Consider the following 144,179-nt stretch of genomic DNA (forward strand, 5'->3'; position numbering starts at 1 on the left):
CACATGTTAGTGTTACTCATTTAAAACTGAATGTCAAGTTAACGAGTTTAAACTTGGTGTAGAGGCAGAATTTTCTAAATTTTCATTGTTCGAATCTATATTTTGTGTAGAAAGAATGGAAAGAAAAATTAACTTTTATCAGATATACAGTTTACAAATATTTTTTCCTGTTCCATAGCTGCCTTTTCACTTTGTTGATTGTTTCCTTTGTTGTGCAGAAGCTTTTTAGTTTTATATACCTACACCATTGATTTTTGCCTTTTTGCCTGCACTTTTGCTGTCATATCCAAAAAAGTATTGCCGAGACCAGTGTCAAAGAGCTGTTTCACTAAGTTTTCACTAAAACTTCCAGGAGTTTTATGGTTTCAGGTCTAAGATAGGGGTCCAGTTTCATTTGTTTGCATGTTGATATCTAGTTGTCCCAACACCATTAATTGAAGAGACTATCTTTTCCCCATTGTGTGTTCTTGGCACCCTTGTCAAAGACTAGTTAACTGTATATGCATGGGGTTATTCCTGAGCTTTTCCGTAGGTCTATGTGTCTGTTTTATGTCATATTATTTTGATTACTATAACTTTGTAATATAGTTTGGAAAGGGAAGTGTGATGCATCCAGTTTTATTCTTCTTTCTCAAGACAGCTTTGGCCATTCAGGTCTTTTTGTGGTCCTATATGAATTTTAGGAGTGTTTTTTCTATTTGCATGAAATAATATTGCTTTCTGAAATAATATTGTTTATTGAAATGGTATTGTTTTTTATATTTCCATGAAATAATATTGTTTATTGAAATAATATTATTTTTTCTATTTCCATGAAAAATGCCATTGGCATTTTGATAGGGATTGCTTGCATTGAAATTGTAGATTGCTTTGGGTAGAATGGACATTTTAACAATATTTATTTTTGAAATCCATAAACATGAGATATCTTTCATTTATCTTTGTGTTCTTCAATTACTTTCATCAGTATTTTATAGTTTTCAGTGTACAGATCTTTCATCTCCTTGGTTAAATTTATTCCAAATTATTTTATTATTTTTGATGCTATTGTAAATGGGATTGCTTCCTTAATTCCGCTTTCAGATAGTCTGCTCTTAGTGTATAGTAACACAGTAATTTTTGTATGTTGATTTTGTATCCTGCAACTTTACTGAATTTGTTTTAATTCTAACAGGTTTTTGGTGGAGTCTTTAGGGTTTCATTTATATAATATGCCATCAGCAAACAGAGATTATTTCATTTCTTCCTTTCCAATTTGGGTGCTTTTTTCATGCTTAATTGCTCTAGCTAGGGCTTCAGCACCATACTGAACAGAAGTGGTAAGAGTGAGCACCCTTGTCTTTTCCCTAGTCTTAGATGAAATGTTTTCAGGTTCTCACCATTCAGTATGATGTTAGCTGTGGGTCTGTCAGCCTTTACTATAATAGGGAACATTCCTTCTATACCTAATTCAATGACAGTTTTTATCATGAAAGAATGTTGAATTTTGTCAAATGCTTCTGCTTCTGTTGAGATGACAATATGATTTTTACCCTTCATTCTGTTAATGCGGTATATCATGGTTATTGATTTGCATCCTATGATTAAAACCCACTTGATTGTGGTATATGATCCTTTAACATGCTGTTTAATTCAGTTTGCTAAAAGTTTTTGAGATATTTTTTTCTCTTTTTTTGGTGAGGAAGGTTGTCCCTGATCTAACATCTGTGCCAAAGATTGTCCCTGATCTAACATCTGTGCCAATCTTCTTCTATTTTGTATGTGGGGTGCCACCAAAGCATGGCTTGATGAGCAGAGTGTAGGTCTGTGCCCAGGATCTGAACCCATGAACCCCAGGATGCCAAAACGGAGCACACAAACTTAACCATTATGCCACTGGTCAGGCTCCAAGAATTTTTATTTGTATGTTCACTAGGGTATTAGCCTGCAGTTTTCTTTTCTTGCAGTGTCCCTGTCTGGCTTTGTTATCAGAGTAATACTGGCTTTGGAAAATGAGTTTGGGAGTGCACTCTTTTCAATTTTTAGGAACAGTTTGAGAAAGCTTGGTACTAATTATTTGCTAAAAGCATGGTAGAATTCACCAGTGAAGCCTCGTCCTGGGCTTTCCTTTGTTGGGAGATTTCTGATTATTGATTCAATATCCTTTCTAATTATAGATCTACTTAGATTTTGTATTTCTTTACTATTTGGTTTTAGTTCATTGTATGTTTCTAGGAATTTATCCGTTTCTTCTAAGTTATCTAGTTTGTTAGCATATAGTTGTTCACAGTAGCCTCTCATTGTTTTCCTGAACTATCAATTGTCACGTCTCATCTTCCAGTTCTGATTTTATTTATTTGAGTCTTCTTTTATTCTTAGTTTAGGTAATGACTTGTCAATTTTGTTTATCTATTTAAAAAACAACTTTTAGTTCCAATGATCTTTTCTACTGTCTAGTTAGTCTCTATTTTATTTATTTCCATGCTGATCTTTGTTATTTCTATCTTTGAGTTTAGTTTATTCTTCTTTTGCTAGTTCCTAGAGGTGTCAAATTAGGTTGTTTATTTAAAGATCTTTCTTTTTACTTAATATAGGCATTTATCACCGTAAATCACTCCCTCAGAACTACTTTTGATGCATCCCATAAGTTTTGCTATGTTGTGTTCCCATTTTCATTTGTCTTAAGATATTTTTTGATTTTCCTTTTGATTTTTTCTCTGACATTTGTTGTTCAGGAGTGTGTTGCTTGATTTGCACATATTTGTGGATTTTTCAGCTTTCCTCCTGTTATTGATTTCTTATTTTATACCGTTGTGGTTGGAAAAGATACTTGATATGATTTCAGTCTTCTTAAATTTGTTAAAACTTGTTTTGTGACCTAACGTATGATGTGTTCTGGACAATGCTCCAAGTGAGCTTGAGAAGAATATGTATTCTGCTGCTATTGGATGGGATGTTCTGTATCTGTTAAGTCCATTTGGTCTAAAGTGTTGTTCAAGTTCAATATTTCCTTGTTGATTTTCTCTCAAGGAGATCTATCCATTGTTGAAAGTGGGGTATTGAAGTTCCCTAATACTGTTACATTGTTGTCTGTTGCAGTATTCAGATCTGTTAATATTTGATTAAGATATTTAGATGCTCCAATGTTGGATGCATATTTTTTTAATTGTTATAATCTCTTGGTGAATTGGCTCCTTTATCATTATATAATGACCATTTATGTCTCTTTTTACAGTTTTTGACTTAAAGTCAATTTTGTCTGATGGAAGTATCGCTACTCGTACTTTCTTTTGGTTTTCATTTGTATCGAAACTCTTTTTCCATCACTTTGCTTTTAGTCTATGTATGTCCATAAAGCTGAAGTCGGTCTCTTGTAGGCAGGCATATAATTGGATTATATTTTTTATGCAATCAGCCACTCTATGTCTTTTGATTGGGATTTGATCCATTTACATTTAAAGTGATTATTGATAGGTAAAGACTTGCTGTCATCATCTTTTTAATTGTTTTCTAGCTGACATGTAGTTATTTTTTTCCTTTCTTCCTCTCTTATTGTCCTCCTTTGTGATTTGATGATTTCCTGTAATGATATGCTTGAATCTCTTCTTTTGTCTTTTGTGTATCTACTATAGATTTTTTGCTTTGCCATAGTTATTTACACTCCACCATGATAGTATATGTGTATTCAAAATTTGACTATATACTTGTCTTTTCCAGTGAGTTTTATAATTTCACATGTTTCATGTTACTAACTGTCATCCTTTCATTTCAGTTTCAAGAACGTCCTTTAGCATTTCCTGTACTGCAAATCTAGCAGTGATGAACTCCCTCAACTTTTTGTTTGTCTGGGGCATTCCTTATCTCTCCTTTATTTCTGAAGGACAGCTTTTCCCAGTATTCTTGGTTGACAGTAATTTTTTTTTTCTTTGAGCATTTTGAATATATCATTCCATTTTCTCTTGTCCTGCAAGGTTTCTGCTATGAAATCCACTTCTGGTCTTAGAGGGAGGTTCCCTTGTATGAGATGAGTTTCTGTTCTCTTGCTGCTTTCAGAATTCCTTCTTTGTCTTTGATTTTTGACAATTTGATTAAAATGTGTCTTGGTGAAGTCCTCTTTGGGTTGAATCTGTATTGATACCTATAAGCTTCATGGACCTGTATGTATATATCTCCCCAGATTTGGAGGATTTTTCAGCCATTATTTCTTTAAATAATCTTTCTTTTCCTTTCTCTTTCTTTTCTCCTGGTACTCCTAAAATACAATCTTGTTTCTTTTGATAGTGTCCTGTGATTTATATAGGCTCTCTTCACTCTTTTTCATTTTTTTTCTCTGTGACAGGATAATTTCAAATGACCTGTCTTTGAGTTCACAGATTCTTTATTTTGCTTGGTCAAGTCTGTTGTTGATGCTTCCTATTGCATTTTTTCATTTCCTTCATTGTGTTTCTAAGCTCCAAATTTTCTATGCTTTTTAAATAATTTATCTCTCTCTGTTGAACTCTAGTTTTAGTCATGTATTTTCTGATTTCATTGAGTTGTCTACATTCCCCGGTAGCCCACTGAGCTTCCTTAAAACAATTATTTTGAATTATTTGACTGAAAATTCATAGATCTCTGTTTCTTTATGGTTGGGTGCTGGAAATTTATTGTGTTCCTTTGATGTGTCATGTTCCCTTGATTTTTCATCTTCTCTGAAGTCTTGCATTAATGCGTTTGCACTAAAAGAAGCAATCACCTCCTCCAGGCTTTACTGATTAGCTTTGAGAGATATCTTTACCAGTCAGTACAGCTAAGGATTTTGAGGTTTTCTCAGAAATTTTCTATAGATATACTCACTCCACACTTCTTATTCCATCTTGAGGGGGGAATTCTTGAGATTATATGCCTTCTCTCAGTCCCCAAAAGCCATGCTAGTTACTGAGGGCATCCCATTTGTTTTTCCTAGAACAGTGTCTTGAAATACTCAAATTTGTGAGTTTTTTCCCAATTCCACAGAGTCAGGTTGGCTTTCTATGCTTTCTTGCAAACCATCTGCAATAGGTTTCTACGTGCCATCCATAGGAGTATATGCTGGGATCTGGCAAAGTGGAGGGAGGAGGTGTGGGTGAGCTGTGTGGGGTGTTGGGGGTTTCTGTGAGCCAGTTGGGGCAGGTCTGTAGGTGATGCATCCCCAGCATCATGGATGGGCTTCCTGATGGAGTCCACAAATTGTAAGATCTATGAATCAGTTAGTAGCATCCCTTTAATGAGTTCCAAACCCTGGTTGTTGTGCTCCTAGCCTCTCCCAACCCTTCTGCCTTGTAGGTCACCTCAGTAATCTGGGTGAGTCAAGAAAAAGTGGTTCTCTTGAGAAGCATCCTGCATGACTAGTGAAGCTGGTCACTCAATAATGTGCTCTCACTTTCCTCTGTGGGAAAAATCACTGGCTGAGGAGGCATTTCTTGGCACTGGTCTGTGCCACCTTGGGGCAGCGGTGATGCAGGCAAAGTGAAACTGTTCCTCTTATTTTCCTTGATGCATCTATTCTTGGATTTTTTCACTCCAACAGTGTGTTGGAACTTCTCCACTTGTCACTCAAACTCCTGAAAAGGTGTTCTTTTCCACGGGGACTATCAAAATTGACATTCTGTGGAGGGATGATGGCAGAGAACTACTATTTTGCTGTCTTACTGATGTCACTCTCTTCCTCCTTTTTTTCTTTTTTTGTGATTTTGACTTATTGGAAGAACTGAGCTTATGGAATCCTCCATATTCTGTATTTGTGTGCCTGATCCTCTATTTTCCATATTTTATATAACTTGGAAACTAGATGCAAAAACTTCTTTAGATTTAGACTAACAATTATTGGCAAGAATATGGCTTCTGTGTATTTCATATCACATTAGGAGGCACATAATGTTAGGAAGTCTCTCTAAGCGGTGCTAATTTGATCACATAGTTAAGTGTAACAGCCTGCTTGCTCCATCACAATGGTATGCTTTTCCCTTTCCAATCAGCAAGCACTCTACAGGGTGATATTATGGAACTGTAGGAATATATTGTTTCTTACCACATTTCCTCTAATGCTTTTCAGCATCCTTTGATGATTGTTGTTTGAATCACGTATTTTACTGAAGTTTACAAAATGGTGATTTTTCTAATTTGTTAATTCTTTCTACATTGATTTTTTTCTCTTGTTTTTTTATGCCCATAATGACTACAGAAATGAGTCTATTAAAATATTAACTATAAATATCTTTCAATCCTACGATTTCCCCTAGGGTTGATTTGCTGCACCCTAAACATGAGCTTATGAGATAATCTATCCCCATGAGCATGGCTCTGTTCACAGAGGCTATGCTCCTAAGTCCTTGTTTCAGAGACAACTTCTGAGTCCTCCCCAAACTTTTGTGGTAGAATTGGAGCCAGAATATGATGCATATATACATTTTCTAAATTTTTTTGTTTGATATAATGGTAGATTTACATGCAGGTCTAAGAATTAATTGAGATCCGTTATACCCTTCACCCTATTACCCCCACTGGTAACCGTCTTACTTAACTATATTTACAATATTACAAGCAGGACATTGACATCGAGACCCATCCAAGTTTTTCAGTATAGCAATAGTTTGTTCCTCTTTGTTGCTGAGAGTATTCCCTGGTATAGATATACCATAATTTAACTATTCATCTACTGAGGGATATTTGAGTTGTTTCCAATGATTATTAATAAAGGCACTATGTGACTAGCCCTGGTGGCTTAGTGATTAAGTGTGGCATGCTCCGCTTCAGTGGCCTGGGTTCAGTTCCTGGGTATGGACCTCCACCACTCCTCAGTGGCCATGCTATGGCAGCAGCTCACATACAAAAAAAGGAAGATTGGCAATTGATGTTAGCTCAGGACAAATCTTTATCAGGAAAATAAAAAAATAAAGTTACTATGAACATTCATGTCCAGGTTCTTCTGTGAACATAAGTTTTTACTCTTCTGGGATAAATGCCCAAGAGTGTAATTGCTGGGTTGTATAATAAGTGTATTGTAAGTATTTTGTAAGAAACTTCCATATTCTTTTCCAGAGTGACTGTGCCATTGTACCGTTTTACATTTCCAACAGTGTATCAGTGATCCAGTTACTCTGCATTCCTGCCAGAATTTGATGTCATCGCTGTTTTTTTGTTTGTTAGTTTTTGGTTTTGTTTCACCTATTATGATAGGTGTGTAGTGATATTTCATTGTGATTTTCATTTACTTTTCCCTAATAGTTAATAATGTTAACATTTTTTCAGATGCTTATTTGTCATGTGGATATCTTCTTCAGTGAAATGTCTTTTACCCATTTTCTCATTAGATTGTTTTTTTGCTGTTGAGTTTTGAAGGTTCTTTACACATCTAGATACAGGTCATTTGTTGGACATGTGGTTTGCAAATATTTTCTCCTACATTTTCATCCTCTTCATATGGCTTTCACAGAGCAATAGTGTTGATGAGTTCCAATTAGTCAATTTTTCTTTTTGTAGCATTCTCTCGGTGCCAAATCTAAGAAGACTTTTCCTAGCTATATATCCTGATATTCTCCTATATCTTTTTTTTAAAAGAGTTTTATAACTTTATACTTTGCATTTATGTCCATGATCCACTTTGAGGTAGTTTTTGTATAAGCTGTGAGATTTAAGTCAATGTTCTTTTTTTTTTTTTTTTTTTTGCTTATAGGTGCCCAATTGCTCTATCACTGTTTGTTGAAGAAGACTATCCCTCCTCCATTGAATTGCTTTAGCACCTTTGTCAAAATCAAGTTGGGCTTATTAGTTCAGTTGATTTGGGGACCTCTATTCTGTTCCATTGATCTATGTGTCTAGCCCTCTTCCAATACCATACTATCTTGATTACTGTACCTATAAAATTCTATATAGTATAATGTGGTATAACCAAAAATATATGTAGTTTATATTTGTCCCCAGTTCCTGGCACAGAGCTCCTAAAATTCTTGGAATTTCCTGAATGATAAGAGTGTACTTTGCTATTCATGATGAGCCTCTTCCAACCATCCATGAGACCTGAGTTTACACTAATGAAGTGACTCTTGGTGGGAGTGGGAATGGGGTGTGAGGTAGTGGTAGCTTCAAGATGGAGACTGATTGACAGAGGAACCAACAACTTAATTAGAAGGGTAGAATTATAAGCCCCATCCTTTGACCTACAGGGAGAAGAGAGGGACTGAGATTGAGTTCAATTCCAATGGGCAATTATTTATTCGGCGAAGCTTAAAACAATGAAGCTTCAATAAAAATTCTTGATCAATTAGATTTTGGGAGCTTCTGAGTTGGTGAACGCATTGATGATCTGGGAGATAACATACCCAGAGAGGGCATGGAAGCTCTAGGCCAAATTTGCCCCCATATCTTGCCCTATGCATCTCTTGCATTTGGCTTTTCCTGAGTTGTATCCTTTATGATAACAATAATTATATATGTATTTTCAAATGCAAATAGATTTATAGAAAGTTTGAACAACATGATAATTTCAGGGAATATTGGTGTTTCTGAAGTACTTTTTGAAAAAAATACTATTTCATCAAGAAATGGCAAATCTGTTGTTCCACTTTCTTTAGTTGTTCTTCATTAAAACCACCTGAAAGATTTTGGCATGAGAAATAAAAGGTACACTTGGCAATACTACTCAGCTAAGATACTTGCCTAAGAAGATAATCATTTTGTAAAACAAGCAATAATTACATTGTTTTATACCATCCGTAAACACAGCCAACATCATCTTTTCCCAGGAAACTTCCAACAACAAAGTTTATGGTCAACTCAATTTTACTTACTAAACAGAGTCAAGGAATAAACAGAATTAGAAACCACATAAATTCCCCAAGTCACCTGCCAAGACATCATTTTTTTTCTCCCATAACTTGTTGTTGTGGATTGCAGGTCCAGGTCAGGTGAAAGGATGCTACCAGAGGGAAGCCTGAGTGCTGCCCCCCATGGGTACTCTTTCCAGATTCTCTGAGTTGTGCCACAGCATGTCAGGGACTGCCACCTCCTTTGTCACACCAAAGCTTGATTTTCTCCATGCTCTAACAGAGGCTCAGTCTCATCATTAAAGCGAATCCACAATAACAAACAGACAGTAAACCAACACACAAAGCAAAATAATTATTGATTTTATAATACAAAAAGCAGTAATTATCACAGAACTGCACATTCATATTGACTTAAGGGAATTCAAATGATAATCTGAAAGTTTTATGGTAAATACCAAATCACAGCAAAGAGAACTAGTTAGACATTTAGGTGTATAAGTTCACTAAATCACTGTATACGTCCTTGGTGCACAGTGCTGGAAGGAATCCCATTAATACGTTTCCTTTAATGACTTTCAAATTGTGCCTCTGATTATTATGTTTTCCTATTATGCACATTGGTCTCTTTCCTTCTAAGTGACACATTATTCCTTCAGTTGAATCAATAGTATCAATTGGAATGCAATTGTGTCTTGTTCATGCCAGGAGCCAGCCTCTTCCCCTAGCATAACTTTGTATACTCACTTTATAAACAGGAAATTAATTAGACTTGCAAAACTCTGGGGTGTCTTGCTTTATGCCTACTTATGCTTGCTTCAGGTGTGATGAAAAGTTCACAAAACAGACCTTTTTCCATCTATGTTCTTTACTTCTTTATATTCTGGAAGAAGAAATAATGACAAGAAAATGAAAAGCAGGCAACAGGAAGAGTTGAAGAAGCACTAAGACCTGACCATGCTCAACAAGAGTAATCAGTCCTTCACCAAGAGATAACACAATTTCAAAAAACCCAATCCATTCTCACAATGTTTTCTGTTACTTCTTTATTGGCATGATGAGAAATATATTTAAATTGGATTTCCATAGACAACATTTTGCAATGGGCCTGTAATGCTAACTCTCTGTTGAAAACACTAAAATTTATATTCAATCTTCTTTTTTTCATGCTTTAAAACTTGAGTTTGAATTTGGGCCCCCTGAGACCAGTGGCAGTAATTTATTTGTCATAATGTCTAAATTCTTTGAGGGACGTGGAGGTAAGTTTATTGATTATAGACTTAAATTACCTAAAATAATCAGGATCTACTCATGTCATGGGTATCATATGTTCCAGGCCCTGTCAGGATAACTTTCTGATGAGTTTCTTAAGTTCTCACCTTTTCTCACTTAGATTCATAGCTTGAGATTCGCTCCAGCTCCAGCATGAGTCTTGAAGAACTTCCTGTGGCTTTAAGCCTCTGATTCTTGCCTGTATGTTGGGAGACCTGGTCCTGTCCACTGTCTTTCCCTGTCTTTCAGTTCTACTGGAATGTCCAGAACCTGCCCAAACTTTGCCTTGGTGATCTGGGTAAGTCCCTTGGCCAGTTGGGTTAGAGTTATATTTAAGTTGATTGTCATGGGCTATAATCACAGCTCATCTACCATGCCTGTTTTCTTTGGCTACTGGATAGTCTTTTTAATCCCATCTGGCTTCCTCACCTGTTCTGCTCCCACAGAATATTAGTTTGCTAGGCTATCAAAACAAAGCACCATAGACTGTGTGGCTTAAAGAGCAGAAATTTATCTTCTCAAAGTTCTGGAGGCTAGAAGTCCAAGATCAGGTGTAAGCAGTTTGATTTCTTCTGAAAATTCTCTCCTTGGCTTATAGCTACCCATCTGCTCCCTGTATCTTCACTTCGTCTTCTCTCTATGTGTGTATGTGACTTAATCTCTTCTTCTTATATAGTCATCAGTCATATTGAAGTAGGGTACACCTTAATGACCTAATTTAGCCTCAATTACCTCTTTAAAAACCCTATATCCAAATACAGTGACATTCTGAGGTACTAGGGGTTAGGACTTCAACATGAACTTGGATGGGACATAATTCATCCCATAAGATCCAGCATGGATCTTATGTCCTTCCTCAGTCCTTGGAGGTCCATGTTCCTTGTGTTGTCCATGCAGTGGGCCTAGGGGCAGTGCTCATTGCCAGTCTGGTGCTCCACATCTGACATTTCTGATTGTCCAGCAAGGGTACTCTGTCCAATTTGCACCAATAGCTATACTTTGGCTTCCAGGCCAATGTTGGACTCTTCTCCTGGATCTAGATCCCACTTGGTAGTTTGTCCAAGTTTCTAGGTAAATCTATGTGCCAACACCTGATTCTGCTTGGACCTGTCTTCATGCTTGACTTTTCGGAATATGAACTTTGAGTCTCTTAGGCTTCTTTTTCTGACTTATGACAAATAATAGCAATAAAATTCACAGAATATTAGCTTTATTGGATATAAATAGGTTTTATGTAGGAAACCAAGAACATTTGAGAAATGATGAATTAAACAAAACAAAATTTCTTTTATGCAGAACCTCTTATAGCCTTATGTCTCTAAAGGTGAAGAAAGATTAGAGATTTTTCCAAATGTTTTTGTTTGTAAAACTCTTTGGTGGGGGTGTGAAATGTGAACTCCCACACAGCACAAAGGACTTGCTCCAACACTGTGTTAAGAGATTTGAACAAACCTTAGTCTGGCTTCTATCCACACTGGGCCGTGTCACTAATGGTGACCACAGCCTCCTTGCTGAGCTTTTGTTCAAGAGAACGCAATCCTATCTAACTGCAACATGTATATTTTCCCAATCCACATTACTGAACCATTTTCAGTAATTATCTACTTAATCCTCTTCTGTAATTTCCAGTTTCCCAGAGCCCCCCAGTCCCTTTTTTTGTACCCCCTTTTTGCTTCCTCATAGCTCTTTCTTTATCCCTCTCTGTTCTCTCTTTAAAAACTTCAGTCACCTTTAGGTCTTGATTGGTATCGAGCTCAGTTTATACTGGAGTATCTCGCCCCTACTGCAGTAATCTGAATAAAACCTGTCTTTCTGCCTTTAACAAGGGTCTGATGCTGTTTCTCTTTGACAAGGGGGAGCAAGTATCTTGCCCATCTTGAGATATCTGTTTGGAAATGCTTCTCTTGAGTCATGCTCCAGGTGAACCAATCCAAAAGTTTGTGCAGAAACTGTGATCCCTTCACACCTGGGAGCACAGAATAAAAACTCTTGTGCACTCTACACAAGCTTTCCACTTCGCATTTTAATTGAAATGAAAATTTTACATAATCGTAAAAGTACAGTGGATTGTGTGCCACATTATATCTATATATGTAAAGTGAGGGCCACATGTCATCACAGTGTATCACATGAATCAGAGTGTTATGGTAACACGAATGGTGGGAGAACTAAGCCTTTCAGGGAACATTTCCATCCTAAGTTCCCTAGCCTACAGCCTTGATGCCATATCCATTCAGCAGGCAACTCTCAGATGGCTGTTGTACTTAGCACGTACTGACACTGGCAGTCAGTATAATTGTCACTGAGTAGACTGCAGCGGGGAATGTTAGGGCTCCATGTGTGGCTGTGACTCTTACAAATAAAGCCAACCTCATGTTTGCAGTGGACTTGTGTCTATCATCCAGGTGTGGAGGAATAAACCTATGGGTAAAGGGAATAGACACTATGTTAAATAAACCTAACTACCTATAAGAGAAGGGCCACAATAAATCATAGAAAAGCTGATCAGGAGGAAGACGTTAAAAATTTATGAAATATACTTAAAAAAATCCAAAACTGCGTCCTCAGAGAGAATGAGGACAATATTGCACCCATAAAATAAAGGTGTATGGCAATGAAAAGGAGAAATCAGACAAGAAAGTGTTCTTAGGTATTAGAAATATAATTGTTAGAATAAAAAAGTTATTATGTCCAAAAAACAATTAAGGAAAACACTCAGCATTGTAGATCAAAAAGAAAAAGTGAAGAGACATATGAGAAAAAAAGCTTAATAACAGAATTTGAGTCCAGGAAGTCCAAGGATTTCCAGAAAGAGAAAACAAAATAAAAGGTGAAAAGGAAGGTGTCAAAGAATATCTTATTAGGAGAACCTTTCCCAGAGCGTGGGTGAGGTAGATGAGTGCTTCTAGACTTAAGAAGACACGGGCAGTTCCACAGCGGACATAAAGAAGCATCCATCCCTAGATGTTTTAGAAAAGAGAGGAAAGGAAGCAGAGCTTCTGTAAATAAATAATCAAACTGGAATCGGGTTTAGTAGCATCAGATGCTAGAATACAATAAAACAGCAACTTCAAAATCCAGGGGGAAAATTATTTTCATCTTTAATGGTATAACTGGTCAAAAATTCCTATTGAGTATGATACCAAAGTAAACACACTTTTAGGCATCCTAGATCTCAGAATGTTTACCTATCATGTATCTTCTGTGAAAAAATTAATCTTTGATGGTATACTGCAGTAAAACCAACATAAATTGAGGATAAAAGAAAGCACAGAACTTGAGGGAGAGTAGCCTTATCCTGGAGGCAATAAAGGACAGACTCAGATGACTGCTGGGCAGCAGGCTTAGAAAGCAACCAGTCTACCAAGTGCAAGGTTGGGAGTGCTGGGGAGAAACATTTTAAGAAGAAAGCAGATCCATGAAATAAAAAGCATGATGATAACGGAAAATTTTGGATGGATAAGTTGCAGTCAACTGCCAAATGTCAAAAAAAAAAAAAAAGATCATTAGGAACTCCAGGAAAATCATGAATATGTACAAGAGGGTTATTCTCTAATGCAAAGCTACAAGCATGTGGCATCGGTCAGTGTCATCAATCATTACCGCTTGGGACCTTGTTAGAAATCCATATCCTCAGATATACCCTAGACCTGCTGAATCAGAAAATCTGCGGGTGATGCTCAGCTGTCTGGCTTTAGCAAACCCTCCAGGAGATTCTGGTACTCATTAAAGTTTGAGTACCACTCCTTTAGACCACGGGAAGGCTGTGACCTGTTTTTCTTTACAGTTTTGTTGGATGCAGCCATGCCCATTTTATTCTGTAGTTTTTATGGTTCCTTCCACACTTTGCAACGGCAGAGGGTAGTTGCTCTGACAGAGACCTATGGGCTCATCAGCCCAAATGTTTATTATTTGGTCCTTTACAGAAAATCTTTGCTAATCTCTGATTTAGAGCAGTGGATAGGTTACAAAATCTTTTGACTTCACTTGACCCTGAATTTTGGAATATACTTCCCAGATTTATCAATTCAGGAACCTAGTTCCTTCTCTCTCCCTCCAACTGCACTACTCATGTTTGCAATGACAGTCATTAAGATCATCCTATTATTGTGAAAACTGCTACTTAATTTTCATTCAACACTAGAGCAAATACAGACTCAGGATTAATGAACAGGAGTGTAAGTGGTAAAGAGTCATAAACGTGAAAGTCACATACAGCAGCAGAAGCTAGAGGTGGGAGGGAAGTGCAAGGATGACTATTTCCTCCTCTTGGGTAAAAGGGAGGCAAGAGACAGCATCAGATCGGTGCAACAGGAAAAATAGTCTCATATAACTTATAAAAATTTATAAAGATAATGGACAGGAGAAACAAAACCATAATGTAACTATGAAAAATTGAGAGTAAATGAGGGAGAGAATAGGTGAGGACTAATAGAAAGTGTCTAAATCAGAAGCAGGAAATAGTAGCTGTCTGAGCAGGTGTCCCAGAAGTTGGGTATAAGTGGGGCAGACTTTTGTTTTCACTACATTCCTTTATGTTGTATTTGAGTTTTGTGTGTAAATGTACATTTTACTTCAGTTATATATATATATATATGTATATACATATATATATATGTGTGTGTGTATATATATATGTATATATATATATATATATATATATATATATATATATTTCAAAAAGTTGAGGATAAGACACGGGGAGACCCTGGCCTGTAGAATTTGGGAAACCTCAATCCTCACTCTTCAGCCTACCTTCCAACCTACCTCACTGGCCTCTTTGGGAAACCTTTTTCCTGTGGACCTTTCCCCTTCTTATCTGCCCAGTGCTGTGTACTCCTGACCCCAGGGCTCAGCTACACCACGCTTCCCTCCTCTCACCCACCGCAGGCCCAGGCAATCTGCACCCGGTCTTTGCAGCTGTGCTTCTCACTCAGCCCATATGTACACCCTCTTCCCTTTCCCCAAAGCTTCCCTCTTACCTTTCCAATCATCTGCTGTTCTCAACGTCACCAGGACTGGAAAAAAACAAAACCATTAGTGCCTACACCAAAGCCTCACCTGTGGCCTGCATAGCTACCCGCCCACTCCTCCTGGCCTCTGTTCCTGCCAATTCAGTCTCCATTTCCCAGCACATTACAGGTTGCCCCACTCCAGGGCCAAGTGGGAAGGGCCTATGATCTCTAGCTGGCTCAGGTCTACTATCTCTCGGTGTCATCTAAAATGTCATTTCCTTGAGACAGCCTTTCTGGACATCCTCCTCCAGCTCAGTCCAGGAAAGGACCTGGTTGCATATTTTATGACAACACATACTTCTCTTTTCTGGTGCTTATCACAAGTGTAATTATTAACGATTTATGGAATTTTTTGTTGAATGTTCTGTTCATGCAGGTAGACTGAAGACAGAGAGAATGAGCCTGGCTGTAGGCCCCTGTACCTGCAATGCCTCTTCCAATGCCTGCCATCAAGTAAGTGCTCAATCAACACTTGGTACAAGAAGGAATGAAACTTGATGGCAGGCATTCGCAAAAGGCCTGCTCTTCTCCTCAGCTGCAGGCTCAGCACCTGCACAGATGCAGAAAGACAGGTCATCAGAATGTCCTTCATATGAGCAGCAGAAACTGCAGTTTACAGGGACATGTCAGAGAAGCTGTTTTATAATTTAGTGAAAATTACCTTTGAGATCCAACTCTGAGCTGGGAAATAATTTGAAAATTATCAACAGGGACCCAATGTGCCAGCACTTCCATGACAAGTCAGGTGGATCCCTGGGGCCTAAACAGAAGAAGCAGCTGGGATGAGTCACTGGCCCTCTGCTGAGCTTGGTAGATGCTGGGTTGTCATAGTAAACACCACCATAGCCTCATTTTCGTTATCTACCGGAGTAAAATTATGAAGCGGTTGTCCTGGGAGGCTGCATAGACTTTCACTATGGAAATATAAGCAGACTTCCCATTTGTATGCAGAACTGAATATTGTTCTCATGCAGAACCTTCTGCAAGCAGAAAGTTCAAATAAGGTCACTGAATTGGCTTAGGAGATACCAGTATGAAGCATAAAAATTGATTTGAGGGTCATCTGCAGAGAGAGGTGAGGTTTATGTCACGAGAGAGGAAAAGCTCTCAGAGAGAAAGGAGAGAGAAAACCTTGAAAGTTCTACGTGTGACCTTAGAGAATAGCATCGCAGCACACTTTCCAGACTGCTGAACACCAGATGGAACTTGAGCAAGGAAATAACTATTTTTCAAGAATTGCAGTAAATGTGAGGCTGAGTGTCCACATTTTCTTAGATGAGCGTGCTCCACCCTTCCCTTTCTAAAATGCAATGATTGATGATCCCAGGTAGGAACTTGGCTCACCCTTCGGGCCTCGCAATTTGGCTGAAATGGGTTGTAGAGTCAGCAGCAATTTTCTTCATCCTTTACAAACCTCTGGACTCTTTCACTCAATCCAGAAAAGATAGGAAGGGAAGAGCAAGACTTTGTGAGCTTCTAAATCTGCTCAATCAACTCTTAGTAAATTAACCAAATTCAAAAGGGAAAAAAAAGAAAGAGCTCTCACACTAGTCATAGACACAGACTTTAAATTTGACTTAAAAAAATCCGTTTAGAATGTCAGAAGCTCTTTCTCATTTTTCTCTCAGTCACAGGCCTTTTAACACCAACTAACCAAACACCACTTGATTTTTATGATTCTGTTCTCACATTTTTGGCAAATCTTGTGCCTTTGATGGATTGTTGACTGTCACTATAGAGACAAGAAAACTAAGACTATTATAGGATTTTAAAGGAATGCCACTTGGAGGATTTTCTAAGTACCAAATACACTGTAATAGGAGAATGTACTGACTGAAAAAAAGCAAGCAAGATCCCATGGTGACTAGAGTTAAGCTCCTTATTGACCGAAGGAAAGAGGTTGGAGGTGGAGGCGCCTCTGTCCAAGTTAACCCTTAAGCTAAAAATCCTTTTAGGGGCCAGCTGGTGGTGTAGCAGTTAAGTTCATGCGCTCTGCTTCTGTGGCCTGGGTTCACCAGTTGGGATCCCAGGCATGGACCTACGCACCGCTTATTAAGCCATGCTGTGGCAGGTGTCCCACAGATAAAGTAGAGAAAGATGGACATGGATGTTATCTCAGGGCCAATCTTCCTCAGCAAAAATAGGAGGATTGGTGGCGAATGTTAGCTCATGGCCAAACTTCCTCAAAAAAAAAATCCTCTTAAAAAAATTAAAGTAAATGTAATTAAATATTTGAGGTTATTTTCTTCAACAGATGCTATTGTTTAGTTAAAATAAACTGACAAACCAACAGGGTGAAACCACAGTAACCTCACCCTCATGGTGAAATTCGTTCCCTTTTTGACATTTTGTCGCTTTAGCAGTTCTGAGGACCTCCTCCAGCTAGAGGGAAGACAGCTGCCCTCTTAGGTTAGAGAGAGTAGACAGAGGTTTTAGGAACAAAGAGCTTGGTTGGGTGAAGCTTTGCCTATTGTTCACCCCAACTGTTATCCTCTGCCTCAGATTTCAGAAAGTTAAACTATGACCTCTATTGTTTTTGACAAACTCCCCTGATGAAAATGCTTTTCACACTTGGTGAGCTCCAGGTCAAGTCAAAAAAAAAACCAAAACACAACAGTCTCCTTGTGGTTGTGATCTTGCAGGGAATCACCAGACAAGTCACATAATGACACATTCTCTGGGTATGGGGATTTGAATGAGCTCCAATTACTTTTGATCCCCTCTGGTGCGGCCATGCTGTCATTTGTCATTGTGATTGGGGGTGATTCATTTTCAAGGCTATCACAAAGCTAGATGCGGGCAGAATGGAAATAGTATAAGTTAAAACATTGCAGAGCTCACTCTTCTTACTGATATTCATATGTTTTTCTTGAATAAACACTCCTTAGATTGGTGTCAGCCTTCGGTAAACTTCAAGAGTTGTGAAAAAGTTGTCTCTGACAGGTTTCACCAGTTTTCTCTTTGTTTTCATGGAGGAGAGAGTTTTCAGTAGTCCTTATTCCACCATTTTTGTTGATGTCACTCCAATTTCTGTCATTTGGTTGGCTAATTAGAAAATTTACATTTAAGGTAATTATTGATATGTTAGTTCTTAAGTTTTCCATTTTATTCTTTGTTTCTCTTTTTTTTTTCTCTGTTTCCTATTCCTCTGTTTCTCTCTTCTTGCCTCCCTTGAGTTATTTCAGCTCTTGTCAGTATTTCATCATGATTTATTTATAGTGTGCTTGAATGTATCTCTTTGTATACACTTGATAAATTCCTTAATGTTTACTCTGAGTATTACGATGTGGGTATGAGACTTATTACAGCCTATGGTATCAACATTTTACCATGGAAGTCTTCCTGGGGAGATTAGAAACTTCTCTTCCATTTAAGTCCTTTTGCATTCCCACTTTTAAATATCATTTCTTGAGTATCAGATGATATTATAGTTTATTTTTCAGTCATCAAATACAATTTATAAAACTCATGAGGAAATGCATAGTCGCTTGTATATACCCATATTTCTGTCCTTTTTGTTGTTTTTTTCTCCCTTTGCGATATTCTTAAAATTTCTTCTTTTATCATTTCCTTTCTATTTGAAGAAGATTCTGAGGCAAGCTTTAAGGGGGTTTCTGTTAGTAACAAACTCTTTCCTTTTCCTTTACTGAGGATGCATTTACTTCTCCTTTAATTCAGAACAATAGTTTTGCCAAATATGGACAACAGGGTTGATAGTACTTTTTTATCATGGCTTGAAAACTATTGTGCTACTTCCTTCATTTCATACAAGAAATCTGCTGCTATTTAAATTTGGGGCTTGCTCAGTGGTGCAGTGGTTAAGTTTGCACACTTAGCTTTGGCATCTCAGGGCGTGGACACATGCACTGCTTATCAAGCCATGTTGTAGCAAGTGTCCCACATATAAAGTAGAGGAAGATGGATGTAGACGCTAGCTCAGGGCCAGTCTTCCTCATCAAAAATCAGGAAGATCTGTGGTGGATGTTAGCTTAGGGCTAATCTTCCTCAATCAATCAATCAATCAATCAATCAATAAAATTTGTGTTTTACCAAAGATAATGCATCATTTCTCTCTGACTGCTTTCAAAATTTTTTATTTTTTCTTATTTTTCAAAATTTTAATTATGATATGTCATCATGTGGATTTCTTTGAATTTATCTTATTTGGATTTCATTAAGCTTCTTGGATTTATAGGCTTGTGCCTTTTGCAAAATTTGGGAATTTTTCAGCCATTATTTTCTCTCTTTTTTTTTTTTTTTTTGCCCCACTTTATCTCTCTCCTCTCCCTTTGGGAATCTGATTACATAGATATTGGATCTTTTGTATTTACCATGAGTTCATGAGGCTCTGTTAAACATTTTTCAGTCTTTTCAGAGAGAATTTTACTCTCTGTTGTTCATATTGAGTGAATTTTATTGCTCCATCACCGATTCTATTCTCTGTCATCTCCATTCTACTATTTAGCCCATCCAGCAAGTTTTCTGTTTCTTTTTGTTTTTCAGTTTTATAATTTCCACTTTTTCTAACTTCTATTTCTCTGCTAAGATTTTGTAATTTTAATTTGTTACAAGGGAATCTGTAATTTATTTTTAAAGCATACTTATGAGATGCATTTAAAATCCTTACTGGTGTCAGTTAGCATATTTTCTTTTCTCATTCAACTTGTGTATTTCTTGGTTTTGGTTGGTGAGTGATGTTTTATCATGTTCTTTACATTTTGTCTGTTACATTAGGGGCTTCTAGGTCCTACTTATATTTTTTATTTTAGCGGGCAGTCACCGTATTTAGGTTCAGAATTCAAGTCTTAGTCTATTTATGTGTGATGTGGTTCCAGCGGAAGTTTAACTTTTTTAAAAAAAGATGTATACATCAAATATTTATTGAACACTTATATCATGAGAGATAATAAACTTCCTGTCACAAAAGGATTTGACTGAAACTAAAGAAGCTCTTGTGAGGGATAGTATTAAAAGTCTTCATAGAACAGCTATGTGTTAGCTCTGGAAGAATTTTAAGATCCTTAGCCATCCTGAGATTCTACTTTGAAACATATTTTTCTCATATAAACAATACTACCAAAGGTTGGAACAATGAGATAGCTATCAGCTTTTGAAGAATCTCAGAATACTCCACCAGTTGTCTTATAGCAAAGCCCTAAAACGTAGTGAGAATCTACCTGTCTGGACTGAGAGCTCTTTGTTTCTTGTACTGGCTGCCTTGTGCAGGAAGAAAAAGTGGGGATTAGCCAGTGTAAAGGACATCATCTCTAAGACAAAAGCACAACAATAACTGGGATGCAAGGATGATCCCTAACAGACTATTTAACCTGTACCTTTTCTAATGGCCATATCTTCAAAAGAACCTTATGGAAAGGGCAGGCAAGGAGTTGAAGTGCATTTCCTGTTCATTACCATCCAGTGGGATCCAACCAGAAACCCAGCTTGTTTTTGATTGAAGGTCAGAGGTAAACAGGAAGGCATGGAGCAGGGAGAAGGAGGAAGATTGTTTTTTTCACATATAAAGATTTTATTTATAACATATCTATGTTTCTGGGAGTCCCTATGCTGTTCTGATAAAATATAATTTACAGAAATACAAAAATTAAATTTCTGGCTATTTGGAATGACTTGTAATACAAAATTAATTGGATATAATTATGCTGTCTTCACAGCATCAATTACCTGCATAGGATCTGGCAATGTATAAAGCACTTCCATGCATATTATGTGTCTTCCATGCATATTCATTGTGTCTTCACCACAACCCTGTGGAGTAAGCAGATTAGATATTATTACCCCCATTTTACTGTTCAGGAAAGTGAAACATCAAGCTGTTAGCTGACTTCATCATCTAGAATGTGGAGAAACACTGAGTACAGTTTCAAAAAAAAATGTATGTATATTTTGCATACTATTCCAGAATTAGCCATATGTGTTTTAACATAAAAACATCTTAAATTAATTACTATAAAGTAAGATGAACACTACTCATATGTGATCCTTGCTTCTCCATTTTCTCCATATAACTCCCAGGACAGATTGTACCAGAGGAGGTACCCTGACCTCAATATCCTCAATATAAATTTTGGCAGAATATCCATCTGTTTTTCTTGGGACTCCTTTGTACTAAACCCACTTCTTTTTGACTTGCCTTTTCTCTCATTTTGGACTTTTTTCTCTAGTACAAATTTAATCCTTTCATACAGCCTTTGGAGAATAACCTAATCTCTTCTCTCCCTATATTCTCAAAGATTGCCTTTTAAATTATAGTGATTTGGTTTTAATGCTGATTTTTCAGAGGTCCTTAGAAATAGAAATTGAATTTTATTCATTGTTGCAACCTCCATGGCCTGGTACATGTGGCACTGTTTGCACCCTACTGTTCCATGTAGTGGCACTCAAATTAGGTCAAGGAGTTTTGATAAGATTTGTTTGAACTGTTTTGTCATACCCAAAAATTCTACTTACTGGAAAATTGTTATTCTAAGCATCATCAATGCAAAAATGGCTCACTTCTCACAATATGAAAAACCACACCCCATGCAGCAAACTAAATTGATGACAATGATGCTAAGCTAACAGAATAGCAGAAATTAACATTAGAAGATACAGCATGTGAACACTGTGATCAGATCAAGATAGCCTTGACTTTCCGAGAACAAAGTGCCTTTTCCCTCATTGTAGGAGTTATCATGTGCACAGACCATGCACAGTATAAGATCTTGTTCCCAAACATTGCAAGACAACCAAAAAGCTGCACAGACTCCTGAAACAGAGTTCTCTGTTCATTCTGCTCATGCACAGGGTTAGTTTGTAGGTCTATAATGTTAGAAACCCTGAGTTTCACACTTAGAGGGTTAGCTGAAAGGAACCCCAAATCAGCCATAATAATGCAAATCTAAGACATAACAATCATTCACTCTTAGAACTCAAAGAAATTTCATTTAAATGTGGGCAGGCAGGCCATCAGAGGCTGTCTCTGCCACCAGCATGAGAAGACTGTCCTCTGGGAAGTTGCTGAGGTGGGCACACTCGGTCTGAGAGCAATGTCCATACCTATATCCCTGGTGCCCCGAGGCTGCAGTTTCGCCTGGTGGAAGTGTCTTTCTTACATAGTTTCCTCTCCCAGCACAGCTCTTTCTGCTGAGCAGGCTCAGCTCATTGTCCACAGAACTCTGTTAACTAGTCATTAATGTGACCACAATTGGCAGTACTCTGAACTGTGACACTTTTTGCATTATTGACTTGAATTGCTGTTTACCTCCTTTATTGTAGTATGATTTTTTATATACTTGCATCTTATTTCAGCAAGTAGACCGGGAGATTTTTGAGGAAAATGTAGGCCTCCTTGTAAAAGTCTCTACTGAAAGGTCTCAGCAGAGTCATTTTCCAGGTATCTCAATAAATGAGTATGATGAGTCCAGAGGGCCCCAGAAACGCAAATTACCAGTGGAAATTAGAGGATGCCTATTGCTCTGCCCTGATTGATGATAAAGGGGGTTTTATAGAAACAGAAGTAAGCCAAACTCCAGAAGGGCTGATGTCTTAAGGAAGACCAAGTTTCAATCATAGCCTCCCTCATAAATTAAGAGAAAATGCAGCAGGAGCTCTAGTCAGACCAGGGCCTATGTGCCCATCACGCATTACTGTTCCTCTACTCCGCAGTGGAAGGCCCTTGGTAGGGAGAGCAGCAGAGCTGGGGTCCTTGGGCTCAGAAGGGCTGCATGACACACATCCTGTCTGGAGCCCTTGGGTGTTAATCACCGAATCCTCCAAGATGGTGTCAGGGCCTCCTCAGTCCTCTTTGGCATCTCACTGACCTCGTGCACAGGTGCTGCTCATGATGTTGGATGATCATGACAGTGAACACAGTGGTCTTCAAGTATTTATTTACAATAATTTGAGCACTTGTAATTATCAGGTCACATTTCCGGGAATAATGACTAAATCAGGGTTACATATTTTTGTATCCTTGTCTCCTACCTCTTGCACCATTTTTTGTTGTTTTTGTTGTTCTGTTAAGTGGCTTTTAGAAGCATGCAAAATGATCACTATTCAAGTTATTTTTGACTAATATACCTTCCCCAGACAGCACTCTGTTGTTCAAAATATATGAGAGTGCTTCCCAAGTGAGAAGGCTTTGGAATGACCTGAATATAAGGTGATGGGATAATTTTGTAAAAAATACCCTTGACTTATGTCTGGGAGCATATACATTTTATCTGCCTTATCAACATTGTGCAGCAGTTATGTGCAAGGCACTATGCTGATGCTGTGGCCTGAGGCCAGAGCCCCCTAAGAAGGTGTTGTAGGCCATGCACCAATGTCAAATCTCCTTCAAAATGTTTCTATGTGCCCACATACTTTGGAATGACATTCTCTTGCTTTTTGTGCCTTTGTAAATCTTGTTATTTCTCCCTGAAATGTCTTCCTCCTCTGTTTAAAAAGCAGTATCTTTTGAGGCCCAGCTCACAGACCACATCAGCTATGCAGCTGCATGGAATCTTTGATTTGATCACCAACATGGAACTAAGCTTCATGTATCTCCTCTTGCAGATTCCTAGATCCTTGAATGCTCTCCTCATCCTGACCTCTCTAGTCGCTGCTATCTGTAATCGATGGCCCAATTCTGGAGCCTGTGTAAGTGCACAGGACAGGACTTGAATTCTGGCCTCTGAAGGTTACTGTTACAGTAGTTACTTACCAATATTCTATGACTCAACCTTCTTCGTCTCAAAGACAGTCTACTGGGAGAGAACACAAGGATCCATTTTTATCTTTCTCTTAGGGACAGGTGACTGACTGGCAGAGCATCTCCAAAGATGAGGAGTACAAAATGAGATTTGTGTCTCAGCCACTGACAAACACAAAGCCACATTTATGTCAACAGGGAGAAAAAGCTGAAAAGGATCAAGTTTTAAAGATTTTCAGACCTGAACAAGTTATATTCTTGGGAAGAAACATGTAAAAAAGCATGGAGAAAATGGAAGAACTCTCTAGTAATTGGAAAGAAGAAGATAATGTGAACTTGGACACAATCTCCCATGAGAATCAAGACAGGGCCAGTCTCTGGTTGGCTCGAATCCTTACACTCCCATGGAAGAAATGCCCATGAAAGTGACATTAAAGCTCACATCCTAGCCCTGTGGCACACTATCTGTGTGTCTCCAACTCTAGAGTAAGATACCTGATCAGCGTCCAGGGCATCAACCACAAAGTTCTTGGCTCACGTTAAACAGACAGTCCACAGAGCTGTTCCTCTATGCAAGCTACTGGAGAACAGTCTGGCGTTCGCTCTCTGTGAAACAATAAAGGCCATCTTAGAGTCTCCTGGTTCCGTTGAGTCTTCTTTGTCCTTTCTGCTGGGAGAGTTGCATCTTCCTGAGTCCCAAAGAAAAACTACAATCATTTGTTCTTGTTGTTCATATGTGTGTGTGATGAAAGGAAAGATTCTCTTCAGAAAGGTGTGCAGAGTCGCCTTCTTCTCCAGCAGGCTCCTCTGGCAGCCCAGGACACCCACTATGTTTGAGTGGAGCAGGGGGCAGCTGCTATGTGATCATGAGCAAGCCACATAGTCTTTATGGTCCTGTGTCCTCACCTGTAAGGGGATTTGGATCAGCTGAACAGTTTTGTGTTGAGTGAATGCTATGAGGGAGCCACTGGCTTATGTGCAGGTGGGAAGGAGGATAGGAGCCCAGTGATGAAGAAAGATGTGCCCCATTCTTAGGGAGTGCAAAGTTAGAAAAGGGGATGACTTTTCTTTACTTCTGAATCAAAGTACCCATTTCAGGCCAGTAAACAGTCCACTTGTAGGGTTAATGCTACAGTGAGATGTGCACTCCACCCTCTTGCAACTCACTGGTCCTAAACTACCACAGAGTGAGCCAAGTGCAAAATAAGACTAAACGGTTTTATCTTAATCCTTACAATAAAGTTGTAAGCAAAGTTAATCCAAGAAAGGAAGGCAATCAATACTGGTTTTGCACATTACACTTAAAAAAGACATTTTGATTATACAACTCATGTCAAGTGCAGAATAATTTTGAGATACAGGTAAACAGTAAGAAGAAAATAAAAATCATCAAATTATAGGGCTGGCCCAGTGGCAAGGTGTTTGATTTTGCGCACTCACTTTGACATCCTGAAATTTGCAGGTTCAGATCCTGGGCGCTGGCTTAGCACCACTCGTGAAGCCATGCTGTAGCGGCATCCCATATAAAGCAGAGGAAGATTGGCACAGATGTTAGCTCAGCAACAGTCTTCCTCAAGCAAAAAAGAGGAAAATTGGCAACAGATGTTAGCTCAGAGCCAATCTTCCTCACACACACACACACACACACTCACAAAATCATCAAATTACGCATATCCAGGAATATGTACTTTGGAATATGGCTCTCTCTCTCCACCTGCATTGTCTCAAAAGTGGAATACTGACACCCATGCTACTCTACAACCTGCTTGAGACTTAAATGGATTTTCCACATTAATAAGAATGAATAAATCCCTCCAGTGTCATTTTAATAAATGCAGTGATTCAGTTTGGGGACACCATGATTTGATTTTCCTAAAGAAACTATAAAAATCATATTTATATCTAACTATCTGTATACATTCTTATTTATTTAGAAGAGATTCTTACAAATTGATTTGCTGAATCAAGGCACATTTTACACATATTGCCAAATTGATTAGTTTTCTGGGCAATCTACTTGGTTGATTATAAATACCAGTGTAGCTTCCTGAACTTTATTTTTTCACACCATGTCACTGATCGGCTCTGCAAGTTATCATTCCCAGTTCAAATGACCAGCTCACACAAACATGCCTGACATTGACCCACATATATAATCACACAACAAAAGCTGCAAAGTATATCGTGTTTTCACACTAATTAGCATGGAAAGGTGGTGATGTCTTTTTCTCATTTTTACCACATCAAGTTTTCAACACCTTTCTTGCAATGTAACATGTATATGCCAACCTATGTGAACCATGGCAACTAGAGAGAGGAAACTAAATGGAGGAGAGAGGGGAAGAAGGAAAAGAAGAATATTCATTAAGATGTCTACCACCACATCCTCTACATTCCTAAAATCTTTAACGAAAAGCATTAACGGTTTTTTTTAAACCTTGAACGTGAATTACGATCTATTTCCTCCAGGTTGGTCCTCTGAAAGGGCAAGTTGCCCTTTGGTGGTGAGGACTCAGAGCCCAGGAGGAAAGGAAGGCCCCGTGTCTTGTTCCACACCTTAAAGCTTTGTGAACAAATTTGATCAGATCAATTAAGTTTCCCATATGGAACCTGATGAAAAAGCTTGTGAGGCCCACCTCACATTATATTATAGTTCACTATGAAGATTACTATTAAATTGAGGAGTTATGGTCAAGATCAACTGGTATATCTGCTTGGGTTTGGTATTCTCCAGAAATGATTAAAATTTTACATTTTTAAGTAGTTTTTCTTTCAGTTATTTCAAAAGCTACTTTCACTAGAATGTTGGAACACAGTTACACTTAATGTTCGGCTATGAGCAGAGAAGTCTAAGTCATGACCTGTCCACGTTCCTATGACCAGAGCATCATCGATCAGATCTACCCAGAACAAAGCCAAGACGGTGGAAAAATGACCATTAGCATAGCTACGTCTGAAAATACAGGCTAAAATGCAGTTTCACTACATACAGACAAACACACTGAATGCATTTGGTTATTTTAAAATCACAAATGTTCTAATTTTCCATTTGTTTCATAGCTACCTCTGTGGACTAGGGCCAATGGCGCTAACTAGATCCACGGAATAATTTGGCAACAGTTTCCCACTGGGCACAATTGTTCTTCAAGTTGCCAATAGCAAAATCGACAATTTAGTAATCTCTCCTCTGTCTCCTCATGCAGCAGCCAATGACTAGGAGAAAGAGATATCTGCATAACTGGTGAGGGGCATAAGATGTGAAGGCAGGAGGAGCTGGGGTTGGTGCTGCAAAAGTAGAAATCACAGGCTGGAGGAAAGAAAGGGCAGCGGGAGTTGTTAGGTGCTGACCCCCTCCAGGCACTGCACTCAATGCTTTAGACCCAACCTTGTCAGTCTTCATCCTCCCCCATTTTACAGATTATAAAATAAATGCTCAGAGATGAGTCACTTCTAGATGTTTACACAGTCAGTCAATAGGTGTTTGAAGGAGAGTCTTTGTGTTTTTCTTATGCCAAATATTAAACCCTTTCTTCCACCACAATCTTGAGATCTTAAAACAGTAAAGTTCAATACCAGCCTAGATATAGCTAGGCCGAGCTGGAGCTGTTTTAAATACAAATATCAATATCAATGATGACAGCAATAGTAATAATAATAATAATAATAGACATACACGGAGCACTGATTATATCCCAGGCACTGGGGCAGACACTGAATATGCTGCTTCAGTTAAGACAGAGTAGGCTATGCTGCAATAAGAAGATGTCATCACAATTTTCAGTGGCTTAAAATGACAAAGGCTTATTTTTCACTCACACTGTGCGTCCATTTTGGGTTGGCCAGGGACTGGGCCCCACATCATTTTTTCTGCCTGGCAGAGGGAGCAGAAGAACTTGTCAAACTACATACTATTTCTTAAAGCGTTCACTTGTAAGTGACACAAGACCAGGTGTCATGGGCCAAAGCACAATCAAAAGGCCATGCCTAATTTCAAGGGGAGTGTACTATGCCTGGAGGCAGGATCACATATATTAGGTGGCAGCATCAATGACCACTTTTTACACATTGTAACCATTAACTCCTGACCAACTATTCTACAGAGAGAAAGTGAGGCACCCAGAGCTGTAGGGACTAATAGATCTCACACAGCTATCATCGGGAGAGCTTGGCCCTGGCTCCAGTCTGCCCTCTTTACCATCACACATTTCAGTCTCTCTAGCTATGGCTGAGGTACTAGACACTGCACTCGACATTTTCATGATTTATATGCATTTCCAATCATATCCATTATATTCTCCCAATCCTGCAGGTTTTATTCATTGTGTTTCATCAATGAGGATCATGACCCTCACCATGAGGACAATGGAGATGGTTAACTTAGTCCACCCTCATAAACATGGTCAAAATTAGAACCTTAATTTGCCTGACCCTAAAGCCTATGTTCTTTGGCTTTATCCCTGGGAGACTTAGAGCTGCCCTGAATTTAGTAAATATTAATTAAGTGCATACACTGCAGAAGATACATGAACTTCAAATCTCTCTCATGTTGGCTCCTGGCTGGGCAGTGACATCTGAAAGCAGTAGGCTCTCTGGAAAAACAAGTAAAGGAGAGACTGAAATGGGTGAAAACTTTTGGAAGTTGTGATATATACTGTCAAAGTTCTTTCAAGAAAGAGAACTTGTTTTACTTTGATGGAGTTTCAAAGCATGGCAGGCTCTCTGGCTTTTTCTTATTGAAAAACGTCTTTTTTTTCTCTCTTTTTAGAGGAATTTTAAAAATACTATTCTCATCTTATTCTGAAGAAACAAAGTAGAGTAATATCAACCAATAGTAATTATCTAGAAAAACTAAAAACAGCCATAAACAGCACATTTTTATCTTAAGTATACATAAATAATTCATTTAGAAAGGTTGACTATATAAATAACATTTGAAAATTATTTTTTTCGTGTTCCGTGCATGTGCCACATATGTGTGTCCACCGATAGCAACTTCAATTTTTCCAGACTCTAAGACATAAGACCATGGCATTGTGAAAAATGAAATAGCAATGTAAAATTAAATTTGAGAAACTTAGTTAGAACAACTTGATTATTAAAAAGTGGATTTTTCTGGCAATGCATACGTCATTTTAAAAAAGAATAAATTATTTTAAAGGAATACGAAAAAAGAAAAGCAAAAAGAAGTGACTCGACACAAGGCAATCACCAGCCCATAAGACACCTCCATGATAATTAGAAATAGTCACTCCCTCCTCAATACAAGTTACTTCTATCTTTTGAAATATGTTCATAACGCATTGATCTTGTCAGAATAAAACCCTCTACTGCCCTCTGCTGGGGAATCTTTGTAAAATACATGCATGTCTAGGGTAACTATTTTGTGTTTGGTACTCCTAAGGATGTGCGCTAAACTGTAGTGTTGTCTCTTGATGGTTTCAATTTGCATTTCCCTGGTGACTAATGATGTTGGTCAATTTTTATATAAACATTGATCATTTGAATAATGCCCTTTTGTGAAGTGCTGGTTCAAATGTTTTCCCAAATCTTTCAATTGAGAGTTTCTTATTTATGTGTAGAGCACATTATATAATCTAGATTGGGAGCCTTTATCTGTTGTGTCATTGAAATATTCTTTCCCACTCTGTGACTTATAATTTCATTATTTTAATGTTATAGATCAAGCCAGATATGTTCACAAATTTAATGTAGTCTGATTTATCGATCTGTTTTAATGTTTGAAGCTTTTTGTATAGTATTTAATAAATCTTTTCCTAATGCAATAACGTTAATGTGCTCAATAAGAATATATTCTAAAATGTTTACTGTTTACCTTTCACATTTGGATTTAAAATCAATGTGCACATTGTTTTGTGTGTGTGTATATAAGGAGTCTAATAAGGGTCAAGTTTTATTTTTTCCACATGATACTTTAATTGACTTATCACTATTATTAAAACAACTGCTCTTTCTGCATTTCTATACACTAATAACAAAGTATCAGAAAGAGCGATTAAGAAAACAATCCCATTTATAATTGGCTCAAAATAATAAAATACCTAGGAATAAATTTAACTAAGGAGGTGAAAGATCTGTACACTGAAAACTATAAGACATTGATGAAAGAAATTACAGAGGACACAAATAAATGAAAAGACATTCAGTGCTCATGGGTTGGAAGAATGAATATTGTTAAAATGTCCATGCTACACAAAACAATCTACAGATTCAATGCAACCCCTGTCAAAATTCCAATAGCACTTTTCACAGAAATAGAACAAACAATCCTAAAACTTGTATGGAACGACAGAAGGCCCCAAATAGCCAAAGCAATTTTGAGAAAGGAGAACAAAGCTCAACACATCAAGCTCTCTGATTTCAAACTATGTTACAAAGTTCATAGTAATTAAAACAGTATAGTACTGGCATAAAAATAGACACATAAATCAATGGAACAGAATAGAATGCCCAGAAATAAATCCATGCATAAATGGTGGATTAATTTATGACAAAGTAGCCATGAATATACAACAGAGAAAAGACAGTCTCTTCAATAAGCAGTGTTGGGAAAACTGGACAACCACATGAAAAAGAATGAAACTGGGTAACCCTCTTACACCATATACAAAAATTAAGTCAAAATGGATGAAAGACTTGAATGTAAGAACTGAAAAGATAAAACTTCTAGTAAGAAAACACAGGCAGTAAGCTCCTTGACATCATCTTGGTGATTCACTGTTTGGCTCTGACTCCAAAAGCAAAGGCAACAAAAGCAGAAAAAACAAAACAAAACAAGTGGGACTACATCAAACTAAAAACCTTCTTCACAGAAAAGAAAATCATCAACAAAATAAAATGTGAACCCACAGAATGGGAGAAAATATTTGCAAATTACACATATTATAAGAAGTTAATATCCAAAATATATAAAGAACTCAAGCAACTCAATAGCAAAAACACAATTTGATTAAAAAATGGGCATATCTGAATAGATATGTTCTAAAGAAGATATCCAGATGGTCAACAGACACAGGCAAAGATGCTCAACATCACTAATCATCAGGGAAATGCAAATCAAAACCACAATGAGATATCACCTCACAGAATGGCTGTTATCAAAAGGACAAGAAATAACAAGTGTTGGTGAGGATGTGGAGAAAAGGGAACCTCTGTGCACTGTTAGTGGGAAATGTAAATTGGAGCAGCCACTATGGAAAACAGTATGTATGTTCCTCAAAAAATTAAAAACAACTACCGTATGATCCAGCAACTCCACTTATGGATATTTATCCAAAGAAAATGAGAACATTAACTCAAAAAGATATATGCACCTGCATGTTCCTTGCAGCATTATTTACAACAGTCAAAAACAGAAACAACCTAAGTGCCCATTGATGGACAAATGGATAAAGAAAATGCAGTATACATACAACGGAATATTATTCAGCCATAAAGAAGAATGGAATCTTGCCATTTGCATCAACATGGATGGACCTTGAGGGCATTATGCTGAGTGAAATAAGTCAGACAGAGAAAGATAGATACCGTATGATCTCACTTGAATGTGGAATATAAAAAAAAAAAAAACAACCTCACAGATATAGAGAACTGATTGGTGGTTGCCAGAAGCCGGTGCAGGGTTGGGCAAAACGGGTTAAGAGAGTCAAAAGGTACAAACTTCCAATTATAAAGTAAGTAAGTTATGGGGATATAATGTACAACAGGGTGACTATAGTTAATAATGTTGCATTTCATATTTGAAAGTTGCTAAGAGAGTAAATCATAGTTCTCATCACAAGAAAAATAAATCTGTAGCTATGTATGGTTATGGATGTTAGGTTTATTGTGGTAATGATTTCTCAATATACAAAAAATATCAATCATTACATTATACACCTGAAACTAATACAATGTTGTATGTCAATTATACCTCAACAAAAACAAAAAGTGACAGTTCTTTCTTCATTGCTCTGCAGTGCCACCTTTGTCCCAATCAAATGTGTGTGTGACTATTTTTATACTTCTTTTAGGTTCAGTTGGTCTCTTTGTCTATACTTTTGTCCATACCACACAATCCTGTTTAACATATTCAGTATTGACTTGTTTAGTCACGACCCTTTGAATTTCCATATAAATTTTAAAATCAGCTTACACGTTTTTACAAAATTAGCAAGCAAACATACAGGCAGTTTATTGTGATTGAATTAAATCAACATATCAATTAGGGAAGAACTGATTTCTTTACAAAATTGAGTCATTGTCTCCTGCTCCACATACACACACACTTTATGTTTTACAATTTTAAGTGAGGAGGTTTTGCACATTTGTTCTTATTGATTTCTTGATAACTGATTTTTTCTATATTGTTTTTTAAATGTAATCTTTTTAAAAATTGATTTTATAATTATTGCTAATGAAAAGAAATATAATTGAATTTTCTATATTGACTTTGCTTTTGGCAATCTTGTTAAATTTGTTATCTGTAGAGTCTTTTGGGTTTTTTATATGTGCAATCACATTTTCTGGCAATAATAAGAGCTTCATCAATACTTCTTTCCAACCCTTATATATAATAAACATTTTAATTTTGGAATAATTTTAGATTTAGAGAAAAGCTGCAAACATAATGCAGAGATTTCCTATCCAGTTTTCCCTTAAGTTACCATCTTTCATAACCCTGGTGCATTTGTCAAAACTAAGAAACTGGGGCCACCTGGTTGCGTAGTAGTAAAGTTGGTGTGCTCTGTTTCAGTGGCCTGAGATTCATGGGTTTGGAACCCAGGCGTGTACCTACACAACACTCACCAAGCCATGCTATGGCAGTGTCTCACATATAGAATAGTGGAAAGTTTGTGCATATGTTAGCTCAGGTACAATCTTCCTCAAGCAAAAAGAGGAAGATTGGCAACAGATATTAGCTCAGGATCAATCTTCTTCACCAAAAAAAAACAAAAACAAAAACAAAAGACAAAAAACTAAGAAACCAATAGTTCACTGCTATTGACTAACATGCAGAATTTATTCAGATTCCACCAGTTTTTGCATCAGTTCTTTTTCTGTTCCTAGAAATAATCTAGGGTATCACATTACGCTTGATCATAATGTTTCTTCAGTTGGGGTTATGAGTTTTTGGAAAGAATTCCACAGAGGTTAAGTTCCCCCCACATCACATCATGTCAAGAGTACATGATATTAACATGAACTACCACTGGTGATGTTGACCTTGGTGTTTGGTTAAGGTAGTGTTTTCTAGGTTTCTTCTCTGTAAAGTTATCTTTCTCCCTCTTGAATACTAATTCTTTGGACACGAATCTCTAAGTTCAGTCCACACTCAAGGTAGAGGATGGTGATGGGCATTAAGGTCTACTTCCTGGAGGAGACAGTAGCTATTTTCATTATCTGAAACGGTTCTGAAAAGATTTATCCCTTCTCCTTCATTCATTTGCTTATTTATTTTATCATGTATTTATAGTGATGTAGATTCATGTATATTTATTGTATACTTTGGGCTGTAATTCAACTGTGCTCTTTCTTTTATTTCAGATGGGCATTTATCTCTCTTTGACAAGCCCCCATCTTTTTACATTTGGAACATTTCCTTGCATTCTAGCACTACCAGATGCTCCATGCAACCCTTGTGTCTTTCATGGTTCTCATTCATCTCAGTGCACAGGCTAGCACCTCCAGCATGATGCTGAATATCAGTGGTAATAGTGAGCTTTTATTCTTAATGTCAGAGTAGGCTCTTAAAATATTTTTTATTAAATATGAAATAGCTTTCATCTGATTAAGAAAGTTTCCTCTATTTCTGAATTGTTGATAGTTTCTTTTTAAATCATGACTAGATGGTTCAAATTTTAAAAATGATATTAACAATTTTCTCTTAACATATAGAATTACGTTAATTAGTTTTCACTTGTTAAATCAACCTTGAATTCTTAAAGAAACCCAACCTAGGCATATATTTTACTTCGTGTATATGTCACTAGATTCTATTTACTAGTTTCTCCATTTTGATTTATTTTTGAACCATGTTCATGAGAGGGATTTTTTTCTTTCAAGAGTTCAGAGTAACTTTTAAATTTGATATAACTTATCAGGGATATAATTTTGACCAGGTTTCTTTATGACAAAATATTTACAGATTCAATTTCATGAGTGATTCTAGGACCGTGAAGATTTTATGTTTCTTTTTGGATTGGTTTTAATAAATCATATTTTCTAAGAATTTATCTATTTTTCAAGATTTTGACAAATTTTTCATAACATTTACTAGTTTACAATATTTCCTTTTAACATGAACGCACATGCAAAATTATTTTTAAATAAATTGCAGAGATCTTTTGGCCACTCAGTTAATTCAACTGAGAATATTGTTTTCTATTTGGTTATTTCCTTTCCATGCTGACTTATAGCCTGTTAGATACTTTTTTTATATTGGCCTTCCCTGAAAAGCCTATTTCAAATAATGTCTCCCATCTCTTGCCAAGCTCTATATTTCCTTACTCGCTTTATTTATCTTTATGGGACTTACTAAATTCGGAAGTTTATTAATATATTTACTCATTTATTTATTATTGTCTGTCTCTCCAATGAAAGAAGGCTAGCATCTGTTTTGTTTCCTACAGTTTTCCTAGTAACTAGTACAGTACCTGGCACATAATTGGCATTCAATAAGGATTTGTTGGGTGAATGAATTTATTTGTAGCAGATAGGTATATATTCTGGATATACTAATCTGAATATACTAAGCCCTTGTCAGTTATATCACACGTATCTAATCTCTGTAGGTTTATTGTGCCTTTTGCTGTACAGATGTGTTTGCTTGTAATAGTGTCAAATTAATAAATGATTTCTTTTATGATTCCTACTTTAATAAATTTGTCCCTATCCTGAAAACATAAAAATATTGTTGTCTATTTCTGGTGAGTTGTATACTTATCTCTCATATAATAAACTTATTTATTCCTAACAATGCTTTTTACCTTATGCTTTATTTTGCTTGATGTTAATATTACCACAGGGGTTTTCCTTTGGTTAGAAATATCTGCTATATATTTTCCATCTTTTTCCTTTAATATTTTTGTTTCTTTATATTATATGCATGTTTACTCTGGAAAACATTTTTTCAGCCATTAATATTCCAATCCGAGTATGTCTGTCTTTTTTTTATCATCTGTTTTATGCTCTTTCTTTACCCTCATCAGTGAGGGAGTGATTCCTGCATTAGATTATGGAAAAGGGCAGACACATGAGACCTATACTCATTAACAGAGTGAACAAGCAGTGGCTTTGGGAGGCAGACTATGTAGTAACAAGAGGCTGAGATGGCACCTGCTTCCTGTGTCTGGTACCAGAATAAGGAGGGTTATTTGTCTCGAGAATCTTCCACAGGGGCAGAGTGGATAGACAGACTTGCAACTAGGCTATTTGAGATCCTTCACATTTTCGATGTTAAGATGGTACGTATTATTAATTTTAGGTCTTACATCAAACATCTTTTGTTTGTTTACATTTATTATATTTACCAAATATTTAGATTTGTCTCAATCATTTTATTGTATGCTACATATTTCCCTAGGTTTTCTGTTTTTGTTTTTTAATGTCTTTTGCCAGATAAGTATAGATTTTGTCTATTTAAAAAATGTCCTTTTATATTTTAATAGATATATTTTACCATTTAGTCTTAAGTCAATTGGTTAACCAGAGCAATTCAAGGACCTTAGAACCCATGACCTCTGATCACTCCTCTCCAGCTTCCATTTTGTTCAAATAAGGTGTTTCAACTCCATTTTGTTTATATATCCCCAGTTATTGATGTTTGTATGATAACTGCCATTACTGTATACCTTCATTCTGCTAGGATGGATCTTTTGCAGTCCTGGATGGTGGAGCTTTCCCATCACAGCTGGTTTGTGTGTGCTTCTGCTAGATATGTCTTGAGGATACAGTGATGTCCATCCCGACACAACTTCAGGAATTTCAGGCTTATTGTCCCTGAGGCTGACAGTGCCACCAGCAGACAGCCCTCAGTTCTCAGCTCATGACACTTTCCTAGAGCATCCAGAGACTGGTCATCTTAGTATTTTAAAGTCCTCACTACTTGCCCTACTCAGAATAATTTCTAAGGGCCATCCAATCTTTTTAACTCACTGTAGAATTGACTGAGGTTTGAACTTTTGTTTTGCTTCATCCTGCCTTCTTCCCCTCGCTTCCATGTGAAGGTTCCAAGAGCACTCTCTAATAAACCTCCTGCATGTTAATTTTTTTCTCAGAGTCTGTTTCCCACAGTGCCCCAGTGGTTTGCCAGCAAGGGAGCAATTTCTTAGCTTGTGTACTCCAGACCATAAGGAGAGCATAAATTCAGGCACAAATACACTGGAAGTTCCCTAAATATTCTTAGGGGAGACCTTGTTTTATCACCTAGAACCTGGGATCAGACAGACAGTCTTTCTGTTGTTTCTTGAAACCTGTGGGAGTTTGACAGTTTTTCTATCCCCTTGCTTCCTTGTGTATGTGTGTACGGGAGTGGTCAGTGTATTAGACCACACTTACTAGGTCTAACTTCTGCCTGATGCAACCCAAAGCACCAACTCCTGCCATAAGGTGAAAGCATCCATGGGGTCCACTCATGTGCTTACAGTTCTGGTTTGCAGTTTCATCTTAAACTTTAGCCCTAGGGATTTATTTCTTTTGCTTGGAGCTCAGCTATCCATTTGAAAACAGTACCCAGGATTTGTAATTGTTTTGTACTAGGGAGATATTAAATTATCTGATGTACCCTATTGTTGGGGCAGAATATTTTCTCATTATAAATGATATGAGATTTTGTTTATACATTGTTTTTAGTGAGTTTCGTTTACAAGAATCACCCTTTCAGAGGTTTAGCTTTGTATGAAAAGCTACATTGATACATTGAGGGTCCAAATCTTCAAAGCATAGAATCTCAAGCCCTGTAGCCACAGAAAGTCTTCCAAGTGCAGAGACACCCTTACTGATAGTGCCTGAGCAGCTAATATGCCCATCTAAGAGAGGTCTGTTGGGCTGAAAGTGCTATCTACTAAAGAAATCAGGTCTTTGGGTTCATAAGGAAGTCTCGCTAGACTGTATATTTACATCTTTTTCTTTTTACCCCTCTAACTCTAGAATCTGGCTTAGGGCCTAGAGTCCATGGGGGCTCAACCTATATATTTTGATGAATAAATTTAAAAAGTGATTTTCCTCATTCTGCACTTTCTTCCAAAGAGTGAAGAGAAAATAGACAAGTAAGTTTGTTGTAATAAAACTGACTATATTACATATTGTTTTTCCACCATATGGAGGAGTAAGAGCACTGCAGTCACCATCAGCGCTGTCAGCTGATGGCTTTACTGTCACCAGTGGGGAAATTTAAATCCTTGAAAACAGGAGAGCATCACACTTTATACCTGGTTCTGTCTGAGCCTTGGTACAGCACAGAAGTGGCTGCCCATGACCTAGCCCAGAACTCTCCAGGACATCCTGCATGAGTAATGACCTTCCAGCTCGTAATGAGTGATACTTCTCAAGTGGACCCTAGGATATTTTTCTTTAACTTTCAAAGACTTGAAAGTAAAGTTCCCCTCAATTACTGTACTTCACAATGAATGTCTTTCTCTGCTAGCTGAAGAGTTTCTTTGCACTAAAGAATTTTGTTTTGCACTAAAAGATTATATTGAACTAAAGAATTACATTGGAGTAAATGTAAATGCTCAGTCCAGATGCAGTTGGGCTCGTTTAAGATAAAATGCTCGTATTTTAAAAATTAAATTTCCAATTTATTTTAAGGAGTGATGCAGAGTTCTATCCATCTGTCCTTGAATGAAGATGATTAGCAGGGAAGTGGGTATAATTCCTCAAAGTGGAATAATTCTTTGAGGTCATTGAAGGGAAACTCTCACTTTATACAAATATTGACGTTGTAATAAATTGGAAAGCATGTGCTTTGCATGGGAAGACAAAACTTAATTTGAAACCAGGGCGGTCCCTCCTCACTTTTCTCTATTCTTAGCCCAACTCTGCCATCAATAATTCTTTTTTCTTCCATCATGATATATCTGACGTGTCCTGTGCTTCACACTAAATCATTACTGGCTGATAATACCTTGATCTGATACTACTTTCCTGTTGAATGTTCAGGAGACATTTGGCAATATAACGTGCTATCAAAAATAAACTAATTTGAAATAGAGATTTCTTGGGCATTGTGTAAGCTATTGCATAGGGTCAAAACAGATGATTTGGTTTGATTTTCTTCCCAAAGCTCCTCAAGCCAGAAAGCCAATAATCTACCTGTGAAGTCAGTGCCCATGTGGTCCATAGATGGATTACCCCATGACTGATGTCGTGGAAAGGTTTTATTTCATATCACCCACCAGTAATTTGAATCTCCCTCAATCTTTGGATGGAGATTGAGCATCCCTAATTAGCATACAGTCTATTTCTATTGAACACAAACAGACTAAGTAAGCATTTAAAAATCTGATCTTGGTAACATTGGTAATTCTAGGAATAACGACCAATGTTTATAAACTATAAAATTGCCTTGAATTTATCAGATTGACTTGCTTTTCACCATAGCATTCTAGAACACAGGCTGGATCAAGGATTTTTCTCTGGCAGACTCTACCAAATTTTAGGAGAGGGAATACAGAAATGCAAAAACAAAACACAAATCATAAGTTAACCTGAAATTGGAGGGGCCGAACTCTCCATCAGGAGCTTGTGAGTCTGTGCCCATTGTCACCTTGGCAAATCCACACTCTGTTCCTCTTCTTTCCTTTCTTCCTCCGTGTCTTCTCTGGATGATAGAATAACATAAGAACCTATTCCTATGTTCTGCTCCCTCCTGCCTCTGGTCCCACAGGCAGCTCCCTCTTAGCCATCAGACACATGCCCCTGCTTTCTTTACCTGGTCTAGCTCCCTTCACACGTCATTTTTGTACCTGTTTCCATTTGCTCTCTCAGTCCCTGGAACCTGGATTTCACGGATATCTCTAACTCAGTAGTCACTATTATTTCTTCCATGAAAGTGAAGCTACGTAATGACCCCTCTTTACCCTAATCCCTCCTGGAGATCCTCGCTCTGCTGTCCTGACACATTCTTGGCCTCTGAAGAAAGTTTGTCTTCTTACCTTTTCAGATTTCCCTTTTCCCTCCCACCAGATAAAAGAAGTCCCTCCACCCTTGCCGTCTTTGAAACACTCTCCTCAACATGGGATCCTCTGGGTTCACCTCTGCTCCTGTTTTCCAGCAGGAGCAACAGGCTGACACTTTCCAATCTTGTTCTCCAGCTGCAAGGTTTCATCCAAGTTTGAGATCTTTTTTCTAACATTTTGTAATTCATCCTGCTCTCACTTCTAATTCTACATGTCCATAACAAAGTTGTCTCCAAAATACTCCCCTCTTAACACACTTTTCATACATTTTAGTATTATTCTCCTAGAACAAATTTTAAATGTCTTACATGAATACTTATTAGTTAAATTTTGTTATTCTGGTATAAATTTTGGATTTTTTTTTTTACTTTGATACAATCAGTTGTTGATAAGAATCAAAATTTTACCATATACTATTTACTCTTAGGCAAGGCACTTGACCTCTGGCTCTCATATTTCTTATCTATAGAGCAGGTATTCAGAATTGCAATGGACCAGTGTCTTTTTTGTGACTCCCAGTGTCCCCCTTTTTGAGCAAAAGTGTCTAGAGTAGTTATCCTATCCTGTCACACAATTGTATGTTGAGTGTATGTATGGAGATAACTTGTTTCTTTACTTTCACAGATCCGCAGATCAAGAAAAACTGTATGCAGAAGCTAGCTACATTTGAGGAATTACACACAAGGATCCTCATGCCCACATGGGACAGAGTTAGATAATGAGATCCTGGGCTTTGATCTGATGCTGTAATAGGATGAGACTTCGGAGAACTTTGAGAAGAGTGAGTATGTTCTTCTCCCGGGAGGGACATGTATCCCAGGGACTTAACAGCAGATTGTGGTAGGCAATCTCTCAGATGACCCTTGTTGTTTCCTACCTTCTGGTGTTCATGTCCATGTGTAATCCTCTCCCCCAAATATTTAGCAGGACCTAGTGACACACTTAGAACATAAAGACTAGAGCAGTAGTGAGGAGACATTTCTGAGGTTAAGTTACAAAAAGACCATGGCTTCTGTCTCTTTCTCCTTCTCTCTCACTCTGTCTGAGGGAAGCCATCTGCTGAATTGTGTTTCCTTATGATGAGGCCCACAGAAGTGGCCTTGGCCAATAGCCATCAAGGACCTGAGCCCCTCAGCCCAAAACCTGAGAAGAACTGGATCCTGGCAGAAGCTATATGAGTGAGTTTGGAAGTGGATCCTTGCTCAGTCAAGCCTTTTGACCAGACTATAATCCCACCTGACATCTTGATGGTAGGATATAAGAGATTGACATGGAAAATGCCTCCAAGCCTTGTCCACATTCCACAGAAACTGTGTAATTAACAACTAGTGTGTGTGTGTGTGTGTGTGTGTGAGGAAGATTGGCCTTGAGCTAACATCTGTTGCCAATCTTCCTCTTTTTGCTCAAGGGAAATTGTTGCTGAGCTAACATTGGTGCCAATCTTCCTCCATTTTATGTGGGATGCTGCCACAGTGTGGTGCTAGCTCTGCACCTGGGATCTGAACCTGCAAACCTTGGGCCCCCTTGGCCCCTGAGGATGCAGATGCAAATTATGTTTACAATAGTGTCCACACTTCATTGCCAACACTCAGGTAACACAGCTAATGATTCCACTGGACTCTAAATGAAGAAGTATTGAATGCTGAGCTTGCAAATGAAATGTTATAAAATATCAAAATTGTGACAGGCATCACCATTCTCCTTGGTCTCTAACTTAAAATTTGGGACTTAGCATGGATAATCCTTCATCATTCCTTTCAAACATCTAATTGGATATCATCATCGGGATTTTTCTAAACAGTTGTTTGAATGTTTTCTTATTAGCGATACCTATAATAGACTCTCATTACATGACCTTAAGTAAAAAAGAGATCAATGAGCACCTGTTAAGTACAAGGCACTACTCCTGATGTTTATAGAGGGAAAGGATGGAGTTATCTAGTCTCAGTGCTTGGGCAAGTGGTAATAAATTAAGGATGAGAAGACATTACACAAGTGCATCTAATACCAGGCAGATGATGTCAAAGCCACAGAGAGATACCAGTATGGTGACATGAGATTTGAAACCAGAGAGGCTTCTGAGCTAGTCAAGAGGATCAGGGAAGACATCTAGAAGATATCACCCACAACAGCTCAGAGCCCTTGTGAGCTCCTCCCCCACCAGTGAATGACTCTGCAGCCTCAGGTGAAAGGGATCCAGTAGTTCAGAGGATGGCTCTCCTGAGGCCATGTATTCTTTCCTGTTGACACTCAGTACAGTCAGTTGGCCTCAGGGTTCCTTTTCACCCATCTGGCCCAAATCATTCTTTGGCTTTGAAGTTCTGATTCCAATTGTTCTTGCAATTGGAAAATTTTTATAATGAATTGTTTTTGTCTCTAGGAGAAAGTCTAAAGGAATTTGTCTCTATGGTGGTTTTATTCCCTGTACTTTAGGGGAAATGTCAGGAGTAGTTAAAGAATGCATGTTTTTAGTACTTTTTATATAAAATCTATATAGCTTACGAATTTTATGTATGTTGGGGAGCAAAGAGGGTCTTATTATGGCCCTTAGAGTATGGGAGAGCAAAAAATGAGAAAAATACCAGAATTTTCCTTCTTGGCCTCTATGGAAACTCTCTTTGCAATGTGGGTTGTCATGGTAATAGGAAGGGCTGTGGAATTATGAGACTTGGAGATCATTAAATTCATTATGAATGCTGTTTCTTTCAGTTAAACTTGGTGTGGGGTATACTTGACTCCCAGAAGAAATTTGGGACATCATGAGGTTAATAAGTTCTTCTAAGACTAGTCTTCTGTCTATTATCATGGAGTTTTAGGACTAAAGAACCGTGGGAAGTCATAGCTGATGGGATAGATTTTGGCAGCAGTGTGAATAATGGTGCCATGTTGGAAAAGAGTGGATTAGAGTGAGGATAGGGATTTAAAGATATATTGAAGGGCAATAAGACATTATAATTTTTGGAACAGGGTTGTGAGATGAATGGAATTGAACCAAACATTAGAAAAAAATAATTAATTAATGGCTCAGATTGCAGTGAGCAGAGTGAGCCCATTGTTCGGTAACATGAATAACCCTTTGAATCCTATGGACCGTGATATTTTCCTCTTACTCTAACTGCTAGGAAGCTGGGGATGGGATTTATATTCTCAGCTCTAGCAATTGTCCAGGACCTGAGTAGGATATTTGTTGGTACTATTTTACCACTTTCTGGCTTTAGCTTGCTTTTCCTATACTAATTGTCTTTCCTGTAATTTTTCTTACAAAAATTTTTCCATCTTTAATGAGATATAATTGAAATATAACCTTGTGTAAGTTTGAGGTATACAATGTGTTGATTTGATGCTCATATATATTGTGCAATGATTACCACAATAAGATTAGTTACCAGATCCTTCACTTCAAATTCCTGCAAATTGTTGTTATGGTTGTTCTTGTTATGGTGAGAACAATCCCGTTTACAACAACAACAAAAACAGTAAAATATTTAGGAATAAATTTAACCAAGGAAGTGAAAGATCTATAAAGACAAAGCTATAAGACACTGATGAAGAAAATAAGAAAGACACAGATAACTGGAAAGACATCCATATTCATCAACTAGAAGTGTTAATATTGTTAAAGAGGTCCATAGTGCCCAAAGCTATCTATAGATTCAATGCAATATATATATAATGTATATTATACATATATGATGTGATATATATAAAATGTATAATGCTATATATGTATATATATATCTCCCATGATTTTTCTGAAAATTTTTTACTGAATTTCAAATCCTTGTTTAAATAAGCTGGTGGTATAAAATGTTTACATTAAAAAAGGCCTCTCAATTTTGTTGAGCTAAGTTATTTTTTCATTTTGATGAAAATTAAAATCTTCTTTCCTTTAAATTGGCATATGCGAGTCCTACTCTGGGCTTTTCTACTTAAGGATTTATTTTCTAATTCAGGACATCATTTGCCACATATGATCATCTTTTGTAAGTTAAATATCCTACATTTGTTCATTGGCTTTGAGAAATGTCCTCCAAACATAGTGTTTCTGTAATGAAATACGCATACATTTTCATGAAATGTATGTCTTTCATAAGTGTGCTGTGACCTCCAGCCATACGGTGGCAATTCCCTGTTACCCCTTTGTCACTTCAGCTCCTCTGCACCAGCACCTCCCCTCACCGTCTGTTGCCCAAATATTTGCATCCTTCAAAGGCAGTCTGCTAACTGGCATTTCTCCCACCCAGTCTCCTGCCCTCTCCTGTTCTGTCCAGTCAAAATCCCATAATGATATGGAATGCTAAGACAACCATAGAATTGCAGTCTGATCCCAGATCTTGAAATGTCATGTAAAGCCAGAGAACACTGATTCCCACTCTTTCAAAATAAGAAAAGCCAAATTCATCACACTAGTATTTTGTATCTGTGGACCACAGGGTATGGAAATTAAACCATCTATCTTTAACACCCCTGTGTGAGTAGAAAAGCAAATCTCAGAGACCAGAGTAAGCATCTGCCTCGTTCAGGGAGGGACAAAGTCCTCCACTAGCCTTCCGGTCAGGCCACTTCCAGACTCAGACATTTCTCCATAGGCATCTTTGGCAAAAGGCATTTCAAGATCATTTTCTTTCAAATATGCATAGAATTGGCTTGAAAAGACCCAAACAGTTTATATTTAGTAAAGCAAAGAAAGAGCAATGTGTAAAAAGAGAGAATGTGACATAGTGAAAACACAAGGGGCTTGGACATCAACAGCCCCTGGAATTGGTGCTGACACAGTCTAAGCTGAGGGTCTCAGTTTCACTCTGTGAAAATATGAGTAATAATTTATTTCAACAATTATTTAAAAAATTAAACGACACAATGCATATCAAAATAATCAGAAAATGTTACAACAGTGCAAGATCTCATAGGTTATGATTCTTGTGCACATGCTTGTTATTACAAATAGTGAATTATGCTCTGAAGTCTGGAGAGGTGCTTCTAGCCTGGTTTCCCTAACCCTATTACTTTTATGAGATGATAAAATAGGAATGTATCTTATCTGTTAGGATCTAGAATTAAATCAGAAATTGATGCTCACAGGATTTAGTTGTCCGTATAAAAGGTGAATGTGAGCTTTAATGATAACCATACACGTAAACAAGTTCATCTGAAACATCCCACCATCCTTGCACATTTATTGTGTATATAGGTCTTTTTGTTTCTGTGATGGTTAATTTCATGTGTCAAATTGGCTACATCATGCTACCCAGACATTTGGTGAAACACTGGTGTGGATGTTGCTTTGAAGGTATTTTTTTAGATGAAACTAATCTTTAAATTAGTAGACTCTGAGTAAAGTTGATTACCCTTCATAACATAGCTTGGCCTCATCCAATCAGTCAAAAGCCTTAAGAGGAAACATTCTGAGATTCCCTGGGAAAGAGGGAATTCTGCCTCCAGAATGGTTTTAGACTTGAGCCGCAACTCTCCCCTGGATGTCCACCTGCCAGCCAGCCCTGCAGATTTTGGACTTGCCCATATAGTCATGTCCTATACAGTCGTGTGAGCCAATTCCTTAAATAAATCTATTATATGTATGCGCATATCCCATTGATTCTGTTTCTCTGCAGAATCTTGACTACAAGAGTTTGCTTCCTCCCTCCATCCTCCTTCCCAAGGACAGCAGAGACTAGACTCAGGGCAGAGAAAGCCACTGGGAAACAAGAAATAGTCCCTCTGTCTCTGTCTCTCTCTCTGTCTCTCTCTCTGCCTATCTACTCAGCTCCTCCCTGATGGTAGCATATTTTCCCCGCTCTTCAGACTAACTACTGAAGCTACCTGGTGGTTCAAAGGGTACCAGGATGCATTACATGCCTCTTTCTCCTCTCTCTTTCTTTCCCAACCCCATCCAGTTACTGGTGGGAGAGCGACTTATCTTGAGGCACATAGTCAGGTGGATACCCTGTGATAATCACCTTGTGAGATGACAGTCCATGTGCACACATGATGCTGAGCACTGGTTCTACCAGGAGACAGCAAGATCAGACCCCACTCCAAGGCTGGCCAAGCCTCCTATCTGTGTCTCACAGACCTAAGAATGTTCAGACTTCCAGTAGATGAAAATAAATTCTTGATCTAATTTATATTTATTAAAATATTTCTTTCATTCGTCAACTTGATCCTTTTGATTTCAAGCATAACAGACTATCATGTCACTCATAATCACTATCATTGTACACTGAGAAAAGTAACATGTCAGCAAAATTCATGGTCAGACTTTCTCTTCCCCGTGACAATGGCTTCCTGGTGCTGCAGGTCAAATGCATGTGGAAATAAGGGCATTAGCCCTAACACGCTCACCACTGACAGCCCACTGGAAGATAAATTGATCATAAATTACTCTGAATTTATTTTTAAATAGATTATATGAGAATAAAGTGTAGCCATCACTTACTTACACTGTTGGCATATTAGTAAATGATAATTCCTCCTCTTCCTTTTCTTTTTCTGTGTTCATTTCTAAGTTTTAAAGTGTTGTCTCATTCATTTGAAGTTCTACCTTAAACTAATTGTCTGCATTCCTCCACTCACTCACTCGATAAACAGCTGTGAAGAGCCTGCCCTTTTCCAGGTACTGTTCTAGCAACTGGTCTCCATCTCTCCAAAAAGGCCAAGCCTCCTCGCTTCTTGCAACTGACATTCTAGCTGATCAAGGGAGTGCTGTGCAGTCAGAGAAGAACCAATACACCTAAAAGAGAGGATGTAAGAAGGTAATGAGTGTTATCAAAAAGAAAGAAGGAAAGAAGAGGTGGAATAAAGTGGTGTGTGGGATGGATATGAAACAGTGTCAAGGTGGGCCTACCTGAAAAGATGATGTCAAGTCAAGACTTGAAGTCAAGGATGTGAATGAAAGTTACCTAGTGGAAAGATGGTCCAGGAACAGGGAGCAGCAGGTGCAAAGCTCCTGAGGCTGGAGAGGAGGTACAGAGTTCCAGGAATTGTGAGGAGCAGGTATGGCTCTGCTGAGGAGGGTAGGCACTAAAAGGAAATGAATTCAGAGAGGTGCAGGGAAGGACAGATCCTGCAGGACCCAATGGGTCTGTGGCTTTACTCCCAGGGGAAATAGGAGTCAAGGCTTCAAACACTGGTAAAACTTTTTGCCAGGACTTTTATAATTGTCAGAAGAGTGTGCATCTTTCGCTTTATTGCAAGAAAAGCAGTAAATTCTCCACATCTATGTGAAGGGTACATATCCCATGGTGTTTTCCTGAACGAAACCTGAGATTTTTGGCATGAGTTGAGAGTGGGAAGAGCTATTTCACTAAATCTGTACAAGACATTTGGTATCATTGTTTGGTATCCATAGAGCAGTATGTGAAACAACTGGGGAAACAGTATCATTTCTTCACCTAGGATTAAAACAGCAGGACAACGCAGAAGGGCCAGACTTGAATCATGGGTGAGCATGTCCGGATGTCTCAGAAAGAGAAAAACTAAGAAGAGAGAGAGAGGAGGAGCCTTTAAATTAAAATTAACCATAACGTATAGACTGTATTTGAATTTGGATTCAGGCAACTATGTAATAAAAATGTTTTGAGAGTTATAGGGATGTAAACACAGACTGGATATCTGATGGCATTCAGGAATTATTAACTATTTTATTGATGTGTTTATGTTTTTATAGAAGAACCCCTATCGTCTAGAGATTCATAATGAAATATCTACAAATGAAATGACATGGTATCAAGAATTAGCTTCAAAATAATCCAAGGAGGCTGAGAAGGAGAAAAAGCAGATGCAGATTAAAGACAACTATCCATGAATTGACCATTGCTGAAGCTCGGTGTAGAGTGTATCAAAGTTAATTTCATTATATTTTCTTCTTTTGGATATGTATGGCACTTTCTATAATGACAAAGTGAAAATAAAAATCCATCTTTTCCCTCTAATTAATGTTTTTAGGGTCCTCTATGAGAAGACCCCTGATATCGTGAAAATATTCTTCTGTATTATCTTTTAGAAAGTTTATTGTTTTCTTCACATATACATCTAAGTCCACCGATCACAGATTTTGTGTATGGGCTGAGGCACAGGTGAAGTGCTGTTTTTCCATATATATGTCTAATTGGAAAGCACTGTCTATTGAAAAAATGGCATTGCCCACTGCACTACCACCACCACCTGTCACAGACCTTGTCCTTCTATGGGCAAGTCTGTTCGGGCCCTCCATTCCATCCCCCTCACCTATGTGTCAATCACTCGGATCCCACTGTGTCAATTGCTATAGCTTTAAAAAGCGTCAAAATCCCATAGAGCAAATTGTTCCAGTGTGTTGACCTTTTTCAAAACTGTCTTGTCTACTCTGAGTCCTTTTCATTTCCAAGTGAATTTTAGGCTCAGCTTCTCAAGTTCTACCAAAAGCCCCGTTGCTATTGCACTGAATCTGTAGGTTAATCTGGGGGAAATTGACATATTTACAATAGTAAATAGAATGTGTTCCTCCATTTATTTACATCTTCTCTAATCCATCTCAATGATGTCTCTTAGATGTCATGCACATCTTTTGGTATATTTATTCCTGAGTATTTGATACTGATTGGAATTTGAAAAATACACAATCATTAATATGTATTGTGTTACATAGATCTTCTATTGTGTGAGTTTAGTTAGCTTCATTTTACTAGGAATTTGTCTTTTTCACCTAAATTTTCAAATGTAAGATATAAAGTTGTATATAATATCATCTTACAATTTTAATGTTTTTAAAAACGTTACTGAAATCCTGATTTTTTAATTTCTGCATTGGTTATTTGTATCTTTGCCCCTTTTCCCTCAATCATGCTTACACAGGACATATCAATTTTTTTGGTAATAATATTGGTATTATTCTTTCTTACATATTGTTAGAATTTGCTGGTGAAGTCATCTGGGGTGAGAGACTTTACTAAAGTATTATTTTTAATTGCATGATGCATTTGCTTAATACTCTGAATTATTAAATGTTTTATTTTTTCTTACATCAGTGCTGTTATGTTACATTAAAATTTTGAAAGAAACCTACTTTGGGCCTTATTGAACCTCTCTGTTGTATGCTTTGACAAGAGAGTTTCACCTATTGAGGTATAGGGTAACCATTGAGGTTCAAAACTGGTTCATCTTGAACTAAAAAGGCTGACTTATGGCCTATCAAACATACATTGTACATCTGCTTAACCATGAAAGTAAAGGATACACTCTCTTAAGATAAGAATGCATAGTTCCCTTTCTATGGCTTATTGGTTATGGCAGGATTAGTCTCTCTCCTGACATCAGGGTTGTTGACCTGCTAATTTGCAACTAAATGCCTCCTTGAAACTTTGATGAAAATGTATCCTGGGTGTATTTAATGTACATTCTTTGTTCTAAAAAAATATAAGACTGTACTGAAAACTACGCTTCCCCAAATGCTTTCTAAGGCCTTCCCAGGTTATAATCCTCATTCTGATTCAAATAAATCTCATCTTATTTCTCTTATCTATAGAATGGTTATTGCTCATTTTGCATTGACAGCTGGCTTTTCATTTCATTAATTTTTGCTAGTAACTTTCAGACTACCAGCAAGAGGTAAATGCAACATGCAAATTAGAATAATTTGAGATTACTTTAATAAAGAGGCCCTTGTTACTGGCATATTGGGTCCTTACTGTCCCCCAGGATGGAAATCAAGAGAGACAGTGAGCAAGACTGAGATGATATTAGCTTGTGCACAAGGGAACCAATCATGGAAAGGGAAGAAAAGAGACAGCGAGAGGCTTGTGGTTCCCCGAATAACCACACTGAAGGGCTTTTATCAAGGATGGGACAGGGGATGTGTCTTCCATCACGGCATGTAGGTGGGATTGTGCTTATGCCTGCACTGTCAGGTAGCATGCTGCTACATGCGACGTATGTATTATTAACATGCTAGCTCTCCACCCTTGGGTATGATTTTTACTATGCTAATGGGGCTAGGGTCACCTTCAGTGGCCTGCTGGGTGCTAGGGTGCGTGTGTAAGCCCAGGAAAGTCCAGAGACTGCAGAACGTTGATCTTGGTGGACTCTATCTGATTCTCCTAGCTTGCTGACTGGTTAGGGGCCTTATCTTATTAGACCATGGGCCTTGCAGATGGCCCCGTCTCATTAGGCTGGTTCCTGTCTCACTTTTACCCAGGTGTCAGCTGGGGTTGGGAGACCACAGAGGATAGATAGTGAGATATCATGGGACATAATGTTGAGGTTATGGTTACTACCTCCAGGACAAACCTGGCAAGAGAGGGAGCTACTACAGGAAGCCAAGTTCAGAGATCTTATGGAGAAGGATGTTTGAGCAGAGTTTGGTCCTTCAGTCAGGGTGCAGTTGGCCTGGGCTGTCCATGCGGCAAGAGAGTCAGAGGAATCAGTATTGCAGCCTCCAACTCCTCTCCTTCCTGGGCTCCATGGGAAGCCAGAAGGCGAGGGAGCCCACCCATGTATTCAGCCTCTTGAAGGACAGAGTCACATTGAGAAGGGTGAAGTACAGATCTGAAGGAGCAAACAGAAAGGACCCAGCACAGACCACTCCTCTTGCTCCTTCATGTGCACACCTTTTCCTGGTGAAAAATTGTTGTCCCCATCATGGAAGATGCATCTTGACCATTTGACTAATGCTGATTCTGTCATAATGACAAAGTGAAAGATAAACCCAGGTCAGAAAGCAATCCATTCTCCCCAGTATAATCTAGATGAATAACATTAAATTGTACTTCAGACACTGAAAACACAAGCACAGGGATTAAAGATCAACAGAGAAAATCTACAGCGTAACTAAAAACAGATTCCAAAAGAGAGAATGAAGAAAATGCAGAGGAACAAGTTGCCTAAAACAGTGGATACATTTATCTCAATGGTAAAGAAAGACAATAATTTTCAGGAAAGGCCCCACCAAATTAGAAGGATAAAAGAAAAAGATCCACTTTGAGGATCATCTACACATAATTTCATAACAAAAGACAATTCTAAAAATCTTCCAAAGAAGAAACAGGAATGAGTCTGCAAGAAATGATAAAAAGCCTGGCATTTGAGAGAAAAGCCATGCTCCTAGATAGAAACATTCAATTGTCAAAAGTCAGCTATCCAGGCGTTTACCTATAACCTTAAGTGCAAGCACAATCAAATTGATAAGTGATTCTAAAAAGTGTATGGAGTTGAAAACGTACAAGTATGCATAATGTCACTTTGAAAACAAATAATTAAGGAAAAGTTACTTTTTTCTATTAGATGAAATAATTAAATGTCTAAACCTAATTTGAATTTACTGATTTTCCACAGATAAGTATGTGTAAAAATCACATATCACATAAAATGTATTAATTTGGAAATCCATTCTCTCACTCTGTCACACACTAAATTATTCAAACTCTTTATGAACCTGTTTTTTAAAAACACTAGATATCATGGTAAGCATACTACAGTAATTAAAAGAGTAAATTGTAGGAAAGGAAGTAAAAGGTGAGTATGGAACAGATCATTCAAGATCTTCTCAGAAGCGAGAGTAAACCATGACTTTTTAATTTTTATTTATTTTTATTATTTTTTTAAAGATTGGCACCTGAGCTAACAACTGTTGCCAATCTTTTTCTTTTCTGCTTTTTTCTCTCCAAATCCCCCCAGCACATAGTTGTGCATTTGGTTTTTTTTGAGTTGTGGGTCCTCCTTGTTGTGGCATGTGTGACGCCGCCTCAACTTGGCCTGACGAGTGGTGCCATGTCCACGCCCAGGATCTGAACCAGTGAAACCCTGGGCCATCGAAGCAGAGCCCGCAAATTTCACCACTAGGCCATAGCGCCGGCCCCTAAACCATGAATTTTTTAAAAATGTTACTAGAAACTATTGGAGGATTTGAAGCAAACCATAAGTAACATCAGATTTATATTTTAGGGAAATTGCCATCGTTATAATGTGAAAGAATGGATTTTAGTGTATCTGTGGACAGAGGAAAGTTGAGACTATTGTAGTGCTCTTCACAGAGATGTTGCTGGTGACAGAATTGATGAAAATTTTCGAGATCAAATTGATAGTGTTTATTGATAGGTAAATTTGAGTAGATATAAAAAATAGATCCTATATCTCTGGCTTGAACAAATGGAAAGATGGTCATACCATTTACTGAGATGGAGAAGATCTGTATCAAATTTGACTACTCTGTAAAACTATTAAGGTGACATTAGCAATGCTAGACTGAAGCTTAGAAGAGAAGTATGGCCAGAAATATAAAATAAAGATTATCAACTTTAAAAAAAAATGTTTAAAACTCCATGCTGATCTAGGAAGAAAGAAATATAAGAAGGTATAGCACCAAGTCCAGAGGTATCCCCACATCTAAGGTCAGGTAAAGATCGAGGAAGTGTCAGCAAGAAAAACTGAGAAAGAAGTGCCTGTGTGGTAGGGGAAACCAGGAGAGGGGTGGGTGATAGAAAACAAGAGAGGAAAGTGTTTCAACACTTAGAGAGTGGTTGAGTGTATCAAGTACTACTGTGTTATCAAGGTAAGGACAGAAGAGTCCTTTACATCTGGCTGTGTGGATGTCATTGATGACCTAGACCAGAGACGATTCAGTGGTATGGTAGCATGGTTGCCAGATTACACTGATCAAAAGTGAATGGAAGGTAAGAAAATGACAATCATTCTTCACGGGAAATCAATCAATGAATGGGAAGCACAAAATGGGAAAATAGCTGGAGAAAGATGGATGGTAAAAATTTTTGTGGTTTTTGGGTTTACTGTTTGTTTTTTAATGGAAAATGCAGAAGATAAGTGGATAAATGCGATGGGTGGCCTTGACGATGCACCAGCAGACAAGATCCAGGACACATGTGGAGGATCAGGCCTTCAAAACAAGTGAAATATTGCTCCACCTTAGAGAGAATACAAGTCAAGTATAGGTAGGGTGGTAGGTATTGGAGGGAAGATAAGAAAGGTTGAGTTTCAGTGCTGCTGTGTCTCAATGAAATAGGAGGTATGTGGGGTGTGTGTGTATATGTGGTTGTGCCGGATATGCACTGCACAACCACAGAGGAGGTCTAGGTGATGACCCTTTTTTTCCTGGTGTTTTGTAGTACACAACTTATCCTGTCATCCATGGCAACCCTGAATGAGTTCATCAGCTGGAATATTAAAAGTATATCCCAGAATCCTTAACAATAAATTTCAGATTCTATGACTTGCTCACCTATAAAAGGACTGATCCCTCTGATGTGTACAATTCCTTCACAAGATCCAGGTAGACAAATGAAGCTAATGTGCAGAGAGAAGCAGAATTAAGACAGAAGACAAAGACAAAACTAATGAGCCAATATTGTTTTATTTTTATGTCTCTGGATCCATTTGTACATAGAGTCAGGTCTATTCTAAACTTTCCTGGGTAGAATGTGAGATGTGAGCCAGCACATCCCTTTGGGTTCTTTGATCAGAAAAAAATCCTGTTCGATACATCTAGCATCTAGAGGGCTTGATGTTTTATACCTCATCAGACTTTTTTCTTTGGCAATAACACGGGTGTGCATGCAGACACACCACACGCCACATATCATCCATAGTAACAATGGGATCTTCAGGAGAATTCAGTTGATAAATGTGGAAAATTCATAGGTCAAAAATTAATTTGGGGGCCATCCCAGTGGGGCAGCAGTTTAAGTTTTAACATTCTGCTTCGGCAGCCCAGGGTTCGCTGGTTTGGATCCTGAGTGCAGACCTAAGCACTGCTTGTCAAGCCAGGCTGTGCCAGGCGTCCCACATGTAAAGTAGAGGAAGATGGACATGGATGTTAGCTCAAGGCCAGTCTTCCTCAGCAAAAAGAGGAGGATTGGCAGCAGATGTTAGCTCGGGGATAATCTTGCACAAAAAAAAACCCAAATTAATTTGATATCTAATTTATAACTCTTGTTCAGCTATATTTTAGGAGCTCTAATTTTATAAAGCAAAATGAGTGTTCTGACACCTAGAAACAAAATACCCTTTTTAAAAGTACTTTTTAAAACTACCGCTCATTACACGATTAGTATAATCATGCCAGGAACCATGCTAACTGCTTTTCATTTTTAACCCTTGCAGTAACCCTTTGAATAGATGATATATTTCCAGATTACAGAGAAGAAACTAGAACACATAAAAATGAGATAACTTGTTCAAGGCCACCCAACTAGTAAATGGCAGACAAAAAGATGTCAATATAAACTCCACATTACTAAAATAATTAAAATTAATATAATCACCCAATAAAACTTACCTACTTCACTCACTAATTGTCATGTGTTGCCAAAGTTGATTTTGCTTTTCCCCAAGATGAGAAAAATAAGTTAGCTTTTTCTGGTTTGTCCCTATCATTATTTAGGCATATTAACTAATCTATTGTTTTATATATATACATTTACAAATATATAAACATATTTTGACTTTCTGATATAAAGGGATCTTTCTATTGTATTAATTCTATGCAATGCTATGCTAAGCTATGCTTTTCTATCATAGTTGTAATGCATCTCAACATTGAATTCCAAAAGGAATGAAGCAATTGACAAGATATACAGAATTCGGTATGGACAAAACTGGCTACCAAACCTCTCAAAAGGCAAAAGACATATTTATGCTTATTAATGAATTCCTGGTGCAATTTCCAATCTAGAATTGTTGAGCAATTTAGAAAAGCTTTATTTATATTTTCTATTTCAAGAAAGGTCATGTTCTTGCTCAATGTCACAACCACTAATAGGGATATTTATTTTGCTTGTTGCTCATTTCAGATTACCCTTACTATTTCTGTAAAGATTTCCATAATACTAGGCCGCAGGGCTGAAATGACTTTTCCACTTGGGTTCAAGAAAGATAGTAAATGTATTATCCTTTATGGTTCTTCCACAGCTGACAAGGCCCTCCTCAAAGAATGACACGTTACCCCAGAAGAGATTTATTCTACGAGTCTTCATGAATCCCATCAGCAATAACTGGGATTCAAAACAGCAAATGCAATACTTTACAAGATCAGTGTATGACAAAGACCTTGCCACTCAGAAGTTTCACTTCAACACGGACATAGTTCTTTTAAAGGCAATAAAAGTAGAGCCAGATCAGCACAAGTTGCACTAGGAGGTGGTTTTGAACAAGAAACCCAGAATTTAATAAAATTTAATTCCAAGAGCTACTTAGCTAACGCCTACTGGGTCAGGAATCTGGGGGCCAAAGATGAAACAGCCACAAAATTGTGAGACAGATGGACATTGAGACAGAAAAAAAATGAGACTGTAAAGTGACCAGTGGTCCTAGCAAGGCACCACACAATGTCATGAGCTCACCTGTGGCAGTGCTCATGCCAGAAAGATCAACAGTGAGATTAGAGGGCTGGGGTTCTTGAAGCATGTGCTATCTGCCCAGCATTCTCAGAGGTCCAGCTAAGGGAGTTGGAGATTGAGCTCAATAATGTGGTAAAAGATTCAATAATTCATGCAATCAAAGGCCAATAAAAACTCAGGACACTGAAGCTTAGGTGAGTTTTTCTGGTTGGTAATCCAAATATACAAAGACTCTTAAAACTCAATGATAAGAAAACAAACCACACAATTAAAAAATGGTCCAGAGACCTTAAAGAGATACCTCTGTTAGAAGATCAGAAAAAAGATATTCAGATGGCAAATAAACACAAAAAATTATGCTCCACATCATATGTCATCAGAGAAATACAAATTAAAACACCAATGAAATACCACTGCACACCTGTTAGATGACCAAAATCCAGAACACCGACAACACCAAAGTTGGCAAGGATGTGGAGCACCAGGAACTTCATAAAATGATACAGCCGTTTTGGAAAACAGTTTAATGGTTTCTTACAAAACAAAACATACTCTTATCATAGCATCCATGCCCATTGGCATTTCCCCAAGGGAGTTGAAAACTTATTTTCACACAAAAACCTGCACATGGATGTCTAGATCAGCTTTATTTATAATTGCCAAATCTTGGAAGCAACTAAAATGTCCTCCAGTAGGTGAATGCATAAATAAACTGTGGTACTTCCAGACAATGAAACATTATTTGGTGCTAAAAAGAAATGAACTCTCAAATCTTGAAAAAACATCAAGGAATCTTAAACAAATATTACTAAGTTATAAAAACACATTCTGAAAAGGCTACATACTGTACAATTTCAACAAATGACATTCTGGAAAAGGCAAAACGATGGAGACAATAAAAAGATGAGTGGCTTCCATGGGTAGTGGGGGTGGAAATGGATAGATATAGCACAGAGGAATTTTAGGGCAGTCAAAATACTCTGTGTGATATTATATTGATGAATAATGTCATTATACATTGTCCAAACCTATACGATGGACAACACCAAGAATGAAACCTAAGGAAAACCATGGACTTTGGGTGATTATGATGTGTTAATTCTGTAAGTTCAAACTTGGTTAAAAAAAAAGTACCACTTTGGTGATTGATGTTGATAATAGGTGAGAATATGCATATGTGGGAGCAGGAGGTTTACAGGAAATCTCTGTAATTTCTTCTCAGTTTTGTTGTAAACCTAAATTGTTCTAAAAAATAAAGTTTAAACAAATGCCTAGACAGCTCATGTAAAATTATCTATGTTAAAATGTAACTGGCTTTATATAAATCTACGTTTGCTATCTCAAGATTTTATTTTAAGATCTCAGTTTAACTTTGCAATCATGACTTGTCAAATGTGCAAATGTGACCTTTCAAAATTTCTTTTGTAAATTATACAGAGTAAATTTAAATGTTCTTTTTATTAAGACTGCAAATTTTAACAGTTGTGTAGATTTGTGTAACCCCACAAAATCAGGATAAAAAACAGTTTCATCACTCCCCGAATAACTCATGTTATCTCTTTATAGTCACATCCTCCCAACTTCTGATGACCACTGATCTGTTCTACATCACTGTACATTTATATATAACCTCTTCAATCAGCATGATTTCTCTAAGATCCATCAAAGTTGTTGCATGGATCAATAGTTTGTTCCTTTATATTGAAAAGTAGTATTCATTTTCTGAAGGATATTTTTACCAGACATAACATTCATGGTTAACCAGTCTTATGTCTATGACTTGAAAAATGCTGTATCACTTTCTTCCTGTTTCCATGGTTTCAGAGGAGGACTCTACTGTCATTCATGTTAGTGTTCCCCTGTTCGTAATGCATCATTTCTCTCTGCCTGCTTTGGAGATTTATTTTTTTTGTCTTTAGTTTTCAGAAATTTAATTATGATGTGTTCTGGTGTGGAGTTTTTAAAATTTTGCATTTTTGGTACATAATAAGCTTCTTGAAACTGTGGGTTTCTCTCTTTCATTAAATTTGGGAAAATTTTAGCCATTATTTATTTAAATACTCTTTCAGCCCCTCTCTCTTTCTCCTTTTCCTCTGAGACTCTAATGACAAGAATGTTCCAGGTTATGTTTATTGCTGCACAGGACCCTGAAGTTCTGTTCATTATTTTCATTATTTTTTTTGTTGCTCAGATGAGACAAATTCTATTGTATGTTCTCAAGTTCCCTGATTATACCCTTTGTCACCTTCACTCTACTACTGAGCCCATCCAGCAAACTTTCCTTTTCTGTTTTTGCATTTTCATAGTGTACTTTCACATCTACTTCATAACTTCTATTCCTTTTCTGGGCTTCTCTAATTTTTTGTTTCTTTCAGTATAATTTTTTATTGCTTATTGAGTTATTTTTTATGTTGGTTGCTTTGAAATCACTGTCATATAATTCCAACATCTGATTGATGTGTGTTGGCATCAGTTGATTTTTTGTCATTTAAGTTACTATTTCCCTGTATCTGACACATTTTTTGACATTATGTTAGAAGATATCAGTCCTATTTAATTTTTAAGTTTATTTTAGTAGGCATTCAACTTCTGAGGTTTAGTGTGCCAGTCCTGAACTAATTTGGGGGGTTTGTTTCCAATGACAGTCTTATTTTCGGTTTTTCAGGGCTGTTTTGGTTTGTTTGGTGTATCTCATGCCACTGGAGCTCCCACTGGTCCCTCATGGTGTTGCCTGAAGGGGAGGTATGAGCTTCCCTGAGCTGAGTTTCCTTGTCTCTAAGTGGGTGGAGGGAGTTTCTGTCCTCCAGGGATAGAGAGCACCTCCTTGGCTGGGTGCTGGGGGTGGTCTGAAACCTCATCCCTGTTTCCCTGACTGTATAGTTTCTCTGGGTGGGGAGGGAAGTGTGAGACCTTGAGGGAAAGGAGTGCACCTTCCAGGCTGAGCTGCTTGTTATTGCTTATTCCCCTAGTAATGCTCCTGGGCCATGTGTTGGGGGAAGGAAGGAAGGTTGGAGAGGTGAGGAGTGGGGAGAGTCTCAGGCTTTTGGGAAAAGGACACCCCTTACCCTGACTGTTTACTGTTAACAGAGCTTCTAATCAATCAAGTCCCCTTGTTGCTTCCCCTAGGCTCACCTAGTGTTATTGTCAGGAATATAATTTAACTCAGAGGATGGATGGGCCTGACTGGGCTACCTTGTGTTGCCATATTGGTTGGGAAAAGCCTGGGCCTGGATCACCTCTCCTCTTGGATGGTGCTTGTAGTTTGGTCTTCCAAACTTGGGGCCCCTGACCAACTCACTTTCCTAATACCCCCTTCAAAGCTCTCCTTTACTTGTTCCTTTTATTATTTCCAGTGTTTATGACTGTTCTTAGTGGGGAGGAGCAGATACAGAGATGAGTTGATGCCATCTTGTCAGGTTTCAGTCTTAATTTCTCCATTTAATATTTAAAATGAGAATAAAACCTCTGGTCTGGCATAATAGATATCTGACAGTGATAGCCTCTCACCCATTTCCTAGGTCAGTTTCAGTCCAACAGACGCAGAGATTACGTAATGAAGGAGAATCCAAGTATATTTGAGGAATGACTATGTGGTAGCACAAGTTCTCCCTGAGAATATTCCTTATGTCAATCTCCAAAGAAGTTACATCCTGTTGATATACTGGAAGAGGGATAGCCAAATCCTCTTACAATGATTAGATAGTGACTCTGAATTAATGCTATTCCCTGGGGTCTCCAAATATCATTTGTCTCTGCTGATCAGAGTGACCACTCTTGGGAGCCAGGTGATAAATGGAGTTTTGCCTTGAATTTTCCTCGTGGTATGCTCTGCAGGCATGTAGGCATGTCTTTTGCTACAGAATTTCTTAATTTTCATGAATTTAAATGATTAACCCTTTCCTTCTGGTTTAATTGCTTGTTCTGTATGGAGATGCTATTCTAAGTTACCTTCTAGAAAATAGATTTTATCTTTCATGTTTTACTTTGTAATCCATCTGGAATTGAATTCTGCGTATAACATGTGGTTATGTTCAAGATTCCTTTTGTCCTACTAGGATCTCAATGTATCCAGTGCAATTTATTGTAAAGGCCATCTTTCCCCTATTGTACTATGATGGCAAAGATGATGTATGATATATGATATATGATAGACAGATAGATAGATAGATAATAGATTTGTGTGGGTTTTTTAAAAATTCTTTTTTGTTGCTTTAGTCTTTTTGATTCTTTCTGCACCAATATCATGCTTTGTTAACTATAGTAGCTTTAAAATAAGACGATATCAAATGAGATAAGTCCTCCAATTTTGTTGAAGATGGTCTTGGTTTTTCTTATGCTTTTACAAGATTCAACTTACAAATTTCCACAAAATGTCAGCTAGGATTTTCATGATTTAATTGAACTTACAGATCAATTTAAAGAGGACTAACATCTTTACAACATTGTGTCATCCAATTTCAGACCATGGTATATTCTTCTAATGATTTAGGTCTTCTTTAAATTATTCAGTAACGTTTTTGACCTCTCTGTGTAGTTTTATTGTGTAGCTCTCTTCTCTTTTTTCCAGATTTATAAAGTATAACTAAAAAAGAGTTCACAAATCTCAAGTGTAGAACCTGATTAGTGTTTAGATATGCTTGTACACCTGTAACCATCATTTAGAACAAGCTATAGTATATTTTAAGCATCCTAGCAGACACCTTTGTGCTACCTCCTGGTTGATACCCCTCTAAAGGTCACCAGTATTCTGACCTCTATCAGAAAAGCTGGCATTGTTTATGAATTTCATATAAATGGAAGCACACAGAATATATCCTTTTGAGTGTTGCCCTTTTCAATCAAATTTATATCTGTGATATTTGTTTACATTTATTTTGTGTTGAAAAATTTAATACTTATTATTGTTGTGTTTCATTTTATGTTGTCAATGTACCTATTTATCCATTCTATTAATGGACGTTGTGTTATTTCCAGTTTGGAATTATTATGCATAATTCTGCTGTAAATCTTATTGTACATGTCTTTTGGTAAGCATAAGCACTTTCTACTCTTCGATACATACCCCAAAATTGTGGGGCCATATTACCTGTCATCTATATCTATCTATCTATCTATCTATCTATCTATCTGTCTATCTACCATCTATCAGGTACTGCCTACTGTAGTGTTCATGTGTAGTTGGCATATGTAGTCGGTACTGTGTACCTACTGCTAAAGTGGTGTTGGCATTTACACTCCCACAAGCAATATAAGAATTTTATCCATTATGGTGAATGGATAGTGAAGCATTTTGTCAATTATTTTACTTATTTTATCTTTGGCTTATTTTATATTGGATTATTAATATTTTTCATAATTATTTGTAAAAGTTCTTAATACAATATAAATACACATGATTTGTTGAATTCATTTTATGGTAAATATCTTCTCCTTGTATGTGGCTTTCCCTTTTCATTCTCATAATATTGTATCTTGCTAGATAGACATTCTTGATTTGATAAAGTCAAATTTATATTTATTTTTCATAGTTGGTGGTTTTGTGTACTGCTTAAGAAATCTTCATGTACTAAAGTCATAAAGATATTTTCCAGTGTTTTCTTCTAGAAATTTTATTGTTTTTACCTTTTACTTTTAGGTCAATGGTCCATTCCAAATTAACTTTGGCATTTGCTATGAAGTACGCATAAAGGTTTTTTATTATAACATATGGTTATCCAATTAACACAGCATTATTTACTGAAATGAGCATCATTATTTTACCACTGAATTCTATCCATGCTTTTGTTGATTTTCAGCAGTTTTACTATGATGTGATCTAGTGGTTTTTTTGTGTGTTTGTTTTATTTTGTTTTGTTTTTCAACTTGGATGGGATTCAGAGAGTCTCGTAATTATATGACAATGTATTTAATCTATTTTAGCAATTTTATGGCTGGTATGAGTTTATTTGTCATGACTATTTTACTATCTCTTTTCTCTCCTGCTGGGATTCAACTTATCTGTATGTTAGAGATTTTCACCATGCCCCATGTGCCTCTGACATTTATTTCTGTATTTGGCATCTTTTATTCTCTTTGACCTTCCATCTGGATATGTTTTTCTGACATGTTTACCAGTTCATTAATCCTTTTTTCTTCCCTGTCCAATCTATTGTTATATTCATCTGAATTATTACTTTTAGTAATATTTTTCTTTGCAAAATTTTCATTTGATTTATTTTATACAGTTCTCTGTTAATACTCTTCATTGTGTCCTCTGTTTTGAATATATTAATTGCAATTACTTTAAGGACTATGTCTGATAATTCTAAGGCCTAGATAACCAGTTAATCTGTTTTCTTAGATTTAGTCATTGGGTCCTGTATCCGGTACGTTATAATTTTGTGTTAAGTGCTTGGCACTGTGTATAAAACCTTGTGGGGGCTCTAGGGAATATTATTCTCCTCCAGATAGGATTTTATGATTTTCTTTTAGACATGTATACCAGGAGAAAGACAACCTGAATCAATCAAGAGTAAGTAGTTATGAGTCTGAGTTTCAGGCTGTTTAAAGCCTGGCCTATCTGGAGTATCTTTGTTCCTATGAAATAGACTTTCAGAATTTTCAACCCAAGTTGTAGCATGTTTACCAAAAGTTCCTCCTCATTGTGGATCTTGAACTCAAATCTCTTCTCCCCAGCACAATGAAACTGATTAAGGTTCTGCTTAGGTACTTATCTTCTTAATATCTGCCCGTTGATTGAATTTCTCAGCTTCTCACCATTCCATTGCTTAGGATTTGACACGAGAGCAAAAGCTACACAGAATGCAGGGCTTACTTGGTGGTGGTGTCTTTTCTCTGGGATCTTGGTCCATCACGATCTGACAGACTAGGTGGCTCTGAGACAGCCTCAATGCCCAGTGTTGAAAACCAACAAATGCGCCAAGGGGAAAACACAGAGAGGAATCTCTAATGCTCCTCCATATGTTTTCCTTCTCCCCAGGATCCTCAACTCCTGGATGCCTTGGTTGCTCTCCAGGACCTTCAGACAGTTGGGGATTGTTATTGTTCATTTGCTTTTAAATAAAAAATGGCTCTCTTGGCAGAAAGCTTAGTCTAATAAAAGCTACTTAGTCATTGCCAAAAGTAAAGTGTGTTTGCTGCTGTTATTTCTGCATGTTGTTGTATGAGAGATATTCTAAGAAGATTTTTATGAAACTAGAAAAGTAACAGCTACCAGATATGTACATTAGTTGCTGCATGTGGCACTGAAGAGATGTCCCAATGTTTCTTTTGGGGAAGAGAATAAGGATATATTTTCCATTTTATGAAGGAAATTTCCATTTAGGTTTAATATTTTTAAGATAGGAAGGGTGTCTATGGATGTTGAACAGTCAAATGGATGCGGTTTGGGGCACTTCTAATTTTTCACACCTGAGACCCTGTGGAAATTCTTCAAGTCTCCCAAATACTCACTGTGCAATCTTGATGGATATAATTATAAGTATCAAAATGTCCATATACAATCTCTCTGCAACTCATGGCAACTGCTGCCATTGCCTGAATCATAAGCCAACCAATCAGAGGTCTCTGTCCAATATTTTCAATCTGACATAAGTCATGCCTTGCAAAAGGACACTGAGAATTCAAGCAGATAGCAGCTGTGGAGTCCATTATATAAGAGAGAGAATCCAGTATCCTACAGCAGCTTGCTTTTGTTCTGTGGCATAATTTTGTCTATAATTCTGGCTGCCACCCTTCTTTATTTCTTCCCATTTTCTGAGTTTTTCTGGAAACTTAACATCAATTTTGTAAGCTATCCAAATTCCTGATAGAAATCCCTCAGTGTAGATAAATTTGAATTTTTTGTTTGTTTGTCCTCAGAAGGCTTCATTAATACACGGTGTGTTTGTACTGACTAGCACAGTGTCAGACGGAAGTATAAAGGACACATTGAAGTAGGATGTTCAACATAGGTCCTCAAAGCCAAGACATATAAAGTAAGGTATCAAAAGTTCATCTAAAGAGCCAACTACAAATCAGAGAATTAGAGAAGAAAAGGGGCAGTATAAAAAGTTGAACTGACTAAATAGAAAATCTCAGTAAATGAATATAGGAGGTACTGAACACAAGAGTGTAGTTATATATTCCCATGACATCCAAGGGCAAGCAGTTCCATTTAAAGGGAATGAGACAGAACAGAAAATAGCAAAAGAACAATACAATATGCCAAGTATGCATTGTGTCCTCTTGTTGTTTAGAGTCTAGTAGAGGCAATCAACCATTCATACATTATATCACAAAAACAAAATGTCCCATTTCATTAAAACAAAAACAAAGATAAAACTCTCATAATTTCAAGGAAAGAAATAAGATCAATCTAGGTAATTGGGGAAGAGCATCATCCAGGAATTGATCCTGAAGCTCACCTTGAAGGACTGAAGCACAAAAATGGAAGGAAGTACAGAAAGGGGCATTCTGAGTGGAGGGCAGAACATGAGCAATTCACCAAGGTGAATGTGCACCGTGTTCATAGAGAGCAAGTACTACAGATCCCACAAGGAGGCAAGGAAAGAATGTAAGACAGAGTTGGGCAATTGAGGTTGGAAAGAATGTTTGAGAAAATCAGGCCATGAAGTATATTTAATGCCATGATAATAACTTGAATCTTATCATGTAGGTTAAATGGAGCCATCTAAATATTTGGGGCAGGGAAATGACAATTAAATCTATGCTTTAAAAGCATAATATTTATTTGCATAAAAGGTGTGTTGAAAAACATGATGGTTTGACAGAATGTTAGTTATCAGTCATGAGGATCTTTCTCTGTGTCTTTCTCTCTCTCTCTCTTCTGTCTTTCTCTCTCATCTATTATTTCTGACAATAGCACAATGAGATATTTTGAGAATATCAAAATATGATGTTTCAGTAAATACATTCAAAATAGAATTAACAGGAGACTGATTACTGGGGATCCAAAAAGAAAGGAATAAGGACATTCCCAGATAATTATCTAAGGAAACTAAGAAAAAAATGAATAAATAAATAAATAGGACTACATCAAGCTAAAAAGCTTCTGGCACAGAAAATAAATCATCAGTAAAACAAAAAGACAACCTACCAATTGGGAGAAAATATTCGCACCTTATGTATTCAATAAGAGGTTAATATCCAAAATATATAAAGAAATCATACATATCAAAAACAAAAAACAAACAATTAGAATGTGGGCAGAAGTTCTGAACACAAACTTTTGTAAAGAAGATATACAGAAGGCCAACAGACACATGAAAGATATTTAATACCAGTAATTAGGGAAGTGCAAATCAAAATCACAATGAAATATCACCTCACACCTTTAAGAATAGCTATTACTAAAAAAAACAAGAAATAACAAGTGTTGGAGAGGATGTGGAGAAAAGGGAACTCTCATACACTGCTGGTGGGAGTGCAAACTGGTGCAGCCACTATGGAAAACAGTATTGAGATTCCCTGAAAAGTTAAAAATAGAACTACCATATGATCCAACTTTTTTACTTCCGAGTATTTATCCAAAGAACATGAAAATACTAGTTTGAAAAGATACACATCCTATGCTCATTGCACTATTATTTACAATAGCCAAAACTTAGAAACAACCTAAGTGCCCATTGACAGATGAATGGACAAAGAAGATGTGATAGACATATACAATGGACTACTACTCCGACCTAAAAAAACGTGAAATCTTGCCATTTGTGACCACTTGGATGGAACTTGAGGATATTATGCTGAGAAAAATTAGTCAGATGAAGAAAGACGAATACCATATTATTTAATTTTTTTCCATATAGGAAAACAACAACAACAAACAACAACAGACAAACACATAGATACAGAGAACAGATTAGTGGTTAACGGGAGGGAAGGATGCAGGGAGGGAGGAGAAAATGGTTAAAAGGGGAGAGTTGTATGATGACGGATAGCAACTAAACTTTTGGTGGTAAACATGATGTAGTGTGCACAGAAGTCAAAATATAATAAAGTACAACTGATATTTACATAATGTTATAAATCATTGTTACTTCAAGGAAAGAAAAAGGAAAAGAAAATGGTTTGGGGTAAGAAAAGTTTTTAAAAATTAGTTTGCCTGTTTGAATTTGAGACGACAATGGACATCCAGTGAGATATGTCCAACTGACAATCAGGACTAGAGCTCATATTTTCAATAGATTCTATTCAACTATGTGTCTCTTTATCTACCTGTCTATATATGTACGCATGCATGTATGTGTCATATATCTAGCATTTTATAAATATCACAATATAGCATGTATTTATGGATTTTTTTCATTAAATTAATGATAAAACATTTTAGAACATTGGAAAACTATCACAACATAATTGTATACTTTCGTAGAAATTTAGATATAGAGTTTTCCCCAAAATGGGATCACCTTATATTCCCATTTTTTATATAATATGAATAATTATCCCTGCCCTTTCATGTTTTTGAACATTTGATTTTAATGGCTGCATGATATGCCTAATTATATCTTGGACATAATTAATTGTGTCTATAGTTCCAGCTGTCATCCTCCTCCACCAACCATATCTTGATTATGTCCAACAATTGAGTTCAATTGATATGAGCTCCCCGTAACTTCCAAGTCTAACATTATTCACCTTACTTTCAGAGCACTTTCACCTTATCCTTTTCTCTGAGGATGGCAGGCACTCACATCATGTCTAGTCTCCCTCTTTAGATTTGGGTGCTTCTCTCAGGGCAAGATACTGGTCAATCAATTCTCCCTCGAGCTCTTAGCTCAGTGCTTGGTATGTGGTAAAAATCAATAAAGATTCAAAACATACAATAAACCTAAATGAGTTAGTCATTGTTTCAAAGAACTTTCATTGTCCATCAAACCCATTCTCCCCTTCTTGGGGAGCACAGCTGGACTCCATATTCCAGCCTCCCTTGTGGCCGTACAACCATGTCTTTGCCAATGGAAGAGTAAAGGAACTGAGCTGTGCCATTCAAGACCTGGCTGATAAAACCTTCCTGCTGCATTTCTTTATTTTCTTTCCGATGATGCTGATGGATGCAAATGTGGATAATGTCCTAGGGTTGGAGAAGGCACATATGGAAGAACTGTGGGCTCCTGAAGGAACACGTGAAAGAGTGTGGCCTCACCAATCTGAACCCTCACCAAGCACTGTTAGGTGGGAAGATATATAGTGGTGTGCTACTGAAATTTAGGGAGTTATTTGGTAAATTGTCATAAACTAATATACCGACAAAAGTTTAAATCACAGGATTACCTTAAATACTTACCAACCTAGTCCATTTAAAAGGATGGAAGAGAATTTGGCTCTAATAATTAAGTGGGTCAGTAGTGGGTTGGATCTTCTTATCTATTCATTCAGCAACTGTGCCCTGGGCATTCAAGCAGTGCCAGTGCTGGAAAAAATCAACAAAGTCCCTGCCCTCTAGAAGCTCATGATCTGGAGGGGAAGATGGACAAAACCACAAAAACAAACCTGTGAATGAAAATAGCAAATGCTATACAGAAAAAAAAGCAGGTGCTGCATTAGAGTGCCTGGTTCTATTATGTGTGGGCTCTGAAAATGCTGCGCAGAGGTAACATTTATATTTCCAACAACATGACAGGAAGGAGGCAACCCTGCCCAAATCCAGGTATAGTTAGCCTGGCAGAAGGCACACAGTGTGACTCTTGGAGGTAAAAGTGAGTTTGGACAGAGAGGAGGTTAGACTGGAGGTCAGTGTGGCTGGAGGGAGCTTGGAAGGAGAGTAAGGGAGGGAGGGGGCAGGGCCAGGGCCTGGGCAGGAGGAGAGTATGAGTGATCTATTGCTATTGCAGTGTGACAACATTTCCCCAAGCTGAGTGGCTTAACCAACAAACATTTATAATCTTTCAGTGTCAGCGGATCAGGAATCCAGCAGTGCTCAGCTGGGGGCTTCTGCCAGCATCTCTCAGGAGGTCGGGGCTACAGTCTCACCTGAGGCAGGACCTGCTTCACTCAGGATCCGAGCTCACTCAGGGGTACTGGCAGGCACCTGTCCAGATTGAAGACTTCTGTGCCTCCCTGTCTGCTGGTCTCCCTCAGTGCTAGGACAGGTGGGCCTTTCTAGATGGCATCTTATAACATAGAGACTTGTTCTCCAGATTGAGCGATCTGAGAGAGACAGAGAGAGAACACAGGTCAGAGAGAACAAGAGTTTAGGCACAGACCTTTTATACCCAAATCTTGGAAGTGACATTGGATCACTTTCCATCTTCTAGGTAGAGATGTTAATCACTAAGTTTACTCCCTACCCAGGGGGAAGAGATAACACAGTGGTGTGTATACCAGGAGATGTAATCATTGGGAGACAATGAGGGGAGAAGGTGAAGACCCCCAAGAGCTTCAATGCCTTGCCGAGAATCACAGACTGCTAAGAAGGTAGAGCCAGGGATCAACCCACCTCTGTGTCTTCAAAAATGGGGCCCTGGCTGCACCCAGGCTTTCTCAGAGGGCTCTGGAAAGGGCTGAGTACTGATATGGAGGTGGCATGTGGGTGAGGGTGAGCATTCAGCAGCTTAGATGGGCATTTGGCAAGTTCTTGTCTGAGAAGGAGCCCAGTCAGGGGAACCCCTGAGTGCACCCCTGTCCACATCACACCCAGGGTGAAGGGGCCCGAGGTTACCTTTTTACTGAGCTCATACATATGCAGTCCTGAATTTAATACTTCCATGGATAATAGGGAAACTGAGACCCAGAGAGAGACAAGGAATTACCTACAGCACACTGCAGGCAGACTCCAGACGTAAGGGTATTTTCTGAGTTTCTAGGACATGGCTTGAACTCCTCACATAGGGTTTGCTTTGGAAATTAGAAACCCTGAGATATTGGGAAACTTTTGCCCATGTGGGGGGCCGTTGTATTCTGGGCATCCAGAACTTGAGCTCTGCCAAGCGCACGCGCGTGTGCTCGCACACACACACACACACACACACACTGGTCATTGTCACATTAGATATAAGGACAGTGGGGTGGGATATGAAGAGCAGCAGACATAGGGGAGGTGAGAAGAGAAAGAAAAGAGGTTGGAGGCATTACCCACATGTGATGACACTCCTCCAGCTTCATAGGTGTTATCCCACATATGCCTGAGGACACTCCTAGGAAGTACATGCTAGAATAATTCCTATTATGCAGACAGGAAACAGAAGGGTTACAGAGAGGCACATGGCTTATTGAGGACCAAGAACAGGTAATGATGAAGAGTTGTGTCTGAACGAGGTCTGTCTCAAATCTAGGACCCTAGTTGCACCCAGACTTTCCCAGGGGCCTGTGGACAGGAGTGTGTTGGAGTAACTAGGTAAAGATACGGTATTGCATGGAGAAGGGAGGTGAGTAGTCAGTATCCCGGAGGACTATTTGGATAGGTGTTATCTGAGAAAGGGACCCCAGGAAGTGAAATCAATTCCTTTACAATAGATCTCAAGGGAAGTTGGAACTCTTATAACCAGGCACCCACATTCTAGTGACAGCCTCATACCCATCTCACTTGGCCAGAGACACACAATAGTGAAACATGTTCTCCTGCTGTTATCCCATTAACTAGAACTCTGGCTTTAGGAAAGCAGAGTCAGAGCCTTTTCAGATTCTGCAGACAATGGCTCAACCCCCATCCCCAATGCCTCTGGACATTTGCCAGGAGATCCCATAAGGTAATTCAAGAGGTCTAGTCAGACAAATCTAGGCCAGGCCACATCCGTGGGCCCTCCCTGGGCAGACATCATCCCCTCCTCATTACTGTGGGTGGAAGAGGGAGGTGTTGGGAGCATCTGCCTTCGGCAGAAACAAGTTGGTAGGCATATGATAACCTGGTGGTCCTGTCATGTTCCCACCACACGACAGGGCAGGCATGGTGGAAAGGGATTCCTGAGGTCCTCTTATCTGTGTCAATGCTAATCCAGGAAGTCGTCTGTTTTCTCTTTTTCCTGGAGGTCCATTCAGACTGTGGTATGTGTGTGTCTAGAGCGGAAAGAGTCATATGGGTGTGACAGCCAGCAAAGACATCCAGACTCTGAAGCTTTCCGCCAGGCTAACAGACGCTCTCTTTAGAGAGCTCCTCACAGGCGATGGGACAGAAGGTGATCAACAGGGTCCTCTACGCCAGCTCCCTGCAGGAGAGGAAGATGCCCCACTCCACCAACAGAGTCCAGCGCTGTCTCAGGGTGAGACCCAACTCCCAGGGCCCCGGTGCAGCCAAAGAGGGCCCACATCCAAGAAAGCCCTGATACTACCCTGGAGTCCCTCTTAGAGCCCTGCTCCCAAAGGAATCTAGATCTCCATCTCCTCCTCCAACCAACCATCACTGCCCAGCCCCAGCCTTGGCCAGATGCGAAGTCACTGTCCACATGTTTTAGGAATATTAGAAAAGAGACTTTTATACCATTTCACCTCACATACAGTCAAGAGTAGTTTTACATTTTCTACAGAATTTTCTGTATTAACTCCATCCCCAGGTGTCCATATTGGGCTGACAGTCCTTCCACACCTTCTCCAATCTTACACATCTTGAGTAGTAGGGATGCTTTTACCCAAAAGGAAATAGAGCTCAAGTTCTTATGTCTGTTGCTCTGCAATTTGCTGTCCCGAAGAACACATCCCTGTGGCCCCTCCAGGTCACCAGTTGTGGTCTCACTGATCTGCACAACGTTCCGGAAGGGAGACTGATTACCACAGCGATTCAGTCCTCCACTTTGTGGGACCTTTTGTTGCCATTTCAACAGCGCTGCTCTGAACATCCTACATCTCCTACTACCCTGATCACTCCCATCCTAGGAAAAGCCTCTGTGTTCTCATCTCTACAATGGGCTGTTTTATCAGAAATCACAGGGATGATGTTATTAATGCAGAGACTGCTGTCAACACTCAGATAACAAACTGACTTAACATACTCATGGGTTTAACCATTCCTCACCCCAAATTTGGCTTTTAATGCCAAGAACCTTTTTCTGGCCATAGGCACGCTTGTCCCACCTCTTGCCACAAGTCCCTGAGGGCTTGGGGGTTTGATCTGAACTCCAGCCCCACCCTCCTGGTGGTCCACGCTGCTGCTGCACACTGCATGACCCTCCTCTGTCCCACCCCATGGTGAAAATGAATCAACAGGGAACAGGAAGGAGACGCGCATGGTGTGGACAGCCCAGGCTGGCAAGCTGGAGAAGCTAGTGGAGCACGTGGTGTCGGCCTTCCTGGGCAGCGACCCCACCTACGTCCCCATGTTCTTGTGTATGTACAGAGCTTTTGCCACCACCCAACAGGTGCTGGACCTGCTGTTTAAAAGGTGAGTCCCCGTCCCCCTACAGTACAGTGGTGATTGAGCTGCTTACAAAGATGTGAGTCTTGGGAATATCCCTACACCTCTCTGAGGCTCAGTTTGCTCCTCTGAAGAGTGGAGTGAATTGAGGATCAATCACATAGGGTTATTGTAGGGAGTAAAGTGCTTTAAGTACCCTTGGCCCAGGCAATAGGTCTACTGGAGGGGATGTGGTTGTGCTAAGTGATCATTTTCCTCTTCCCTGTGATGAAGCCTCTGTCTTACCCCTCACTGTCCCTACGGCCTTGGGCTCAACTGTTTTTCCATGTTAAAATTAAATCTGAAGCTCCATACCGGGGTCCCTGTCCTGAGTGAAGCCAGAGCTGAGATCCATCGGGTGAACTGGGGGACCACAGTCCCACTCAAATATCTGTGATGGGGCTGGTTGGAGCTCATTCATTCACCCATAGGAAATCCCACTAGGTGCCAGCACTTTTCTAGACATTGACCACAGAGGAGACAACAACATTGCCCTCCAGGGCTCCATTCTAGTTGGGAATTAGACAGTCACACTGGACTTCACAAGCAGGTATGGTCCACAGTACAGTCAATGTGACAACTTCCTGGTCTCCTCCAGGTATGGGTACATCCTCCCTTATTCCAATAGGGTCTATGGACCCCTGAACCAGCTGAAAGAGTGAGTCGGCTTTGATCAAGTTGTAGGGCCTCCCCTCTGCACAGAACTGTGAGGCGAGTATGGGGTCTGTGAATCGGAGGTGCTGGCAGAACCTGGCATCTCACACACCCTGTGATTCCTGCAGGAGGGCAGAGGCCGTAGGGATTCTGGAAGAAAAGAAGAAAGCTGTCATAGAGAGCTGTGGATGATGAGGCTATGGGTGCTATGGGAGAGCAGTTGGGGCGGGGGGCGAGGGCAGAGTCAGCCCCCAAAGCAATCCATATCTTTCCCCTCCCTTTATCAGCCCTGCGTCCATCCACTAGTCTGGGACCCAGGACAGGAGATGTAGGGAGCATCCTGCTCACTAATCTGATAGAACTTCAACAGTGCGTACTTAGCTGGGGTTCTCAGGGGACTCAGTACGTGCCCAGTGGCATGAGAAACATCAGGCCTTTTATAGATTAGTGTCAGTGGGAGAGGGAGACTCATGTGGGGCACCTAGAGAAGCAGGGAGCACACAGGCACAAGAGCTAAAGTTTGAGGTGTTAGGAAGGCCCTGGGATGCCTGGCAAGAAAGTCCATTTGTTCTCTCATTAGTCAGATATTCATGGAGCACCTACAGGGTGCCAGCGAGTGCAATGAACAGGGCTCACTCTAGCACTCCTGGCCCTGATAGAGTTGAGATTCCAGTGGGCAAGGGCTAGGGAGACAGACAGTGGAGTGTGTCAGTCTTCCCCGAGGAGGAGGAGTGATAATTGCACCATTGACCAAGGCCTCTTGCTACAGAGGTTTTGTGATAGACCCTCCTTGGCGATGAGGCCTGTCTCTGCCAGAATGGCCAGATTGGAGGTGGACGCAGAGTAGGACTAGCCTCTGGGAAGCCAGGAGCAGGAGGCATAAGAGCCCGAGCCACGAAAAGGGAGCCCTAGGAGGGCAGTGTAGAAGGAAAAGCCAGTGCTCTGACCCTGCTGTCCACCTGTCTATCCTCAGGGCCATCTCCTCCATTCTGGGCACCTGGCTGCACAGAACTCTGAGGACTTTTTCCAGCCTCTAGAATTTCCCTACCTGAAGATGCTGTTGGCTGACATAGGGCTCAATATGCCAGAGTCGCACTAGGAATGCTGTGCCCTCCTTCTCCTTTCACAACCTGAGCACTTCGAGCCCACTGAGGCGGAGACTGAGGGTGAGAAAGACTTGAGGTGGGTGATGTGGGTGTGTGTGGAGGGGATGGGACTGGGCAAAGCTACTACACAGAGCAGAGCCTCCACAGCCTGGGATTGGGCCAGTAGCAGTGAGGTGGCTCAGCTCACTATTCCCAGGGACTACCACCTGGCAAGAATTCCTGGGGCTTGGTTCTTGGACTGAGACTTCAGTGATCGGTCCGAGGGTTTTCCTTTGTGTGAGAGGGACATGCAAAGGCAGTCATGTTGATGATATTTTCTTTTCTTGGAGCTACAGCAGGAGCTCAAGAGCAAGATCCAGAGCCACCTCAAGAACTAGGGCCAGCTCCAACTCTAGTGTGTGCTAAAGCTCAGAGCCACAGATTCAGATTCAGAGTTAGAGCCAGAGGAGGCTCAAATCAAAGCTCTCATTGCACTTTAAGACCTAGAACAACCATCTACATCATCTCTGCAACTAGCCTCAGCTCCTGAGCTGAAGGGAGTGCCCGCTACTGTCCCCGAGAATTCCTCCCCCTCCCTTGTAATTGCATTTTTCCAACTTTTTGTTTTTATCTTACATATACTTAATGGCTTCCCATATTTATAATATTCACTTAAATTAAATTTAATTCTTTGATCCACTTTAATTGTACACTTAACCGTCATGAAGTACACTCAAAATGTTGCACAACCATCTCCACGATCTAGTTCAAGAACATTTTCATCACAGAGAAACGCTGTACCCATGAATCAGTCAGTCCTTATTCCTCTCACTCCCAGTCCCTGGAAACCACTGATCTTCTTTCTGACTCCATGGATTTACCTCCTCTGGATATTCCATATAAGTGGAATCTTACAATATGTGGCCTTTTCTGTGTGGCTATGTAATGCATGAGGAGAGTGATTAGTTTTTGTTTGTTTTAATACAAATAACAGCTTTTATTAAGAAGGAAAATCCCCAATAGATCAAACACTACGTATAAAAAATGAAGCGCAATATTAAACATTTTGATTATCTTGGTGTAGGGGCACCTTTTATAAGTCAGACATGAAAGGCAGGGACCATAAAGGAAAGATCTGGGGCACTGAGACACCATTCAAACTTTCATTTTCTTGGATAGGCAATGTTTAAATTTTTCTAATGTGCATATTACTAAATTTCTAGAATCACATGTTAAATATTTCAATTTAATATGAACATATTATGTAATAAAATACATTATATAGTTTAAGGTTCTAGACTGATAATGTATATATGGTAAAATAATTATTTCAATATGAATAAGAAAAAAAGATACATTCCTTCTACCAAGAAATAATTGCCCATAATAGGTGGATCCCATCTTTGCTGCACTTTCCCTCTGAGTGCAGTAGAGTGTGTGTGTGTGCGTGTGCACGCGTGAATGCATGTGTGTGAGGGTGTGTAGGAGGGGAGCCCAGGGCTGTGCACTCCTAGTACCTAATGTGCCCCAGGAGGACATACACAGTCAGTCCTGTCCCTTTGTGCATTTGCAGTGGTCACACCTCACAATTTACTCATCTGCTCCAGCTGTTGAACCATTGGACCATTGCCAATTTTCACTCTAATAATTGTACTAAGAATACATTTGTGTCCATACATATGTATTTATTTAGAACCAATCCCTAAAAGCAATATTCCTAGAACACAATTTATGCACATTTTTTGGGGTATTGACTGCAGTTTTCACTATCTACACTCTCTTTATGAACTTTGAGCCTTCTTTGGAAGAGCAGGGACTCCAGAGACACTGGAGGTGACCCCTGAAGGACGGAGGTAGACAAGCCAGGAGTGAAGCCAGTAGGGAACCTGGGAGTGACCCAAGGATCAAGGAAGCGACTGCTCAAGAGCCCCTCCTCATCTTCCTCCCCACAGCATCCCTGCTCCATATCCTGGAACACACCACACCCAGCTCCTTCCCATGACACACCCCAGGCCCAGGCCCAGTCCCAGGCCACCCCACTCACATATTTTCCATAACTCAGCTTCTAAGTGGAGCAGCCAGGCCCTGCTTCCAGGCCAGTGAAGGGGCAGGCAGGGCAACTCCTTTCTGCTCATTCCCTCTCCCCCTGGCTAAGCCTGTTTCCCTCAAGAAGAAACCTCTCATGGCAAATCAGTTAGTTATAGAAATGACCTTGCATGTGTTCATCCAGATGGAAGATTTTAGTTCAACAGCAGAACCACTTGAGCTTATATGAGTAAAAGAGACCTTTACAAAACACATCTGGTGCTCATGGAAGCTGTGGAACTGGTAGATCCTTAGGCAGGGGTTTTGGCACTAGGCAAAGCCCCTCAACACCCCTCAGCCTCCTCCAGTGGTGATCTCCAGTCCCCACCCCTGCCAGCCCCTACTTTGGCATCCCTCACATTCAGTTTTTGCAGAGGAGGGGCTCTGCATCTTACTGAAGACCCCAGATGAGAAGGAGGTTGCTCCCATCTCCAGCAAAGAAAGATTAGGGGTGTCTACTGTATCTGAGCCTGTGGGTACAACCACAGTCAGCACACTCTTTCTTCTATGCCAAAGGTGGAGCCTCCCAATCAAAGGATAACTGTTCTCAGAGAGAGGAAACTCAGAGCTCACCCTAGAAGAAGAGTGAGAAGCTCCACTGAACAGCAAGCAGGTGATAGGGGAGGGCAGTGAGGACTAAGTGGAGGGAATACTGTGGAGTGGGGCAATGTCATATTGGTAATGGGCACATGCTTTGTGTTGGTTTGTAGCAAGTAGCCAGATTCATCCCACTGATGTCTCCATCAAAAGATAAATTCTCAGGGGCCAGCAAGGTGGGGTAGTGGTTAAGTTCACATGCTCTGCTTCAGCGTTCCAAGGGTTCACAGTTTCAGATCTTGGGTACAGACCTACACACTGGTCATCAAGCCATGCTGTGATGGCATCCCACATAAAATAGAGGAAGATTGGAACAGATGTTAGCTCAGGGCCAAAATTCCTTACCCAAAAATAAATGAATAAGCTAGCAAATAAATAAATAAATCCTCCTCCAGGAAAAGCTGTCAATACCAACCCCTAAAAAGATACTAGGACATCTGGTAAGATACCCTGTACTGATGATTGCACAGATGACGTGGGGAGGGTAGCTTCCATGGAGCTCAGGGCAGCTGACCTTGGCCGCCTTGGAAGGAGAGAGCCCCTTCACTGGGCATCTCAATATCTGGCCCAAGGAGGAGAGGATGCAATTCTGAAAGCTCCAGGGTGCATGTCTCAACACTCAGGACTGTCGACAACGTCAGGCATCGGACATGAGCTGTGGATCATGTCCAGTCCCAGGGCTAGCCTGGGTCCGATGGAGTGAGCCCCAGCGCTGACTGTAGGAGCCCAACCGAGGGATACCTGACCCAAACTAGAGCATGAAAAAAAGGCTTCTAGAGGAACAACTTCTGGAGTCAGAGGGATCCAGGCCTCCCAGGCAGACAGAAGAGTGGGCAGAGCCAAGGAGCCAATGGCAGCAGAGGGCTCACAGAGGGTATCATCAGCAGGTACAGCTAAGGATTACTGAGTCCTTACCAGGGTCTCTTTTCTGGACATGAATCATCTCACTGAATTCCCATAACAATTCCATGAGTCGGGTAGCAATAATGTCCCTGTGTGACTGATGAGGAAACTGAGGCTTAAGAAATCACCCTTCCTATGCCTTAGAGAGAGGCAGAGGCAGGCTTTTAATCGAGTACTTGTAGACACCCGTGGGGCCCACCTGACAAGGAGGCTGCATCCAGTTGCTGCAGGAGGGACCTCTTACTTCTCACCTCACACGAACATGTGTTCCTTGTGCCCAGAGAGAAACCACCTCCTGCTCAGAGATTCGCTGGTCCTGGTACTGGGGGAGCCCACTGTGCTCAGTGTCAGGTCCTTGCAGCCAAGATGGCAAGCCTCAGTCATAGATGGTGACACTGCTCCCTGGGTTCAGCGAGGTCTCAAGGCCTAGGAGATTGGATCTCTAGGAATTCTGGACTCCTGAGCTCAAGGGAGGAGCAGCGTGGATGGAGCACAGAGTTCAAAGACAGAGACTTCAGATCTAGTTTCTGCTCTGTCTCTTTCTACCTGGATGACCCCAGGCAAGACTCTGAGCCTCAAAGACCCCACTTCTATAATGGAGAAAGTAAATGGAGCTGTTTAATGTGTTGTTGGGAGAATTCCTTGAGAAATGCCTTGTGCAACTCTTGCCTGGTGCCTGCAGTGCATTAAGAGCCAAATGGAGAGGTAGTTGTGTTGCTGGCCATTTATCCAGTGTATCTGATTTTTCTTTTGTTTCTGGTGTCTTCCTTCAATAACAGCTGCCAAATACGAGGTCATGAAGATTTGCTCCCTAGTTTTCTTCTATGAATTTTATATTTGATTATCTTAAATTTAGGTCTTTGATCCATTTTGGGTTAATTTTTTTATGTTATTTTAGGTAAGGGTCCACCTTCATGCAGTTATTTATAATTTTGTGTGTCTGCATGTGTAATGAGGAGCATATTCCAGTCATTGCATTACCAAGAGTTCTTACTTGTATGAAATTTTCTTTAGATTCAAAAGAAATTGAAACATGAAAACACATAAATAATTCTTAAAGAAATTTTCTCAACTTATAAAACGTGTTCTGAAGATGTACCTTGTAAAGTAAAACTCTTGAAGTGGAGCAGTGTCCTTGTCATGAGCTTCCACACCCTGCCATCTGCTGGCCATGTGAGAAATTGCAGGAGTGTGACCCAAGTCCCCAGGTAAACAAAGACACTCTTGACAGGCAGGATACTCCAAGGGCTTAGAGGTTACCTCCATAGAGTAGGTCAAAGGCCAGTGTCTTTGGGAAGTACAGGGGATGAACACCCCAAGCCCGTCAAGGCAACCTTTGTTGTGAAGGTCATCCCCTTGCAGTTGGCCTAGCCTCTTGGCTCTCTTACAGCAAAATCATCATATTTGTCTGAGCATCTACATATAGGACAGCATTTACATAACATATACTCCAATAGTATCAGTATGAATACACTTAACATTTGGAGGAGCCAGAGTGGTTTAGGGATAGATTTAAAGAAAACACTAACCCATCTGTATTTGTCAAGGTTCTCCAGAGAAACACAACAAATAGAATTTATACCTACATACATACACACACACGCATACACACACACACACACACACACACACAAAGAGATTTATTGTGAGGAATTAGTTCTCACTATTATGAAGGCTGGCAAGTTCCAAGTTCTGCAGGGTGAGATGCAAGTGGAGACTCAGGAGAGCCAATGGTGTGGCTGCAGTCTGAAGGCCAGCAGGCTTGAACCCCAGGAGAAGACACCATTTCAGTTCAAGTCTGAAGGCAGGAAAACAGCTGATGCCCTAGTTCAAAGAACATCTGGCAACAAAATTCTCTCTTACTTGGGCAAGAGTCAGTGTTTTTGTTCTCCTCAGACCTTCAACTGATTGAATGAAGGTGGCTCAAATTACACAGGGCACTCTGCTTTACTTGGTCTACTGATTAAAGTGTTAATCTCATTCAAAACTACCCTCAAAGAGAGGCCTAGAATAAAGTTTGACCAAACATCTAGGCAGCCCATGGGCCAATCACGTTGACATAAATTAACATTAACCATCCTATAAAGCCATTGCATACATTTATTTTATTATCCATTCCCTCATCAATCTACTGCTATTGATATCTTACGATATACTTATGCTGAGCTATTTAGCATAGATTAGATAATGGTTAGATAATTATCCTTCTTCCTCAGTCCAGTCATTTTCCATTGGTATTGCATCCTGATGGCCACAATACCAGTTTAGCAACTGCTGCCCTCTCAGTCCATTCCCATTCACGGAGGGGAGGGTGGCAGAGGTGCAGAACAAGTGGGCTTCCTTGGCCATTGGGCAATGCAGCTGCTTTCTCTGTCAATCCCAAATTTGCCAGAAGAGATAAAGGGACAGTCTACTCCACCAGGGCCTTAGAAATTCAAGCATAAAGATTTAAAGGTATAGTTACAGATTCTTCCTCATGGATCATCACTGCTTCCAGCACACACAGTTAGAGCCCTGACCCCAGGACCACTGCATCAAGCTGGGAACAAAAAAGTTGATTTGATGTGTGCAAGAACTGTATAGTTTCACCAGCATTGCTACCCTTTTCCCTAAATCCCCCAGAAAAGTGGAGGAATCCGTCTAGTGAGGACCCTCCGTCGCCCCTCCTCATGTTGACTGTGAGCACACGTTCATCAAAGCAGAGAAGCCAGCCCTACTCGTCTTTGTGTTTCCCCATCTGAGACAACGGATGTTTCAGTTGCTCATTCCAATTCTCTATCAAACCACTACTCTGAGGATGACGTGTGACATGATATGTCCATTTGATGTGCTATCTCTTTGTTCATTATTAGACATTATGGGCTCTAAAGTTTTTTCCTTCATTTGAAAAAAATCTAACTTGGCAGTGCAAATTGATACATTATCCTCTGTTCCAGTCGTTTTATAGTATTTTGAGTATTTGCAACTGCTTCCAGGTAAGCAGAGAATAGTCCAGACTCAGAATTTATTCCCGTGAGGATGCATTTATAATCTCCTGGGGAAACATGCAGTCCAGTGCAGTCTGCTTGCCAACTGTGTAAGGGGCCTTCCCCTGGGGAAGCTTCCACATAGCCATCTGCAGATTCTGTCCTTTTGACTGTCACATACAATGGTAATTGTAGACATCTGAGGCCTCATAGAGTGCAAGAGGAGTATGTTGATGGTCACCCCGTCTCTACATTGCTGTAGCTCCCCCATGTCCTCTCATCTCATGGACTCAGGTGACCACATCAAGGAGGAACACCAGCATCTCTACTTGCTAGTTCTAATAACCTTCCAATCCTGAAAGAGGGTTCTTCTGATGGGCAGCAACACGTCAAATTTTAACGAACCTGTTAAATTTCCAAAGAGATTTCCACAGGCTCTGCCTAATAAAGATTCAAACTTCAGTCAGGTTCCTGAACCCTCTCCTATGCCCATCTCTGCTCTTCCTTGTAAAATGAAGTTTTAGCTAGAACTCTGCTAAGTCACTTTACCCAGACCCCTAAATATCTGATGGGGTTCTGGATCTTCCCCCATCCTCCAAGTGATGTCTCATCACCCCGGCCTGTCTTAAGCAAAGAATCCTGCGAGTTCTGTTCAGTCAGAATTCCCCTTTCCCCAGATATTTCCTCTTAGTCATTTTCATCCACTGATCCCCACCCAACTCCTCAGCCATAAATTCCCTCTTGCCTATGCTGTACTCAGAGCTGAGCCCAATCTCCTTCCCCTGCTGTAAAATCCTGCTACTGTGGTCCCTATACTTATTGTGAATATTCTGAATGAAGTTGGCCTAACCATCTTTGAGAAGTGTCATTGAATGTTTTCTTTCTTCAACAGTTAGACTTGGATCGGATAAGATTTATTATTGGACCCCTGGACCTCTCGTGAGGACCCTAAGTGTCCACATTAGAAGTCTTTCTTTGTCTTCTGTCCCGACTAACTTGTAAACTGCTGAAGTGGGGCAATGTCATTGTCATGCGCGGTCACACACTGTCCTCTGGTGGCCACGTGAGAAACTGCAGGAGTGCTGCGGGTCTCCCTGGCTCTGTCAGCAAAGGAAGCCACGTTCAAACTTAGACATCCTCATAGGACTGCAAGTAGACATCTTCACAGGACCGCAAAAGAAATTCTGTAAAATTCAATGTTTTGGGGGTGCCTTCTACTGGAAGTCTTGTCGTTTCAGTCTATGAAAAAATAAGCCTCTTTTCAAGTGCTGTATTCAGGATACCTGAAGTTGTGCACCTGAGTCCGGCACTAAGTTCCAGGATAGAAAATAGAAACAAGGTTGCTGCCTCTCAGGACGCACAGCGGGTGGAGTGGGAAAGCGTTGGGAACAACTGGTCTACATCACAGCTCTGTGTGGCTGGTTTAATGAATACAGTATACAGGCATAGCTCGTTTGTTGTGCTTCAGAGAGCCTGTGTTTTTTACAAGACCCTCCATCAGCAAAAGGATTATGACTTCTTGAAGGCTCAGGTGATGGTGAGCATTTTTTAACATTAAAGTATTTTTAAGTTAAAGAACGCACTTTTTTTTTAGACAAAACGCTTTGCACACTTAGTAGACTACATTAGAGTGTAAATATAACTTTTATATTCATTAGGAAACTAAAAAATTTGCATGACTCACTTTTTTGTGATATTCACTTTATTGCAGCAGTTTGGAACTAAACGGCAAGTATCTCCAAGGTATGTTTGTATTTATATAAACACCTTGAATCAGAAATTCAGCAATTCATAATACAAATGGACAAATATGTAAACTTATGAAAGCAGAATTAAGTCAGCATGTAAGAAATGGAAAGAGAAATTTATATCAGGAATGAACACTAAATTATAAGGGGCCCAAGAAAGAAAAGAGTAAAAGGAAATATAATAAAGCCAAGAAAACAACTAATGAAATAAAAATAAGATAAAAAAGTAAAAAATATTTAAAAAGGGAGTCAGAGGGAAAGTGGTAAAAATGCAAGTTCTATTCTAAAAATTCAAGGTTAGTTTTAGACAGTCCATTTGTATAATATATAGTCAATCCTCATCATTGTAGGAGCCATATTGCAAATGTTCCCTCTGGCTAAAATTTATCTGCAACTCCCAAATCAGTACTCACAAGGCTTTTATGGTCATTGACTTGCAGACATGCACAGAGCTGCACACACTTTGAGTATCCCAACTCTGCTGTCCCCTTCCAGCTCTAACACTGTAAACAAGTGACCTTTTCACAATCTATATAGTACCATGCTTTTCACATTTTGTGCTTTTTTGTTTGTGAGTTAGCTGGTTAAAATGCCCCACAAGTGTAGGGCTGAAGTGCTGTCTAGTGATCCTAAAAGCAAGGGGTTGTGATGTGCCTCATCAAGAAAATATGTGTGTCGGGGCCGGCCCCGCAACCAAGTGGTTAAGTTCCCACGCTCCACTTCGGCAGCTCAGGGTTTCACCAGTTCGAATCCTGGGTACGGACACGGCACTGTTCATCAGGCAATACTGAGCCAGCATCCCACATGCCACAACTAGAAGTACCCACAACTAAAAATACACAACTATGTACCAGGGGGCTTTGGGAGCAAAAAGAAAAATAAAATTTTTTAAAAAAAGAAAAAGAAAATATGTGTGTCAAAGCCTTATTCAGGTGTGAATTATTGTACTGTAGCCATGAGTTCAATGTAATGAATCAACATTATCTATTAAATAAGCTGTCTTTAAGCAGAAATATGCATAAAGCATGCTTATACACTGACTGGTTGATGAATGTGTTATGTAGGACCAGAGGCTCACAGGAACTTAAGCCCATACTTCCCTGAGGAGCAATGGTTCAGGTTCATTTATTCAGTGTTCCTGGTGAATTTACAGAATATAAGCACCATGAATAATGAGAATTGACTGTACTAGACTAGTATTTCTAACAGGAAATCATATGTATATCTTCACAGATGCTGAAAAAGCCTCAGTCCTAAAGCCAGAATCTTTAAAAAAAAAGAAACATGAGAGGTGGTTCTACCAAGAAAGCAAGGAGCAAGGATGCCCACTACCTCCACCACTATTTTACTTTCTACAAGTACTGGCCAAAGAAATTAGGTAAAATAAATCAAAGAGAGGCATGCAAATTGGAAAAGATGATGCAGTGCTCTATTTGCAACTGATATGATAGTATATCTGGAAACTCTAAAAGTAAAAAGTTTATAATAGCTCAAATAATAAAAGAATTCATTGAGGTGGCACAATATAAATTTAAGTGACAAAACTCATAAGCTTCATACACATAATTAATAATCAGTTAGAAGCAAAGATGGTAGAGAAAATACCATTATAGTAGCAGAAATGATAAATTAAGAATTAGCTTAATTAGAAATATACAAAAACTGTATGTTGGCAGTTTGAATACACTTAAAAGAAGTAGAAAGATACGTATGCAATAATATGAAAATACATATGCACAAAGTTACTCATTGCAAGACCTGAACAAATTAAATATTGTAAACAACCTAAACACTCTTATATAAGAGAACGCTTGAGTAAGGTTTGGTAAATAACAGTTATGGGTTCATTGTAACTCTCAAAAGGATGCTGAAGTCCTAACACCCAGTACCTTGTTTGGAATTAGGCTCTTTTCAGATGATCCATTAAGATGAAGTAATTAGGAGGGGCCCTAATCCAGTATGACTAGTGTCCTTACAAAGAGGGGAAAATTGGACACAAAGACGGACACGCACACAGGGAGAAAGCCATGTGAAGATAAAGGCAGGGATCAGGGTGTTGCATCTACAAACCAAGGAACTCCGAAACCTGCCAGCAAATCACCGAGGCCTGGAACAGATTCTCCCTCACAGCTCTCAGAAGGAACCAACCCTGCTAACACCTTGATATGGGACTTCTGGCCTCCAGAATTGAGAGTCAATCAATTTGTGCTGATTAAGCCTCCCAGTCTTGGTACTTAATTATGGTAGTCCTAGCAAACTAACGCAATACTTGATGCATGCTGTGCAGCTACAAAAAGTAATAATAATAAGCAAAGGAGATATCATTGAAGGGATATGCAGTGATTTCCAGGATTTGTTGGTGAATAAAGGAAAATGCAAAGAATATATAGTATGCTACCTTTCATGTAAAACAAAGGGGAATAACAAAATATACATGCATTTGCTTATGTTTGCAAGTAAACAAATTCAAGAAGGATAAAGTCGAATCTAATGAGAGCTATTACCTCTAAGAGTGGGTTAGATGAGGGAGAAATAGAAGAAGAAAAGGGGAATGATAATTCTTTGAGAATTATTTTTTTGTATAGTTTTCAAATGTGGAATTACGTTAATACAGAAAAATAACACAGATGGGGGAAAATGAAACTGTATTAGTTTTTTAGGGCCACCATTATAAAATACCACATATTCGGTAGCTTTAAAACCAGAAATCTATTTTCTCAAAGTTCTGGAGGCTGGAAGTCCAAGATCGAGGTGTGGGAAGGTTTGTGTTTCTTCTGAGGCTTCCCCCCTTGGCTTCCAGATGGCTGCCTTTTCTTGTCTCCTCACATGGTCATTCCTCTGTGCACACTCACCCCTGGTGTCTCTTTTTGTTCGCTAATTTCCTCTTCTTATAAGGATACCACTCAGATTTGATTCAGCCCACATGAAGAGCATCATTTTAACTTCATCACTTCTTTAAAGAAGCTATCTCCAAGTACAGTCACATTCTGAGGTCCTGGGGGTTAGGGCATCAACATATGAATTGCAAGAGGCACAATCCAGCCCATAACAGCAATACAAACAAAACCAAATGAATGTGACTGTATTTCAAATAAATAACATATCCACACTGAAGGGGAAGAAAAAGAACTTATCTTAGTAATTTTTGAACCAGGATTTTGCCTATATACCCTCAGTCTTAAGGTAATAAGAATTTTAAACAAATCATAGTCAGTACGTTTGTTTTTCCCAGGTATATGGGCTAGAAAAACTACTTTCTGGTTATTCTAGGATTGAGCAAATGGGTAAATACATTTAGGATAATGAGAGCCAGGCTTCTCATTGTGGAGAAGGGAGCTGCAATAGAGCAAGGAAGAAGATACGCATGAACTAGATCTACGGTGCTGGACTGGCATCAGTACGAACTTACAGGCTTTAAGGCATAGACATAGATCCCTGTGTGTACATGTGTATAGAGGTACATATAGGTATATGTGTGTGTGCATGTTTATGTATAGATTTGTCTACATCTGTGGGCCTATGAGGGTGTATAAGTAATGACACCTTACTAGCAATGAGTAAACCCAGCAGCCAGATTTGGTTTCTACAATACCTTTCTCCACTTAAAGGAACCAAGGCTTTTTGCAGAAATGGCTGATTCCAGGGCTGGGATAAGGAAAGAATAAGATGAGCCTAAAATATCTTATTTTGCTAAAAATAAGGAATTAACTAAAAAAAATGATAGATACATGTCAAAAGTATACAGAAGCTGGTTTGAATGGACTCCCACAGCACAAATCTGCATAGTTTCAGCATCAAAATCAATGATGATAGCAACAGATTATAACCCATTGAGTAGAATAAAGACCCATGAGTTCATTCTCATATAAATACATGATTGAATGAAGTAGAAGGGAAAACTGTTCCTTATGGAAAAAACAATGATAAAGGAAAAAAATAATACATTTATAATGTCACCATTTTTCAGCCATCATAGTAATAAGTGGTTTATGCAGAAGTAACCAATGAATGCTATATGTATTGGATGAAATTTTGATAAACACAGCCTCAAAATATTTTCCCATAAAATGATTTCTAATTACAACTTAACACCTTCTGACCAAGAACACTTCTCTTATTTTTTCTGAGATTTTTCTCACCCTCAAAATGGAAAGAATCACTTACTTTTTAAGTTCTTCTGAGACATAAAAACAAGAATTGCTACAGTGTCTAAAAACACCTGACAGATATTAGTTGCTCAATAAATGTTCATCGTTTTAATAAAAACGAGCAAAGATTAGCCAACTCTGACTACTGAAATAATATTTCAGGAGAAAAAAAATCAACTCACCTGGAACTGGGTCAGGATCTCCTTCTCTGGGGAAAGTGTAGAGAAGACAGAGCATGTGGGGAAGAAAGATGCCACAGTCAGCAGACTAACCCACATCAGGCAGTCCAGGCATCAGGAAGGAAGTGAACATTTGACTCCACTGAGACATCAGCCCCCTTACCTGAGCCATTGTTTTCTCTCTTACCCACCCAAAAAGGTCTGTTGCTCCTTTCCCACCCTCAACTTTTCTGTAACTGCTACCTCTTGTCTCAACCTTTTGGCTTAAGCTCCCTCTACTGTCTCCCTCTGTCACTCTCTGTGTGGTTGTGGTAACTCCTCCCAAGTCACCCTCTTTCTGGGCCAGAAAGTCCTGGGAGAATGCAAACCCAGGAGTTCCAAAGTCTTCTCTCTTCCCAAACTCTCCAGGTTCTCACTTGAATTTGTTGAAAGAGGTCTCAGGTCAGAGGGGTTTCCTCTCAGAACCTGTTCTTGCTGCTTAGGGTGCTTGCTCCTCCCCCACTCTCTAGAATCTGCGTTTTCCCTTAGCACAGGGAATGTGCATTCAGAGACAACACTACGTTGGGGGAAATTTACTCTGAGGACCAACATTCACTCTCTCTTCACCTGCCAAATGATGAGTGCGTACTCTACAAAATAAAGGGTCACAGCTCTGGTCATGTCAGACTCAGAAATTAATGGCCTTGTCTTGTCCACTGAGGCTTGGGCAAATGGTCTTGATAGGAGGGTCCTAGCAGGCACTGCCAACTGAAAGACCGCCCCCCATCCCCCACCCTGCCCCATCATGGAGGCTCTACAGAGGGCTGGGCACTCATGAGGACGTGGCCCGAGGTACAAGGAGGCTCAGGGAGTGGAAGTTGCTGGAAAAGGCTGTTCTGGGACACAGGTCATTTGGACACACCCTGGTCTCTATAAGCTCAAGACTAATGTGTCAGGTCACAGCGAAACTAGCCTTCTGCAGAGAGTAAAGCTCTTATAAAGTTGTTTTGAACTTCCCCTTTTACTTTACGTTCATGTTAGACTTTGAAAGTCTGCTGAACAACAACCCACCACACTCTCAGGACCCAGGAAGTGTCTCAAGTGGGAAGGGCTCAGACAACAGACAGTCACATGATTTTCAAGGTGCCCTAGAACACGCACAGTACATTCTTCTCTGCTTGTTCACAGATGTGACGCAGGTTTCCCAATCTCACCCGCAGCCTGATAAACTTTTCCTTCCACTTCTGGCCCACAGTGCCTCCAACTCCTTTGACCCAGGCAGGCTCAGAACCTCCGTGATGCCTTTGTGGACTACAGTCACCGCAATGCCCTGCACGTCCTTCAGCTCCCTCTGACTGCTCAGCCAGATGTCTGGGCTCTGGCTCAGGGTGGGTGGGGTGGTAGTGCAGTCACATGAGGTGGGGCCTGGCACTGCCCCTTCGTCTCTGAAATCCTCTCATTTTAAGGGTTGCTAACTTCTGAAGGGAAAAAATGGTGCTTTTTGTTGTTTAAACAAATGGAGTGTGCATTTAAGTTCAAATTGTTTATTTAAATATATTTTAATAGTATTTGTTTGGTTTTTTCTATAAGGCTTTTGTTGTTGTATTTAAGTGCAGACTGTATTTGGAAATCCAGTTATTTCTCTTTTTCTTTTTATTTTATGGCTAAAACCCAAAGTGATCCTTCAGATCACTGTCCACTGATGAGAATTAGTTCTGTCTCCCACCCTAAGTGCAAAGCAGCTGGGAACTGTAATCTTCCATGTGCCCAGGAAGGACAGGAGAGCCAGACACTAGAAGTGCCTGCATGACATTGTCAAAGTTTTTGCCTCCTTTTGGAAAATAAGGAGTATATTCTTTGACCTAGTAATTCTATTTTTGGAGACTAGCAAAATTATTCTGAAGAAATGTAACCACCATCCCTCAAGGACCAGTTCAAATTGACCACATCTTATCAAAAGAAGGTTAAAGTTGTGTTTCAGAGGCAAACCAAAACATGCAAGTCACATAGCCAGAGCGTGTGCAGAGGAGAAAACCTTGGCCTGAAAAAAACACGTGGAACCAAAGGTTTTGCACCCCAATAGAATCAAAGGCCTGGGACGCAATAGGAACTTGAAAGCTGGACTCTCCTCAGAAGCAAGGGATCCATTGTCCAGGAATATCTGGGTAAAACCCCCTCCCAGACTTTACCACAAATGTTTACAGCCCTCAAATCAAAACCTGCCCCACCAGTCCTTCTGCTTACCAGCCTGTCCCTCTTAATCTTTTAAATTTTGCCCCAAGCCCTGGGACAGGGAAACAGATTTGAGAGCCTTGCATCATGTTTCCTTGCTGGTCAAATTCACAATTTAGTATTTTCTTTTCTCAAAAGCTGGCGTGATGCTGTTGGATTCTGTGCACGTCAAATGGCTGGCCCTTGCTCAGTAACAATTTCTGTTGGCCGTGAAGGGGCTAGGTCCTGTGACCAGCTGCCTGAAGCTCTGGAGCCCCCAGTGGGATTCAGAGTGTCTTTGTTCAACTAAGTGGCTGCCTAGACAATTTCATCTGGTAGCTCAGCTGGTCAGATTCCCGTTTTCCTCTGCCACACTGCAGAGAATAAATAGCTGAGAGAATACTAGTTTTGCGTTTTTTAACTTTTTTAATTTCTAGAGAATAAATAGCTTCTAGATCAAGACGTTTCTGGGCTCTGGGTAACTTTAAGAAAGTGACTGTCCCTTAATTCGTTTCTCTGGTTATATCCCCTGGAAATATAAGTTTGACTTGTGTTCTGAGGATTCCTGGCTGACTGAGCCCAGAACCTTGGGCCTGAACCACCCAAGATAATTAGGGACAGGATAAAATGTTCACGCATCAAGTTACTCCTCGTTTTGAATAACCTGGCAATCTGCTTCTGAGTTACTCCTGTCAATCTGGTTCTAGGTTACTTCTGGAAATCTGGCTGGCATTCTGATCTGTCTTATTTGTATGATTGTATTGAGTGTTAATGTTTGTCTGAATTGAATTGACTGTTTGAGGACTGACTTTATGAGTGACTAACAGAATCCCTTTAGAAATTAACTTTACGTTGGTCTTCTGATTCCAAAGAAAAGAAGAACTGTTCCCTTTCGTCCTTGTGGCATTTTCAGATGTCTGGGAATTTTACAGTGGTGTCAGGGGGTCTGTCCATGTCATGAAATGGCCTCATAGGGTCCCCCTTTGAAGAACCTATCTTATTGGACATTCATTGTTAATGGTGAAGAAGTCAGTGGTGGCAGCTACTCTGGGCCTTACTCATTTGACCTTTGTGGGTGCTAAAACACATAAGGGAGAAAGCTGACCCCTTGGTTATTCTTGGGAGATCTGTTCCTGCAATGACACAATATCAGACCCTAAATACTATCCCCTAGAAAGACCTTTTTTGTTGCAGCCATCTTGGAAAAAAGCCCCTAACGTGGGGGTAACTTAAACAGCTGGCAAGATAACCAAGGATAATTTAAAATTTGGCCACTCTGGGCTTTTTTGGACATTCTAAACCAAGGAACAAAGAAATCTATAATCTTTAGAGAGTCAAGTACACCACCTTCTGGCACAACTGGTCAAATCCTAAATGTTCCAGAAGGGGTAAATATTTACAAAGAACAGCAAAATCTTACTAAGGTTGTTTCATATCTTGAGGGCTTGGCTTGATAATCCTCAGGTTGGGAGTCCCAAATTACAGTCAGAAAAACAATGTGGGTGCATCCCATTTTGCAGGCAGAGGTGATCAGACGGAAAAGTGGGTTAACACCATTTGTTGCTAAGGGTCTTACTAAACTGCTCTCAACCTTAGAGGAATTACATTGGCCATTAGAAGGAATGTTCAGACTAGATAAGATCATTTAAAAAGTGCAGTTAAAAGCAAAGACATCCAAATTCTGAAATAGCCTTACCAGAAGTTTCATAGCAACAAGCTAATAGAAAATTAAGCAATAAAAATTATCTAAAAGAAAAGCCTATTAGGTAATGGCTTCACAGACACTCCCGTAATCTACCTTCAAAAGAGGACCCAATATGAGTACCTTCCAGAGTTAATGAGACACAGAGATTTTCTGGGAAACCATCACATTAAATATTAATGAAGTTGTTCAGTACTACCAGGTATATTTACTGTTTGTATTGGCTGAAACCAGAACAGATATTTGAAAGGATTTAGCAAGATAAGATCATAAATTTGGCCAAATTGGAAGCTGAAATTCGGAGCCTGATAGGAATTTGTTTCAGGCTCTCTTCCCTGAGTTAAAAATAAGAGTAAGCACCCAGAGGGAAAAAAGTAAATTAGGGATGATGTAGTTGGACAGGTAGATCAACCTATAATGACATGTAAGTTATGACCCAATTCCTGAGGAATGAAGAGCAAATGTCCTTATTTTACAAATCCTTGCAAGACTGGAAATTCGGCTCTAGAGGCAGTTCACATTCCACTTATTTCCCTTATCCCAAAAAGTTTGTAACCTCCCTGGGAACTGTTTTATAGCTCATTGCCAATCCTAAAACTGAAGGGAAAAAAAGCGAAAAGGGAAACAAAAATGGCCTAAAGAGTGCCCTCATCCCAATTCAAGCATCTAAAGTGTCCTCCCCGAAATATTAGAAGAAAAAGCTTAAAACAAAATTTGAATTCATAACGACTGAGATGTGTATTAGTGTACCTAAATCATGGCAGTAATTTTAAAACAATAGCTGTGGAATCTCTCTGTGTATGTTTAAATGTTATACATGTGACTTTTTTTAACATCTGTATGATATAATTTCTAAAAGAGCTCAATTCAATTGGCTTAAATGGGTTACATTTATATGCAATAGAAATTAACCGAAATGTTTTTCAAGTTAACATGATCTAAAATAGTCATTGGTAAATGGAAGCTTCTTTAAGTTTGTTGGTTTGATTGGTTTGGTGAAATAAGAAAGTGAGTTGTCAATATTAGGTATGATGCAGACACACAATCTTTGTTCTACCTGGTTTTATTGGTCAACTAAGCTCATGTTACCACTTATAAAACTTGTTAGAAAAATGATAACTTAGAATGATAGCTAATTTTCCCTAATGTATCATGATGTCTTGTAGGCAATCTAAATAATAAATGAGAACAAGGATACTAAATAGACATGAAAATGGTAAATCTTTTGATTGAACTTTTAGTAATATGTGTTATGGTGTATGTATTTAAAATAACTTCAAAACCTTTATCATAACTTGAAACCTTAGATTTCACCCAAATTAAGTTAAATGATAAGATTTATTGAGTATCTAGATAATTTCCACATAAGATATAATATTACATATGAATTACTAAACATAGACTTATCTACCTTTGGCTTCATATTACAGAGAAACTGGAAAAATCCTTGGGCTTTATCAATAAACATGTTTTGTGCCACACTGATAAATTTTCTATGAAAACCCAGATATTTCTAGACAGTATTTATGGATCTGTCAATCCACAGGATGCAAATATAAAATAATTAAAGAAAATAAGATGTGTGTTTCAAGTAAAGAAGATTTAAGGAATACAGATATTTATCTTTGTTTTGTTAAGCAAGATAAATTTGCCATAAAGTGCTAGGAGGGGAGATAAAAGGCATGGGACAAATTAAAATGTAAAAAGAAAGTTATAGAAGGTTTGTGGAAGAGGAAGCCTGAGAAAGAGTTTAGTGCAGAGTCCATTTGTCTAACATTAAAATATATTCAATTAAGGGAATAAGTTTTAATAGAAAACTTAAGCTGATACTAAAATTAAAATTTGGTTTTCTTTCTCTTAAAAGGATGATTTTCCTAGACTTTCAGCCTTCTCCTGATAAAGAGAATATAAAACATTTTTCTTTACTTTTCAGTAAGTCTACATAAAACAAAGAAATGCAACGTTTTGTCAAAATAATTTCTTATGTTATAAAAGGCTGAAATGTCACTATTAAGAGACCTAAGGATTCATTAACTGTTTATCTCTGTATGTTTGCCTTTAACATCTTCTATTGTTACTTTGGTTAAATAGATAACTAAGCATTGTTTTCTATTTGACCAAGTGTTTTAAAATGTGGATATTTCTGCCAAATTTCCCCAAACTCAAATCCTGAATGAAGTCTTTCTTTTGATCTGAAAGTAACTTTGGGAACTTTCCATGGGTCCCTGCTACTTCTCAAAGAATTTGTTATTTTTCTATAAAAAGGGTAATATTAAACTAACTATGCTTATTTGATCTTTTAAATTACGTGGGAAGCTTTGTGAAATAAATGATGATAAACCTTCTTAGATTATATTGTGTGGGTGAATGTTATTAATATAAGTGTATTAACAATTATATAACATGCCTAAAATTCTGATCTATCCTGGATATCAGTCATAATTTTATTTACTTTAAATTGTTATATATCACAGAAATCCTCAAAATTTCTTTACCAATTGCCATTTTATATTATTTGTTATCTAAAGGCAGTTTCACTCAGATATTTTTATAAGTATGTTTCGTCCAGAGAGATTCATGGAAAGGACTCTGAGACATATTCTGGAATACAGATTTCTGATAAACATTCAGGTCATAAAAACAAACTGGATAAGAAATTACAAAACTCAAATGGAGAGATTGATGGTTTCATAAAACAGCTAATAGAAGATCAAGATCAAGAATTGATTGCATAGGGCTGAATGAACTGATGAGGAGGATTATAATTTTTCATGATTTTTTGTTTGAAATATTACTGATTTGTGTGTGTGTCTGTGTGAGGAAGATTGTCCCTGAGCTAACATCTGTTGCCAATCTTCCTCTTTATTTTTACTTCCCAAAGCCCCAAAACATAGTTGCATGACTTATTTGTAGGTTGTCCTAGCTCGTCTATGTTTGATGCTGCAAAAGCATGGCTTGATGAACAGTGCTAGGTCCACAGCTGGTATCTGAACCAGCAAACTGTGGGCCACAAAAGCAGAGTGTGTGAACTTAACCACTTGGCTAAGTGGCCAGCCCCCTGATTATTTTAGTGTTTTATTTTTCCAGATTTTAGGAAATCATTACTCTTTAGCTAACGATGACTTACAGCTATTTGGAAATTTTACCTTTGTAAGTAGAACTGAAACATCTTTTTCTCCCTACTTTATCCCTCCAGAATTTGGAAACTCTTGATGAGTATTCCTGTTTTCATGGCAATATAGTTATTTGCATAAGTTCAATAATATCCTGTTCTCCATATAATAGGTCACAACTGGAAACATTTGTTATATTACCAAGGTTTTGATTGGAATGTCATATTTGAGAGAGACTTGCAGAGACTCGAGTATGAACCAAACAGCATTAAGGAACAAGGTTGAGTTTATGGAACAAGTAAAGCCACTTGGAAATTGGTTTGGTACCTTGCTTACAGGGTTCCTTGGAACCTTACCAGGTGAGTAAACAAGGTGACTTACTGGCAAGTGCAAGAACCTCAGAATATTTTGGGAACTTCAAGAGTGGAATTCATTCAAATCAATAAGTATTGCACACAGAGTCTGATGGCAAGTCCTTGGCTTGACTTTCCTTGCTGTGAGACGTCTTTAAAGTTCAATCTGAGATTCTTTATAAAATGTTCCAGTAAGGGAGATTTAAATGAGCCTATATGATTAACTGCTATTCTTGCTATACAGTACATAGTTTGGCCAAGTTTATTGAAACTAGACTTATTTTTCAAATAAATTGGTCTTAATTTGACTATCTTTGGTAAAAGTGAGGGTGATTGTAGAGAAAAAATTGTGTTTCAATAGAAACTATCATACACATTTGTGGATATAAGATTCTAGTTCTGTGGATTTTCTTTCAGGTTTTTGTTATCTATCTGTAAACTAGACTGGATCCTGAGTTTTTCCAGTCTCCTCAAATATCTGTCTATAAATCTCCAAACTAAAGTTTACAATTTTTCCATCATTTTCATTTGGAATCATTGAGAACTGAAATCAGCCTTTTCCCTGAAGCCCTGGAAACTACAGCTGACCGGGTTGATACAAACTCAAGAGATGTCACCATGATAGCCCATGTATACACAATATTCATGCCCATTGCTATGTAAGCGGCTCAGACAAGTACCTGAACAGCTGATGAGGTCTTCAGAGACACTTCAAACTACAAAAGATGCTTTGACCCTGACATCTAGAAATTTTCTTGACTGCTTATCCCCTGGGTTCAGGAATTGTTTTATAATTTTCTCCAACCATTAACGTTAATTTTCTTTTTGTTTCACTAGAAATGTTTCTTATTAAATACCTAGTTACTTGTTCACACAATATAGGCCTAACATTGATAGTCTGCCTGAATCACCAGCTTCTGAAATGAATTTAACTAGATTTACCTATTGTCAGGACTAAGACACTGGTTCAATAAGATGGAGTAACCTATGTTGCTTACCAGCAGAAAGTAGCTAGAGTCTTCATCATCCCATTTCCCTCGAGCTTGAAGAATAAACAACAAAAGGGGGAAATTTTAACCACAGGCCCTCTAGAACCAATTCAAACTGACCTTATTTTCTCAACAGAAAGTTAAAGTTGTTTTTCAGGAGCAAGCCAGAAAATCATGTGGCCAGATGATGCACAAAGGGTAAATCTTGACCTGAAATAACACCTAGAACTAAAAATTTTTCTCTACATGGAAACAAAGGGCCAGGACACTGCAAGAACTTGAAAGATGATGTCTTATCAGCAGTGAGGGGTCCATTTTCTAGGAATATACAGTGTTAAAACCCCTTCTACATCTAATCATAAATGTTTAAAGCCTCCAATCAACACTGTCCCACTGGTGAAGCTGGATACCAGTCTGTTCCCCCATGTCCTTTTGCCCCAAGTCCTGAATTGGGGAGGCAGATTTGATATCTTTCCTCCTCTCTCTTTTCTGGTCAATCTCACAATAAAGATTATTGTTTTCTCAAAAGCCAGTGCCATGATGTTGGCCTCTGTGTGCATCAGGTGGCAAGCCCTTGCTCAGTAACAGAAAAAGTCCCACATCCCATACAACAAAAGGTATCTTCTTTGATCCCCCATAACATTGCAGACATTGATCTACCATAGTTCATATCACATTATCTTATCATCATGTGTTTCTGTGTCTGACCCTCACACAAGTCTGTGAGATCTTTAAAGCATGACTAGGATCTTATTTAGGTTTGAACCTCAAGCTATAGAAATACATAGTTGACCAAACATTTAAGTTGGAGAATAAATCTCTATAGTGGGAGCCATTTACAAGTACCAAATCACAGTCTTCACTTGTCATGCCTTAGATATGTAAAGCTCATAGAAAAGTCTCTGAGATGTCACATAAGAAAACATTTCATATAAGAATTTAGTCTTCACTTGGGTTTGAAAGATTAATAAGTGATATGGCCTGAAAGGAAGGATGATATAAGATGCTGTCTTTAACTAGATCTTCTAGCTCACAGGCACTGTCTAGATCAGTGAACCAACACTGACTGATATATATCTGCAGATTCAGGTCAACCAGCAATGAGGTTTAGAATTACTCTTGTTGTCCTTTGTTTTCTAGTGGATCTTTGGAGGAGGGGCTTTGGGGTGCATATAGATATTAATATATAGCATCCTTTATCCTTCCCACGAACCTCACCTCAGATTCTGACTTACACGTCAACTTACACACTCATCTTGAAACTCACAATGACTCTTCAATCTGTGTAGTCATTTCTGGCTCCCTGGGGTTGTGGTCTTACCTTCCAATAGCTTGCATTCCACACTAACTCAGTCAGACCATTGGGAATCATGATGTCTCTGGTCTGACTCTGGGTATTATTATTATTGAAGAAACTTGGTCTCTTCCCTTGTCTTAGACAGTAGTTAGTGCCTCCTTGTATATAAGTATTTGTCCAGAAACCTCTTGGGGGCCAGAGATGAATAAATAGCCTGAAAGAATTAGAGTCTGCAAGACCAAGTGGGTAAGTTGGCATGCATATCTGAACCTGATTCCAATCCATTCAACACCCACATTGATCTCTATGCCCCAGGCCATAAATGTCCCCTTCTTCCCTACCAGTCTAGCCCTGAAGTCCTAGCCCAAGTCTAAGGGAATGTACCTGAAATATAGGCAGTATGATTCCTGGTACAGCACAGAATGTAGGAAGGAACAGAGATGAGAATGCATACAGTATGCATAGAAGCGGTAAGAGACTAGTGAGAGTGGAGCAAATGGTTTCCACTGGATATGGTACAATTCAGGATTGAAAGGAATGTGGAAGCTTTTATGGAACTCCTTGAATGCTGACTTAAAAGTGTGTGAATTTACCCTATAGAGAAGACGTTACTCTTGTGCAGTTCATAGAACCCAAGATTCTTACTAAGCCCCTTTTGGGTCTTTTAATATTGGCTCTATCACTTTTTGCCAAAATGGCTAAGTTTCTAAAGATCATTTTTTCCCCTGCAAAATGAGCATACCTTTTTTGCTGAGTTTTTGTGAAGATTAGAGTCAATAAGTCTAAAAGAATAAGCACAGTACCTGACAGAAAGCAAGTATTTACAATGGGCTAAATTATCCTTGAAATTGGGGAGAATTTGTGGATAAAAGTGATATTTAAAAAAAATAACTTAACTGTTTACTGAGTGGGATTGTAGCTGCAGCATACTACGAAGACAAGGAGAATCAATCAATACATCTATTTGATAATAGGGAACTAATTTGTGGACTAAGACAAAGACTTTTGGAAGGAAAAAGAAAGAAAATGAGCATTGCTCTGTATGTGTGCCCCCCATGCACACATACAGTCCTATGCCTCATACATAGAAGGAAGTTTAATGTTTGCATTTGGGAATTTTCTACACTGGAGTCTTACTGAAAACAATGAGAGTAGTCAAGATCTGTTCTAAACACAAACCACATACTCCTAAGGTCAGGAGGAAAAAAAATAACAGTGAAGAAACAGATATGCATATCTTGAGATTGAAGTGGTAGACATAGATACACACACACATTCAACATCATGGGAACCCCTGTTTGTGAGTCCCTGTGAGGTGTTAAATAGGACTGAGGAGGCCCTGACTCCTTCTTGGAGGATTTGGTGATTAACACCCAAGGGCTCTAGACAGGATGCATTTCATGCAGCCCTTCTTGAGCCCAGGGAGTCATGGCTCCGCTGTTCTCCCTACCAAGGCTCTTCCATTCCACGGTAGAGGGACAGTAACAGGTGATGGGCATACAGGCCCTGGTCTATCTTGAGCTCCTGCTGCATTTTCTTGTAATTTATGAGGGAGGCTATGATTGAAACTTCATTCACCATCCTTTAGACATCAATCCTTCTGGAATTTTGCTGACTTCTGTTTCCATAAAACCCTTTTCTCATCAATCAGGGCAGAACAATAGGTATTCTCTAATGTCTACTGGTAATTTGCATTTCTGAGGCCCTCCAGACTCATGATACTCCCATAATGAGATACCTGGAGAACAACTGCCCTGAGATCTTTATGTAGAAAGTTTTACTAAGAGGCCTACATTTTCCTTAAAGATCTCACATTCCAGCTGCTGAAATAAGATGCAAGTATATAAAAAAATCAATCTAAAATAAAGGAACTAAATAGCAATTCAGAACAATAATGCAAAAAGGATGACAATTCAGAACACTGGCAATTGTGGTCACAATAATGACCAGTTAAAGGAGTTCTGTGGACAAGGAGCTGAACCTGATCAGCAGAAAGAGTTGTGTTGGGAGAGAAAATGTGTAAGAAAGACACATTCACCTCGTGAAACTGCAGCCTCAGGGCACCAGTGATGTGAGCATTGACATTGGTTCTCAGACTGAATGTACCCACTGCAGCAACTTCTCATAGGACAGTCCTCTCATGCTGGTGGCAGAGACAGGCCCCAAGTAGCCTGCCTGAGCACATTTAAATGCAATTCCTCTCTCTGGATTCTAAGAGAGAATGACTCTCATACCTTAGACTTGCAGTATTATTGCTGACTACTGGTTCCTTTCCACTAACCCTCTCAACGTGCAAATAGGGGTTTCTAACATTATAGACCTACCAACTAACCTAGTGCATGAGCAGATTGCACAGAGAACTCTGTTTCAGTGGTATATGCAGCTATTTGGTTGTCTTGCAATGTTTGGGACATTAAAAATCTTATACTGTGCAGGATCTACATAGATGATGACAACTTCTACAATGAGGGGAAAGTCATGTTGTTCTCAGAATGCCAAGTTTATCTTGATCTAGTCACAATTTTCACATGGTGTATCTTCAAATGTTAATTTCTGCTATTTTGCTAGTTTAGCATCATTGTTTTCAATTTAGTTTGCTTCATGGGATGTGTTTTTACCTATTGTGAAAATTGACCAATTTTAGCATTGATTTTGTTTGGAGTAATAATTTCCCAGTAACTAAAATGTCTGGACATGACATAGCAATTAAATAAAACTTACCCAAACTCCTAACCTAATTTGAGAGCTGTAAGACTGCACAGTAAGATGCAAACCACAATGCGACAGGTATCAGGCTACAGAGGTTATAACAATGAATAAAACTCAATTTCTGCCTTTATTGATAGCAATTAATTTAAGATGTTTCTATGTTTAAAACATATATGGCTAATTGCGCAATAGAATGCAAAATATACATGCATTTTTTGATGTTGTTTTCTGTGCTTATCCACTTTCTAGATGACGAATTCAGCTAACTTTTTAATGTCTCACTTTCCGGGACAGTAAAATGGGTATAATAATATCTAATCTGCTTACTTCACAGGGTTGTAGCAAAGATAAAATGAGATAATACAGGTGTTTTGTACATTGCCAAATCCTGTGAAGGTGATTGTTGCTATGAAGGCAGCATAATCATATCCAATTAATTTTATAATACAAGACCAAGTATTCCAAATAGTCAGGAATTAAACTTCCTGTAACTTAGAGTTTATCAGAAAAGGATAGGGACTCCAAGACACATAGATATTTTATAAATAAAATGTTTGTATGTGAGTGAAGCCATCCTCCTCATTCTCCCTGCCCCATCTCTACCTGTCTACTCCTGTCTTTTTACTGCAAACAATCTGGGTTTCTGGGTTGGAATCCAGAACAAATGAAACATACATGACAAACAAATGAAACAAATGAAAAATACAAAATCTTAGCAAAGAAAGAGAAGTTACAAAAATACATAAAACTGAAAAATAAAAAGAAATATAAAACTTGCTAGATGGGCTCAATAGCAGGTTGGAGATGACACAGGAGAGAATCCGTGAACTTGAGGATGGATCAACAAAATTCACTCAATCTGAGTAACAGATAGAACTTTTTTTCCTCCTGAGTATACTGAAAAAGATTGGACAGTTTCATGATCTTGTGGTGAAAGCAAAACGGCTAACATTCATGTAATTGGATTATTAAAGGGAGAGGAGAGACAGAGAATGTGGCAAAAGGAAAAGATAATGACTGAAAACATCTCAAATTTGGAAAATGACAAAAGCCTATAAAACCAAGAAGTTTAATGAAACCCAAATAAGATAAACTCAAAGAAATTCACATTAAGGCAAATTATAATTAAACTTTTGAAAACTAAGGAAAATAAAAAATCTTGATAGTAGCCAGAGAGAAATGATGCATTAAGTATAGTAAAACACAAATTTGAATAACAGCATATTTCTCAAATGAAATCAAGAAGGGAGTAGCACAGTATTTTTCAAGTGCCAAAAAAAATAGTTATTAACCATGTAGATTATATAAGACAAAACTATTCTTCAGAAATAAAGGAGAAATAAATACACCTCAGTAAAGGAAAAGGGAAAGAGTTTGTTACTAGCAGAATTGCCCTTGAAGATTAGGTAAGGATGTTCTTCAAACAGAAAGGAAATTATAAAATAGAAATCTTAGAGTATCAGGAAGAGAGAAAAACAACAACAAAAGCAGAAATGTGGGTACATACTACAGACTATCCATTTCATCATGGGTTTTATAAATCATATTTGATGGATAAAACATAAATTATAATATCATCTAATAATCAAGAATTGATATTTAAAAGTGTGAATGTAAAGAGACTTAAATGGAAGTGATGTATCTATACTTCACTGGAACTAGTACAATTTTGATATCATAGACTGTGTTGTCACATATCTATGTTGTAATTCTCAGAGCAACCGTTGAGAAAACTGTCAACTGGATAAAAAGACATACATTCAAACATACTATAAATAAATAAAGATGAAATCCTGACACAAGTTCAAATAACTCAAGGGAGGCAAAAAGAGAGATACTGAGGAACAATCAGAGAAACAAACAGGAGAAAAAGAGTAAAATGAAAAACAAGAACTATCATATCAATAATTACTTTGGATATAAATGGTATATTAACCGACCAAAACACAGAAATTTGAGTGATGTCAACAAAAACAGTGGACTAAGGACTTCTGAAAACTCTCTCCTCCACAATAAAAGGGAGAAAACTGTTGGAATTTGTCAGAGTCAACTTTTTCAGAACTCTAGCAAATTACCAAAGGCTTGCACCAATCTAGGGAATGTTTATTCAAGAAAAATAGATGGATATTAGTGAGAACAGTGAGGATTGTCGTGTTTTAACTTATACCATTCACATTCTGCTCCTAGCTAGCTTTGTGGTAGCCTTGAAAATCAATGGCCCACAATCACAATGAAAAACAGTAGCATGAGTGCACCAGAGGGAAGAGAAAGTATCTGGAGCTCCTTCAAATGTACATATCCAGAGAATTTATCATTATGTGACTTGTCTGATGGTTCCCTGGAAGACCATAATCACAAGGCTGTTTTTATTTGATTTGACCTGGAGGTCAACAAGTGTGAAAAGCATTTTCCCCAGGGGTATTCATCAAAAAACAATTAGAGGTCACAATGTAACTCCCTTAATGCTTGAGACAGTTGATAACAGTGGTGATGAACAATTGGTTAATCAAAATACTTAAAAAGAAAGCTAAGGAATGAGATTCCTATAATGACTTTGAAGAACTGTGACATATACCCAGGAATCTAGATGATCATAGGCATGTAGAGAACTCTGTGCATGCCCAGGGTTGTGCACATACTTGGTGAAGACCAGAGAGGCCCTAAGCATTCATCTCTGGTTGAAATGGAGACTGTGTGCAAGCAGGAAGAAAAAGCTAAAGCATAGTAGTCAACCTGCCTGCCTAAGTGTTGAAGGCATGTCCCAACCTTCACACAGAGCCTTTTAGTAAAGTCTAAGAGACTTAAGGTTCCCAGGCATTTAAGGAAATCTCTACCCAGCAATAACAATAGCAAATTGCAAAAACAACAAATCTTGGGGAAGGGTAGGATTATGATTTCCAAGATCGCCACATTGTGTTATTTAAAATGTCTGTCAACAAAAATTATGAGACTTGCAAAGACAGGAGAAAGCATGGCCCATACACACACACACACACACACACACACACACACACACACACACAGAGTGATCAATAGAAACAGACATGCAGGAACCCAGAAGTTAGACTTATTAGAAAAAGACTTTATATCAGTTATTTTAAATATGTCAAAAGAACTAAAAGAAAAGTGTGTTAAGACATACAGACATTATGAGAATGCTGTCTCCCCAAATAGAGAATATCAGTATGGAGTTAGAAATTGTAAAAATGAATCAAATAGCAATTTTAGAGTTGAAAAGTACAAAAATGGAAATGAAAAATTCACTAGAGTGGCTCAACAGGAGATCTGAAGAGAGAGAAAAAAAGTCAGTAAATGTAAAGATGCATCAATTGAGATTATCCCGTTTGATGAACTGAGAAGGAAAAAAATAATGAAGAGAATTGAACTGAGCATCAGAGACCTGTGGAACACCATCAAGCATATCAGTATACAAATAATGAGTGTCCTAGAAGAAAAGGAGAGAGAGAGAAAGGGAGAGAAAGAATATTTGGAGAAATATTTGTTGAAGAAATAATCTACACATCCAAGAAACTCAACAAACCCAAAAAAGTATAAACTCAAAGAAATCTACACATAGACACATCATAATAAACTTGTCAAAAGCAGCAAGACAGAAGTTGTTCTCACATACAAGGGAACCTAACAGCTGATTTCTCTCACAAACCATGGAGGCCAGATGACATATGCAAACTGTTGAAAGAAAATGATTATCAATCAAGAATCTATATCCAATAGACCTACTCTTTAATAAAGGAAGAAGAAACACATTTCCAGATATACAAAAACAGAGAGAATTTATCACAAGCAGCCATTCCCTACAAGCAATACTAAAAGGAGCCCTTCAGGTTGAAAAGAAAGAAGATTAGACAGTAAGTTTAATTGACATAAAAAAAAGAGCATTGGTAAAGGTAAATATATAAGTAAAATATGAGAAGCAGTATAAAAGAATTTTTGTTTATAACACATTTATTCTCTTATATAATTTAAAAGACAGTTGCACAAACCAAGTATTAAAGCTTATGTTGCTGGGCATACAATGTATAAAATGTAAATTTTGTAATAGTTACAGCAAAAAAAAAAAATAGTGGGGAAGGAATGGGACTATATAGGAAGAAAGTTTTTTATTACAATTGAGATTAAGTCAGTACTAATCCAAACTAGATGGTTATAAATTAAGATGTTAATTACAATCCCCAGTATTACCATGATAGCTATAACTCAAAAAATGTAGGAAAATAAACAACAAAGGAATTAAAATAGTATACTAAATGACCTGTTAAATAGATGTTATTTAACATAAATAAAGCAATAACGTGGGAATAGAACAAAAAACATAAGATATAAGAGAAATACATAAGAGAAAACAAATAGCAAAATGACAGATGTAAATCCTATCTTATATTAATGAAAATGGATTAAACACTCCAATTAAAAAGCAAAGATAAGTAGAGTGGATTCAAAAGAAACAGATCCAATTATATGCTGTCTACAAGAGGCACATATCAAATTAAAAAAAGAAACAAGTTGAAAGTAAAAGGATTTAAAGATAGACACCAAGTAATGGTACCAAAAAAGGGTTGAAGTAGCTACCTAATATAAGAAAAAAATAGATCTCTAATAAAAAAAAATGTAACTAGAGGAGGAAGATCCAAGATGGCACAGTGAGTAGTCCTCTTTGTCTCTCCCCCTTCGAGTCTACAATTGTTTGGACACTCATCGCTTAACAAAGGATATCCAGATAGCATCTCAGGACTTCGGAGAGACCCACGCGACTATACATCGGAAGGCGGATGGACTTCCCTCTGGGAGGAGGTGGAGATAGGCGAAAACTCTCCGACCCCGACCGAACAGCCTAGTACCTGCAAGTGGCTTTCTTCCAACGGACGCCCCCAGAAGATCAACACACACCTAGGGCAGGAGCGAGCACACACCAGAGGAGCGACGGTGGAAACAGGTGACCAGAGCCCTACCTAAACCCCCCGCAATTACTCCTAAACGCAGAGGGAAACTCCAGAGTTACACACCTGAGTCCATGGCACCCGGACGGTCCCAGAGAGAATCACAGAGGGTGCGGCGGCCACCCGGCTGACACTGCCTGCACGGCGGGGCAAGCGATTGCCGGAGATCTCAGAGAGGAGTGGTGCTGGGTGGAGATCCAGCGGCCGGCTCCACGGCCTGGGGTGGAAGCTCCAGAGTTCCGCCCAGGCAGCAGACAAAACTCTCCATCTGCCATTAGCAGAGGGGCCTCTCCCAGCATCCACAACACCAAGAGGGTCCCAGAGAGGAGAATATCAGGCAGGGCAGCAGCTGACCAGCTACCACTGAAATCAGGATCTCCAGCTATCCCCCAGACAGGGCAAAGGGCTCCCCGAGTTCCTGGGGAACAGGACTGGGGCTGGGTGGAGTTCCAGCCACCCGGCTCCGTAGCCTAGGGGGAAACCCTACAGGCTTACAGCAGCCTCAGCGAAAGCCTCTGCACAGCACTAGTAGAGAGCACCCATCTGGCAGGCACAAGGCTGGAAGACCCCGGGACAAAAGTAGCATAGCTAGGTTAACTAACCACAGACTGTAGAAGATGCCAATAGCTCTGCTGTGACCCATAGTGGACAAGTGAGATTTTGTGGGTGCCGACAGTGACGGAGCGGCAAATATAAGTGATCCTACCCTGGCCACTGGAAAAGCCCATAACACCGTTGCAGACCCCAAGGAGGGAGCACGTCTAGGTGGGCTGCAACAGTAGGCACCAGCAGCCTGAAGCCCCCCATGACGGCCCCCACGGCAGAAGAGGGAATCCACAGGACCACTGTGACTACGAGGAGGGGCCCAGGCCCAGTTAGCAACTGCGGATAGGGTTCCTGGTTGGTGCAGTATAAACAGCTGCTCCCCCACCACATCAGCAGAAACAAGTGGAAGGAGCAACTAAACTCTATCTCTATGCAGAGGCACAAATCTACAACATCAAGCAATATGAAAAAATACATTAAATCTCCAGAACAGAAGGAAAATAACAAATACACAGAAAACAATCCCAAAGAAAATGAAATATATAACCTAAATGACGATGACTTCAAAACAGTCATCATTAAAAAACTCAATGAGTTAAAAGAGAATTCAGATAGACAACTCAACGAGTTCAGGAGCTATGTCACAGAAGAGTTTGATACTATAAAGAAGAACCAAACAGAAATACTGGAAATGAAGAACACAATAGAGGAGATTAAGAAAAATCTAGATGCACTGAACAGTAGGGCCGATAATGTGGAGGAAAGAATTAGCAATTTGGAAGATGGGAATATAGAAATGTTGCAGGCAGAGGAGGAGAGAGAAGTGAGACTAAAAAGAAATGAAGAAACTCTCCGAGAATTATCAGACATAATTAGGAGATGCAACATAAGGATTATAGGTATACCAGAGGGATAAGAGAAGGAGAAAGGGGCAGAAAGCCTATTCAAAGAAATAATGGCTGAGAACTTCGAAAATCTGGTGAGAGAGATGGATATTCAGGTGACAGAAGCCAATACATCTCCAAACTTTATCAATGCAAGAAGACCAACCCCACGGCATATAGTAGTGAAGCTAGCAAAAGTCAACAACAAGGAGAAAATACTAAGGACAGCCAGGCAGAAGAAAGTAACCTACAAAGGAACCCCCATCAGGCTATCAGCAGATTTCTCAGCAGAAACTTTACAGGCTGGAAGAGAGTGGAATGATATATTCAAAAATCTGAAGGACAAAAACCTACAGCCGAGAATTCTCTACCCAGCGAAAATATCCTTCAAATACGATGGAGAAGTAAAAACTCTCCCAGATAAACAAAAATTAAGGGAGTTCATTGCCACAAAACCTCCTCTTCAGGAAATCCTCAGGAAAACCCTAATTCCTGAAAAATCAAAAAAAGGAAAGGGACTAGAAAACCAAGAGCAGAGGAGATAAGTAGAAGGACAACAACAGAGAGTAGCAGCTCTTCATCAGAACAGATGAAACCATGGGATGAGAAACAAAGGAAATTGAAGAAAACAGGAAAACAAGACATAAAATGGCAGTGGTAGGCCCCCACATTTCAATAATCACTCTAAGTGTAAATGGATTGAACTCCCCAATCAAAAGACACAGAGTGGCAGGATGGATCAAAGAACAAGACCCAACAATATGCTGCCTCCAGGAAACACACCTCAGCCCCAAAGACAAACACAGACTCAGAGTGAAGGGATGAAGAACAATACTCCAAGCTAATAACGAACAAAAGAAAGCCAGTGTCGCTATACTAATATCAGACAAGGTAGACTTCAAAGCAAAACAGATAAAGAAAGACAAAGAGGGACAGTATATAATGATAAAAGGGACTCTCCACCAAGAAGACATAACACTTATAAATATATACACACCCAACACAGGAGCACCAAAATTTGTAAAGCAACTCTTAACAGAACTAAAAGAAGACATCAACAACAATACAATAATAGTAGGGACCTCAACACACCATTAACACCAATGGACAGAACATCCAGACAAAAAATCAACAAGGAAATAATAGAATTAAATGAAAAATTAGACCAGATGGACTTAATAGATATATATAGAACACTTGATCCAAAAACAGCAGGTTACACATTCTTCTCAAGTGCACATGGAACATTCTCAAGGATTGACCATATTTTGGGAAACAAAGCAAGCATCAATAAATACAAGAGAGTTGAAATAATGTCAAGCATGTTTTCGGATCATAATGCTATGAAACTAGAAATCAACAACAAGAAAAAAGCAGAGAAAGGTGCAAAAATGTGGAGACTAAACAACACGCTTCTGAACAAACGATGGATTATTAAAGAAATTAAAGAAGAAATCAAATATTATCTGGAGACAAATGAAAATGAGAACACGACATACCAAATCATTTGGGATGCAGCAAAGGCAGTCCTTAGAGGGAAATTCATCGCAATACAGGCTCACCTCACTAAACAAGAACAAGCTCACATAAGCAACCTCAAATGACAGCTAACAGAACTAGAAAAAGAAGAACAAACAAAGCCCAAAGTCAGTAGAAGGAGGGAAATAATAAAAATAAGAGCAGAAATAAGCGATATTGAAACAAAAAGACAATAGAAAGGATCAATGAAACGAAGAGTTGGTTCTTCAAAAAAATTAACAAAATCGACAAACCTTTAGCCAGACTCACCAAGAAAAGAAGAGAGAAATCTCAAATAAACAAAATTAGGAATGAGAGAGGAGAAATCACAACAGATACCAATGAAATACAGGGGATCATAAGAGAATACTATGAAAAACTATGTGCCAACAAATTGAACAACCTAGAAGAAATGGACAACTTCCTAGACTCCTACAACCTCCCCAAACTGAATCAAGAAGAAATGAAGAATCTGAATAGGCCAATCACAAGTAAGGAAATAGAAACGGTAATCAAAAACCTCCCCAAAAATATGAGTCCAGGACCAGACGGCTTCTCTGGAGAATTCTACCAAACATTCAAAGAAGATTTAATACCTATCCTTCTCAAACTATTCCAGGAAATTGAGGAAGATGGAGTACTCCCTAACACATTCTATGAAGCCAACATCACTCTGATACCCAAACCTGATAAGGACAACACAAAGAAGAAGAACTACAGGCCGATATCACTGATGAACATAGATGCAAAAATCCTCAACAAAATTCTGGCAAACCGAATACAGCAATACATCAAAAAGATTATACACCATGATCAAGTGGGATTTATACTAGGGACACAGGGATGGTTCAACATCCGCAAGTCAATCAACGTGATACACTACATCAAAAAAATGAAAAACAAAAAGCACATGATCATCTCAATAGATGCAGAGAAAGCATTCAACAAGATCCAACACCCATTTATGATAAAAACCCTCAATAAAATGGGTATAGAAGGAAAGTAACTCAACATAATAAAGGCCATATATGACAAACCCACAGCCAACATCTTTCTCAATGGACAAAAACTGAAAGCCATCCCTCTGAGGACAGGAACAAGACAAGGGTGCCCACTTTCACCACTCCTATTCAACATAGTACTGGAGGTGTTGGCCAGAGCAATTCGGCAGGAAAAAGAAATAAAAGGAATCCAAATAGGTAATGAAGAAGTAAAACTCTCACTGTTTGCAGACGACATGATCTTATACATAGAAAACCCCAAAGAATCCATAGAAAAGCTATTAGAAATAATCAACAACTACAGCAAAGTAGCAGGGTATAAAATCAACATACATAAATCAGTAGCATTTCTATACACTAACAATGAACTAACAGAAAAAGAACTCAAGAACTCAATCCCATTCACAATCTCAACGAAAAGAATAAAATACCTTGGGATAAACTTAACCAAGGAAGTGAAAGATCTATACAATGAAAACTACAAGACTTTCTTGAAAGAAATTGGCGATGACATAAAGAGATGGAAAGACATTCCATACACATGGATTGGAAGAATAAACATAGTTAAAATGTCCATACTAACTAAAGCAATCTACAGATTCAATGCTATCCCAATCAGAATCCCAAGAACATTCTTTACAGAAATTGAACAAACAATCCTAAAATTCATATGGGGCAACAAAAGACTGCAAATTGCTAAAGCAATCCTGAGCAAGAAAAACAAAGCCGGAGGAATCACAATCCCCGATTTCAAAACATACTACAAAGCTACGGTGATCAAAACAGCATGGTACTGGTACAAAAACAGGTCCACAGATCAATGGAACAGAATTGAAAGCCCAGAGATAAAACCACACATCTATGGACAGCTAATCTTCGACAAAGGAGCAGAGGGCCTACAATGGAGAAAAGAAAGTCTCTTCAACAAATGGTGCTGGGAAAACTGGACAGCCACATGCAAAAGATTGAAAATTGACCATTCTTTTTCACCACACACCAAAATAAACTCAAAATGGATCAAAGACCTAAAGATTAGGCCTGAAACAATAAGTCTTCTAGAAGAGAATATAGGCAGTACACTCTTTGACATTAGTTTCAAAAGAATCTTTTCGGACACTATAACTCCTCAGTTGAGGGAAACAATAGAAAGAATAAACAAATAGGACTTCATCAGACTAAAGAGCTTCTTCAAGGCAAGGAAAAACAGTATTGAAACAAAAAAACAGCTCACTAATTGGGAAAAGATATTTACAAGCCACTTATCCGACAAAGGGTTAATCTCCATAATATACAAAGAACTCACATGGCTTAACAACAAAAAAAACAAACAACCCGATCAAAAAATGGGCAGAGGACATGAACAGACATTTCTCAAAAAAAGATATAAATATGGCCAATAGACACATGAAAAGATGTTCATCATCATTAATCATCAGGGAAATGCAAATCAAAACTACACTAAGATATCACCTTACACCCGTTAGATTGGCAAAAACATCCAAAACCAAGAGCGACAAATGTTGGAGAGGTTGTGGAGAAAAAGGAACCCTCATACACTGTTGGTGGGAATGCAAACTGGTACAGCCACTATGGAAAACAGTATGGAGATTTCTCAAAAAGTTAAAAATAGAAATACCCTAGGACCCAGCCATCCCATTACTGGGTATCTATCCTAAGAACCTGAAATCAGAAATCCCAAGGGTCCCTTGCACCCCTATGTTCATCGCAGCCTCATTTACAATAGCCAAGACGTGGAACCAACCTACATGCCCAGAAACTGATGAGTGGATAAAGAAGATATGGTATATATACACAATGGAATACTACTCAGCCATAAAAAAGACAAAATTGGCCCATTCTCAGCAACATGGATGGACCTCGAGGGTATTATGTTAAGCGAAATAAGCCAGTCAGAGAAAGACAAACTCTATATGACTCCACTCATAGGTGGAAGTTAACATATTGACAAGGAGATCTGATAGGTGGTTACCAGGGAAAAGGGGGGTGGGGGGAGGGCACAAAGGGGGAAGTGGTGTACCCACAACATGACTAACAATAATGTACAACTGAAATCTCACAAGGTGGTAATCTATCATAACATTAATAAAAAATAAAAAATGTAACTGGAGACATAGAAGGACAATTTATAATGGTAAAAATCTACGTATTGTGTGATTTAATTTATATGTCCATGAGTAGCTCAGACAATAGCATGTACCTGACAAGTCCAGAATAGTTAAATCCACAAAGAAGGAACATAGATTTATCGATTGTCAGGGTCTAGGAGAGGGCCATAGGGAGAATGACTGCTTAATGGGTATGAGGCTTTCTTTGGGTATTAGAAACTCAAAACTAAATAGGGTTCTGGAATTAACAACTCAGTTTCAGAAACTCAGAAATACTAGACATAAACTCAGCAAGGATATTGAAAATTAAATCAACACAATCAACAAGATCTAGCTGCCATTTATAAAACACTCCAGCAAACAAGAGAAGAATGCCTCCTTTTTTTCCAAATGATCATGGGACATTCACCAAGATAAACCATATCCATATCCTGGGCCATAAAGCAAACCCAAAAAATTTAATTTGAATTAAGATCATATAAATAACCTTCTCTATATCTATATAGAGGGTGTTTTTTGACTATGATGGAATCAAAGCAGAAAAAGTCAATAAGAGAAAAAGCAAACCATCTCCAAAAACATTGAAATTATATAATAGACTTCCATAGAATCAATGGGTTAAAGAGGAAGTCTCAAAGGAAATTAAAAATTGCATATAACTCAGTGGAAATGGAAGTAGAACGTACCAAAATACGTGAGATTCAGCTAAAGATTTGGTGAAAGGAATATTTATAGCACTAAGTACTTATATATATTAGAGCAGCTTGACAGGAGATTTGAGCAGATAGAAAAAAAAATCAGCAAATGTAAAGACGCATCAATTGAGGTTATCCAGTTTGATGAACTAAGAAGGAAAAAAAGAATGAAGAGAATTGAATTTATATATTAGAAAAGAATGAAGAATCATTAATCCTTCTTTGTCAAGAAATTAGAAAAGTAAAATACATCAGAAACAACCATAAGAAAAAATAAAGGCATAAAGACAGAGGAGAAATCAATAAAATTTAAAACAGGCAAACAATAGAAAATATAAATTAAACAAAAAAGTTGATGCTAATTTTGGAGGTCGATTTCCAATGACAACCCAATTTTCTGTTTTGCATCACTGTTTTGGTCTGTTTAGTGTATCTCATGCCACTGGCGCTCTCACTGGTTCCTCATAGTGCTGCTTGAAGGTAAAGAGGGAGCTTCCCTGAGCTTGGTTCCTTGGCATCTCTAAGTGAGTAGAGGAAGTCTCTGGCCTGCAGGGATAAAGAGCACTTCCCTGGCTGGCTGCTGAGGGTGGTCTGAATCCTCTTCCCTGAGTCCCTAGCTGCACAGTTTCTCATGGGTGGGGAGGGGAGTCTCAGACTTTGAGGGAAAGGAGTGCACCTTCCAGGCTGGGCTATTTGTTATTCATTTCAATTCCTCTTAGTAGTGCTCCTGGACCATGTGTTGTGTGAAGAGAGAGAAGAGTGCAGAGGTGGGGAGCCAGGAGAGGCTGAGGCTTGTGGGAAAAGGAGATCCTTTACCTTGGCTACTTACAGTTAAACGAGTTTCTAATCAATCAGTCTCACTGGATGGTGGCCCTGGGCTCACCTAGAATTATTGGCAGGACTCACATTTAACCCCGTGGAGGAATGAGCCTACCTGGGCTACCTTCTGTTGCCATATTGGGAGTGGGGAAACACTGGGCCTGGGTTACCTCTCTTGTTGGATGGCGGATAAAGTTTGTTCTTCCAGACTTGGGACCCCTGACCAATTCGCCTTCCTTTTACCACCTTTTGAAGTTCTCCTTTGTTGTTCCTTTTATTATTTGCAGTGTTTATGATGGTACCTAGGGTAGAGGAGCAGAGACAGAGATGAATCAATGCCATCTTGTCAACCCAAAGTCCTGAGTTCTCTATTTAATTTTAAAAATAAGAATAAAATCTCTGACTCTGGCAAATAGATATCTGACAGTGATAGCTTCTCATCCACTTCATAGATCAGTTTCAGTCCTACAGACCCAGAGACTATAATGAAGGAGAAACCGAGTATGTTTGAGGAATGACTCTAGTAGCACAAGTTCTTCTTTTGAATATTCCTTCTGTGAATCTCCAAAGAAGTTACATCCTGTGGTTGATATTCTGGAATGGGAATACCAACATCCTCTTACTATGATTAGATAGGACTCTGAGTTAGTGCTACTCCCTGGGGTCTCCGAATCCCATTTGTCTCTACTGATCAGAGTGAGCACTATTGGGAGCCAGGTGATAAATGGAGTTTTGACTTGACTTTTCTTCATGCTATGCCCTGTAGGCATGTAGGCATGCATTTTGCTTCAGAATTTCTTAATGTGCATGAATTTAAATGATCGGCCCTTTCCTTTTTGTTTAATGATTTTTGTGTTCTGCTTTGCAGTGTATGAAGATGCTATTCTATGTTTCCTTCTAGAAACTATTTCTTCTCTTTCATATTTAGCTTTTTATTCCATCTAGAAGTGACTTGCCTGTATGGCATGCAGTTATGTTCAAGGTTCCTTTTATCCCAAGTGGATACCCAATGGATCCAGTGCAATTTATTTAAGGCCATCTTTCCCCTACTATACTATGACAAAAATGATTGATAGATGGATTTGTGTGTCTTTTTTAAAATTCTTTTTTGTTACTTCAGTGTCTTCGTTCCTCCCTGTGCCATTATCATACTTTCTTAATTTTATTAGCTGTAAGATAAAACTTGATATCCACTGGGATAAGTCCTCCAATTTTATTGACGATGTTCTTGTTTTTTCTTGTGTCTTTACAAGATTCAGCTTATAAATTTCCTCAAAAAGTCTGCTAGAATTTTGATGATTTAATTGAATCTAAAGATCAATTTAGGGAGAGGTGATATCTTTACAAAATTGTGTCATCCGATTCCCAATCGTGGCATATTCCTCTAATGATTTAGGTCTTCTTTAATATTTTTCAGTAATGAATTTGAGCTCTCCATGTAGTTTTATTTCTTGTCTTTCTTTTTAGGTTTTATTGTACTTTTTTTGTACTTTGCAAATAGAAAACTTCTTGATTTTGATAAATCAAATTTATATTTATTTTTTGTAGTTTGTGGTTTTCTGTCCTGCTTAGGAAATCTTCCTGCTCTAAAGTTATAAAGTTATTTTCTGGTGTTTTCTTCTAGGAGTCTTACTGTTTGTAGCTTTTACTTGTAGATCTATGATCAATTCCAAGTAAATTTTTGTGTTTACTGTGAGGTAGGCATCAGGATTTTTTATTATTACATATGGTTATCCAGTTGACACAGCACTATATACTGAAATGAGCACCATTTTTTTCCACTAAATTCCACTCATCCCTTTGTTGATATTCATCAGTGTGACAATGATGTGATTTAGTGGGGTTTGTTTGGTTTGGTTTGGTTTGGTTTGGTTTCTATCTTGCATGGGATTCAAACATTTTCTTGACTATATGATTTGATGTATTTCATCTATTTTAGGAAACTTGTGACCAGTATTATTTTACTTGTTATGCCTATTTGACTATTTCTTTTCTTTCCTTCCAGGATTACAGTTATATATGACTCAGAGCTTTTCACCATGCTCCATGCGCATTTGGCATTCATTTCTGTCTTTGTTATCTTTTAGTTTCTTTGAGCTTCTGTCTGGATATTTTTGTTTTTTTGAGGAAGATTGGCCCTATGCTAACATCTGCCACCAATCCTCCTCTTTTTTGCTGAGGAAGACGGTGCCCATCTGTGACCTTCTTGCTCTACTTTACATGTGGGACACATGCCACAGGATGCCTTGGCAAGTGATGTGTAGGTCCACACCTGGGATCCTAACTGGGAACCCTGGGCCCCTGAAGCGGAATGTGCAAATTTAACCACTGCAACACCTGGATCGCCCCCCATCTGGATGTTTTTTACTGACATGTTTACCAGTTCATTAATACTTTTTGGTTCTCTGTCCAATCTTTATTATCTCATCTGAAGTATTAATTTTAGTAATATTTTTCTTTGCGGTAATTTCCATTTATTTTTATACAGTTTTCTGTTAAAACTCATCATTGTGTTATCTATTTTCAATATATTAATTACAATTTCTTTAAAGATCATGTCTGATAATTTTAATTTCTAGATAACCAGTTAATCTGTTCCTATTGTCAGTTTTCTTAGATTTAGTCGTTTGGTCCTGTATCCTAGTGCACCATACAATTTATCATTAAGTGCTCATCATTGTGTATACAAATTTGTACAGGCCGTAAGGGATATTATTTTCCTCCAGATAGAATTGAATCCTCTTATTTCAGGCATCTATACCAGGAGAAGGGAAGCCTGATTCAATCAAAAGCAAGTAGTTATGAGTCTAGGTTTCAAGCTGTTTAAAGACTAACCTATTTCTGTACTGCCTTTAGTCCTATTAAATAGACTTTCTAGGTTTTCCAGCCAAGCTGTAACACTCTTCCTCATTGGTGAACGCTGAACTCAAATTTTTATCCCCAGCACCATGAGATTAATGGAAGTTCTGCTTAGATACATAACCTCTTGATATCTAGTGATTGATTTAATTTTAAGCTACTCACCTTTCCAAAGCTTAGGATTTGATATGACAGCAAAAGCTACACAGAATGCGGGGCTAACCTGTCTATGGTGCCTTTTCTGTGGGATCTTGGCCCATCAGATCTGACGGACTAGGTGGCCCTAAGATAGCCTCAATGCCCAGTGCTGAAAATCAGCAAATATGCCAAGGGGAAAACATGGAGAGGAATCTCTAACTCACCGCCATGTTTTCTTTCTCCCCAGGATCCTGGATGTTCAAGTCCTGGATCCCTTGGTTGCTCTCCAGGGTCTTCAAACAACTGTAGATGGTCATTGTTTGTTTGTCTTTAAATAAAAATATAGCCTTCTTGGCAGAAAGCTTAGTTGCATAAAAACTACTTAATCCTTGCCAGAATTTGAGATCTGCTTGTTACTGTTATTTCTGCATGGTGTTGTGTGAGAGATGTTCCAAGAATATTTTGATAAAATTAGTAAAAGAATAGCGGGGCCAGCCCCTTGGCCAAGTGGTTAAGTTCGTGTGCTCCGCTATGGTGGCCCAGGGTTTCTCTGGTTCGGATCCTGGATGCGGACATGGCACTGCTTGTCAGGCCACGTTGAGGCGGCATCCCATATACTACAACTAGAAGGACCCACAACTATAGTATACAACTATATACTGGGGGGCTTTGGGTAGATAAAGCAGAAAAAAAAAAGATTGGCAACAGTTGTTAGCTCAGGTGCCAATCTTTAAAAAAAAACAAAGAGAGAAAAGGATAGCTACCAGATATGTAGATTGGTTGCTAGATGTAGCACTGATGATATTTTCCAATGTTTCTCTTGGAATAGAAGGTAAATGTACATTTTCTCTTTTACAAAGGGGATGTCTATTTAGGTGTGATACTTTTAGGAGAAGAGTGTGTATGGATGTTGAACAGACAAAGGGATGGAATTTTGGACACTTGTAATTTTTTTTTAACTTCAGAACACCTAGGTATTCCTCAAGTTGCACAGAACTTACTGTGCAATCTTGATGGACATCATTACGTGTAACAAAATGTCCAGATACAATCTCTTTGCAGCCCTTGGGCAACTCCTGCTTGTGCCTGAATCATAAGCACAACAATGAGAGGTTTCTGTCCAATATTGTCAACCTGAACCAAGTCATTACAAGCAACAGGGAAGATGAGAATTCAAGTGAATGGCAGCTGTGGAGTGCATTATATGTGGAAGAGAGTCCAGTGTCCCATAGCAGCTTGCTTTTTTTTTTTTTCCTTGTGGTATAATTGTATGTGGTATGATTGACTGTAGCTCTGGCTGTCATGCTTCATTTGTTTTCTCCCCTTTTTCTGAGAAAGCTCACAAAATTCCATTTTACTAGAAACTTAACATCAATTCTGTAATCTCTCATACACCCCGATAGAAAGGTCCCAGTGTAACTAAATTTGAAATTGTGTTCGTTTGTACTCAGAAAGCTTGACAACTACAGTGTCAGTGTTTGTACTGACTAGTACAGTGGCCGAGGGAAGTGTAAAGGGCAAGTTGAAGCAGGATGTTCAACATAGGTCCTCAAAGCCAGGACAGATAAGCGATGTATCAAAAGTCCATTTAAGAGGCAACTGCATGTCAGAGAATTAGAGAAGAAAAAAAGACAGTATAAAAAGTCGAACTGACTAAAAAGTAAATCTCAATAAATGAAGATACGAAGTACTAAACACAATAGTGGAGTTATATATTCCCATAACACTTGTGGACAAGCAATTCCATTTAAGGGAATGGGGCAGAACAGAAAATAGAAAAACAAAAACACCACAACATGTCAAGTACAGGACATGTCCTCTTGTTGTTGAGTCTAATAGTGCAAACCAAAAATTCACATATCACAAAACCAAATATCCCATTGCATTAAAACAAAAACAGAGATAAAATGCTTAAGATTTCAAGGAAATATAATGAGATGAATGTGGGTAGTTGGGGAAGAATATCATTCAGCAATTAATCCTGAAACTGACCTTGAAGGATTGCAGTCCATAGATGAAGAGAAGTAGGGAAAGAGCCATTCTGAGTGGAGGGCACAGCAGGAGCAAATCATAGAGGTGGACGTGTAGGGTGTTTACAGAGAGCGTGTGCTGTAGATGCCACATGGAGTCAAGGAAAGAACATAAGGCAGAGTTGGGTGATTCAGGTTGGAAAAGATGTTTGAGAGAATCAAACCATGAAGGTTATTTAATGTCATGCTAATAATTTTAATCTTATTACGTAGGTGAAATGGAGTCGTGTAAATATTTGAGGCAGGAAAATTACAATTAATGCTATCTTTTAGAAACATAATATTTATTTATATAAAAGTTGTGTAGAAAAACAATATGTCTTGATGGATTGTTAGTTAACTGTTATGATGATATCTTTGTCTATCTGTGTCTTTATCTCTCTGTCTCTCATCTATTACTCTTGACTACAGTACAATGGAATAATAATTTTAGAATTTCAAAAATAATGTCAGGAAATAGATTCAAAATATTATTAATAGGAGATCAATTATTGGAGATGCAAAAAGAATGGAATAAAGAACAATTCTAGTCAATTATCTAAGGAAACTAAAAAAAACAAATAGGACTACGTCAAACTAAAAAGCTTCTGCATTAAAAAAAAAACAGCATCAACCAAACAAAACAACAACCTACATATTGGGAGAAGATAACTGCAAATTTTATATCCACTAAGGGCTTGATGCCCAAAATATAAAGAATTCATACAGCTCAACAACAACCAAAAAAATCTCAAATAAGAAATGGGCAGCAGTTCTGAACACACATTTTACGAAGAGGACATAAGGCACATGAAGAGATGTTTCCCTCATATTCACTAATATGAGGAAAGTGCAAATGGAAACCACAAGGAGATATCACATCACCCCTGTCAGAATAGCTATTATTAACAAGGATTGGAGAGGATGTGAGGAAAAGGGAACACTGGTATACTTCTGGTGGGAATGTAAATTTGCACAGCCAGTATGGAAAACAATATAGACATTCCTCAAAAATTCAAAATAGCACTGCCGTGTGATCCAGGTATTGTAATCCTGAGTGTTATCCAAAGAAAATAAAAACACTAATTCAAAAAGATATATGCGCTGCTATGTTCATTACAGCATGATCCACAATAGCCAACATCCTATGTGATATAGAAACAACCTATGTGCCCATCAACAGATGAATGGATAAAGAAGATGTGGTGTCTATATATACACAATGGAATACTAGTCAACCGTAAAACAGATGACATCTTGCCATTTGTGACAACATGGATGGAACTTGAGGGTATTATACTAAGCACATAAGTCAAATAAAGACAGACAAATACCATATTATTTCACTCACAAGTAGAAGATAAATCAACAACAACTAACAGCCACATTGCTGTAGAGTGCAGATTGGTGGTTACCAGTGGGGAAGGTGGATGGGGAGAGCACAATGTATAAAGGGGAACAATTTTACAGTGACAGATTACAGCTAGACTTTTGGTGGTGAACAGGATGTAGTGTACAGAGAAGGTCAAATATAATGATGTACACCTGAAATTTATGTAATGTTATAAAGCAATGTTAACATTAAAACAAAATGAGAAAGTGTTTGTAGAAAGAAGAACTTTCAAAAATTAGTTTTGTACATGATGAATTTAAGATGACAAGGACATCCAGTAAAATATGTTCCAAAAATCAGGACTAGAGCTCCTATTTTCAATATATTCTACTCATCTATATAAGTCATTATGTAACACGCTACTGCATATATATGGACGTATATGTCTATGTATCTATGTTTGAATACATATCACAACAGAGCATATTTATGGAATTCTTTGAACATATTAAAATTACAAATATTTTAGAAAATCAGAAAACTATGATTCAACATATTTGCATACTTTGATCTAAATGTAGTCAAAAAGTTTTTCCAAAAATTAGATCATCCTAATTCACACTCACTTTTCATTTAAAACAAATAATTACCCCTGCCTTTTAATATTTTTTAATATTTAATTTTACTGGCTGCATAGTATTCATAATTGTGTCTTGTACATAACTAAATACTTCTATAGTTCCTGCAGTCATCTTCCACCAGGAACCATATTTTGACTAAGTCTGAAAGAGAGATTCAATTGATATGACCAAGTGATAGCTCCCAAATCTAGATTTATTCACTGAACTTCCATAGCACTTTCACTTTATCTTTTTCTCTTAAGATAGAAGGCACTTCATACCATGTCTAGTCTCCCTCTCTAGATTGGGAGCTTCTCCCAGACAAGAATACAGCTCAATCAAGTCTCCATCCAGCTCTTAGCACAGTGCTTGGCATATGCTAACAATCAATAAAGATTTGAAAAACACAATGAATGTAAATGAGTCACTCATTGTTTCAGAGAACTTTCATCATCCATAAAAACCCATTCTCAGGGGGCCAGCCCAGTGGTGAAAGTGGCTAAGTTCAGCACACTCTGCTTCAGCAGCCTGGGGTTTGTGGTTTTGGATCCCTGGTGCAGACCTACACCACTCATCAACCCTGTGTGGTGGTGACCCACATATAGAGTACAGGGAAGTTGGTACAGATGTTAGTTCAGGGCCAATCTTCCTCAAGCAAAAAGAGGAAGATTTGCAACAGATGTTAGCTTAGGGCCAATCTTCCTCTAGTACACACACACACACACACACACACACACATAAATACATTCTCCCTTCTTGGAGCACACAGCTAGACTCCAATATCCAGCATCCCTAGCAGCCATATGATCATGTTTTTCCCAAAGGAAGAGGAAAGGAACTGATATGTGCCATTCTACCCCTCGCTGATAAATTCCCCCCACATACATTTCTTTATGTTCTTCTCCCTTATGCTGATGGATGCAGATGAACATGATGTCCTAGGCACATATGGAAGAACTGTGGGTTCCTGAAGGACCACATAAAAGAATGTGGTCTCTCCAATCTGAACACACACCCAGAATTGTTATGCAGGAAAATATATAGTGGTGTGCTACTGAAATTTGGGGAGTTATTTGGTGAGTTACCATAAACAAATATACCCAAAAAAGTTTAAATCACAGGACCAACATAAATAGTATCAACCTAATAAATTAATATGACCAAAGTAAAATTGGCTCTAACAATTGAGCGGGCCAGTAGTAGGATGGATCCTCTTATCAATTCATTCAGCAACTGTGCCCTGAGTACTCAATGCCAGTTCTGGAAAAGCCCAACAAGGTGCCTGTCCTCTAGGAGTTCACAGTCTCAAAGGGATGATGGGAAAATCCACAAAAATGAAAATGTGAATGAAAAGAGTAAATGCCTCATGGGAAAATAACTGGTGCTAAATGGAGTGCTGGATTACTCTATGTGATGGCTCTGAAAAGGCTGCACAGAGGTGACATTTATATTTCCAGCAGCATGGCAGGAAAGAGCCAACCCTGCACAAATCTGGATGTCATTAGCCTGCCAGAAGGCACACAGTATGGCTCTTGGAGGTAGAAGTGAGTTTGGACAGAGAGGAGGTTAGACTGTAGGTGAGTGTGGCTGGAGGAGCTTGGGAGGAGAGTAGGGGAGGGAGGCTGCAGGGACAGGGCCTGAGGCAGGAGAACCATAAGAGTGATCTATTGCTATTGCAGTATGGCAACATTTCGCCAAGCTGAGTGGCTTAACCAACAAACATTTATAATCTTTCAGTGTCAGTAGACCAGGAATCCAGCAGCGCTCAGCTGGGTGCTTCTCCCAGAGTTTCTCAGGATGTCAGGCTGCAGTCTCACCTGAGGCAGGACCTGCTTCACTCAGGATCTGAGCTCACTCAGGGGTACTGGCAGAACCCTGTCCAGATTGAAGGCCTCTGTGACTCTCTGTCTCTTGGTCTCCCTTCCCAAGGGGAACAGATTACAGAGGGATATGTAGACCAGGAGATGGTGCGCATGGGGAGTCACTAAGGGCAGAAGGTGAAGACCCCAGGAAATTCAGTGCCTTGACCAGAATCACAGGCTGGTAAGCATGTGGAACAAGGCATGAACCCAGCACTCGGTACTCAAATTTGGGGCTCTGGCTGCACCCAGGCTTTCTCAGGGGCCTCTGGAAAGGGCTATGTACATATATGGAGGTGGCATGTAGGTGAGGGTGAGCATTCAGAAGCCTAGATGTGCATTTGGCAAGTTCTTGTCTGAGGAGCCCAGGAGAGGGGAACCCCCTGAGTCAGAACCCCTGTCCACATTACATCCAGGGTGGAGAAAGCTGACCCATTGTCAATTTAATCCCTTACTAGATAATTGAGAAATTGAAGCCCTTAGTGAGGGAGGGATTGACCCATGGCACATGACAGGCAAAGTGCAGAGGTAAGGATGTGTTTCCATCTTCTAGACCATGGCTTGAAACCCTCCCATAGGGTTTGCTTTGGAGATTAGAAGCCCTAAGATCTTGGGAAGCTTTTGCCCATCCCTCCATATGTGGGGTCTGTTTTTTCTGTGCGCCTAGAATTTGAGCACTACCAAACACACACATATGCACATGCACACACACACACACACATACAGTGACATTAGATGTAAGGATTTTGGGATGTGGTCAGAAGAGAAGCAGACACAAGGGAAGTGATAAGAGGAAGAAAAAATAGGTTGGAAGCATTACGTACATGTGACACCACTCCTCCAATTCTGTGGGTATTATCCCACTTATGCCTGAGGACACCCCTAGGAAGTATATGCTACAGTAATCCCTATTGTGTAGATAGGAGACAGAAAGCCTTGAGAGGCACAGTGGCTTATCCAGGATCAAGAACAGGTAACAATAAGGAGTTGTATTTGAACCCAGATCTGTCTCAAAGCTGGGACCCTGGCTGCACTCAGATATTCTTAGGGCCCTGTGGAGAGGGGTATTTTCATGTACCTGGGTGCAGATATGGTATTGTATGGAGAATTGAGGTGAGGAGTCACCCCAAACAGTGGGACTGTTTGAATAGGTGTTATGTGAGGAGGGCACTCAGGTAAGGGGGCCCCAGGAAGTGACGTTACTTCTTTGACAATGGACGCCAACAGAATTTAGAACCCCTGTAACCAGGAACCCACATTCTAGTAACAGCCTCATACCCAGCTCACTTGGCAAGAGGCACTTGACGGTAAAAGACGTTTTGCTGTTAGCCCCCTAACAAGGGCTCTGGCTTCAGGAAACCCTGGAATGAGAGCCTTTTCAGATGCTACAGACAATGGCTCAACCCTCCTCCCCACTGCCTCTGGCCATCTGCCAGGAGGTCCCCTAAAGTAATTCAAAGTGGCCTAGGTCAGACCAGTCTAGGCCAGGCCAAATCTCTGAGCCCTCACTGGGAAGAATCCCATCCCCTCCTCATCAGCACAGGGGAAGAGGGACATGTGATGAAGATTTGACCTTGGCAGAAATAGATTGGTGAGTGGTTTGATAACCTGGTGGTCCTGTCATGTTCACTCTCAAGGTCAGGGCTGACAGGGTAGAAAGGGGATTTCTGAGGTGCTTCTTATCAATGCCAATGTTAATCCAGGTGCTTACGTGTTTTGTGACCTTGGTGGAGGTCTGTGCAGACTGTGGTGTGCGTCTGTAGTGGGGAGAGTTGCATGGGTGTGAGAACCACCAAAGACAGCCAGACAGGGCTCTAAAGCTTTCTGCCTGGCCACCAGACACTGTCTTAGTGGGGTCCTCTACTCCATGTCCCTGCAGGAGAAGAAGATGCCCCACACCACCAACAGAGTCCCACGCTGGCTCAGGGTGAGTGCAGGCGCTGAGGAGATGCCAACACCCAGGGCCCCCATACAGTCAAAGAGGACCCCAGGCCCCAGAAAGCCCTAATATTCCCCTTGGCTCCCTCCTAGATTCCTGCCCCCAAAAGAATATGTATCCCCATCTCCTCCCCCAACCTGCCCTGGCTTGCCAGCCCCTGCCTTGGCCACATGCAAAGTCACTGTCCTCGTATCTATAGGAATATCTGAAAAAGGATATTTGAAACATTTCACCTCATGTTCAGTCAAAAGTCCTTTTGCACTTTTCTGAGAATTTTGCTGTTTTAATTCCCATCCCCAGATGTCCATGTTGTTGTGTGAGCCTTTCGGCACCGTCTCCATGTTTTATACATCATCATGATTAGTAGGGATGCTCTCACCCAAAAGGACATGGGGCTCACAGTCTTATGTCTGTTGCTCTATAATTTCCTGTCCTGAGGGACACATCCCCATGACTCCTCGAGGTCAGGACCTGGGGCCTCACTGATTTGCACAACATTCCAGAAGGGAGACTGACTATCGCAAAAATTCAGCCCTTCACTGAAGTAGGGCCTTCTGTTGCCATTTCACTAGTGCTTCACTGAATAGTGCTTCATGTCCTATTATCTTACATGTTCTCATCTCTACAGTGGGATGTTTCGTTAGAAATCACAGTGATGATGATAGTAATACAGGGAGGTACTGCCAATACTCAGATGACAAACTGAGCTAAGATATTAATACATTTAATTATTCCTGACCTCAAATTGTAATTTTAATGTCCAGAAAGTTTTGACTGCCATTGGCACTCATGAATCACCTCTTGCCTCAGGTAACTGAAGGCTTGAGTATTCAGTCTGAGTTTCAGCCAAAAACACTCCTGGCGGCCTTGGTGCTGCCTCTGAGTGCATGACTCCCCTGTGTCCCACCCCAGGGGGAAAATACATAAATAATAAACAGGAATGAGACCTGCTTGGTGTGGACTGTCTAGGCCAGCAAGCCAGAGAAAGAACTGGAGCCTCTGGTCCCTGCCTTCCTGAGCAGCGACCTCCACTACATCCCCACATTGCTGTATACCTACAGAGAGTTTGCTACCAGCCAACAGGAGTGGCACCTGCTATTGGAAAAGGGAGTGCTCCATCTCTCCAAAGCAGAGTGATGATTCAACTACCTATTAGCTGTTAGTCTTGGGAATGTTGCTACACCCCTCTAAGCCTCAGTTTGTTCCTCCAAAGAGGGGAGTTAATTGAGGATTAACCTCATAAAGTTATTTTAAGGACTCAAGTGCTTTGAGGGTACCTTATCCTGTTAATAGGTGTCCTGGGGGGGCTGTGGTCATGTTAAAATGATCATTTTGCTTCCCCATGTTGAAGCCTCAGCCTCATGTCCCACTGTCCCTGTGGCCTTGAGGTGAGCTGTATTCCCATTTGAAAAGAAGATTTGAGGTTCCATCCAGGGGTGCCTGTCTTGGGTGAAGCCTGAGAAGGGATCCCTCAGGTGAGCAGGGGGAGCCCAGGCCCACTCAAGTATCTGTGATGGGGCTGGTTGGAGCTCATTAATTCCTTAAATCCATAGGAAGCCCCACTGGCACAGGCACTTTTCTAGGCATTGATCATGATTCAACCCACAGGAAAACAACCCTGCCCTCCAGGACACCAGTCTAGTCAGGACTCAGACAAACACATTAGAATTTACAAGCATGTACTTGTCCACAGTACAGTTGATGTGACATCCTTCTGGTCTCATCTAGATACTGATGCATCCTCCCTTCATCTGGTGAGGTTAGTGGAGGTGGTAGGAACTGTAAGAGTGAGTGGGCATGTGTGGAGGGGATGGTACTGGGCAAGGCCACACAGAGCAGAGCCTCCAGAGGCTTGGGTTGGGCCAGGAAAAATGAGGTGATTCAAATCACTATTCCTATGGACTACAGTCTGGAAAGACTTTCTGGGTCTTGGTTCTTGCATTGAGACTTCAGTGATTGGTCTGAGAGTCTTCCTTTGTGTGAGAGGGACATGCAAAGGAAGTAATGGTGATGATATTTTCTTTTCTTGGACCTATAGCAGAAGCTCCAGAGCAAGATCCAGAAGAACCTCAAGAACTAGGGCCAGCTCCAAGGCTAGAGCCCGCTACAGCTCAGAGCCACAGATTCAGATTCACAGCCAGAGGAGGCTCAAGCCACTGCTCTCATTGAACTTTAAGACCTAGAACAACCACCTACATCATCTCCGCAACTAGCCTCAGCTACTGAGCTGCAAGGAGTGCCCGCTACTGCCCCCGAGAATCCCTTCCCCTCCCTTGTAAGAGCATGGTTTCAACTATTTGTTTTTATCTTACTTTTACTTAATGGTTTCCCATATTTTATCTTATAATATTCACTTAAATTAAATTTAACTCTTCTATCCATTTTAATTGTACACTTAACTGTCATGAAGTACACTCAAGATGTTGTACAACCATCCCCACGATCTAGTTCAAGAACATTTTCATCACAGAGAAACCCTGTACCCATGAATCAGTCAGTCTTCCCTCCTCTCACCCCCAGTCCCTGGAAACCACTGATCTTTTTTCTGATTCCACTGATTTATCTCTTCTGGATACTTCCCATAAGTGGAATCCTACAATATATGGCCTTCTGTGTCTGGCTATGTAAAGTAGGAGGAGAGTGATGAAGATTTTTTGGCTGTTTTCAGAAAAATACCAGTTTTTATTAAGAAGAAAAATCCCTGATAGATCAAAGATTTCATATAAAAATGAAGCCTCGATATTAAACATTTCATCATCTTGGGATAGGGATCATTTTATAAGTGTGAAAAAAGAGCTGGAAAGTATAAGGCAAATGTCTCGGGCAGTGAGACACCTTTCAAATCTTTCATTTCCTTTGAAAGGAGATGGTTGCATTTTTCTAATGTATATATTACAAAAGTATTAAAATCACACACTAAATACTTCCATTTAGTACTAACATATTATGTAATAAAGTGCATTATACAGTTTAAGGTTCGAGGCTAATAATTAATGTACATTTAGTAAAACAATGATTTTAATATGAATAAGAATGAAAGATACGCTCCTTCTACCAAGAAGTAATTGCACATAATAAGTTGATAACATATGTACAGTCCTTTCCTTTCAAGTGCAGTGGTGGGTATGTTCTTGTGTGTGTGTGTGTGTGTGTGTGTGTGTGTGTGTGTGTGTGTCTGTAACGGCGCATAGAGGAGGGCTGTGCTCTCCTAGTACCTGATGTCCCCCAGGTGGACATGCAGAGTCATTCTTATTCCCTTGTGCATTCTCACTGGTCACACATCACAATTTACTCAGCAGCCCCAGCTGGTGAACAATTGGACCATTACCAATTTTTCACTCTCATAACTCTACTGTAAGTATACTTGAGTCCACAAATCTCTATTTGTTTAGAACTGATGCCTAAAAATGGAACTTTGGGAAGACAATTTATACACATTTTTTAGGTGTTGACTGCAGTGTTTCATATCTACACTCTCTTTATGAAGTTTGAGACTTCTTTGGCAGAGCAGGGACTCCAGAGACACTGGAGGTGACACCTGAAGGAGGGAGGTACACAGGCCAGGAGTGAAGCCAGCAGGATGCCTGGGAGTGACCCGAGGAGAAGGAAAGGGACTGCTCAGGCCCCCTACTCCAGGTTCCTTGCCCACAGCATCCCTGCTGCATGTCCTGGAACACACCTCACCCTGCTCCTTCGCATGACACACCCCAGCCCCAAGCCCAGGACACCCCTGCCACACATTTTCCATAACTCAGCTTCTACATAGAGTAGCAAGGCCCTGCTTTGAGGCCAGTGGAGGTGCAGGCAAAGCAACTCCTTTTTGCTCACCCACCAATCCTTGGCCGGGCCCCCTTCTCACAAGAAAGAACCTTCAAGGGCAGATTAGTTAGTTACGGACATGACCTGGCACATGCACATCCAGCTGGAAGCTTTTAATAAGAACAGCAAGAATCACCTGAACTTTGGGAACAAAAAAGACCTTTAAAAGGACGTGAAGTGCTCATGGAGGCTGCAGGATGTGTAGAGCCTTACGCAGGGACTTTGACACTTGGCATAGTCCCTGAACACCCTTCAGGCTCCTCCAATAGTGACCCCTGGGCCCCAACTCTGCCAGTCGCCAAACTTGGGTCCCTCACATTCAGCTTTTATGGGGAAGGGTTCTGCCCTGCTGAAGATTCCAATTCAGGAGACAGGGAGAAACTCCCCTCCTTGAAAGTAAGATCAGGGGAGTCCACTTTGTCTGAGTCTGTGGGTGAGTTCACCGCCAGCAATCACTCTCTTCTCTGCCACAGGGTGGAGCCCCACCACTCAAAGAACATAGGTCATCAGAAAAACGAAACTCAGGGCTCACCCTTGAAGAAGAGTGAGAAGCTCCACTGAACAGCAAGCAGGTGAGAGTGGAGAACCTTGCGGACTATGCAGAAGGACTATCATGGGCTGGGGCAGTGCCATAATCGTAAGGGGCACAAGCTTTCTGTTGATTTGTGGGAAGTGGCCGGCATTCAACCCATTGATGTTTCCATCAAAATAAATTCTTCTCCAGAATATGCTTTCAATACTAACCACTAAGAAGACACTGGGACACCTCATGGCCCTGGAAGCATAATACCCTGTGCTGATGATATCCCAGGTGGTGTGGGGAGGGCAGGTTCCACGGAGTCTTGGAAGGAGGGATCTGCTTCACTGGACACCCCATCATTTGGCCCAAGGAGCAAATGATGCAATTTCGAAAGCTCCAGGATGCATGTCTCAACACTCAGGACAGTCAACATCCTCAGGCATCAGGACATGATCCGTGGGTCATGTCCAACAAGAGGGTTAGCCTGAGTCCAATGGAGTGAGCCCCAGTGCTGTCTGTGAGACTGCTGTCTGTCCTCAACTGAGGGGCACCTGACCCAAACTAGAGCATGAAGTAAAGGCTTCTGGAGAAACAGTTGAGTCAGAGTCAGGTCGCCCAGGCAGAAGGAAGAGTGGGCAGAGCCAGGGAACCCATGGCAGCAGTGGGCTCGCAGAGGGTATCATCAGCAGGTAGAGTTAAGGATTACTGAGTCCTTACCAGGGTCTCTTTTCTGGACATGAATCATCTCACTGAAACCTCATAACAAATTCATGAATGAGGTAGAAATACTGTGTGTGTGTGACTGATGAGGAACCTGAGGTGTAAAGAAACTGCTTCTTCTATGTCCTACAGAGAGGCAGAGGCAGGATTTGAATCCAGTACTTGTAAACTCCTGTGGGGCCCAGCTGACAAAATGGCTGCATCCAGATCCTGCAGAGGGACTTCTCACCTCTCACCCCAGATGAATATTTGTTCGTGCTTCCCAGAGAGAAACCTCCTCCTGCTCAGAGATTGGCTGGTCTGGTAGTTGGGAGAGCCCACAGTGCTCACTGTCAGGTCTTCCCAGCCTTCCCAGGTCTTCCCAGATTTGCCAAGAGTCAGTCATAGGGGGTGACACTGCCCCCTGAGTTTAGAGCGGTGTCAATGCCAGGAGATTGGATCTCTAGAATTCTGGATCCATGGGCTCCAGGGAGGAGCAGTGTGAGTGGAACACAGAGTCCAAAGACAGAGACTGCAGCTCTAGTCCCTTCTCAGCCTCTCTGTACCTGAGTGACCCCAGCCAAGGCTCTGAGCCTCAGTGATCCCATCTCTAAAATGGAGAAAGTAAGGGAGCTGTTTTATGCATTGTTGGGAGAATTCCTTGAGAAATGCCTTGTGCAACTCTTGCCTGGTGCCTGCAGTGCATTAAGAGCCAGTGGAGAGGCAGCCTTGCTGGTGACCATTTATCCGGTGTATCCAATTTTTATTTTGTTGATGTTGATGTCATCCTTCATAACAGATGCCAAATCCCAGGATCATATAGATTTGCTCCTACATTTTAGTGTGTCAGTTTTATGGTTTTAGCTCTCTTTGATCCATGGTCGGTTAATTTTATACGCTATTTTAAGTAAGGGTCCACCTTTCTTCAGCCATTCATAATTTTACATGTCTTCATGTATAACAACAGACAACTTCCAGTTACTGCATTACTTATAGTTGTTACATGTAGGGAATTTTCACTGCATTCCAAGGAAATTGAAGCAGAAAGTCAAATAAATAACCTTTAAGGGAATTTTCTCAGGTTATAAAACATGTTCTGAAGAAGATTAACTTGTAAACTGTTGAAGGAGGGCAGCGTCATTGTCATGAGCTGTCACGCTCTGCCCTCTGGTGGGCATGTGAGAAACTGCAGGAGTGCTGCAGGCTCCCTGGTTCTGTCAGCAGAAGCAGCCACATTCAAACTTAGACATCCATCCTGAGGTGACTGCAGATGAATCAAAGAAATTCTGTAAAATTCATTGTTTTGGGGTGCCTTCTAGTGGAAATCATTGTCTTGTCACTTCACACTGAAAAATATGGCCTCCTCTCAAGTGCAGTATTGTGTCAGGAAATAGATTCAAAAGAGAATAACTAGGAGATTGAGACGCAAAAAGAAAGGAATGAGGGGCCAGCCCTGTGGTGCAGTGGTTAAGTTCACACATTCCGCTTGGCAGCCCAGGCTCCCCAGTTTGAATCCAGGGTGCGGACATATGTGCCACTTGTCAAGCCATGCTGTGGCAGGCGCCCCCGCGTGAAATAGAGGAAGATGGGCACAGATGTTAGCTCAGGACCAGCCTTCCTCAGCAAAAAGAGGAGGATTGATAGCAGATGTTAGCTCACAGCTAATCTTTCTCAAAAAAAAAAAAAAGATAAAGAAAAAAGAAAAGAATAAGGAAGATTTGCAGCCAATTTTCTAAGGAAATTAGAAAAAAATAAACAAGCTGGAATACATCAAACTAAAAGTCTCTACACAGCCAAAAACACCATCCACCAAATGTAAAGAAAACCTACCAATCAGGAGAAGAATAGTTGCAAATCATATATCCAAGAAGGGGTTCGCAGCCAAAATATATAAAGAACTCATATAACTCTAAAACAAAAAACAAACAACTTGATTTTACAAAAGACAGAGGATCTGACACACAGTTTTCCAAAGAAGATAGACACAAGGCCAACAGGCACATGGACTGATGTTCAAATTCCATAAAAACGAGTAAAGGGCAAATGAAAACCAAAATGTGGTATCACCTCATGCCCATCGGAGTGGCTATAACTAACAAGACAAGAAATAACAAGTGTTTCAGAGGATGTGAAGAAAAGGGAACCCTAGTACACTGCTGGGGGGAAGGGAAATTGGTGCCACCACTGTGGAAAACAGGATGGACAACCTCAAAAAATTCAAAATAGAACTACTACGTGATTCAGCTATTCCACTTCTGAATACTTATACAAAGAACAGAAAAACAGTAATTCAAAAAGAGATGTGCACTACCGTGTTCATTGCAGCATGGCCAACAACAGGCAAGACGTCAAACCAACCCAAGCTTCCATCGACAGATGAATGGATAAAGATGATGTGTATACACACACACACACACACAGACGCACGCACGTGTATATATGTACAGACACACATACAATGGAATGCTACTCAGCCACTTAAAAGATGAAATCTAGTCATTTGACACAAAATGGATGGACATTGAGGGTATTATACAAGTGAAAATAAACAGATGAAGAAAGACAAATAGTGAATGATTTCACTCATAAGTGAAAGATAAAAATAAGCAAAAGGCAAACACATAGGTAGACAAAACATATTGGTAATTACCAGTGGGGAAAGGGGTTGAGGGGAGGCCAAAATGTGTAAAGGGGGACATTTGCACAGTGACAGATGACAAACAGACTTTTGGTGCTGCACATGATGTAATGTATATAGAAGTCTAAATAAAATGATATATGCTTGAAATTTACATAAAGTTATAAACCAATGTTACCTCAATAAAAAAAAAAGAAAAAGAAACTGGTTTATGGCAAGAAAAAAAATTTTAATTAGTTTTGCACAGGTTGAATTTGAGAAGACAAAGGGCATCCAGTAAAATATGCCCAACTGACAAAATCAGGATGGGAGCTCATATTTTCAATAGATTCCATTCAACTCTTTATCACCCTATCTACCCGTCTATGCATATATGTATACATATATGTATGTATAAATGTATGTACATGTCTAGGTATCTATATTTACATACATATCACAAAAGAGCAGATTTATGGAATCCTTTGATTATATTAAAAATAAAATATCTCAGGGACTGGCCTGGTGATGCAGCAGTTAAGTGCACAAATTCTGCTTCGGCAGCCCGGGGTTCGCTGGTTCGGATCCCAGGTGCAGACATGGCACCGCTTGGCACGCCATGCTGTGGTAGGTGTCCCACGTATAAACTAGAGGAAGATGGGCATGGATGTTAGCTCAGGATCAGTATTCCTCAGCAAAAAGAGGAGGATTGGCAGGAGATATTAGCTCATGGCTAATCTTCCTCAAAAAAAAACACAAACTCTCAATCAGAAAACTATCACTCAATGTAGTTGAATAATTTCATCTAAATTTAGATACGGAATGTTTCCAAATATGGGATCACGTACATTCCCAGTCACTATTTATTTGAGATGAATAATGATCCCTGCCCTTTAACATTTTTAATATACCACTTTACTGGCTGCATATTCTTCCTAATTACATCGTGTACATAATTCCCTCCTTCGTTATTTCCACCAACCATATTTTTATTATGTCTAAAGTGGAGTTCAAGTGACATGAGCTCACAGTAGCCTCCAAATTTAGAATTATTCACTGGACTTCTAGACCACTTTCATCTTATCCTCTTCTCTGAGGATGGCAGGCACTTCACAGCACGTCTAGTCTTCCTCTGTAGATTGGAAGCCTCTCCCAGGGCACAGGATGCTCAATCGATTCTCCATTGAGCTCTTAGCACTGTGTTGGCATACGGTAAAAATCAAGAAAGAGTCAAAAAACGCAATAAATCTAAATGAGTTGCTTGTTGTTGAAGAGAACTTCCCTTGTCCATTAAATCCATTCTTCCTTTCTTGGGACACTCAGCTGGAGTCCACATTTCAGCCTCCCATGTGGTCATAAGGCCATGTCTGTACCAATGAAAGAGCAAAGGAACTGAGTTGTGCCATTCGCGACCTGGCTGATAAAACCGTCCCCCTGCATTTCTTTATGTTATTTCCCATGATGCTGATGGATGCAGATGTGGATAATGTCCTAGGGATGGAGAAGGCCCATGATGGAAGAACGGGGGGTTCCTGAAGGACCACATGAAAGAGTGTGGTCTCTCAAAACTGAATACTGACCCAGCACTGTTACGTGGGAAGATATATAGCGATGTGCTACTGAAATTTGGGGAGTTAGTTGATAAATCGTCATAAACTAATATATCGAACAAAAGTTTAAATCACAGTATTAACTTAAATACATATCAAACTAGTCCATTTAAAAGGATAGAGGAGAATTTGGCTCTAATAATTGAGCTGCTCTGTGGCTGGATGGATCTTCATCTCTATTCATTCAGCAACTGTGCCCTGGGCACTCAAACAGTGCCAGTGCCAGAAAAACCCAACAAGATTCCTGCCCTCTAGGAGCACATAGTCTGGAGGGAAGGTGGACAAAACCACAAAAACAAAAGCCTGTGACTGAAAAGACTAAATGCTATATGGAAACAAAGCAGGTACTACACTAGCCTGCCTGGCTCTACTACGTGAGGGCTCTGAAAAGGCTGCACAGAGGTGACATTTATATTCCCAGCACCATGGCAGGAAGGAGCTAACCCTGAACAACTCTGGGTGTCGTTACCCTGAGAGAAGGCACAAAAGTGTGACTCTTGGAAGCAGAAGGGAGTTTGGACAGAGAGGAGGTTAGACCACAGGTCAGTGTGACCGCAGGGAATTTGGGAGGAGAGTAGTGGAGAGAGGGAGGTGGCAGGGCCAGGGCCTGGGCAGAAGGACAGTGTGAGTGATCTATTGCAGTGTGACAACATTTCCCTAGCTGAGTGGCTTAACCAACAAACATTTATAATCTTTTAGTATCAGTGGACCAGGAATCCAGCAGCGCTCAGCTGGGTGCTTCTACCAGTGTCTCTCAGGATGTCAGGGCTGCAGTCTCACCTGAGGCAGGATCTGGTTCACTCAGGATCTGAGCTCACTCAGGAGTACTGTCAGGACTCTGTCCAGATTGAAGGCCTCTGTGCCTCTCTGTCTGCTGGTCTCCCTCAGTGCTAGGCCATGTGGGCCTTTCTAAATGGCATCTCATAACACAGAGACATGATCCCCAGACTGAGGGATCTGATAGAGAGAGAACACAGGTCAGAGTGAACAAGAAGTTATGCACAGACATTTTAGACCCAAATCTTGGAAGTGACATTGGATCACTTTCCATCTGCTAGGGAAGAGATGTGAATCACTAACTTTAGTCCCCACCCAAGGAGAAGGGATAATACAGGGGTGTGTAGACCAGGAGATGTGATCATGAGGGATCATTGAGGCAAGAAGGTGAAGACCCTAAGAGCTTCAATGCCTTCCCTAGAATCAGAGACTGGTAAGAAGGTGGAGCCACAGATCAACCTAGGTCTGTGTCTTCAAAGATGGGGCCCTCGCTGTACCCAGGCTTTCTCAGGGGACTCTGGAAAGGGCTGCGTACATATATGGAGGTGGCATGTAGGTGAGGGTGAGCATTCAACAGCCTTGATGCGCATTTGGCAAGTTCTTGTCTGAGGAGGAGCCCAGGGCAGGAGAACCCCTCTCCAGATCACACCCAGGGTGGAGAAGGCCCGGGTCACTGTTATGCTGAGCTCATGCATAGACAGTTGTGAATTTAATCCTTCATTAGATAATTGGGAAACTGAGGCCCAGAGAGAGACCAGGACTGACCCACTTCATACTCCAGGCATAATGCAGAGGTAAGTGTATTTTCTGAGCCTCTACGACACGGCTTAAAGCCCTCTCATAAGGTTTGCTTTGGAAAAGAGAAATACTAAGATCTTGGGAAGCTTTTGCTCATGCCTCCATTTATGGGGCCCGTTTTATTCTGGGCATCCAGAACTTCAGCTCTGCCAAGCACATCCACACACTCAAACACAAGCACAGTGACATTACATGTAAGGATTATGGGGTGGGATCAGAAGACATGCAGACACAGGAGAGGTGATAAGTGGGAAAAAAACTGAGGTTGGAGGCAGTACCTACATGTGACAACACTCCTCCAACTTCATAGTTATTATCCCACATATGCCTGAGGACATGTCTTAGCAATACATCCTAGAATAATCCCTATTGTGCAGACAGGAGATGGAAGGCCCTGAGAGGCACAATGACTTATTGAGGAACCAGAAGAGGTAAGAATTAGAGGTATGCTTTAAACAAGGTCTGTCTCAACGCTGGTACCCTGGCTGCACCCAGACCTTCCCAGATGCCTGTGGAGAGGGATGTGTTGGTCTAAATGGGTACAGATATGGTATTGCATGGAGAAGTGGGGGTGAGCTGTCAGCAGCCCAAAGGACTGTTTGGACAGGTGTTATCTGAGGAGGTAACTCAGGTTATGGGACCCCAGGAAGTGAAGTCACTTCCTTGACAACAGACCGCACAGACTTGTAACCCCCATAACCAGGTGCCCACATTCTAGTGACAGCCTCACATCCAGCTCATTTAGCAGGGCACATTTGAAAGAGAAAGATGTTCTCCTGCTTTTATCCCACTAACCAGGGCACTGGCTTCAGGAAAGCAGAGAGTCAGCCTTTTCAGATACTGCTGGCAATGGCTCAATTCTCATTCTCAATGCCTCTGGCTATTTGCCAGGAGGTCCCTTAAGGTAATTCAGGGTGGCCTAGGTCAGACCAATCTAGGCCAGGCCACCTCCATGGGCCCGTCCTAGGAAAATCCTATCCCCTCCTCATCAGAATGGGTAGAAGAGGGACATGTGGGGAGGATCTGCCCTTGGCAGAAAAAGGTTTCTGGACATTGGATAACCTGGTGGTCCCACCATGTTCCCACTCCGGGACAGCGCTGGCACAGTGGAAAAGGGATTCCTGAGGTCCTCTTATCTGTGCCAATGTTAATCCAAGCTGTCATCTCTTTCCCTTCTTGGTGGAGGTCCATGCAGACTGTGGTATGTGGGTGTGTCTGGACGGGAGAGAGTCCTAGGCATGTGAGAGCCAGCAAAGACATCCAGACTCTGAAGCTTTCCACCTAGCTACCAGGCACTGTATTTACAGAGCACTCCACAGGTGATGGGACAGGAGGTGGTCAACGGCATCTTCTACTTCAGCTCCTGGCAGGACAGGAAGATACTCCACACCAGCAACAGAGTCCAGCACTGGCTCAGGGAGAGAGTAGCAGCTGAGGAGACCCAATCTCCAGGGCCCTGGTGCAGCCAAGGAGGGCCCACATCCCAGAAAGCCTTGACACTTCCCTGGTCTCCCTCCTAGAGCCATGCTCCCAAAGGAATTTGGATTGCTATCTCCTCCCCCAACCAACCATCACTGCTCAGCCCCTGCCTTGGCTAGATGCAAAGTCACTGTCCTCATAATGGTAGGAATATCAGAAAGAAATCTTTACGCTATGCCACCTCATGTTCAGTCAAGGATATTTTTCCATTTTTCTACAGAATTTTCTGTTTTAACTCCATCCCCAGGTGTCCCTGTTGGCCTAACAGTCCTTCCACACCTTCTCCAATCTTACACATCATGAGTAGTAGGGATGCTTTTACCCAAAAGGAAATAGAGCTCATGTTCTTATGTCTGTTGCTCTGTAATTTGCTGTCCCGAAGAACACATCCCTGTGGCCCCTCCAGGTCACCAGTTGTGGTCTCACTGATCTGCACAACGTTCCAGAAGGGAGACTGATTACCACAGCGATTCAGTCCTTCACTTTCTGGGACTTTCTGTTGCCATTTCAACAGCGCTGCTCTGAACATCCTACATCTCCTACTACCCTGATCACTCCCACCCCAGGAAAAGCCTCTGTGTTCTCATCTCTAAAATGGGCTGTTTTGTCAGAAATCACAGGGATGATGTTATTAGTGCAGAAGCTGCTGTCAACATTCAGCTAACAAACTGACCTAACATACTCATGGCTTTAACCATTCCTTGCCCCAAATTTGACTTTTAATTCCAAGAACCTTTCCCCAGCCATGGGCATGCTTGTCCCATCTCTTGCCACAAGTCACTGAGGGCTTGGGTATTTTGTCTGAGCTCCAGCGCCAAACCTCCTGGTGGTCCATGGTGCTGTTGCTGACTGCATGACCCTCCTCTGTCCCACCCCAGGGTGAAAAAGCATCAACAGTGAACAGGAATAAGACCCGCATGGTGTGTAAAGTCCAGACCACCAAGCTGGAGAAGCTAGTGGAGCACGTGGTGTTCACCTTCTTTGGCAGTGACTCCACCTACGTCCCCACATTCCTGTGTACATATAGAGCTTTTCCTACTACCCAACAGGTGCCAAACCTGCCATTTTAAAAGTTTAGTCCCCTGTCTCCCCCACGATAGAGTGGTGATTTGGCTGCCTACAAGATGCGAGTCTTAGAAATATCTCTACATCTCTCTCTGAGGCTCGGTTTGCTTCTCTGAAGAGTGGGATGAATTGAGGACCAACCTCATAGGGTTACTGTAAGTACTCAAGTGCTTTCAGGCCACTTGGTCCAGGGGATAGGTCTGTTGAGGGGCTGTGGTTGTGCTAAGTGATCATTTTCCTCTTGCCCATGATGAAGCCTATGCCTCATTCCTCACTGTCCCTGTGGCCTTGGGCTGAGCTGTTTTCCCATTTGAAAAGAAGATTTGAGATTCTTTCCAGGGGTCCTTGTCTTGAGTAAAGCCAGAGCTGGGATCCCTCAGGGGAGCAGGGCGGCCCTAGGCCCACTCAAATATCTGTGATGGGGCTGGTTGGAGCTCATATTCATTCATCAAATCCATAGGAATCTCCACTAGTTTCTGGCACTTTTCTAGGCACTGACCATAATCTAACACGCAGAGTAGACAACAACCCTGCCTTCCAGGGCTCCATTCTAGTCAGGAGTGAGACAATCACACACAACTTCACAAACAGGTATTGTCCACAGTATAGTCAATGTGACAGCTTCTTGGTATCCTCAAGTTATAGATGCATTCTCCCTTCATCTGATGGGCTCGGCAGATGACTGCAACAACTGAAAGAGTGAGTGGGCTTTGATCAAGTTGGAGGGACTCCCCTCTGCACAGAACTGTAAGGGGTGTGTGGGCCTGTGATTCACAGATGCTGGCAGAACCTGCCATCCTACACATCCTGTGATTACTGCAGGAGGGCAGAGGTCCAAGGGATACCGTAGGAAAATAAGAAAACTGCCATAGAGAGCTGTGCATGAGGCTTATGGGTGCTGTAGGAGAGCAGATGGGGGGTTGGAAGACAGAGTCAGCCCCTAAAAGAACCCATACCCATCCCCTCACTGTATCAGACCTGCCTCCACCCACAATAATGGGACCCAGAACTGGAGGTGCGGGGAGCATCCTGCTCACTAATCTGGTAGAACCTCAACAGTGGGTGCTCATATGGTGCTCAGGGGCCTGATAAACCACACTCTGTCAGAGATTAGTGTCATTGGGAGGGGAAGACCCATATGTGACACCTAGTGCAGCAGGCAGCACACAGGCACAGGAGCTAAAGTTTGAGCTGTTAGGAGGGCCCTGGGATGCCAGGGCAAGACCGTCCCTTTGTTCCCTCTTTAGTCAGATATTTATGGAGCACCTACCGGGTTCCAGTGAGTGCAATGAACAGGGCCCACTCCAGCACTCCCGGCCTTATAGAGTTGACATTCCAGTGGGCAGGGGACAGGGAGACAGACAGAGGAGTGTGTCAGGCTTCCCTGAGGAGGAGGAGTGGTAATCACATCATTGACCAAGGCCTCTCACCACAAAGGCTTTTTTGATAGCCCCTCCTTGGCAATGAGGGCTGTCTCTGCCAAGACAGCCAGATTGGAGGTGGACGCAGAGTAGGACTAACCCCTTAGCATCCAGGAACAGGAGGTACAGGAGCCCAGACTCCCATATGTTAGCCCTGAGAGGGCAGTGTGGAAGGAAATCCAGTCCTCTGACCCTGCTGCCCACTTGTCTATCCTCAGGGCCATCCACTCCATTCTGAGTACCTAGCTGGACAGTACTTGGAGGATTTTTTCCAGCCTCCAGAATTTCCCTGCCTGAAGATGCTGTTGGCCTACGTAGGGCTCAATATGCCAGGTTTGGACCTGGAGGACTGTGCCCTCCTTCTCCTTTCACAGCTGGAGCTCCTTGAGCCCACTGAGGCAGACACTGAGGGTGAGGAGGACTTGGGGTGGGTGATGCGGGTGTGTGTGGAGGGGATGGGACTGGGCAAGACCACGTAGAGCAGAGCCTCCAGAGCCTGGGGTTGGGCCAGGAGCACTGAGGTGGCTCAGCTCACTATTCCCAGGGACTACCATCTGGCAAGAATTCCTGGGGCTTGGTTCTTACACTGAGACTTCAGTGATTGGTCTGAGAGTCTTTCTTTGTGTGAGAGGGACATGCAAAGGCAGTCATGTTGATGATATTTTCTTTTCTTGGAGCTATAGCAGAAGCTCCAGAGCAAGATCCAGAATCACCTCAAGGACTAGGGCCAGCTCCAACTCTAGTGTCTGCCACAGCTCAGAGCCACCTATTCAGATTCAGAGACAGAGGCTCAAGCCACTGCTCTCATTGAACTTTAAGACCAGGAACAACCACCTACATCATCTCTGCAACTAGCCTCAGCTGTTGAGAGTGCAGGGCATGCCAGCTGTAGCCCAAGAGACTTCCTCCCTCCCCACTATAATAGCATGTTTTCAACTTTTTATTTTTATCTTACCTTTACTTAATGGTTTCCAAATTTTATCTTCTAACATTCACTTAAATTAAATTTAACTCTTTGATCCATTTTAATTGTACACTTAACTGTCATAAAGTACACTCAAGATGTTGTACGACCATCCCCACGATCTAGTTCAAGAACATTTTCATCACAGAGAAACCCTGTACCGATGAATCAGTCAGTCTTCCTTCCTCTCACCCCTGGTCCCTGGCAACCACTGATCTTCTTTCTGACTCCACTGACTTATCACTTCTGGATTTTTCCTATAAGTGGGATCGTACAATATATGGCCTTTTGTGTCTGGCGACGTAGCGTAGGAGGAGAGTGATCACTTTTTTGCTTGTTTTTTTTTTTTTTAAATACGAGGTTTTTCTTAGAGGAAAAATCCCTGATAAATCAAAGATTTCATATAAAAATGAAGCCCCGATATTGAATATTTTCATCGTCTTCAGATAGGGACCACTTTTATAAGTGTGACAAAACAGCTGGAAATTATAAGGCAAATGTCTGGGGCAGTGAGACACCTTTCAAATCTTTCATTTCCTTCAAAAGGAGATGGTTAAATTTTTCTAACGTATATATTACAAAAGTATTAAAATCACACATTAAATACTTCCATTTAGTACTAATATGTTATGTAATAAAATGCATTATATAGTTTAAGGTTCTAGATTGATAATTAACACATATTTAGCAAAATATATAAACATGAATAAAAATATGCTCCTTCTACCAAGAAGTAATTGTCCATAAGTGGATACCATCTGTGCAGGCCTTTCCCTTCAAGTGCTGTGTTCTGTGTGGGCAGGGGGGAGGGGGAGGAGCTCAGGGCTGTGCTCTCCTAGTAGCTAATGTCCCCCAGGTGGACATGCAGAGTCAGTCCTGTTCCCTTGTGCATTCTTAGTGGTCACACATCACAATTTACTCAGCTGCCCTAGGTGTTGAACAACTGGACCATTTCCAGTTTTTCACTCTCAAAATTGTCCTATGGGCACATTTGTGTCCATTAACATTTATTGCTTTTAGAACTGAATTTTAGAAGCAGAATTTCTGGAACACAATTTATTCAAACTTTCAGCGGTTGGCTGCAGTTTTCAATATCCATGGTCTCTTTAGGAAGTTTGAGCCTTCTTTGGGAAAGCAGGGACTCCAGAGACACTGGAGGTGACACCCGAAGGAGGGAGGTAGACAAGCCAGGAGTGAGGCCAGCAGTGTGCCTGGGAGTGACCCAAGGAGCAGGGAAGGCATTGCTCAGGCACCCTCCTCCAGGTTCCTCGCCCACATTATCCCTGCTCCACGTCCTGGAACACACCTCTCCCAGCTCCTTCCCATGACATACGCCATGCCCAGGCCCACACCACCCCAGCCACCACGTTTTCCATAACTCAACTTCTATGTAGCCCAGCCAGGCTCTGCTTCCAGGTCAGTAAAGGTGCAGGCAGGGCAACTCCTTTCTGCTCGCACCATCTCCTTGCCTCCACCACTTTCAGGAAGGATCCTGTAAGGGCAGATCAGTGACTTATAGACGTGACTTTGAATGTTAACATCAGATGAAAGTTTTTAGTTACAGCAGCAAAACTGCTTGAGGTTGTATGAGCAAAAGGGACGGTTATGGGCCAGGCCTCTTGGCTAAATGGTTAAAGTTCTGTGTGCTACACTTCAGCAGGCCAGGTTCAGATCCTGGTTGCAGACTTACTCCACTGAGCAGCCACACTGTGGCAATGTCCCACATACAAAAAAACAGAGGAAGATTGGCACAGATCTTAGCTCAGGGCTAATCTTCCTCAAACGAAAAAGTGGAAGATTGGCAAAGGACGTTAGCTCAGGGCAAATCTTTGTGAGGAAAACCAAAAGGGACCTTTACCAAGCATATCAGGTGCTCACGGAAGCTGTAGAACAGGTAGAACCTCAGCTAGAGACTTTGGCACTGGGTGTAGTCCCTCAACACCCCTCAGGGTCCTCCAGTAGTCAGCTGCCAAGCTTGGTGTTCCTCACATTCAGTTTTTGCAAAGGAGGGGTACTCTACTTCTTGCTAAAGACCTCAAATGCAAAGCGGGAGATCTCACCTCCCTCAAAGAAAGATCAGGTGAGTCCACTTTATCTGAGTCTGTGGGTGAGGTCATAGTCAGCAACCCCTCCCTCTTCTGAAAAGACACGGAACGCCCAAATCAGAAAATATAGGTCATCGGTCGGAGGAAACTCAGGGGTATCCCTTGAGGAATAGAGGGAGAAGCTTCATTGAACAGGGAGCAGGTGAGAGCAGAAAACAGTGAGGACTAAGCAGAAGGACTACCGTGGGCAGGGACAGTGCCATAATGGTAAGGGGCACAAGCTTTATGTTGATTTGTGGGAAGCCACCAGCATTCATCCCACTGATGTTTCCATTAAAACACAAAGACTCTGCCAGGAAATGCTTTCATTACCAACCACTAAAAAGACACCAGGACAACTGGCAGCCACGGAATCCTAAGATGCCCTGTACTGATGATTGCACAGGTGGTGTGTGGTGGGGATGTTCCACAGAACTCAGGGGAATTCACTTTCACTGCCTTGGAAGGAGGGAGCCCCTTCAGTAGTCACCCCAACATATGGCCCCCAAAGCAGATAATGCAATTCAGAAAACCCTAGGGTGCCTGTCTCAACACTCAGGACAGTCGTTGTCCTCATCACCAGGACATGAGCTGTGGGCCCCGTCCCAGGGCTAGCCTGGGTCCGATGGAGTGAGCCCCAGTGCAGTCTGTTGGAGCCCACTGAGGGACTCCTGACCAATCTAGAGCGTTAAATAAAAGGCTTCTGGTGGAACAACTGAGTCAGAGGGAGTCAGCCCTCCCAGTCAGAGGGAACAGAGTGAGCAGAGCCATGGCAGCAGGGGGCTCATAGGGGCATAATATCAGCTGAGAATTACTGAGTCCTCACTGGAGTCTCTTTTCTGGACATAAATCATCTCACTGAAACCCCACAACAATTCCATGAGGGAGGTAGAAATACTGTCCCTGTGTGACTGATGAGGAACCTGAGGCATAAAGAAACTGCCCCTTCTATGTCCTACAGAGAGGCAGAGGCAGGATTTGAAACCAGTACTTGTAAACCTCTTTGGGGCTCGCCTGCCAAAGAAGCTGCATCCAGATTCTGCAGAGGGAACTCTCACCTTTCACCTTACAGGAATCTTTGTTCCTGGTGCCCAGAGAGAAACCTCCTCTTGGTCAGCAATTGGCTAGTCCTGGTACTGGGAGAGCCCACAGTGCCCAGGGTCAGCCATTTCCATCCAAAATGCCAAACCCCAGTCATAAGTGGTAACACGGCCCCATGAGTTCAGTGAGGTCTCAGAGTATAGGGGACTCGATCTGGAGGAATTCTGGACCCCTGAGTTCCAAGGAGGAGCAGTGTGAGTGGAACACAGAGTCCCAAGACATTATGTCTAAAAAAAGATGTGCATACCTTAATTTAAAAATAAGGGGCTGGGCCCATGGCCGAGTATTTAAGTTTGTGTGTTCCACTTCGGTGGCCCAGGATTTCGCTGGTTCAGATCCTGGTCGCGGACATAATGTCATTGCATACTTAATAGACTACATTATAGTATCAACATAATTTACACTCGCTGCGAAACCAAAGAATGTGTGTGACTCACTTTATTGTGATATTTGTTTTATTTCTTTGGTCTTGAACTAGACTGGCAGTATCTTCAAAGTATGCCTGTATAATATATACATATATATAAAAACACCTTGAATCAGAAATTCAACAATTCAGAATAGAGATGGACAAATACGTAAAGATATGAAACCAGAATTGATTGAATTCATGTAAGAAATGGCAAGAAAAATTCACATCAGGAATGAAGATTAAATTATAAAGGGCTCAAGAAAGAAAAGAGTAAAAGGAAAAATAGGAAAGGTAAGAAAAAATAATGAGATAAATATGTTAAAAATTAGAAAAATAGGGAGTTAGATGGAAAGTAGTAAAAATGCAAGATGTATTCTGGGAATTCAAGATTGTTTATAGAATGTACATTTTTATAATGTATAGTCAATCTCATTTGCTGAAGCCATATTGCAAATGTGCTCTCTTGCTAAAATTTATTTGTAACTCCCAAATCAATATTCATAGTCCTTTTACAATCATTTGCAGACATGCACAGAGCTGCACACAATTTGAGTCGCCAAACTCTGCTGCCTCCTTCCAGCTCTAATACTGTAAACGAGTGACCTTTTCACAATCTATTTAGTGCCATGCTTTTTGCATTTTTGTGCTTTTTCTTGGGGAGTTGGCTGTTTAAAATGCCCCACAATTGTAAGGCTGAACTGCTGTCTAATGATCCTAAAAGCAAGAAGGTTGTGATTTGCCTCACAGAAAAAAATATTTGTGTCAGATAAGCTTTGTTCAGGCATGAATTATAGTGCTATAGCCATGAGTTCAATGTCAATGAATCAATGATATCTATTGAATAAAGTGTCTTCAACACAAACATACATAAAACAAGGTTATGTACTGACTGTTGATGAAAATGAATGACCAAAGGCTGCCAGGAACTTACTTCTGTATTTCCCCTAGGAGCAATGGTTCAGTGTTCATTTACTCTGTGCTCGTGGTGAATTTACAGAACGTAAGTACCACGAATAATGAGAATCAATTGTACTAGATTACTATTTCTAATAGAAAGATCTATGTATAGCTTCACAGATGCTGAAAAAGCCTCAGTCCTAATGCAGAATCTTAAAAAAAGAAACATGGGAGGTGGTTCCACCAACAAAGCAAAGATGCCCACTATCTCTACTATTATTTTATTTTACCACAAGTATTGGCCAAAGAAGTGGTGTAAAATAAATCAATAAGACACATGGAAATTGGAAAAGATGTAGTACTGTAAGTGATTTGTAACTGATATGATACTATACCTGGAAACCCTAAAAATAAACAGCTTATAATAGCTCAAATAATAATTCAATAAGATTATGATATATGAAATTAATCTACAAAAATAAATAGCCTTAATACGTATAATTAATAATGAGAATAAAAAGATGGAGAAAATTCCATTGCAGTAACAGAAATGATAAATTAGGAATTAGCTTAATTAGAAATATACAAAAAAATATGTTGACAACTTTAAAACACTTGAAAGAAGTAGAAGACACACATCCAATAATATGAAAATATATATGCAGAGTTACTCATTGCAACACTGTTTAGAATTTCAAAATACTGTAAACAACCTAAACACTCTTTTATAGAAGAATGCTTGAATAAGGCATGGTGCATACCAGTTACGGGTTTTCCCAAAAAGATGCTGAAGTTCTAACTCCCATTATCTTGTTTGGAAATAGCGTCTTTGCAGATGATCCAGTTAAGATGAAGTAATTACGATGGGCCCTAATCCCATATGACTGCTGTCCTTATAAAAAGAGGAAAATTGAACACAGAGGCACACATGCACACAGGGAGAATGCCATGTGAAGATAAAGACAGGGATCAGGGTGATGCATCTACAAGCCACGGAACTCCAAAACCTGCCAGCAAACCACCAGAATCTAGGAGAGAGGCCTTGAACAGATTCTCCCTGACAGCACTCAGAAGGGGCCCACCCTGCTGACACCTTTAAATGGGATTTCTATCCTTCAGACTGTGAGACAATCTCTGTTGTTTAAGCCACCCAGTGTGGGGTACTTAATTATGGCAGCCCTAGCAAACTAACACAATACTAGATGCATACAATGCAGCTCCAAAAACTAATAATAAGGAAAGATCTCATTAAATGGATACAGTGATTTCCATGATATGTTATACGAAAAAAGCAAAATACAAAGAATATACAGTATGCTGCTTGCATGTAAAACAGAGGAGAATAACAAAATTTACATGTTATATGCTTATTTTTGAAAGGAAACAAATTCAAGAAGGATAAAGCTGAATCTAATGAGAGTGATTACCTCTAGGAGTGGGTTAGATGAGGGAGAAATAGAAGAGGAAAAGGGGAATGGTAATTCTTTGAGAATTATTTTTTGTATAGTTTTCAATTGTGGAATCATCTAAATGTTACATACAAAATAATTAACAAGGATGGGGGAAATTTCTAAAATGGATTTCATCAGTTTGTTAGGGCCACCATGATAAAATGCCACAGACTGGGTGGCTTAAAATATAGAAATCTAGGGGGCCGGCCTGGTGGCACAGTGGTTGGGTGCACACGTTCCACTGCAGCAGCCCGAAGTTAACTGCTTCGGATCCCGGGTGTGTACATGGCACCGCTTGGCATGCCACGCTGTGGTAGGCATCCCACATATAGAGTAGAGGAAGATGGGCACGGACATTAGCTCAGGGCCAGTCATCCTCAGCAAAAAGAGGAGGATTGCAAGCAGTTAGCTCAGGGCTAATCTTCCCCAAAAAAGACAAAAAAATAGAAATCTATTTTCTCACACTTCTGGAGGCTGAAAGTCCAAGATCGAGGTGTGGGCAGGTGTGTGTTTCTTCTGAGGCCTCACACCTTGGCTTGCAGATGGCTGCCTTCTGATATAAATAAACTAATAAATGAAGTAAAAGGGAAAAGTCTTCCTTATAAAAAAAAAACAAGGATAAATGTAGAAAAAAAAACTAATACAGTTATAGCATCACCATTTTGCAGCCATCATGGTAATAAGTGGTTTGTGCAGGAATCATCAATGAATGTTATATGTATTGGATGAAAACTTGATAAACAAGCGATTTACATAGTATCAAAGTATTTTCTGATGATTACTAATTATAATTTAACACTTTGTGACCATGAACACTTCTTTTGTTATCTCTGAGAGATTTTCCTCACTCTCAAAATGGAAATAATCACATATTTTTGCAGGTTCTCTGAGATATAAATACAGGAACCACTAGAGCGTCTAAAAGTAACTGACAGACATTAGATGCTCAATAAATGCTCATCTAGTTTCTCTTTTCTAAACAGGAGCAAAGATCAGCCAACTCTGACTAATTAGAATTTCAGGAGCAAAAAACCCAACTCATCTGGAACTGGGTCAGGGTCTCCTTCTCTGGGGAAAGTATGGAGAAGACAGAGCAAGTGGGGAAGAAAGAAAGAAAGTGGCTGGAAAAGGCTGTCCTGGGACACAGGTCGGTAGGACGCACCACGGCCTCTAGGAGCTCAAGACTAATATGTCACGTCACAGCGACATTCGCCTTCTGCGGAGAGTAAAGCTCTTATAAAGTTGTTTTGAACTTGGCTTTTTAGTCTGTCTTCACCTTACACTTTGGCAATCCACTGAACAACAAAAACCCGCCGCTCTCTCAGGACCCAGGATAGGTCTCAAGCCGGAAAAGCGCGGAGAACAGGTAGTTACGGAAGTTTCAACTAGCCCGGGGAGCATGCGCAGTGCGCTTTTCTTGGCGCGTGCGCACACGCGGGCTCAGGTTCCCAGTCGCACCCCGACCTCGCCAAGCGTTTCCTTCCGCTGCCGCCCCACAGCGCCTCCCACTTCGATGATTCATGCCGGCTGCGAGCCCCATGAGGCAGTTCCGTGGACTACAGTCCCCACAATGCCACACGCCTAATTCCGTTTCCCCTGTCTGCTCTGCCGGGTGTCCAGGCTCCAGTTCCTGCGGGGAGAGGGGGCGCGGTGCTGTGACCAGAGGTGGGGCTTGGCAGTGCCTCCTTCATCCCTGAAATCCTCTTATTAAACCTTTGCCAACTTCCGCAGGGAAAAGTATGGTGCTTTTGTTTTTTTTTTTAAAGATATGTTGAGTATGCATTTATTTTATTTTTTGCTAGGAAAGGTTCCATCTGAGCTAACATCTGTCGCCAGAGTAACTCTTTTTTTGTTTTCCTGCCAAAGCCCCAGTACATAGTTGTATAGTTTAGTTGTAAGTCCTTGTAGTTGTTCTACGTGAGCCGCTTGGGCAGAATTGCTACTGACAGATGAGTGGTGTGTGTGGTTTCGGTCTAGGGAACCCAACCCAGGCACTGCTGCCTAGTGCGTTGAACTTTAACCGGCAGGCAATCAGAGCTTACTTGAGCATGCATTTGTGTTCATACTGTTTACTTAAATACATTTTCATATTACTTGCTCATTTTTTCTACTGCGCTATTGCCTCCTATGTTTAATAGACTTTATATGTTCAAATCTAAATTTCTTTTTATTTTATGGCTAAAAAGGGATCCTTTTAACTGATTAAAAGGGTAAATAGTCTCTTCTTTTTGTTGTTGCTGTTTATTTGAAGTACCTCTGATTTAAATATTTTAATATTTTAGTTTTGAATATAATTTGTTTTAAATATTTTCCTTATTAGTCCTATAGCCCTTTTTGAGTATATTTTCATATAATATGCTACTAATATACAGCTATAGAAAAATTTATGAGATTCTTAAAATGAAATTAAAATTCCTCATCACTTGGGACATTCAGAGTTGGCTTTTTGTCATCTCTTCCCAGTTTTACTTCTGCAGTGGAATGCTTCCCCTTGGTTGCTGATCTGAGGAGTCTAAATCCTTGCATTATTTGTCTTCAGATTATGGAGAGTGCTCTGGGGTGCCCCACCAAGAAACTAAGAAACTGAATAGTAATTATTTCACAACTATAGCACACATTTGAGAAAAGTGCATTCCCTCAACCCAGTGGTTACTTCTAGTCACTGTTCTCAACTAAAAATGCTGCATATCTTTTTTGAAATCTTCATAAAAACAACCAAGAGCTGACAAGATAGCAAGAATTACTAAACCAAGATTTCAGAGAAAGATATGAACTCAGAGAAGTAACAGACTACCTGAAGGTACATTTACCATGAAGATATTTGCCCATTCTGAAATAGCAGGGGTGGAAGTCAAAACCCAAGGACACCCAGATA

The 144,179-nt window shown here is 39.9% G+C and overlaps 2 long non-coding RNA genes across 3 annotated transcripts; one reads left to right on the top strand and one right to left on the bottom strand.

Annotated features, from left to right (window-relative positions):
- Positions 1-8,760: 8,760 nt before the first annotated feature.
- On the bottom strand, positions 8,761-84,077 carry LOC138924304 (uncharacterized). Of its 2 annotated transcripts, XR_011439266.1 has the most exons (10): positions 83,937-84,077; positions 66,217-66,393; positions 65,531-65,700; positions 25,182-25,308; positions 24,237-24,430; positions 20,732-20,815; positions 16,394-16,478; positions 15,017-15,052; positions 9,510-9,645; positions 8,761-9,054 (listed from the first exon to the last, which is right to left on the bottom strand). It is a non-coding gene; the product is annotated as an uncharacterized lncRNA (long non-coding RNA). The 2 variants fall into 2 exon arrangements; XR_011439265.1 differs by lacking the exons at positions 16,394-16,478; positions 65,531-65,700; positions 66,217-66,393; positions 83,937-84,077 and having other exon boundaries at positions 25,182-25,247.
- Positions 84,078-118,936: 34,859 nt separating this feature from the next.
- LOC138917191 (uncharacterized) lies at positions 118,937-121,971 on the top strand. The gene is made up of 2 exons (XR_011424890.1): positions 118,937-119,242; positions 121,629-121,971. It is a non-coding gene; the product is annotated as an uncharacterized lncRNA (long non-coding RNA).
- Positions 121,972-144,179: the final 22,208 nt, after the last annotated feature.

The sequence above is a fragment of the Equus caballus genome, chromosome 1 (assembly GCF_041296265.1).
Source record: "Equus caballus isolate H_3958 breed thoroughbred chromosome 1, TB-T2T, whole genome shotgun sequence".
Classification (NCBI taxonomy): Eukaryota; Metazoa; Chordata; class Mammalia; order Perissodactyla; family Equidae; genus Equus; species Equus caballus.